General features: G+C 32.0%; 2 protein-coding genes across 3 annotated transcripts; one reads left to right on the forward strand and one right to left on the reverse strand.

Moving 5' to 3' along the window:
• The first annotated feature begins 2595 nt into the window (after nt 1-2595).
• Calpc (calpain C) lies at nt 2596-20599 on the forward strand. The gene is made up of 15 exons (XM_070312064.1): nt 2596-2742; nt 5075-5144; nt 8863-9145; nt 17050-17236; nt 17304-17378; nt 17491-17660; nt 17909-18081; nt 18186-18280; nt 18363-18595; nt 19080-19249; nt 19371-19429; nt 19736-19883; nt 19983-20099; nt 20202-20260; nt 20344-20599. Exons 1-15 carry the CDS (start codon nt 2605-2607, stop codon nt 20368-20370), a joined length of 2004 nt encoding a protein of 667 aa, XP_070168165.1. The 5' UTR covers nt 2596-2604; the 3' UTR covers nt 20371-20599.
• Nucleotides 20600-22005: 1406 nt separating this feature from the next.
• Nucleotides 22006-115780, reverse strand: LOC138942034 (dipeptidase 1). Of its 2 annotated transcripts, none has more exons than XM_070312065.1 (8): nt 115186-115780; nt 27448-27777; nt 26105-26237; nt 25815-26003; nt 25191-25393; nt 24129-24289; nt 23694-23823; nt 22006-23289 (listed from the first exon to the last, which is right to left on the reverse strand). In XM_070312065.1, exons 1-8 carry the CDS (start codon nt 115189-115191, stop codon nt 23158-23160), a joined length of 1284 nt encoding a protein of 427 aa, XP_070168166.1. In that variant the 5' UTR covers nt 115192-115780; the 3' UTR covers nt 22006-23157. The 2 variants fall into 2 exon arrangements, with proteins under 2 accessions (XP_070168166.1, XP_070168167.1); XM_070312066.1 differs by having other exon boundaries at nt 23278-23289; nt 23678-23823.
• Between the last annotated feature and the right edge of the window lie 18707 nt (nt 115781-134487).

Genomic DNA, 134487 nt, shown 5'->3' on the forward strand with positions numbered 1-134487 from the left:
ATAATTTATTAATAAGCAATAATATTTTTAGAATCTCTCAATATACACTTAAAGAGAGAATTAGAAATTCTATTGGTTAAAAAATGATAGAAAGAAATGATTTTACATAATAATATTATTTTATGCGACTTAAAGATAAAAGAATCAATGTATGATATGTACACAATACATTTTTTTATCTCTCTTTCTTAATCCTAGATGTTGATTTATTCGTATGTAAGCAGGAGCTAGCAGCGGGATAAGTATCGAACATGTTAATAATAATTATGAAGACATTAATATTAATGAATCGCCGGGTTGTGATGTGTGTAGTATACGTGTTTTGCAAGTAAATATCCCGCGCAAATATCCGACGTGCCATTACAGATATTTCTTAATTTTGCATCGGCGATAGCGTCGTTCATTAAAGTCCATTAGAGAAGCAAGCATCATCGCCAGTTAAGCTTACAAGGAAATCTACCCAAGTGTTACACACCAATTTTTTTTTCAAATTTAGCACAAATGTAGAATTACTAAAAATATTTGACCCGTATTTTTTTAAACGGTTTTACGGGTAGTTAATACTTCTTCAATATTTAACCCTCTACCATTATAAGTACAACAAAAATGCATAAGAAACAAAATTTAATGCAAGATGTAAAAGTTTTTTAGATCGCTAATTATGAATGTAAAGTAAGATTTGCAAAATTATTTGTTTAAATAATAAAATGTTGAAACAAATCAGGAAAAAAATTGAAAAAATACAGTATAGTGATCATATACAATATTATAAGAGTTATTCGGGTAAGTGATTCGAAATATGGCATTAAATTTGTAAAGTGCATTGTTTTAAATTATTCAAACAATAAGCGGTTTAAACAAATCAGCAACAAGATTGAAAAAAAATTGAAGTGCTTTATTTAATTGAAATTGCTTAAGATATAAAGGATTTTTGAGTTGCTCATTGCATATGTTATTAACACACACAAACACACACCACATAGTATACACACATTTTTCTTTAATATTGCATCAATAATATTGCATTAAATTTTGTTTCTTATGCATTTTTGTTGTATTGTACTTATAATGGTAAATGGTCGAATATTGAGAGATATTAACTATCCCTAAAACCGCTTATGGGCACAAATGAAAAAACACGGGTCAAATATTTTTGGTAGTTTTACATTTGTGCCAAATTTGAAAAAAATCGGAGTGTAACACTTAAGTAGGTTTCCTTGTTAGTGTAAAATGTCGATACGGATTGCCGGTTATACCGGTAGAAAAACTATGCGTACAAAGTGTAACGGATAGGCGAGGCTAATCGTTGTAATTCATTCCAACTGAATGATTTACTCGCTACAAAGTGTCGACGACTTTTATTTCCTGCCAAATCCCGGATAAAAAAAAGATATCGTTAACTACGGCAGCGAAAACTCGACTTGAGGAGAGAGTGTTGATCTGGATACAATGTGTTCGATGAACTTCAAAAACGTATTATCAGTTGGAATATCGAGGTCAAACGCGCCGGTAAACGTGCAAATAGATATCCGTGAAAGTGATTTGTTACTTTTGTTCGATTGACAACGTGTTATTAATGAAATTTTTATGATCAATGACGCGTATGCTTTGCGAGAAGCAAAATTTTGCGAGTCGCTTGCTGAGCGTTATCGAGAGATCTATAAAGGTTAACGAGATACGCTCATGGGAAAGAATACGCAAAAGAATTTTAAATGTTTCTCGAAAAATCTGAAACTAGTATTTCTTTCTTTCGCCGTAGTAAAATATATATTTCTTTCTTGCAAATATTTTGATAATATTACTCAAAACACTAAATTATTGTTCAAAACTTTTTTTAAAGAATACAATGTATATGAAAATGTGAGTAAAAGAGCTTTTAATATTTTAAAAAAAATGTAAGAGTTATATATATAAATATCTTGATTTTCCCCCCAAAAAATTTTAAAGTCAAGATTTACGATATTACAAATTTTTCGTTAATTGGAAACATCTTTGAATTTATATCCCGCTATATTGTCTGGTAATGTTTTAAGATGTATCGTAACATTATTCTGCGTGAGAATGCACGGGAAGTTCTTTGTATTCTCGTGCAATTTAAACGTCGACATTTGCTAATGCGCATTATTAATCGTCACAAGAGAACCGCGCTGCGGTATTTCAGGGAAGTTTTTGAACATTTCTTAAGGTTGCGCTTTAATTACGAGAGAAGAATAAGAATGTGATATATGGGTAGAGGTACTGTTAAATTCTCACCCTCTATTAATAATGGACCATTAATATTAATTAGTTATAGCGTAATCTTTTAATTCAACTTAGCTAGGAAGTTATTTGGTAAGATAATACTAAGTCTTTGTCTTTGTATACACCTAAATAGCTGAAATTATTTCTATAAAATTCTGTACAGTTAGTAATTAGGGAATAACTGTTACGACGCTTTGTTACGCTCGCGAGATTGAGATTATATTTAAAGATAAATTTATGTATATACAATATATTACAATTATATGTAAGATATAAGATAAATCTTTAGTTTATGTTCAAAATTAATAATATTGTCAACTTATGATTTTATTATAATTACTCTTCCTTGTTTTTCAGGACGTAATGAGCGAGTACGAACGAATCAAGCGTTCGTGCTTGAAACGAGATGAGCTCTGGGAGGATCCAGAATTTCCAGCAACGCAAGCATCAGTCTTTTATCATCAGACACCGCCGTTCCAGTTTCAATGGAAAAGGCCGAAAGTAAGACCGCGTTTTTCTTTTATTTTGATTAATATGAATTTATTTTTTACTACTTTCAACCGCTTTCTCCTTGTAATTATAATAGCAAAATATATAGAACAGAATATTATTATGTACATATATACATATACAATACAATATATACATTACATTAATATTTTATTACTTAATTTATAGGGAGGGAATTATAATTTAGTTAGTGAGATACATCTTACGTACAAAATTCACAGATATATTAATTTCCAACCGTTAAAAGTGACACACATATCTTTTATAATCAAGGCACGAACATTAAAAGATGATTTATTCCATTGTTAGCTGATGCAACGAAGCTGTTCCTTCAGGAGCAGTCTAGTACTAAACTAGCTTCCTCGGCTCGCTCCAGTTCCTAAAGAACGGAAAGACGCGACGTAGAACTTAGGAACCGTAACCGGAAACAGTTCGCAACCTTGACACGCAGCTCTATCTTTCATTCTGCCGAAGGCTCTTATCTTACGATTACCTTATTAACATATTCCTACACATATTAAAAAATATTATTATATCATTTATAAATATTTTAGTTTCGATATTTGTTTAGATAATTTAATATAAATATTTTTTTATCATTGCTTTTGTAAAATTGCTTTTTTGTTGTATATTGTCTGTTCTAACTATTTATAAATTATTTAATTTTTTTTTTATATAAACTTGTTTTAATAAGGATACTCTCTTTTAATTATTTAATTAAGTCTTGGGCAGCATCATCAAATTTAAACTCTTTGAATGTTATTCTTCTCAACTAGAATAAGATCCTTTAAGATCCGCAAAATAATCGCGATTCTAGGATATCGGAACAGGGATCAACGATCCTGCGGCGTTGGTTACGCAACCTGCTACGATAGATCGAGAAACGAGCGAGCGGCAGGTGAAATCGACGACGCGTAACCGCTAGTCTTTTCCGTTTAGCGAATGAGACATTGCGTGGCCGTGCACCATCGTCGCGTATATTAATGATCGCAATAGGAGTGACTGACAGCCACGCATTCCTACGACAAGGTTAACAATTGGATGGTAAATCTATACGTGGCGTGTACCGCGCTTTTAACACCGTCACCAAAGATTCCCGTCACGATTGTGCTATCGGCCGGAAACACGCGTCGAAAGAGGAAAGCATTACGCCAGCATCGGAATGCAACAATTGGAGAACAGTTATTTAATATGACCCCGATTATTGTGAAATACGCTGTGCTTCGTGTCGTTAATATCTAACATTTTTTTCACTTAGCACAAGGTAACATAATATTGAGGTGTGCATATTATTTTATTGGATAATTATTTCTCTGAATAACTTTCTGACTTTTCGGTCCAAATGATTGAGATATAAATGTTTTATGGAGATTATTACAAAATTTCCAATATAAAATTATACAAGATAATTATAGAATTAAAAAATATATATATGTGTTAAGAAATAATTAAAAACTATTTTGTGCAAATAAAGTCTAGTTTCGCTTTCTTGTCTTGATGTTATCTTTGTAATTATTTTACATTGTATTTTATGATACGTATGTTTATTTTAAACGCATATCTCAATTGTTACGAGAGTAAACGAGATAATGCGCTGGAATTCTATTTTAACAGAATCAGTAAAGCACGAATGATAAAAGAATGTGAAAGTGACTGCAATCGCTGCGAAACTAGTATGGTATATCAAACGTGAGAGTGATCACGATAATGGAAATGTGAAATGTGTGTGTAGATAGTGATACATTCGATATACTCAAAATCGCTTAATTAAGAGTAATTGATAGAAATGCAATAAACACACACTATATATAAACACGCGCTATCTCACTCATTTTTGAAGAATCTTTCAGCAAATGTTTATTTAAATCTAATAACAGGAAAAACTTGTGATTCATAAACATATCAATAGAAAGATATGCACTGAGAATTCATCATAATTCGCATAATACGTATAGAATCCACATTTCACGCTGCTCCGTTATGACGTGAATAATCAGATAAACATGCAATAAAGTTTTCATACATTAAAAATATTTTTTATTTTATTAAACTTTTAACAACGTAATATATATGATATATAATTAATAATATAATTACAAGACAACATTATATCGGATTCTAAATTATTTCTTAATTATAAAAAGTTTGTATAAATTCAATGAGTTTTTTCTTCTCTCTTTTTCTCTCTCCTACAATTGTTTTTACTATCGTATTCAATACTAATATTCTGTTAGCTGATGTTTCATGTCTTAATTTTTCTTATATAATAATTGTTGAGACCAATTGAAATGAAATGACATAATGGTTATCCTCTTTGTTTCAGGAATTGTGCAATCGACCCATCTTCGTCAGCGATGCGCCAGCTCAATTCGATGTCATTCCCGGGAAGATGGGTAAGTTATGTGTAAAAAATAATTATAGTTAGTATAATTATAGCAAATAGATTTGTGATCTAAAATATTCGAGAACATAGAAGAATGAGATATAAAAATGGAAAATATATTCGAAAAACATTACTAAAGTTTAAATCTGTGCATAAATAAACGATGCAGGAAAGGCACCCACAAACGACAAAACTGGTCGTTCCGCTTTTGCCTTTTCTTTTTATCCCGACAGTACGGAATCTCCTCGATAGACATAATGATACGTTGTGTTCTTACACGTGTTTGAAAACCTTGGCTTCTACCTAACTCCTTTTCTTCTTGCGCGACGAAAGGTTACGTGAGTTCACTACCACGGATCGGTAATCAAATATTAAATCTCCACAGTCAATTGTTACTTGAAACTCGATAGAACATTAGTTTATAATTGTTTATAAGCAACAATTTAATAATATAAAATGTTGAAAAAATATATATTGTATATTTTTCTTACGAAAAAGTATCGATTACATTATCAAGATATTTATTTCGAGAAAGTCAAATTCATGTTTTATTATATTTTTCTTTCTAGTATAATAATAAAGCAAATAATATATTTTTATATTCTAAAAATATATTTTATTACTATGTATTAAATAATATTATAATATCATGTACCTTTTAATAGATTTATATTTATATAATATATGTAAAATATTTTTTTTTACTTTTGTGAGGTCAGTTCTTGTCAAAGTGTTTCGATATTTGCGCTGAATATATAATTGTATATTTTAAGAAAGACTTGAAATGTGTGTGTCACTTGTTAAAGATTTGAAGTCTTCAGAATCAGCAAAAATAACCGATCTTTAATGATGCGATAACTTGATATCGCGACTCAAAGAAAGCTGGAGATTCTCATTTACGGTTGAAAGATCTCATGAATCCAGCAATTACTTCCATCACTTTTGACGAACATAAGAGGTAACAGTAGCCGTTTTTACGAGCGATATAGGTCGAAGTTGTTATACTTCTTTTTTGTGCGATTCTGGTAAATAAAGATATGTAGAATATATATATATATATATATATATATATATATATATATATATATATATATACATATTTTCTGTTGCTTCGAAAATTGCTACGTATAAATGTGTAGAATTTTTTGTGTTAATAATCATATATAAAATAACAATATTAATAACGGTTGAACAAGTTTTTCTATTGTATAATATTACCGAAGTAGAAAAGTCTAAATGTTTTTTTAAGTCATTCGCAGATATTTTAAAAGATTAATGTCTGTAAGCAGAAGAAAACATTGGTATTTCTATATTGCATATTAGCTGTACGTGTGTAATTATTGCACTTGTCGTAGATGCTGCCAATTAAATAATTAAGAAAGCAGTGTGAGTGTGTTATATAGTTAGCGTTATTTCTTAAACTCACGAATGTTACATTATGATTAAATATATATAATTTAATGTGAAATATATATTAAAATAAATAATATCTGCAATTGAAACTAATTAAGATAATATTAACAATATAATTATAATCGAAATTTTTATGGTCTTAGTCAGATTCTCTGATAAATCTAACATGTGATACATTTATTTAGGAGACTCTACGTATGTTAATTAAATTAGAAAGTTGTGCGTTTGTGCTAGATACTTGAACACACAGTTTACTCGAAAATTTATTGTGATATTAATTGCTATATCCTGAAAATAGTAACACTTACTAAATGTTACGTATCGTATCAAACGTTAAAGTGATTTTTTCGCGATTATAAATGCCGGAATAAGATCAAAATGAAGTAGCGAATATGTAACGCTAATTTAGCGTTGACCAAATAAAATATTACGCTTAAACTTATCGATTTCTATCGAGAACACTCGAGGATAGGAAATCAAACCAGTTTTCAGCTCGATATTAGTAGAGATTGATAAAAAATTTGGACACTTTTTTTGTTAGACTATAATTATTTCTTCTCTCTCTCTCTCTCTCTCTCTCTCTCTCTCTCTCTCTCTCAGTACAAAGTTGCACCTTCTTCTAAAGAATTCTTTATTTAATTTTTTTTCAGGCCCAAATTCAGTCTAGCCTTTATTAAATGCAGCATTAATTATATGATTTACCTTTTCTTTTAAACCATAATATTTAATCACAAATAATAATATGTAAAAATATGTAATTTATTTTGTACAAGATTCTTTCAAATTGTGTATATATGTGTGTGTTACTGTTGCGTTATATTTTTTAATTCTATTAAGTAGCAAAATGTGTTTGCTGCTTATTGTAATACAATATATTGCAGTAGTAATCTTGCTTTGGGTTTTATCCTATCTTTGGACGTTTACACACACACACACACACACACACACACACACAACCCGACTAAGGAAATTAAAACGGAATATGACTTTGCTTCGGACAACGAGAGCTAATGCACCGTGGAACATTGCATTAGCAACATTATCTTCTTCATAGCTTCGCAAATGTAATTCACAAGTATTGCATCGCGTCGCCGGAAGTCGGGCGCCCTCGAGTAAGCTATGCGAGCGCATTCCTGAAAATATAACTGCGTTTGCTGGAGCGTGCGTGACTTGTCCCGTTATCGTATACGCAATAAGCACGCATAATCAAGTAAGATGGCGACATGTAATAATTTGTATCAACCTATATTTTACGATATCGTAAAATTTGGTGATTTACGTCGCGGCTTTGCGTGCTGACAAACTTGTTTTCTGATGAATCCCTCCGATCGATGAACCTATATATAATTAAAATTGAGAGACTTTTTTTCAATATATGGAGTAAAGAATAACAAAAGATTAACAAAATTATTATTTTGCGTAATAACAAGAAAACAAGTTCTTAAATTAAATATATTAAATATAAGTTAAATATCAATTTTTTAAAATATGGGAAATTATGTGTATAATCTCTTTTATAACAAACATATATTCTTCTTATTTTATTAAAAATCTAAAATACTTAATAAACACATTAAATAATTATAACTATCTTGAATTAGCTATATATATATATATATAATCTTACCATTATAAATCTTATATATATATATATATATATATATATATATATATATATATATATATATATATATAAGATTTATAATGGTAAGATTCAACTGTTATATAATTCACATTCGCTTTAGTGAATGATTTTTTTCTAGTTGCTAATCAAAACGTATCACAAGAATCATTATTGAAAATGGGCAACATAAATCCGTGTTTGAACAGTTTAGTTTCATTTCCCTTTCTTTTCTCGCATGGAGTGACAAAAAGCTGGTAAAAGCGAGCGCTCGATCAGCTATTAGGCCTTCGAAAATGAAAGTAAAGCGAGTGAATGTAACGAGATAAAGCACAGTGTCGCTCTTAGATCCTACACAATTTTCTCACGACATTACGACATGTTCGACGAACGTTACAAGATCATTTTGTTTTTCATGAAGAACTCATCAATCTTTAAGAAGCAATTGATTTCTATTAATCGCTTCAATCGTAATTATTTTGAGAAATACTTTAAATTATATTATAATTATATATTTATTTTAAAAATTTAATAATGGGTGAATTTCTCTCTTTCCCTCTCTCTCTCTCTCTCTCTCTCTCTCTCTCTCTCTCTCTGTTAAAAAATTTCTTAAGACAAAATTCTTTTTTTGTAGAACATTTATGTAGATTTTACGAATAGAACTTTTACTAAAATATCATCGCTTTGTTAACAGGTGATAAGTGGCTGGTATCGTGTTTGGGCGTGCTGCACCTTAGCAAGGGTCTATTCTACAGGGTAGTACCAGCCGACCAAGGTTTCGGCAGCGGTGGAGAACCGCCAGGTTCGCCGACCGCAGAATACGCCGGGGTGTTTAGGTTTCGATTGTGGTGGTGCGGCGCTTGGGTGGAAGTTCTCGTCGACGATAGATTACCGGCGGTTCATGGAAGACTGGCCTTTGTGCAGAGTCGCCATAGCGATCAATTCTGGCCGGCGCTGTTGGAAAAAGCGTATGCCAAGTGAGTTTTTCTTAATCGTTTTTTTAATGTTTAAACTACATAGACAGATATATAAATCCGCGGATAGATATAAACCAGAAAGATCATGTCTTTAAAAGTAGAGAATTTTATTAATTCAAATAAAATAGATGAGATGAGTCGATGAATTGTGCGATTATGTGTGGCATTAATCTCTCAATTTTTCAAAATGCTTTCCAAATTAATATAAAAATTATATCTTTTATTTGATATTGATATATACACAGAAGATCTCTTCCAACATGCTTCTTAAATAATTTTATGATAAGAAAATACAGATTGCATTGATACAAGTAAAATTTTCCAATTATCCATTTATCCAATTCAGATAACAAGTTATGATGTTCGTTAATACTCTTCGATCTTGCTTCGCGTAAGAACATGGAAAGACGAGATACGTTGCATTATGTTCCTATGCCAGAGATAGTTTTCGAACCATTTTAAAACGAATGACAAATTGCCGTGGGCGGCGTAGGCGTTCACCAGGTGGCTGTTCAAGGTGAATTCGCGTGCGAAGATCGACCTCGGTGCGTTCGATCGATGAACCTCGATCGCCATCGCCGCGAGTGTAGTATATATTGTATATACATGAGATTGCGAGTGCGGATGAACCGACAGACTGGCGCCGGCTAGCTTACTCCGAAAGGCTGTTTTAAACTTGGTTAAACTTTAAGTGCGTTGGATTGATAATATCATATAAGGAGCTGAACTGACAAAACAATCTTCTCGAGATAAAAGATGTATTAATGCATCTATAAATAATAAAATTGACATATTATTACTAATTATACAAAATTAAACAAATGTAAAAAAGGATTTGCGATAGAAATATAACTGACAGTTCGAGAGAATTTTTCGCCCGGATTTGTATAATTATGCTCGAAATGAGGTGACACGAATATTGACAAACAATATTTTGCGCGTATCAAACTCATAATAATGCAGAATGCATCACAAGGACGAACGGTATATGCTTCGCTCGTCGCGCAAGTTGAAAAGCGAAGCGAAGAGTAGCAAGCAGAAATCGAGCGTCTGTCCAAGGGACGGACAGGAACTTCGTCTCGCGACTTCATCTTGCGAGGTCGAGTAATCGAGGCGCGCGATCTCTCGCCACGAGATGGAAGATGGGTTTACGCGGACGGACGAACGACAATGACCGGTTCTGCCGGAGGTCCTTGCTCCTCTTCTTAATCTTCCTCTGATGACCTCCTCTCTTTACCATCTCCTTTCCCTCGTTATCTCCGACTTGCACGCATCCTATGTTTCTCTTTTTCTCTCTCTTTCTCTCTCTATCTTTCTCGATTTCTTGCACCATCACGAGTATGGATCCCACTTGGGCATTGCTCTCAAAACTACTTGTAAAGTGATGGCGTTGAAAAGAAAGATAATTTTATCTCTCGCTGGATAAAAGAAAACCAAGAAAATAAACAACGATTGAAAAACAAAGATCGAGCGATTTTTGCATATGGTTACGTCGAATTTCATAAAAATTTTGTTATGCATTTCTATATTTCTTCAATATATTTATTTTGATTTGATTGTCTATTATCTTTAGATAATAACAGTCACTTATTTCAATAAAATAAAGGATAATTTTTTTCCCACCACACGCGCACACATATAAATATATATTGTATATACCATATAATATTATGTTATCTTCCAAAAATAATACTTCTGTGCATTAGGTATGTACAAATATAATCATAAAATATAGATATATATTATTTTCAACTCTATAATCTATATTTATCCCAAAAAATTCTCCCAAATAAATCTATAGTAATGTAAAATATTTGCTATATATATTGTATTAACCATAAACATATATAAATCATATTTTTGTTGAATCAAACTATATGGATTTCTGTAAGTATCGCATGCGCGAATCGAATATTTAAATAATATTTTTAAAATTCTATTCGTGTTTTTACACGTAATAAATTTACAAACTAAGAATTTACATATGTCGTTGTTAAAAATCAGGCAATTATTAAATAAAAGATGTTAACAAGTCTCTTTAATGAGTATAACTTAATGCAGATTTTACATCCTACCTATTTAAATAATAATGAACTTTATGAATATGTGTTTTGGTTACGCTCGAGGAAGATCATGCATACATAACTATCTGAAATAGAAAAGGACTTTGCTGCTTTCTATAAAAGCACGCTAAGAATATAATATTTATCTAAATAACATTGATACACACGCATAGATCTCTCGGTGTCTAATAAAACACTATATTGATAGACATGATATGTGCTCTTGGTCAATAACCGTGAACGCACTTTGCTATAATTTCATCATCAAACGCGCCACTTTTGCGTCATAATACCGCATACACGTGCGTAACGAAAGATTGACGTGGCTGCGTTTGTTTTCTTGGAGAAAGCAGAACAAGACAATGACGGGTTTCAAGGGGAAAAAATTATTATCTTTTCAAGAGATATGTATGCATTAACTATGTAAACTTTCTTACCCAAAATTATTTTTATAAATATATTGTTATGCATTATTTTATATTAAATTTAAAATAAAAGAATCTAAAAGTTTATTATTTTATTTTTCTTATATAGCGTAAATTGCTTATTAATAACTAGTATATTTCCAATTTTATATTCCGATTATCCTAAATTGTATAAAACATAAATAAAGCGTTTGATATTTACCATATTCCTTTTTTATACGTATTGTTACGCTAACCACGAAGATGCATCGAGGTCGCGGCTCATTAATAATTGATTGCACGCTGCAGATTTCCGACGACTTCCGCTCGTCAGTATTGGAATGTACAGCCGCTAATTAATGATGTAACTCCGATTCAAAGCAACTTGAAAAGTTGGTGAAATAATTTTACACGCGGTAATATGATTTCTCACTGCGAGCGTCGATCGTAATTACGATTACGATGATGATTGCGCAGTGATGGAATATTATGAGTGTTCCTACATGTTGTAATATCTACTCGCAGGAAAGAGTTATGCACGCGTGATAAGTTTAGTGTAATAATATTTATCATGAAGCGTGTGTGACTATCGGGAAATACCGTATCACGCGTGCATGCCTGGTAGTTTTTACGGTGAAAAATTATATGACATAATTCTAGTGATTACAGTATGAAATAATAGTTATATGGGTTTGTGCGGGCGATTACTTGAATAATACAGTCACAGTGTAATATCCTCGCTTAGGGTGTCTCGTAAGTACGCGTTAAATCATCGGAGTTGATGGTACTAATTGCTAAATGAACTCATCGATGACATAAACTTTTATATATTTGTGAGCTGCATTAGATTTTTACGCAACTATTCGCGCAGCGTTGCAAAACAGATCAACATATAGACTATTAAAATATAAAATAAATGTAGTTTTTTTCAGCAAATATTATATTTATATCAGAGACTTGTTTAATATAATATAATAATTGTATTGTTATCATTCTTTCGAATAGATATCATATATATGGTGTATATATATATGTATCGCTCTTGCGGCGATGAATTAATTCCGTAATAGTGTCACATCGTGGTCATGAGACGATAAATATCTCAGTAAGAGACATTTATATATCGATCGAAAGATATAGAAATCATAGAAGAAAAAAAAAGAGAAAGAGAAAGGTTTGTTTCGCTGACCTTTTCTCTGTTGTGATGACCTCGCGTTGTAAAATTCGATTGATTCAAAAAAATTGTCTTTATTAAATCAGTAGTGGCATTGAAAATCGGTTAGAAAGCTTCTTCGCATGCCAATATACACAAGCAAAGTATGCGCAACGTGTCTTCTCGTCGATTTCCATTAGAAAACCGCCTGGCGCTTCTTGGATCTTGTTAGGCTCATGTCTCTCATTTCGTTCGTTCATATATTTTGTTTACTAGAAAGTATTGTCATATTAGAAAATACCATAAATTGCACAAACATATTCATGAAATGGAAAGTTGAAATTATCATTTCATAGATATTTACTTTTTCAATAAGATTTTATTTTTATAAAAATTTATTTATATGAAAAGAATTCAATTTACGCATTAAATTATTAATACGTTTGATATACACGTAGTAGCAAATTTCCGTGCCGGTTCTCGATAGATATTTCAACTTAAGGACACTCGACCCGAAAAGAAATCAGACAGCGTTGAGATATATTGGACCGTACATGCTGGACATGCGTGACTCGCGTACACGCGGTACGTTGTAGGCAAGTACAGGCCTCCGATACTTTCACTCGGCAAGTAGTCGCGGTATCGCCGGTTGCCAGCAATGGATCGGAGGTCAGTGCACCGGTGACCACAGTCCACGCAATCGTATTCGCACGAGCGCGAAACGACCGCGAAAACACAGGCCGATAATCCCGAAGGTGGATGCTCGCTAGACGACGGAGCCGATTCCATTTAGTCCGATTGAAACTCGATATCATTAAAATCTATTCGCTGTTCGCATATTCGTGTGTTAAAATCACGAATCATGCACGCTAGATTAATTGAGAGAGTCGAGTCACTTCTCGATCGGCGCTTTCTATACGCGACGTAGATACGCCGATCACTTATGTAAGGGAAAATAGACCGAGATTGGTCCGGCCGGCCAATAGCGTGCGTAAGCGAAAGGCTGTCGATCGAGAAATAAAACTCGTAATCGCGGGTAAAAAAACGTCGTTTGGTGCCGCAAAACGCGTGATACGACTTGTCCGATTAGCGATATTCATCTCGGTCGAAGATATGATTGATTGTAACCGGTCGACTAATATTTCGCTATTATTTTTTTTACCAAGAGAATACAAGAATATATCGTGCTTCCTGTATTTAATTATTATACAATACTATTTATGCACCTGCGTTAAGCGATCTTTAACATTTCGCCGCGGACTATTTTTCACATACAAGTGCAATTATTATATTGTATATTGGCATTCTCTTTTCTCTTTCAATTATTTTATATAATTTACTTATTTATAAATTATATATTTATAATATAAAATGTATATTAATATATAATTATAAAATATATTTATTTATATAAATATAATAATATAAATTTTAAGATATTTCAAACTTTTCAGGAAGAAAAGAAAGCAAATTAATTATTAAAAATTTAAAATATTGTACATATAAATTGTTATATAAATAATAATAAATAAAACGAATAAAAAGAAAATAGATTATATCTGAGCTTCATTGTAAGCTTTACTTTCGTGCGAGCAAAAGATTATCAATTTTATACATCATTATCTAGTCACGCAACAATCTTAAGGATCTACTGAGAGTAAGATAGTACGTAGTAACAAGGGAAAACGATCGACAATGATGACGTAGCGATTGATAGCGATGGAGCGAAGTAACGTGACAATGACGTTGCATACACGCGTGCGACTGCGTCGCTCCGTTAGATAAACGCGGAACGGAAGTGCATCAACAGGCAAGCGTGCTGCTAAGCGTTGAGTAACAAAGTGACAGCGGTAGAGTTATATTGCGGCCGCGGTGTAGAGCCTTGGAGTCAAAGGTACGATGACCTCTTTGCGGAAATTGTTCATATCTTGTTTATGTTGATTCTTTACATTTGCCAAAGATGAACACTTGTTGAGCAGTAATTAGCGGCGTATGCGATGATACGCATTTCAGATTCGTATCAAACCAAACGCAAAGTTAGATTAGTGATTCTCAATCGATGATTCCGTGAGTTTAGATCATCAATTTAATTTATAGATCAGAATTTAATCGTGATTACATTAATTGCAATTGTATTTCATAAAGATTATGAAAATTCTCCTATATCTTCAGATTTCGTAGAAAATTCAGAGATTTTTTATCTTTGAAGTTTTTGTTTATCTCTTTGATCTCTTAATGTATTTAATTATTAAAAATTTATTGCATAATATTTATAGAAAGTTTATAGAAAGTTTATATAGTAATTATATCATTATATTGTTTCACATTACATATAGCAATTATATTCTATCTTGTATATTTATTACATATGTTTATCTTTTATCATATTTCTGTTCAAGTTTAACGATTAATTACCATGATTGATATAATTCTAATCGATCATTCAGGAATTATTTTCTTTAAATTATTGATATACGATTAATTATTTGAATAACAAATTTTGCAGACCAATTTTAGTTTTACAAGATAAAAAAAAGTGAGTTGTGTGTGTGTGTGTGTAATACTGATTCACTTGTATGATCAAAATCTTTTTTTCCTGAGTGTTACGTATATTTTTCTTGGGAAAATGTCCAGGTAACACGCTGCGATCGCGCGTGTGAATGGTTACGGTTTCCAGATTGATTTGAATTGCGCGTAAACCGCATGCGCGTTAATAAAGAAGAAGCGCTGACGATGTCTGGAAGGAAGCGCGAGCTGCGCGAGCCCCGTTATCTCCGAAATGCTAATTCCTGCAGGAACGGCACATGCAAGGCAGATAATATCGTCTCTAGTCCCTTGATTATATTCCGAGTTTCGACTCCTCTGCTCTCTCTGAAGATATATATGACTTTTTTCCTATTCCTTTTTATCGTCTCATCCTTTTCTTTATTTGCGCGTTTTGTATAGGTCAGGAATGATCTCGCATAAAATATCAATTAACTCGAATTTTATATCAAAGTTTCGTTATCGTTAGGTTATTGCGATTGTAAAAAGTCAATAAAATTATATTTCTTCTACGGATTTTTTCTGCATGGAAGATTGAACCTGCATTTATACTTTAGTACAAATATATTCATTGTATCGAGATATATATACTTTTTTAAAAAAAGCTACATCTATTTCTTTCTACGACGTTTTTCTCGACTTTGTCAGAAGAAAAAAGTACGCTCTTTTTAGTGTCTATTATAAGAATTGTAATAGGAGATTAAATACAACTATATGTGAAATAAAAATAATATTTAACAATGTCTAGAATATCGAGATATATTTTAAGTTTGCCATAAATATGAAAATAAGAACCGAGAGATTTCACCGAATATTGTTTTTAATTGAATGTATATATAATATATATAAGTTACACTTTTATATGAATATCTTCAATTGTGACACTATCATATTTATCATTATTTAATCATCGATTGATTAAATTACATTAGACATTTTCTGGAAAGATTTATAATATTATAATAAAGAAATTATATTAGCAGTTTTCTAGATAAAATTTTCCATCAACAATCATTTTTAGTTTAAAGTCTGTGAATGCGATATTTAGACAGATCGCCATATTTAGACACCGATTTACCAATTTGATGAAAGCGATATTTGTAGAATAGTCTATGTAACTTAGTCTACTCTATAGTAGTGTATGTTGTCATCAGGAGGTTATAGATGAAAATAAATTCTACCTATCCGCTTTCTCTCATCCAGCGATTAAGAAAGTCGACATCGCATCATTTTCTTCATAGTATCTATTGTAGTAGTGTGAGAAGGTACCGATCGATCTTACCGTCACGATACATTCATGTTTGATAAACGATGGCAATTTTATTATGATTAATGCATATCATTTATTACTAGAAATTGACAAATATTTTTCTCTAATTTATTTATGTATCCAATCATTTATAACTCTCACGTCTTAGGTGGTCCAAAAATAAGTAGCACATCTGAAAAGGGATGATTAATTATGAACTATAAGCTGTTTGGCAAATTCTTGATATAATGCTATTTGTTATAAGACACACAATTATAGATATTCTATAAATATATAATCTGAAGATATGTTTAGATTATTATTTGAAAATATTTTTTTTATAGCGAAAATATTTAATATTCTTTAAACTACTGGATAAGTTCTGACGTGAAATTACAGTTACTTACAATGATTACTAGCGTTGCGAATGACACAAATTGTCGCTATATTTCAACATATAAAATAATTTTGATGTCATTAATAATTTTCAGACTTCACGGTTCTTATGAGGCGCTTAAATACGGCACATTATTGGATGGCTTGTCTGATCTCACGGGTGGTATTACCGAAAGTATCGCGATTCGTCAAGATCCCACAGCTTGCGGACGAGCATTATCGAAACTTTTGGACATGACATCTCTCATCACATGTACAGTAAATAATAATCAACAACAACAGGTAAAAGGCGTTTCAAATATGGAGCAGGTTTTTCTCAATATTTTTCTCACGCGTACTTTCATTGTAGATACGTGCTAGCACGGAGAAGCTCGCTAATGGGATACAAATGGGAATCAATTATAGATTATATGCTATTGAGAGAGTTAGTATATTGACAACAATTGTATTCTTCATCAACATAAATTATAGAAGCAATAAGAGCAACAATAAAAGATATTTGAGAAAGAACGTTTTATGATCCTGATGCTGTATAGGTGGAAACATTTGGAGGGGAAGCAGTGCAATTAGTAAAACTGAGAAATCCTCTTGGACCTGGTGGAGAATATGTTGGTGCCTGGGCGAGAGGTGGCCTGGAATGGGACGAAGTACCTGTAATGGAAAGAGAACGATTAGCTGTAAGAAATATGGCTGAAGGAGAATTTTGGTAAATAAACGAAGCATTATAATTCATAAGTTATAACATATATGGTAAATAATATAATATCAGAAGATTGATTAAGGAGAGGGAGAAATATATATATATATATATATATATATATATAAAGCAATTTGCAAGACATAAAGAATTTATATATGTCATCATTTAATTGAGATATATTTGCAAAAAAAATTTTTATGTATAGACTCTGAGTTTTCTATAAAACATCAATTATATATTGTTACGATTTCCAGGATATCATATTCCGATTTCGTTAAGACATTCACTCATTTGGAAGTAGTGCATCTAGATGCTGAAACTTCGAGAGACGAGCCATCATTACATAGCAAGCACACTTGGCAAATGAAATTGTATCAGGGAAGCTGGAGAAGAGGCGTCACTGCAGGAGGATGTCGAAATAATCAAGGTTTGATTGATAATTATTTTTTTTTAATTTTAAATTTAATGCGATTTGTATATACATATAATATTCATAGATAATATATATATATAATAATATTTTGTTTATAGAAACTTTTCATATAAATCCACAATTGCATCTTATTTTAAGTGAGATGGAAGAAGTGATCGTTTCGTTGAATCAGCATTCTATCATGGAGCCAAAAGTAAGAAGTCTTTACTTTACGAGAATCGTGCGGTTAATGTGTCCTTTATCAGACAAATTCATCAAACTTTCGCCGTTTTAAGGTGATCGGCTTCACAGCATACACGCTGCCGAAGAACAACACCGAGTCGATAAACAAACAGTTTTTTAAGAAGAATAAGTCCTTAGTTAATTCCCAGTATACGAATAGTCGACAGGTGAGCCACAGGTGTCAGCTCGAGCAGGGTGGTTACTTGTTGGTACCTACGACCTTCGAGCCAACTCAAGAAACGAGTTTTACGTTACGAGTCTACAGTAGTAAGCCTTTAAAACTCAAGTAGGTACATGTGCATTTACCGATGTCATATATATGCATGCACAAAAGATCGTATGGTCGCGTCTGTGCATTTAATGTACAGCACACATTGCCTTATGCAAGCATATGTTATACGACTCTCGTGCATCTTCAATTATAATTTTAACATCTTCTTTCGACCATATTTCAAAGAACGCATTAAATCGTCTCTCCGAAGCATGTACTCTTTTGTGAAACGTAATAAATCGAAAATTTTATCGGGAAAATAATTTATTATTTTTATCTGAGTATTTTCGATAAGTTTTTCTCTTTTTCTTCTTTAAAATTTTTGTAGTTATATAATATATACATATTTTATCATTAAATATTTTATATTTAAAATTTGAAATGCATAAAATTTCACGTTTTTCAATTATTAAGTTTAAATAAATTTTACGTGTAAAATTAAGAAATTGATAAAATTTCATTTTATATTCATGTACAATATCATTTTTCGATATTTTAGATTATTAGACACGCCACCATCTTTAATGAAATCGGCAATTGTTAAGGCGCCTCCACTCGAAGGCAAAGGTTTCTCTCAATACGAAGCCGTGTTTCTACAGCTTGCCGATGAACACAGAACCGTAAACGCCTTCGAATTGCAGGAGCTTCTAGAAGCCTGTTTACCAAATGGTACGCAATTAATCTCTCTTTCTCCATTCTAAAATATATAGAAAGTCTTTTTAAGCAAAATGCACTAAAATGATGTATTTATAATGTCAATCCGGATAAGTATTTCCTCTTCAATTTTTAGATTACATCAAAAGCTGTGCCTGTATGGAAGTGTGCCGACAAGTAGTACTCACTATGGATGTATCCTTTCGATAAAAATTTAATTTCTTAGAATGCATTTTCAATTGGTTTCGAACATTTCTCTCAACTACTATATCAAATGTAAATGTGTGATTTATCTCTGATTTTACATTTAATCAATACAATATTTGATATTATTAAAATGTAATTGTATGTTTAAATAATTAAATATTAAAATGAGTATACAAATCGAGTATATTTTATCAGAATTTTAGATAAAAAATTTCTTCTATTGATTTACATATTTGAATAGGAAGATACGTAATAATGATATTTTCTCCTTACATTTTTTATGTCGGTAAACAGAGTTCTGGAAGCGGCCGATTAAAATTCAACGACTTTAAGGATCTTATGTGTAGTTTGAAGTATTGGCAAGCTGCTTTTAAGAATCATACGAAGGAAAAGACGGGTATACTCAAGGCGGAGAGATTGCGAGACGCACTGTTGGAAGTTGGTACGTATAAGAAAAATGTAATATATACTTGTGCTGCATATGGAGAAAAACACATTCTATTTTATTCGCCCGTGTACAACGAAGGCTTCTCTATTTTAGGTTTTCAATTAAACACGGACGTATTATCCATCTTGATTCTTCGATACATGAGGAAAGATGGGACTCTTCGATTCGGCGACTTCGTTTCGGCGATATTACATTTGAGCGACGCATTTGGTACGTTGGATTATCAGAGAGAAGCTTTTAGTCGTATATAAATCATTCATATACGCTGTCAGATAATTTGTATTAAAGAAAATTATTTTTACATTAATTTAGGAATTTTCGAGAGCAAGGATCCTTTACAAAATGGAACGATAAAATTAAGTTTGTCAGAGGTACATAGAAATTTTATGAAGAATATAATATCTGTTATTTTTATGCTTATATATATGAACTAAAAATATGTAATTGCTTACAGTGGTTGAGATCGTCTCTGATGTGTTGAAATATCAATCAGCGCAGATCATGTATACTTTGTGAATCGTCTGTAAATAACATCCTCTTCATTTCGACATTAAATATAAGTTTTAGCCATATTAACGGTTAGCGACTGTGCCTATCGAATATTTTTTACTTTGTATATATATATATAAAATAATATCATTGTTTTTTTACATTTCCGCGTTGATCATCATTCCATTATGTAATTATACGTTATTAAGGAGATATGTATGATACGTCGTCTTTTTTTTTTTTTTTTTGTAAGAGAATATCGCAATTGGCCAATAAAATTAAGTTTATTTTACATAGTTTCTGTATATCTTCCATTTGATGCATATATATAATTTATTCAATAAACTATGCTCTTTCTGATATAGAGAGAAATAATGTAAATATACAATAATATATATAAAATCTTTTCTTTAATAATATAAGAATATTAAATGTGTGCACGTTCTCTATATCCAGAATTGAAGATTAAGAATTGAAGTATAATATTATCGATAACAGAAATCTCTCAAATTTAGGTTTATCTTATTAAATATTTTGCCTTATACGTGTATCGGAAAGAAAGAAGTATAACGAATACTTACAATAGAAACATTTATTCATATAGAATTCATTCGAGAGATACAACGGAACTTTTGATATCCTAGAATTTATCGCCTACCTCCAATGGCGGAGTGAGGTATAATCCGCGCAAGTTGATTAATTCCTTGTATCGAGTCTCCGACTCGATTCCTCACACACGATTCCAATCGAGGATTCGTCCTGCGCGAATTATATAATAAGTGCACACGAGACACAGATAGGTGGACGGCGATATGTGAAAATTACCAGGAACAAATTGACGAAGAAACAACTTTGTCCGTGATTCGCCAATCGTTTCAGGCAATCTCAAACGTCCCGTCAAAGACTTTAGATGATGCTTTGATCAAGAAGATTACCGAGCGGCGCTTCAACGGTGGATCACAACATTCGATATAATCCGTCGAAAAACACGTACGTTCGTATCAATTATGTACTCGTCGACACCTGTCACTGCGAGCAATAAATATATATATATATATATATATATATATATATATATATATATATCGGATTCTACGTCTCTCGTATCTCTTGATGATTTAACGAATATCACGTCGAGCGTTATTGTACGAAGCGAAATTTGTGAAAAACTAGAATAACTCTCGCAGTACAAAGTACGAATAGTTGAGACTTTGATATGTGCAAGTTTAAGTTTAATACTAGCAGATACGGAAACAAATAATTCATTCATCAGCGATTTCAATCATCATTTATAAATATTGCGTTCTTAATATCTTTATGATTTTTGGAGAATTATTGAGACGATAATGTTGGTACGCTAATGTCCTAAATTATATTCATAATTTTATAATAAATTATACTTTCAAAATAATAGAAGAATCGCAAGAAAAGGTTGAATATTCAAATGCCAGACAACAATTTTTATATATTAATTCTAAATTGTAGTCATTTAACTGATTCAAAAATAAAACTTATAAAAATATTATCCTGTAAACATAAAAAAATATATACGACAAGATATTTCAGATATTTTAAAGATAATGACATCACAATTGGAGTTTTATATAAAAATAAATTTTCTCAAATAATATATGATTTGTTAAACAAAAATAGGTTTTAAAATTGTGTTATATAGAAAATATTTATATATATTTTGTATAGAAATATAAATATAAATGAAATTTTTAATATAATATAGCGTGATATGTTAGACAGAAACAAATTTTAGAGAATTAAATTAATTAAATACATATGCAAGAGAGATTCGGAGAATTCTGTTAATTTGTATGACCTGCTCGTAGAAACTCGACGTCGACTCCTTCTATAATATATAAACACTCCTTCTATAAGCACCTTATAAAGTATGTGTTTTTGTTGATGCAACGAGGAAAAGGAAGACGTTGAAAGGTATACAGCCAGAGTTCATAGTTTCACACACATATTACGATCGTTTCCAAGAGAGGAAGACATCAAAGTTCAGAAAGTTCAGTTGTGATGACGCTTTCTCTTTACGCAAATATGGGATGGCCTTCCGCATATCCCGTTCATTATCAGATATTTACATGATCGTGAAAATATTCATAGCAGAATAGTGAAGATCTTAAAGTAAAATGATCAGCATATTAACGATTCATACCGGTATTGGTATTGAATCGTAGAAAAGACAGTCTGTGTATTACGGATAGTTTACGGCGACGAGCAGATCATTTCACAATGGGCACATTGCAATTTTTATAGCTGTAGCTGCTAATAAAAAAAGATGATGATTTAAGTTCACAGTATCGCATTGAAAAAGAATTATATTCAGTTAAATAATAATCACTATTTGATTTTCGTAGACACAAAAGGCTACGGAAGTTTATGCCAAGCCCTTGCTAATAATTATAATTATTTACTGATAGTGTAATCTCTCTGACTATATCTTGTTATATCGCCCGCATGAGAGCGCGGTATCTCCTTTAAATAAAACATAATCGATACACGTTGCTCGTCGCCTTCGTAAGACAGGTATCGAGGTAGGTTTATTTTGAGCTTTTGCAAATGTCGACGATGTTTAATTGAGCATCCACGTACGAGAACTTTTGCGAGCATACAGGTCGCAATGTAATCGAGATAATTGAATTTTCGCTTTGAGACGGCGCTGTCATACCCGGTTGTGATTGGATTTGACTATACTAATTTATGCGGAACGACCGTGGACACATAAGATTAATTCGCATGTCGTTGAGTAATCGATCGATCAAACTTCCATGACCCTTTGCACGGAATTAATATCCAGAGCGCAATTACCGATGGCATCCGGCGAATCTGAAAGATATTCCTCGGACGGCGTAATTCCAGCTGTCCTCATGTCATCCCTCACACGTTCTACCTGATGCAACAGTATTAATATTAATTATCGTAGTATAATATTAGAATAATATATTGAGAAAATATAACATTTTAATACATATAATATTTTTTATAAAAGTAATTTAAATCTATTTAAAAAATATATTGTTCCTGTTTTTTTCTTGTTAAACATTATTATAGAGTAGCAAGAGACAAATAATAATGATGAGCACATCGCGCGATGAAAATTTGTTGTCATCAGTCTTGTCAAGTATTTAAGAAGAATAATTTATGAGTATGACTGAGAAAGATTGTGCGAGCGTGTAGTACAGTGAGACGTAGCAGCATGCATTGCTACGACAGAATTATGATGGTATTAAGGCACGTCAGAGCGCGCCGTGGCATGCATATACAAATGTACCCCAGACCTTAATCGACCCTAACCTGTGTGAGAACTCGCAGTAAATTCAAGCCGGCGACTTTCTTTAGGTCGAGCACGTTCCATTTGCCGCTACGGAGAAGTTCGGCGAATAGTTCGGGATACCTCGAGACGTCTTCAAGACCACGAGGAGTTCTATGAAGGGAAAAACGTTTTACACGTATAATCTATCATGTTTTTTTTTTTTTTAATAGTTTATCAATTACAAAAAAAATTACACTGAACAATATTCATTAAAAATTAATCTGTAGATAAAAGATCAATTTTTTCTATACCAAAGAACTTTATAATTGTAATTTGACAATTGAAATCCGATTAAAACTATCGTTGAAGTATTATTATATGAAAATTGTTCGAGGATCAAAGATATAATATTTGACACATATTTCGAAAGCTATCATTAATTAATTTCGCGTCGATTTATCTTGTCTTCGACATACTTGTTGATGCCGTCGAAATCGCCGCCGACTCCGATATGATCCACGCCGATCAGGTTTCTAATGTAGTATATGTGCTCGGCCACGTCCGAGACACTGGCTTGAGGTCCGCATTTCACGAAATAATTGTAAAACGTGACCATCACCAACCCGCCGTTATCAGCCTGGAAACAAGCACGTGATGATATAAAGAAGAACCTGTAATTCTGACGTTTTATGATTTGAACGTGTTTCGTGCCGTCGCATCGGGAATTTCAAGCCATCCGTATGAAAGTCCGTATAACACGTAATTTTTCGTTGGAGAAAATAGGAAAAGTTGTAACCTCGTTGCGCTGCTTTGACCCGGAAACAAAACAAATACAACGACAGAGGGAATCGATAGAATCGACGAGAAGGGAGACTTCGTTATCATGATATCGCATTCCATACCATCGCCATTAATTTTCGATTTTTATGATTCGCTTCTTAATGAATCGAGGCAAGCCAAGCGTTCCTTAACAAGGCACAAAACTCGACAATAGAAAACGAAATTGCAGTTAGTAAATGTTTTATGCTGCTATTAAAATTTTAGCTGTCGTCTTGGGATAATTACCGTTCGCGGGAAAGAAAGTCCGAAAAGAAAAAGGAAAATAAAAACAGCAAAAAGAATTTTATCTTTGTCGTGTCGTTTTTTTTTTTTTGTATGGTTAACAGTTTAGCTTTGCGACTACAAGGTGCGAATTTTGACGCAAGAAAGTCCAATTTCCGCGCGCATGAAAATCATTTTTATATAGATATTGGTGCTATAAATTATTGGACCTATAACAATATTATACAAAAAGTATAAATTATATTGCGATAATTTTTATACAATATAATTTTGATTTTTCAAAGGCTACATTATAATGAGAAGAATTCTTATTTTTTTTTTTTTTAAGTTTTAAACAAAGATAATTAAAAAAAGTAAGTGAGAGTATATATATATATATATATATTTATATATATATTATAAAAATAATTAAGAATTAATTTTATAAGAATTAATGTGTTGTGTGTACATATATATATACATACATATATACTTACCAGCTGTTTAAGAATGTCGTCTGGCACATTTCTAGAGGAATTACAAATGGCGAACGCTGAGGAGTGTGAAAAAATGAGCGGCGCTCTACTGACCCTCAGAGCATCCCTCATGGTCGCTCTCGCAGTATGGCTGAGGTCTATCAGCATTCCAAGCCTATTCATTTCTTGAACTACCGCTTTACCGAATGCCGTTAAACCCCCGCCTGAAAAATATATCAAAGTTATTTTATTCTCTCTTTATGCTTTTTGTGAAAATATATTAAAAAAGTTGTGACATAAATCTTTGAAATCAGTTAAATAATATTAATACATAAGACAGCTAATATATATATATATATATATATATATAAAATATATTATCCATTTTCATTTCAGTATAATTATTTATTCTTTAAATAGCAAATCATTATAATAAATTTGATGTCAAATAAAATTTGATATATATATTTTATAATTTAGAAAAGAAATTAAAGAGAAAATAAAAAAAGCAGAAATATTTTTAATTTTCACAAAACTTTTGTTTGACGTTTTAAATACTTGTGAGTGTTTATAAAATTAAGTTTGCAAGTTTTGGCTCTGCTAATTCTGAAAAGGATGTTAATTTAAAGCTCGTGTCTAATTTACCATATTCGTCGTCGTCTTCTACCGACGAACTTCTCGCCCATGGTGTATTGCATGTATGTGTCAGTGTGAGATACCGTACACCCAACTGGTAGAGCGTTCTTAAAACGGCTAAACTACTTCCTAGACTATGCCCGCCCTCCACTCCAATCAGGGAGGCTATTCTACCTCGCCCGTGAGCCTCCAAAATCTCTAGAAATTAAAAATATGAGTTGAGCAAAGTTGTCGATCGCGCCAAATTACTTTCTATTGAACGGCGTTCTACTTTCGCTATTATGGCGAACAATACTCACCCCTCGATGATGCAGCAAATTGCATCTGCTGGGAATATTTTTCTATGAGTCTTTTAATGAGATCTATTTGCTCTAGAGTCAACTGGACTGCGTTAAGATGCTGAGACTCGCATGGCACGTAGGCGGCCCAAAACTGAAAAAAAAGACAATCTACGTAACGTATATATTTAAATTTTTCTAAGAAAACAAACTAGTATTTACTTTCTTGTATTTTATTTAAAAAAAAAAATACCATAAATTATTGTCGAAAAAAATTATGTTCGCATTTATTTGATATAATTAAAAAGAAGTGATGAAAATATATCGAGGAAGATGTAAGGTAGAATGCATATTTCAAATTTTGAAGTATATTATTTTACTTTTTAAACTTTTAAATTGGCAGATTGTTTATTAAAAACTATATTATATTTTATAATACATTTTATGACATACATTACATAACAGATAAAAATCTGCAAAAAAATATAATTTAATAAATCACACAACAATAACTTTGCTTAATGTCAGAATATGATTGATCTTCATCTTGAAAAACATTTAATCTTATTTCAAAAAAAAAATTAAATTTTTAATAAAAATAACATTTAAGATATAATTGCAATGTATTAGCGAAATTCCAAAAATAGACCAAAAATAGTATCGATAATATCCTGGTACGCCAGGAAACGCATTAAATCACTATATATATTGTATTGTATAATATATATAATGTGCGTATATATATATATATATATACATATATGTGCGAGCCTGACACGCGCTTAATGCTCGCATCATTCAGACCTAACGACCTCTTGAGTGCTTGTATGCGACGATAATCGATGCATTCAATCCGTCACGCTCATAATATTGCCGACATCCTAAACCCGTCTCTAGCAGTCACCCCTAGCATAGCTATCGGGAAATTGCTTATTTACACATCTACATTGCACAACAATATAATTCATTCCTTAAATTATATTGGACGCTAATACTGAATTAATATTAAAAGAGATTATCAAATATGATAATGTGTCCAATTAATTATCTATACTAAAAAATTTTGCGTCAAAAATTAATGTCAATTTTTTATAATAATTATACTTTATTAAAATATTAACTTAAATTTTTGTTATCAATATTGTTTATTGTTGTGGATATTAAAAAGTTTTAAAATTCTAATTTGTTTTTATGAAAAAATCAACCATAAATATTCCTTTCAGAGAATATTTATATCTCATTAATAATCATTAAAAGTCCGATTATTTACAAAAGAATGCTATATTGTTTTGTTTGTGTCATGAATCTGTTTTTGACTACAAGGTTGCTCTACATTGTGTCTAATCATGTTTAATAATAATTACCTGACCGCCCACCATGCCTTGTCGCAGTCTGACCAGATCGGTTTGACTCCAAGCACTTTTGCTCCAAGGCGCGATTTGACGCAAGTCCTTGTCGAAATCGAAGTCTGCCAGTTGATTGTGCAGGAAATTGCGGATGTTCCACGGTAAGTCATTGTGGCCGTCTATCAAAGGCACCTCGGAAAGAACCTGGCGAACGGTCTCCAATCGCTCACGTGGCGATGTCAGGAGTGCGAGCTCCCCATCCGCTGGACGTGGACCGACTCTGCCTACCCAAGTGCCAATCGACAGTATAATCACGCTTACTGTCCACACACCATTCTGACCGCCACTCTGAAATGAGATACAGCAAATAACGCGATAGATTAATCTTATTTATTACTTTTGTTTGCGATAAAAAAAATTAATTATCTCTATTAAAAAAATTTAAAATATAAAAAACTTTTTCATTGATAAAGATATATATAAATTTTGCATTAAATAAAATAATATTAGATATACGATAAGAATAAAAAGATAATTAGAAAACATGACAATATAGCATATGAATTAATTATTTATAATAAATCAGATTATTTATTTACACAAAATATATATGTATAAATGGCAGATTTTTTTCTAAAATATTATGCTGCTGTAGATAAAGTGTAGAAATGATCTTATTCTCGAGTACTAAACTATAAACAACATAATCTATTATTAAAACCTTTATCAAAAAAACTTATCAGAGAATTTGTCAGACAGATTGCCCGGCTGAAATATTGTATAAACGACTTCAATAATGGAACAAAGCGAGTTAATAAAGTACCGTAAAAGTATTTTTTTTTTTTTTTTTTTTTGATATATGTATTTACGGTACGGTATTCGCGCGTGCGAGAGAATAACGTATTGTTCCTGTGGGATTACCTCGCGTAATGAAGATAGACCGAAAGAGGGAAACAAAACACGAAGAGGATGGTCGTATATGCAGAATTTTGCGACCCAGGTCATTTCTCGTACACCTCTTATCCTATGAAAACAAAGATCTCAGAAACGAGTGGTATTTTTACAAAAGGGAGACATACGGCTTTCATAGAGATTATGAATTATTAAGACCTGTTCATTCAAGCAATGGCGGTGGATGTTTGCCTGTCGTCGGGATTTACAATTCACAGAACGAAACAGTAAATTATTTCTCGAGCAAGGTATCAAAGCCCTTGCTGTTCACTTTCCAGAACTTGCCCTTTTGCCAGTTAGCCAGGGCTTGCAAACACGGAGGAAAACTGTACAATGGCAATGGCCGGAGTTTAATCTTCGCCGCGAGTAATCCGCAGGACGAATTGCGGTACGTTACCATGTGTTACAGGATTATATGAAAGAACCATGCAGACAAATCACATTCCTTTGTCCCGTATATTATTCTGTTTACGAAATTATTCATCAAAGGAAAAAAAACTTTGAATTTTTTGGGAAAAGTGACTGATGACTTTTTTTCCTACGCTGATTAATTATAGAGGAAATTTAATCATCACCGCCATTTGCATCGCGGTCTGATCTTCGATCTATTGTATCTTATTGAAAAAATTAGTTTCTGAATAAAGTAATTATTTGTCCAACTGGAAAACTCATCAATCTCTATAAAAGATAACGTTTTTTTTGCCCGTTTTTAGATTTGACGCGGCAGGATTGTATGCCTTAAATCGAAAGCAGATATTGCACATCAATCGTACTGGAAAATATCTGCTGCAAGAGAGCCGAGAGATTCGTGTATAAGAGAGATTAGCCCATCTCGTCGTTTTAGCCGTGTACAAAAGAACGAAAATTACTTGAGCGCTGAGCAATGTCGTTTAACTGTATCCACTGGCCGACCAAACGGCGACCCTCACTACTCGTTGACCGTGAGAATGCGGTCTGTTCATACTCGGCTGCCCATACACGGTATTTTCCGCGCCGCACCGCTCGAGACTTCGAGAGAGTCGTCTCGACATTGTTTAAACTTCCGTCGGTCTTACGGAAATATTTGCGCAACGCTAACTTCCGTTGGCAATAATCATTAAGGAATTTGCAGCTCATCGTACTGTATTTTCATAGTATTTCACAATATTATTTGATATGCAGTTTATATATCGCAATTAAACAGAGATAATATTGTTATTGAAAGTTTCAATTATCGAGAATTTTGCGAAGAAGCAAGTTAAAATGCAATTTATTGTTGTTTTGTACAAATATGATGTAATTCTTAAAAAATTTTAATTAATGAATATTAAAAAACTTTTCTGTTTAATATTTTAATTTTGCGTGTAAGATAAAAATTTCTTTCACTCATCGGTCGATTTTTATATAAAATAATATAATGTATATATATGTGCACACATACCTAAGTATGTACAATATATGTGTACATATGTGTTTAATAAAAAAACACATGTCCGGTCCTACTCACTCATTTAAAGCAGCAAATAAAATATTGAAATAATATACAATATAAATTTACCATGACATAATCATATAACATAATCATAATAAAATAATTTAATACTATGCAAACAAGATTGAAATTATATATGTTCGAACAATTATACTACAATATTATATGACGCTCGTTTGATTCTACCTCTAAGCGGTTGATATCGAATCTATTTAATCGTATTACTAACATTACAGTTTTCGCACATTTCTTTTACGGCAATTTAATTTAATATAAATAATTTTAATCGTTCACTTCCAGAAATTAAATCTCTCACTGTAGCCACATACATACAGAGCTAATGTATTGTATATTTTGAAACATACAGGAAAGAGATAAAAGTTTTATGATATATAAAAATTTTCAGAGAATTAATTAGATTATAGAAGATAGAAAATTTAGGGTTATCTTATTTTTCATTTTTTGTAGCGTATATTTCTATTACGATAATATATAGTGAATATTTAAATAAATGAAAATATATACGATCAATAGTATAAAATATTTCGTTGGTAAAGCATTTTTCGCTTTATTGTTGAGAACAATTCAAGAGCAACAGACTTAAAATGTCGCATTAAACATCATCTGTTACGACTAAGCTTCTCTTGAAAAGGTAGAAAACACATTTTGCATGTGAGCTTGTAGTATGTATATTGTTAATATTCTTGAATATTAATGGAAGTGGAGTGCAGAAAAGAAGTTCGGAAAAGAAGCAAAAAATAGCAGAAAAAATAACGGTTTTAAACTGGCTTGCATCCAAATGCCGATTATAATAATGGACCATATTAAAAGATGTGGTCGAAGCGAACCATCTATTGAATATGCTCAGATAATATGAGCACATCGATGTTTTCGAGAGTTTAATTTATACAATTATTTATTGACTAGTTAATATTTCGTTACGGCCGTGACAAGATTAGTTGCTAAATTACATATATTATATATAAAAAAGATAAACAACTATATGTATTTAGAAAAAGTGTTTTAATAATATTTTAGAGACGTACATATATTGCAAATATATCTCATTTTGTAATTAGAATTAAATAATTGTTATTGTTTATTGCAATTATTATCTATTTCTGTTTAAATAATATTTTAATGAAAATTATTATATATATATATATATATATATATATATATATATATATAGAGAGAGAGAGAGAGAGAGAGAGAGAGAGAGAGAGAGAGAGAGAGAGAGAGAGAGAGAGAGAATTGTTAATACAAACATCGCTTTGTCATATATGTATTTTGCTCTACATTTCGTTCTTCCTATATGAATAGATAATTTGATCCTATCTGCTCCATCGAATGAGAGGGGCCGCAAAGGGTTAAATTGGGTGGTCGATTCAATATTCCGCGCTCGTATGCGGCGCCGCGATATTGCCCGTTTCATAATTAACGCGTCAATTTGGCGATTGGCTCTGTTCGCACATAAAAAGGCGACGTGCCGCAAATGATTTAAGTCACGACTCGAATTTTAATAAGCTTCTTGGACGAGCGAATGTAGAGAAGCTTTTAACTCTCTAACGCATTAACGTTTACGTCAATTTCTCGCAATAACCGTAACATACGAAATGATAACGAGAGCATAGTTTGATTTACGCGAATAGTATTATGGTGCAGAAAATATCGTAGAACGTTGCGCGTTATGGAGCGTTAAGCATTCTTACATTTGTTATTCAAATGCTTGAAATGCGTATAGCGGAGCTTGAAAAGGGATCATACGAGACAAACTAAGTTTTGCATACTTTTAAGTTTCACCCAGAATATCTACTGTGCGCGAAAAGGCGAGATAAGGAGAGAGAGAGAGAGAGCGAGGCAAGGGAAAAATTACTCTGTAGCTTCGCTTTCTCCCTCTCCGGGGACGTCGTAATGTTTGAAATTGCACGGCGACGGCATACGGATTGCCATCGCGGCTCGTGAACTTAAAAAAAAAAGATTCTAAAAAAACAATCGCAGCTTCTCTCTTTCTCGATCTTTTCGCAAGCCCAGCTTTGCCGGAGCCATTTCGCCGAGACTCGCTGCTGAAAAGAAAAATTACTTCGAGATGTTCTTCCAAAGACGTCGTTCCGCTTGAACAGCGGCGTGCATTTTAACGCGTCGAGAATTTATATCGTATGAAAGAAACAGGAATTTGCAAAATTTCTTCCATATGTCATTCTTTGCGAAATTATGTATTATATTTCCACGCAAGATCGAAATCCATTAAACGGAAGTATTTTTACATAAATTGGATTTTATACGACGCTTAAAACATATATTTTAGTAGTGTTCGTGCAGAATCTTTCTCGTTGTAGGATTCTTTGATTTCTTTCAGTTTTTTTCAATCATGATTTTTCGAATAAAAACGGATGCATATAAGTGGAAACTTGGAGGTGAATGCGCGAGTGCGAGGTAAGTGAATCGGAAATTTCAGAGTCGCAATTCATGTTACGTGACTGGCCGTAATATTTCATGGAAATTTCTCCAGAGATAGGAGCAAGGTGAAGATGGCGACGGTCAAAGAAATGATATGTATGCTCTCGGAGCATTGAATCTGGCCAGTGAGTATCAACGATTAGACGTAAAAGCGCTATTAATTACATGTGGGAATATCCTTTAAACGCCGTCATCATCACGCGTAGAGATTACAGAAACAAATTCCATGGATGTGCAATTTTATCTCAAAAATAATATTTATGTTATTTTTATGTATTCGATTTCATCTATATTATTTACCACACATATCGCTACCATGTATAAATTATCGAATTTGCATCAGCTTCCACATTTTCTGCATGTGTCGTTGCTTATATCGTAATTATAAAAATTTCAAATTTTGTTCAAATATTCACATAACTGCTTAAATAAATGAGAGTTATGGGACATCCTATACATATTAAAAGGACATTGCATAATTCTCGTTTATTTAAACTGATATGTGCATATTTGAAGTAAATCTGAAATATATCTACCATAGGTATATACAATATATTTTTTGGCTCTATTTTGCGTTGTCAGAAATGACGTCGGTGCATATTTTAGATATTTTAGAACGTGTCACGTGTTCTCGCGTCATGATTGCAATTTTTCGACGCGTCCGAGCGAAAGGTCAATATCATTTGCGACGGTTACACAATTACACGTGTAAGCAAAGCGCGTCAGTGCAATATTCTCGTCAAGACTATGACATTTGTCACACGCTGATCTATCAGACGCGGATGTTTTATGATTTCAATATGATAGAAGGAAATATCAATTCCATGCGAATAATTACTCGACATTACGTACGCGATAATAGAATGAAGCCAGTAAATAGATTTGCGCGAATAACAACGTGTATTTTTGTTATAGAGGCGACCTTTAGCCTTCTGGGAAAAAGCGGATGTGATTTTCGCGCTATGCACAGGAGGAGAATCGACGACCGACACAAATGGATGGGATCGGGACGAAATCCGGGAAAGCATCGGCCGCGGAAGCTCCCGTGAACCGTGATAGTCCTGCGAGAAAACATGAAGACAAAGAGACGAAGAAATCCGCTCACACGAACACTTCCCTTTTATTCAACACCCTGTTTTTGTATTTTTTTTTTATTTTTCTTGCCGTGTAACTCGTCGTTTTAATTTCCGGATATTCTATCTCCCTAGATTGTAGCGTTCGCGTAATCGATACGGCTGTTTCGACTGATATTTTCGCTCCGATCAATAAATATTTCTCGTACACATTTCTAAGTTGGTGCACAGTGCGCTTGTGTTTAAATTAATTTTGCAGATCACTTACGTGATACGGAGTAAATTATGCATGAGACTTTGACGTCGAAGTTTGCGGAATCTGGAATGCGTGCGAGGAAACTTGGAATATTCTAGATATAACCTAGGAAGATGGAGATGAGGTTATATCTCTGAGATTTTAATCCTTTTATTAAAATTATTATTATATTTATACAACATTTATATTATCAGAAATGTATATATAAATGATGTTGCACTCAGAAAAGATATTACACACGATCGTGTGACAAAAAATATTTTTAGTATATCATGAAATAGCGCGAGATTTTTAAATATAGCTTCTTTGTTATTTTATTTCGTTTACATCTAAAGTAATTTTAAATAATTAAAAAACATTTAGTATCATTTTTTTCGAAATTCTTTGTGATTTACGCATGGATTCTTTCCTTCGTAGATTTACACAATCTCATTTCCGCGCATAAGCAAAGAGCGAGACACGCGATCGAGAAACAAAGAACCGTTGACGCGAATGAGAAAAGAATGATAAAATCACTGCGCAAAGTTTTCAGTCTCGACCTCAAGAACGAACTTTGTTATTTCCCTGGCAGAGGATTCACAAGGAGCGAGCACGGCGGGAGTGCGAAGAGTGCACTTTGTACGTGAGCGAGGGTGTCAGACTCGACGTAAGAAAGGATCAGGCATTGGAGGCGAGAAATGACTCAATGCGAAAAGTTCTGGCATGAAACTTCGAGATTGGAAATATTTCGCATTGCTATTTTTCTACTTCGAGAGCTGGAAGCCGCGCTTTGCGTTCGATAGCTTCGCCGGAATCCGCGTAAATCAACGGATGGAAACTTTTTTCGCTGAATATCACTTCGTTCATTTCGTAATTCTAGCATATTATTCCCGACCCGATGTGTGAGTATATAGCGAAAGTCCGCTGTGTTCTATCTTTGATCATTCTCTCATTTTCATTTAATCAAACTACGATTTTATTTCTGTCGCTTTATTTATTTATGCAGTTACTTTTACAGAAAATTAATATATAAAATGTAAAATAACATATATGTTAAAATAATTAATAGAGAACATAAAAAGAGAGAAAATAATGAGACATATCATATTAAAATAAACATGTTTCTTCATTATTAACAAATATTTTAATTTTTGCAGTTTATATATATATATATATATATATATATATATATATATATATATATATAATGAAAAATAAATAATAATGAAATAATAATAAATAAAAATAAATATATAATGAAATTGCAGTGCTGCTATCAAAAATAGTTATTTAACGCATTGTATATACTTGATATTTTTTATCTATTTATTTAAATTTATATAAATTTAAAGATTTAGAGATTTAGAGATTAAATAAAAAAATATTAAGTATATATAATGCATTAAATAATTATTCTCGATAGCAACGTTACAATTTCATTATGTATTTCACGATATTTATATCCCTGGCGTTCTTCATCACTAATGAAAAGTCGTGAAAGCTTTCCCTACGAGAAATATTAACAACTCTGGCTCGATAAAGTCATGCGATTAAGGTGGATTTGCTACGTTGCAGGTTTTTCTTTTGACTGTATCCTATCGTACATATACTATATAATATAAACTTTGTTTTGAATTAATTTCATTGCGCTTTACCGCGTGCTATCGAGGCGCGATGCACGCTCAAAAGCGCTATTGTAAACAAGCATTTCTAGCTTGCTTTTTCTCTTTTTATCTTTTGCGCTTTCTTTGCGTATTACGCATTCTCTATGTGCATCCGTGTAATTTCTTCTTTTTTCGGGAGATCGAATTCGTTTATCGCTACTGATTAGTCAGCTAACCAGTGTTTGCAGTTGCTTGTACAGGACTATATTACCGCAAGTGAATGTAATGTAAAGCTTGTTTAATGCAATATAATGCCGGACCATCTTTATAAAATCCATAGCGCACCCTTTAATTGCTGTTGGCAAACAATTACAATCGAATTACGAGCGATTTATGGTCGCGGATTTATTCTCTCTTTAAATTTTTGGTTGTTCCTTTTTATGTATTTTATCTCTATTCAAAAGGCATCAATTACTTCGCGATCAACAGCAACGATCGGAAATCAAACTTGTTGGGCACTGTAAATTCTAATTAAAATATGTTTGACCGTCACCCATTGCTATCGGTCGATATGCACAGTAATTTGTTTCGTCTATATTTGATTGACTAGAAATTGACGTTAATTGAAATAAATCCACATTATTCGCGAACACGGCGCATTGATAGTAGATTAGAATGGAGGTTTATATTGACAGGAAGTCGATCTGCTTTCTATAACATCCGATGAGAATACACACATTCACGCATACACTCTATGCGATACTTTTTAGATACAATAAAATAAAATCTTTTTGTGTATTTTTGCATAACATCGAACAAACTCCCGACTACACATATGTTCCTTCAAACGGCTTTTTCGTAAAAAACGTCAAAAATCAAATCCGTTATCCACAACGATCGAATTCAATTTACATAGTACTATAGTCCTAGTGATCAATATGTACAATATGTAGGCGCGATAAAATTTCGTCTGAAATGTCGATACAAATGTTGTTATTTTTTCACTCAAAAGCTGCAAAAAAATGTGATATTGCGGCAAAAATTCGCGCGTATAGCGTTGATCGTGCGTTAACTATGTGATTCGCGTGTTACTTAACACTATTATATCGTAGAAAGAGTAACTGATTGACGGGCATGAAAATCGCTTTGAGATACGGTAGCGGAGTTGTGCGAGTTTCGAATCGATGGTGGTAAACCGCATCTTCGACGCGCGAATCACACGCGATCTAAAGTTCGTTGAATGCCGGAGGGCTGAAAGGAACTTGATTTCCGATAAATTTGTGGTATACAGTGGAAACCGAGCAAAACAAGTGAGATACGATCTTTTTTAGGGGTTGGGGGAGGGTGGGGGGGAAACTATGTCGATCGATCATGTATTTTCTTCGTTTTGTTGCTGGCGATAACACGCGATAACAAATAAATTAGATTTGTGTTTGTTAATTGATATATTTAACATTAGATATAAAAGATAATTTATATATCTCCGTAGTCTATTTAATATATCACAAAATAAAAATTTTTTACGCATACGTTTAACAAAATTAAAGTTTTAATATTTTTTTATAATCCCATTAGACATACGAGATTTAATTTATATTTAATCTCTGTTTGGATCGACATGTATACAGTTATTGTTCGAAGAAAGATAAAGCTATCTGGCGTTGATACAGAAACAGAAATTTTCAAATTTTTTTTTTTAGGAACTTGTGGAAATGTTTAACTCCGCAAATGCCATGTGCATGAAGCACGAGGGACATGTGTCTTCGACGAGAGTAGGATGTAAAAATACAAAAATGTTTTGCTTACGGGAACAATCGATTGCACTCGTGTAACGACTTTCTGCAGTCGGATAGATTGAAATGTGAAAATAGCGCTGAGCTTTGTGTAGGCGAACAGGAAAACAAACCAGCCGGGTATCGGAAAAGCATACGGTGCTTTCAAACGTGAAATATTGTTGCATGGATTTGTTCGGCACGAATTTGCGCATCCAATTTTAGTGCTACTGTGGGTATATAGTTACGGAAAAAATACAGAGTTATTATTTTTATCTGCGTGACTCATTTTGTATTGGGATAGATAAAGTTATTTACGACAACCGTCAAGCGCGCGCGATGGTCATAAGTTTCCTGTTATGTAAAAGCTTGTTAAAAAATTTACAATATATACAATATACAATATATAAAGTAGATATTATTTATTTTTATATATTTTTATCAATCTTTAATAAATATCTTTTTGCAAGAAAACACATATTTGACTATTTTGTGCTAAATGCGAATTCTTTAATTTATTATTAATATTTATAGATAAAATTTATGGATGAAAAATTGATAATTGATTTCTAATTTTGATAGTGATATTATTTATATCGGTAGTAATATTATTTTTTCTATTATTTAATTAGTTGCATCTTTCTTTATCTCTTATACATATATATATATATTTCAATATAATATTATCTAAACTGTTACAATTAAAGATGTTAGGATAATGATTCATTCATGAATATTTAGGAATATAATAGTAATAATAGATTTTTCTCTTTCTCTCTCTTTTTCTTTCCATACAATATCTATACAGAAATAACTGTTATTCTTTTGCATATGTATTCGACGTAATAATTTCCGCTTATTGATATCACAGGAAGCTACAAGCTATTGTCAAGTATAACTCAATATTATCCACACCGCAGGATATACCGCAGTATTCGAGTAGTAGCAGGACGAGTAAGGCCAGACACTCGCGGCGAAGTTATGCGCAGCATTTGCCCGCGAGGACATAACTCTGTACGCAAAGTTGGCAGAGAACATCGTCGGCGTCCCTTTCGTGCTAGAATAACAAACCACCCACGTTACAACTACGAAGCGCTAGGAAGATGGGTGTTAAATTCGATTTAAGCCTGTTAGCGTTCACTTCTGCTAGAATTTTTTATTCATGCTTCGCAGAGAAGGTTGTGGGTGTAGATCGTTAGATACTTTTTAGTAATTATTGCACATTATATCTAAGATACTACACAAGTAGATTCATGTAAATATTATATTTATATGTGTGTTGTGAGAATATTATATATTTTATTACATTATTATTTATATATTGTATATTTGCAATAAATATTATTTTATTTTCCTTGGTTATACAATATTATAGTGTGATAATTCTATTTTCACTTTAATTATATTCCTCCATTAATTACATTTTTATTTTAATATTATTTTAATATTTTTTTGCACTTACTTATTAATAATTATAAAAGTGCAATAAACTAGTATTCAATCTGAAATGTATCAAATTGAAGAAATGATTCAATTGAAAGAAATATTGTAGAAAAAGAAAAATATCGCGCGTGAAGACGTCGATGTTTTTCCCGTCTTTTGGGGGTGGCAATATTTCTCTCGACAGAGATCACCGTAATCCTCCTGCGTTCCGGCCGCCAACGATATCGAGGAGCATATGACACTGAACATACATGCGCACCGTAAAATTGAAGACCTACCCCGCGCAGGGCTCCCTCGAATTCTGTGCACGTGAGATAGATCTGTTGTAGAAAGCGACGTTGTACAGGAGACTTGCCTGAATATTACGTCTATACCTTAGTCCGCACCGCGTGTACGTGTCCCTATACAAGGTGCCGGGCAACCGGATTCTGCTGAAAATCAGGAAGTGCGCGCAATGAAATGTTGCAGTCTACGTAATATCCTTGGCGTCGGCAACGTGTACGCTGAGTTTAAAAAAAAAAAAATGATTTATCTCCAATGTGAATTCTTAATATCATTTTCAATATACTTTATGTAGAAATTGGCAACCAATTCTCAGCAATATGTTGGCAAAAATAATGGAAAGTTTTTGTATACGTAATTAGTATATTTATAATCTACTTAATATACTTTTTACTACGTAATATACTTTTTATTTAGTAATAATAATTACATTTCTGTAAGGAAGCTTATATTTGCAGGCATACATTATGGATAAAACAATGTTATTTTGATAAGTTTAATCATCGATTAGATTTTTCAAAGTTTGTTTGAAGCGATCCTCAATTCACATTTATGCTTTAAAATGATGTTATAATTGCAATTTACGGATTTATACAGTAAACGACAATTTTACATGAAGAATTGATAAATTATTCAGAGTTCGTGATATCGCATTCATAATCCAAATAGTTCATGAAAAATTCATCACGAGCAGATTCAATAATTTAACTTCATAGAAAAGGATGTAATTAAATGCCTTTTAATTCTTCTATTCACAGGAATTGCGCGATATGCAAAATTAGTAGTCAGTTGATCCGATTGCGTGTTCGATCAAACGATCAGATCACACCATTCGTTATCTCTCTTTTAAATCACCGAAAAGCAACGAACGCAACAAGCACAAGTGTTCATTGTAATTTTCACATTCTAAGAGAGAACAATATTACGTAAATGCAACAAACAAACCTGAGCAACTATACAATAGAAGTTTTAACTCAACTACTGATTGCAAATCGATAGTTAAAAAGAATGAAGTTTGTTGAGTTTGAGAAACCAGAAATATGATAAATGTGTAAATCATTTTATCAGAAGTTCTTATATTGTAGAGGTGAAAGTTGTCTTCGGCTACTAATATAATATATACGTCATTTTTTCTTAATTCTGATCAAAAATTTTGATATCTGAAAAACATACTTGAGGAGAATATTTTTCTATCAAAAAACTTGTCAATATTCTGTAAAGTAATAGCCTATATCGTAATGCTCTCTCGGAATATCTCTTCATTATTCGCGAAATCACTCGTCAGCGTTCAACAACTACGGGAGTTCGTTCAATTGTCGCTCATTATCGAAATCATTTTTTTTTTTTTTTTTTTTTTTTTTTTCATCGCTAAAATGCATCGCGACGTTTCACGAGGCTGTCAGCTGTACGACTTTAGTCATTCGGCGCGCGCTATCGTTTCTAATTACACATCGCTCGTGCCGAAGTACTTGTCATTATCGAAGGCAACGTCGTCTCCCTGCGGTTCCGCGTTCCGCAAGCTTCGCATCAAATTAAATGCCAGCACTTAATTATTTAATTGGTGGCAAGGAAAAGGCTCTATCGAGAGAAAGAATCGGGAACGTGACGATTAACAGCCGCCGATTAACAGCCTTGCAAATCATGCGCTTATAATAATGTGATTTCAGATATCAGCGATAATGATGTCTTCAAGCTTCTATCGCTGAAACCGACATTGCAAAAGTGTTTTCTTTTTTTCTCGGACGATAGAAATATTTTATATTAAAGAACGCATATACACACACATACACATACAAAGAATTTAAGCTATACGAATTTCAGATAGTAACAAATAATTTGAAAATTTATGGATGTAAAAAATAAAAAATTGAAAATCTAAGCAAAGCGAAAGAAACTCTTTCGAGTTTGCTTAAAACATTATTTTTATATTTAAATATTTAAAAATATGTTATAAAATGTTTTGAATGTATTCTCATAAAATATAATTTAAATATTCAAATATCTTTTCTCTCTCCAGCACCTTATTGTTCGAATACTTTCGCTTTTAAAATATGTGATCTTCTTTCCTAAGACTTGACTCTAATTTTGATGTTCAATTTTTGAAAATTGATTTTTGCTTAAATATTCATCGCGGTGATGTTAAATCATTGCAAACAGTTTTTTATATATTTACAATCTTGAATTAATGTAAATATATAAAAAAATATATATAAATATATAAATGTTTTTTCATTTTAAATATTAATATTTAAATTCTTTAAAAATGCTTATTCATAAGATTTAAATACTTGCCTAAAGTACGATATTATTCAAATATCGAATTGTTAGTGTATTTCTGTCTCCTTTATGTTCTGGTCATGTTCGTAAGGGACCAATCAAAGAAATATATTATCGAGTTTGGCATATAAATTACCGATTCTGTACAACTATTGAAATTCCACACATACAACACGATCGAAGCTAGACGCGATTACCGTGCAACGGAAGTTCTTTAAAGCGTCTACCCCGATAATAATTCCCCGGAAAAAGCTGAGTGGAAAAAAACGAGGAACATTTCGCCAAAGTTAGACAGTCGTGACAAGGATGCGAAAAAACGGCCAAAAGAAACGAGAAAGGATGGTCGAAGAGAGGAAAAGATAGAGGAAAGGCCACGAAACTTTTAAACGGGTCAGGAGGTCTTGTTCAAAAAGTCGTTCGCGAAAGCTACGCTCGCGATATTGTACAAGAAAAATCGTTTTTTTTCTCGGATCCTCAACAAAGAGAAACGCCTGCGGAAATTTCAATAATCCTCACTGCGTGCGCCTGCGTGTTTCAATATTTAAACAACATTCCCGTCACCCGATATTGTCTCGCATGAATGCACACCTCGCAGAACCGATGTCACCGTAATAGTTTTCTTGTTCCATGAGCGGGTTAGAGAATCAATCCCGATCTCGTCACAATGACGTCGTATTTCTTTCACGCTTGTCTCTTCGCATCTCTCTACCGGCATATTAGATAGTCGCACGACGGGAAGTATCGATCGCTAATTTAATGCCTTTCCCGTCGAGATTGTATCGGAGATACTGCTGAGAATTTCCGGTAAAGTTTGTATATCAGGAATCTTTCATAGGTGCCTTCTCTATTTTTCTTTAACAAATGTTTTCTTCGCGATATAGATGTTTCTCTCTTTCTTTTTTATATATTTTAATTTCATCTATATAATGTAACAACAGTGATATCGAATATAACATTATTATTTTGTTAGGTAACGTTTTCTATTTGCATAATTATGTTTATAATAAATAGATCAGGTATATACGTGTTTGATTTGATTTAATAATACTTGATTTTCTTTGTTATTGTCACGCATAAAATATGTATCATGCATTTTTTGCGAATCATTTAACTTGACGAAGCTACAAGAAAATCTTAAGGAGGAAACTCAAAGATTAGAAATATTTATCGGACTTTTTCTACTCGTTATAAAATTTTTTTAGAATAGAAAATTATAGACAGAGAAAGAAAGAAAGAAAGAAAGAAAGAAAGAGAGTTATAATCAATAAGGAAAGAGTCTTGAATAGCTCCAAATATCTTTATCTCAGATTTACGAGAGAGAATAATTTTGTTCTATGAGTTGTTTTTTTAATAAAAAAAAGGAGTTTTTTTATGTAACTATAATTTTTGTGATTTTAGATTTATGGAATACTATATCAAATCTATAAGTAAAACTTGAGAAATTTGATTCGAAATTAATAAGACGTAGGAAAACTCGCTATTTTTATTTCAATATTAGTTTTATTCTTCAGCTTATAATACAATTTTTTTGTGATATAATTAACCGATTGAAAAAGAGTATTAAATTGCATATTTATAAAGTTTTTTTTTTATTAGTATCGAGCGATGATTTTAATATAAGTGTAATGGAGATGAATTTCGTTCTTCGGAATATCGCGAGGATGGTGTGACGAGAACAGCTACCATGGCGCGAAACTCGCCTTTGTTACTAATAGATAAGTTCGCGCACCACATTTCCAGTGAATTAAATTATAATCTCTCCCCAGGTATGGTATATATCGATAATAATATAGCAGCGTTTGATCGCTTTGTTACAAAGTTTTGTGCAAGTGTCGCACTTTAACCCATCAGAACATTCTTAATACGTAACACACGTTCAAGTTTCTGTTATTTGTCTACGACTTTCCCGAAGTTCTCTCAATCTCGGTTCTGATTTACAATTCTCCGTTTCTGGTCTGGAATGCCAGACAGTGATCATACATATTTAAGCGACATGTGACTCTGTTCGCTGGATAAAATTATCCTTCCTCTTACTGTGCTGCCACAGTTACGTCGGAGGTTACAAAACCTCGACAGACATTCCTTTACTTTACCTCGCGGGAGCAAAGTACGGGCGAGAGAATCGTATGGTATACCTTCAATTCCTAATCAAGTCGAACTTCAGCCTTCGTACTCACAGATGCTTTCTTTGAGATAAAAGACATCATGTCTCTTACGAGACAGAATTCGGGATAGATGTGTCGTCTTTGTGTCGGAGAATACTCTCGCTCTACTACTTCCACGGTTATTGTGGAAAGGGCGCAGTAGTTTAAAGCTTACGTAACACGACATTGCTATTTGATTCGAGTTTCTATCACTAAAATGGAAGGAACAAGAAATCTATGTTAATTGATTAATATATGGTTGACATGATTTATATACGATATTCAAAGAGAGAGAGAGAGAGAGAGAGAGAGAGAGAGATCATAATGCACATTAAAAATTTGAAAATTAAAGATCTAGAAATATCCAAATTGAAAATGATAAGATTTTTATATATATAATTTATAAGTTTGAAGATTAAAAAACTTTCGTTTTCGAGAATTTTTTTGATGATCATGACATACACTAACATTTGAGTGTCAAATACTATGACGTAGTTATGTTAAAATAAGATATATACTATAAAAAATATTTAGTAAAATTATATGATCTAATGCGAATGCGCTTGCTTATTTTTTTATCATATTAATAAAATTATCAATTAGTATTAGCAATTTTGATAGTTAAATTAAATTAAATTATTATTATATAATATCTTTATAATATCTGTTTTCGTTAAATATATGTTTTCTGCAATATATTTTACTTGCGGCCGTCGTTCAATGATCTCCGGTACGTTGCCTACAAAATATATAAGGTGAGGAAAAGTATCGTTTATCAGGTAGAGTACGTCGATTTAAACGCGTAGCTTAACGGCGCAGTTTTGTATCGCGCTCTCCGAAGTAGGAGGACGTGGGTAATCCTTTTTAGGGCGTTTGTGTGTCAGGAGCTTCTCCCAGTGCTCTCCTAGTACCGAGGTCTTTTAAAAGAAGTATCTTTTTCCTCGCTGCCTAACCTGGCGGAAGATAATTCTCTTAAATATCCGTTTCATAAATCTCGATATATATTTGTGCATGCGCTCGAAAACTCGAATCGAGAAAAGTGAGAAAGATCGAGGGATTATGAAGAAAAAGAGGTGTGTGTAGACATGAATAACAGCGGCGAAAATATAGCTTATTAAATGGCGATTTCGCATGGCATTTCAATGAAACTATTTACTACGAGGAAGTCGTTTGTTTCTAGAAGTAATCTCGCTATGTAACATGATGGATTTAGGAAACTAATTATTATCAACTAATTATTATTGTTAATTTGAACTGATGGTCAAAATCAAATTAAATTTATTTAATACCGAATTATGTGGATATAAATGCATTGAATATTTTTTTTATGCTAAGAAATTCTTTACTAAATTAATAACAACAAAACACAACGACGAAAGTTGCAAATAATATAGCAAATAGCCAATAGAAAGCAGATTCTTTATAGTTTGGAAGAAAAAGTGTAAAATTTTCTTTTCCCATCAATTATTACGGACCAGCTTCCTTCGATAGTAAAAGCAATTCGCTATTTATCAAGAGAGATACGTAACCGCGACAATAGCTATACATATATTACAAAGTATAGGATTCGTAGATCATACTTGTCGATACCTAAGTATAGACGCTCCGACTGGTCAGATAAGTTGTTCCAAACCCGGAATACACAATTTAGACGAGAATGGCCAATGCAGAGATCAGCTTTATGCGGTAGTTTACATTCCGGGAGTAGATATATACGGCACGCATACAAAGATAGAGACCTACCATTAGCGGGTTTACGCGAGTCGCCGACACTATACAGTTACGGGGTAATGGAATGTATAGTCGATGTATATCGGCGGTCTCGAGATGGGTAATCGAAAACCAGCCATGCCCTGCTCTCGTAATCGTAATATGAGAGTGGTCGAACACAACTGCCGGAAGATCGTGCCAAAATATCACCATAACAAGACGACTGCGTAATCGAGTGTCGGAGGTCAGTATGCGCTCAGGCTTTCGGATGCATAAAGGTGGATTTGTCTTTAATCTTTCATGCGCTCTAGAATGATGTGCAAGGTACACTAAAAATATGTTTTTATATATTTTTTGCATGTCTTGTATTATTCTGATTTAAGAAAATAATATTTTAATTTAAGAAAAAAATTAGACATAGCGCAAATTTATAAATGTTATTGTAAAAAGAAATTGTTTTCCTCAATCTGTTTTCATTAGGCAAGAATTTTGTTCTATTACCACAACTTTCTCTTTCTTTCTTGATTATCTTTTATAAAGTGCATTATTCTCAAGATTATTACCATCGTGTGACATGCACGCAGTTTACCTTTATAATACATTTCCCTGTATATTGGCCGATGACGTGATATAACATCTGCATAACTGAGGGTATTATGATATTGATATTAAATCTCGGTATGTGCCAGCGATAGCGAAACATTGCTCGCAATTAGATCGAGACGTTATACGACCGCTGGCCCAGTACAATCTGCAGCTTGCAACTTTGGTCAAGTCGTTGCAGGTCCCTGCCTTCCTGTTACGGAAGGTCCGTGTACCGTACGGTAGTCTCGGTTTACGCTACATAAAGGTACGCAAACCATGGGGGACGCCACCGTGTTTGCTTGTAAACCTCGCGTACACGCTCAGAAGCATTGAATAGACAGACAGAGTAAATCCGCTTTAGCGACAAGCTCTCGATTTCTTGTCTGCGATTCCGGTGTTTGTTTCATCTCACTTGGTCCCTTTTTAAAACAGGTGTATTTGCATTTAATGCATTTTTTTCAAAGGAAGAGTTTTACATTAGTAAAATATGACAAATAATATTTATTCGCGAATAAAAAGCATTTCGATATATGTAAATATTAAATATATAAATGTATATAAATGTATTATAATGTGTATATAAATGTATATAAGATCCAATTGTATATAAATGTATTGTATTATAAGATCTCTACTAGAGATATATAATAATTAAACTATTGTATCGATAGATTCAAATCTTACGCAAATATTCGTCACAGGAAAAGAAGTTAAGAGATAAACGATAAAATGTCAACGATGGGACAAAGCTTGGGTATTATTGTTATTCCTTACGATGAGTCTACTTTTTTCTGCGAGAGACAGTCCATGTGCTCAATTTCCCTCGGAAATCATGCTCGACGTTGATAGAAACGATTAATGGAATTAATGCAAATCTCTCAGAGGCAAACGTGTCATTTACATGTCTGATTACCCTCAAGTCTCTCGCCGATTACATCATCATTGCCATATTTGCCCATCGGCGTTGATTGCCGGGTACGATGTCGCGGCCGCATAATTACATTCCTAATCACGTTAGTGAGAATTTAAGGGACCGAATCATAAATTCGCAGCTGGTACAAATTCTATGGTAAATCTAATGTCAAGTAAAATTGGAAACACATTTAGAAGAAAGTGTTATATATGTTATATATGTTCTAAATTGATCTATTAATTCTTACATGATAACCATGAGATTTAAGAAAATCTGTGGAAGATTTTTGCGATATTAATTTAAGAATTAAATAAACTCATCGGAAATTTTCACGCGTATTGCAGCGACACCAACTTCATCTGTACTGATTATTGCTTTTTCATAAGCAACCGAGGCACCGGTAATTCGATTACCTAGTAATTTACCGTCGAGTAATTATATTCTGCCGAGACGACGATGCTGGTGACGGCGACCAGTGTCGCTTACTTAACTAAGGATGCTAGACGACAGAAGCTTGAATTTCGAACAATATACATTCAGTATATCTTGATATATATTTAAATGTTCCTTTTTTGATAAGATCGTTTCGTGAACGAAAAAATGGGCACGGATTAACATACTGAATGCATATATTATACGCACACACGAGATATCCATGCCAACATTGATTTTAAGTACAAACATTAGGGAACGAATATGAAATTACTTTTTTTTTAGTGAATATATTCTAGTGAATGCTAAAAAATGGGAGTCATTACTTGTCGCAATTTCTCATTTTTCAATGTTCAATTTCTTGTTGCGAGTCTAAAATGTAGTTTTTATCGAAGTAAGATCGATATGACATTAATATCAAAGTTATCTTTCTTCAAAAACTTTACGCAATTCAAACTCTTTATAAATATAGATAAACAAGTGCATTCTTTCTAAGTCTTTATAACAATTTTATTTCAATGTGCGGATGTTATTAATATTATCGTAACAATAATACACTTTAAATATGCGCTATGCACGTAACTATCTAATATATCGAATTTAATTAAAAACATTGAGTCACACACATTTGATATTACATTTAATTATATTCAAAATCAAATAGCCGCATTTATAATTACTTTTATAACACTGCGTTATATGAATATAAAATGAAGAGAGGAAGAAGCTATAATTCCGATTCTGCATTATATTTCACGGGCGACAGTAATTTTACCAAAAAATTTAATTTCGTCGAAGTGCTTTTGACAGTAACTTTGGATAGAGCAGGTGGCGCGCCGCGGAACAGGCATTTTTTGATTAGTTTTATGAAGACAGGCAGATTCAAGTTTACGTCATTCGCAGGTTTAACCTTTCGGAGAGACTTTCAACAATCGCTACCGTTGGGTCTAATAAATATTTCCCGGGGGGAATTTAGAGTGCTCTCTCCTCACTCTCTCTCTCTCTCTCTCCCCTTTTCTTTCCTCTCGATGCGCTTCCTCTTCTCAAACGAGATCGATCGCCGCGCGTAGCAGGTGCGCTCGATAATCGGTTTCATCGCACTTCACGATCCTGAAGAGTCTCGGCGTTGGGGAATTTAAGCGCTCCAGTCAATTGCTCCGGATGCAATTTGTCGCTTTCGAGCCCGGCTCGAATGAAGGACTCGCCTCGCCTACGAACGAATCTTCGTCTTACGAGTTTGCGAAGCGTCGCAAATCTCTCATGCGCCGCCACGAAATGCTAAAACTTGGATTAGTTTGCTTTCAGCTCCCGATGTCGGTTCAACTAGCCACCCATGAGGTAGGAGCGGCTCGCGGTATGAAGCCGATGGTGCTCTTGTTTCGCCAACTCCGAGCGACTCGCGTCACCGCAGCATGTCGGCGCGAATCTTAACACCGACGAACAAACGCCGGGAATTCGGAATAAGATTTACGATTAATCTGGTCTTATGCATCCGTGGATCTCAAGGGAAGTGAGTCTTTAGAATTCATAAATAAGTTACGTGAAACAGAACCAATAAATTGGTTACAAAAACCAAAAGATGATTTAAGAAGTCTTTGAAACGGATTGTATACTCATAGAACTCTATATTTTTCATATATCAAATTTTTTGTTTATATAAATTTAAAATCTCTAAAATATTGTATATGTCACATACTTTTTTGCTAAATGCTAAATATGCATGTTTAGCCTTTTATATACATATATAATTAAAAGTTTGTAAATATAAATAGATTTATAAATATATTATTAAAAATATAAAATTAAATAATATATAAAAAATTTAGATTAAAAAATATATTATTTAAAGGTAGGAGAAAGAAGGATAAAACCAGGGACTTTTTTGAATTTGTCTTCCTACAAAAAATTAGAGAGTAAAAAAGATTTTACTGACCGTTAGTAATCTTTAGTCTTCTTAAACTATGAGAAAATGAGGCTAGTCGCAAAAAAAAAAAAAAAAAAAAAAAAAAAACCGGTTTCCAAAGATAATAAGATTTTTTGGAAAAATCAAAATATCCGCTTTTGCCCTACCGGTAGGGTAAAACCGGATACCCATTTGAAAACGTAAAACACCGTCTAATTACAAAACCTAGATTTATTTGAACCAAAATACAATACAAAGATGTATTCTATTAACAAAGATCACAAATAAATATATTCTTTTGTTCTCCACCTCGCTCTCTCTACATTGCAGGATTTTTTAATTTAATTTTTTAACTTTAGGGATTTCAAAAAGCTTTTTTTTTTTTGTTAGTGGTTTCTTTTTCTGAGTGATAGTTTTTGTTTCTAACTGTTTTTTGTAAGAAGATAAAGTCAGGATAACAATTTTTCCTCTTTTCCTCTCACATGAATGTGTATAGGTATCCGGTTATCCCAATACGAAGAAAATAACAAATACGGCGGCTGTATATTCCGGCATACAAAGTGACGGTCGAAACTAATACTATCTAATATATACAGAATACAATGCTGCATTTACCGAAGCAGATGTTCTGTGTAGAAAAAATCCATAACGATTCGATTGTTGTCCCGATATCGATCTTTTCTGGCCTGAAAATTTTGAACTTCTATCAAAAAAGAAATATCGTGTACACGCGAGCACGGTACATCTCAAAATAACGATAGCATCAATTTACAACTAATAACACGAGTTAGCCAAAGATAGTAACATTTATCACGAAGAAATAGACATATTCAGTTTGACTCGTCTACTCGGTTTTACCCTACTTTTCCCTATATCAAATTTTCATGATAAAATATTAAAATCCACATGGTGTGAGATCAATTTTGTAATGCAGATTCAATTGAAGCCTTATTTCAGTTTTTGAACGACATACAAATTTTTTGTGCAAGCTACATGAAAGTTTCCGTTCATATTCACGATTTTTTTTTATGTATATGATTGATTTTTATTGTCGGAAATTTTCGATTTTTTCGCAGCCGGTTTGGCTCTGAGGAGAATTCCTCGTCCATCACAAACGGTCTTGATTCAATTGGTTCTGGGGATGGGCCACTGCGCAACACACTGGTAGATTTGTCCTTAACAAAGGACTCTGATTCGACTATGTTCTATGTTCTATGTTCGACATACCTATATGACATACATTTGTACATTCAATCCGCGTGTCATTGCAAATGCAATGTTGCAAGACTGCTTCAAAGTGTCTAGACAGTTAACTTTTGGATAATCGACTGAAACTGACGTTTAATTGCCATATACCATAATACGATCCATGAATTCATCTATCACATAATCTTTCGCGTATTTTGTAACTTTTGTAATTCTGTTATGCACATGTCAAACTTAATATTGTAATTAATTGTGGATATATTGTTTGTTATTAAAATTAATTATATATATGTGTCAGAATTAATTTTATATACATTAAATGTAATTAATAATAATAAAAACAAAATAGTTACAATGCCCAAAAAAAAAAATGTAGAGTAAATTATTGTATATGTCTTAAATTGTATTTGGTAAATAGTATCATTATATGATGTTAATCTATTGTTAATGGCAAGGAGATAGTCTTGACCTATATACATCTTTTTCCTTACTTTATCAAATATCAATTTACATTTTTGACTACATTTTCAACAATCTTAAACGCGAAATATTCATCACTATTGAATTCAGGGCAGGAATTTCATCTACGCCCTTTGAGTATTTCCATTATCGATCCTTCGCGAGCCTGCAATACCGAGGAAGGGCAGCGAGATAAAATAAAAAGATAAGCAAGAAATTTTTTTTTCAATACAGTTGGCATGTGAAAAATGCTGATACTTATTTCTCATCTTACATTTACAAAAAAATAGATACAAAATTATTATTTGTAAAAAAGGCTATTTAAACTCAATATCTAAAAAAAAAAAAAAAATAGGGAACATAAACACGTTATTATATAATTTTGTAGTAAAGATATATGACGATAAAACGAGAAAAGAGTATGAATAGCATTTTTGTGGTCGATGGAGAAAATCTTTTGACGGAGAATTCGAAACGAGTTTTGAAGCTGAGCTTCGATCAAGTCTCTTATTTTACGTGTGTGCATTTAAGAAAAATATTTCTCGTTGAGATTCTCGTTGATTCGTTACCCACAATTTTCGGAAACCAACTGTAGTTACGTTCGCGAAGATGCTAAAAATAATAGAAAAATTTTTGGAGAGCTCGCATTCTTTCTCTCTCTTCTTCTCTCATTAAGGATTACACAAGTGTGATCTTCTTAAATTCTTTTGTGTAAGTACGAGCCGTGATTAAAAGCTTTAATATTTTTCAATACCAAAGCTCTTTTATGCTTTGTACTGCATTACCAAATTGCACTGTCTTATTTTACACGCGTCATATTATAAAGCCTTTATTATATGTTAAAATATTCTCTGTCTCTTGTAATATATAGTACGATGTCTCCATTATACGTTCAAATATTCTCAAATTTTTATAATAGCCCGCCAGAATTCTTCAACAATTAATAGTAACATTATTGAAAATATTGTGCATACATTATGTAATTTTATGTATATATAATTTCTCTTATATATATAAAATTATGTAATGTCTAACGTATATATGTATAGTACATTTTATTTTAATAATGCAATTTATTGAGCAGTGTTATATTATAGTCAATATTATTTTTAACGTGTAATTTGACACTGCAGTTTGAATATGCTATTTCGCAATTTACGTTGCAACATTATTTTCTTGTGTTATTGCTATATCACGATATTATAAAAAATTGTCTTCTTTACTATAAGTTTTCGTTATATATACCGATGTGTTAATAGATGTGCATCTATATGTTTCTATTTCTTCGACAAAACTATAATATGTTCGTTATATATTGTATATGGTATATGTCTTGTGTATACAGAACGGTATGCACTTTTAAAGGGCCATTTACTGCGGTGCTTGTACGTTGGTTCATGTCGTAAATCCGACTGGTTTTCGCGCGTTTCTAGCATTTGGTGGAAGTGCCAGTAGCAGAAGTAGGCGAGAAAGGATTCATTTTCACACAGACGAAGGGTTGTAAAGGGTTTAATAACGATGAGTCAGTGTAAAGAAGTACGATACGATTGTAATAGATAAAGTACGAAAAATCTGCGCACACAAAGTTGGCACAAGTATTGTATAGACTGTTTTTCTATTAACTATATTTTTTAATAAGACTCCTCTCAATAAGTTTATAATGGCTGTCCATCTTCTCTTGTCGACATGATTATGGAATTTATATGCAAGCTTATAAAATACATTATGTAAAATTTTATCTCTAAAAATCATATTATTTAAAATTATTTATGCTTCTTTATGCGCTTTATAGCTTTATAACGTGGAAACCTATTTAAAATTTTTAATATGAATAATAATATATGCAGTTTTTAATAACATATTTCTTCTCTCGTGACGCGCATAGATTATTTTTATTATATATTTCTACAATCCAATAAATTATAATTAGAACATTCTTTTATTCAAAATTATATTACAAAAATACGGAGAAACATGTCAAAATTAATACAAATCAGTGTTTATGAAATATTTTCAATCTTTCTATTCTTTATAACTTTATATTTAAGAAGAGGCATTGGAAAAGACTAACTAAAATTGCTTACACGTAGATATTTGGTAGTATATTAATTGACATACGTGAAAAATGAAAGTGAGAATTGCGTGAGGCTGATAATAATCGAATTAAATTCCGTGCTGTAGAATAGCATTAATATTCGTGTGACATGTTTCAATTTTGCGCGAAAAGCGGAAGTGAGTAATACACACATACACGCAAACTCTGTTCAGTGTAAGCGGAGCTGCGGCAAATATTTTCCAGCCCGATAAGTCAGACTTTAACGCGATTACGATTCGGTAAACTGATACGTGATGCACTTTGTTGCACGACGTGCGCTTTATCGATTTTCTGTATCCCGGAGTTTTCTTTTACGAATCCCATATTTCCCCCTCAATATTTTCCATTACTATTTCAAATTTTTATCGTCAATTAAGATTAATTAGTTATTCTCAGCAGTAAAATTGCAAATTATGGCAATAACGCATCTATTATGCAAGGAAGAATACGCAAAAAGTATTTGCTTGTAAAAAAACTTGAGAAAAATTGTAAATTACATGAACATTTATTATGTATCATTATCTGGATTTGATTTACTCGTATAATTAATTCCCGTTTTTCATCTTTTATTTCCGAATTTATAGAAATTAATTTTTAAAAGTCTAATAATTCTCAAAGTAAGTTTCAAAAGTTTTATTTGTTTGCGAGAGATGTTTTCGTACAATGGTGACGTTGTATCATTGCATTAAAGGGCACGGCGTTCTCTCACAGGTGCCTTTTCACGCGGTTATTGGAAATGAAATTTTCAACAATAGCGCCGTAAGCCGGTTACACGTAATTACTTCAAACAAGAGCTTATAATTAATACTATTTCGCTCAAGTGTCTTTCCAAGGAATTAACGGACGAGCGAAAAGTAGCGGACATAGTATTTTGCACACCGGTAAAATTAACTTGCTAATAGACATACATATACGCACACGAATAGACAATGTTGCGACAACCTCATGCATCGCTAATTGTAAGATTAGTGCTGATTACGCTTCATGTTCTTATCTATTCGTAACACATGCAATATTCATTCTGTCATTCATATAATTCTATGCCTGTGTTTATAATCCGTTAACACAATGAAATACATGTTTACGCGCTTCTCATATTTTACATTTTTTTTCGTTCCTTTCCAGTAAAATTTCAAATCTGTATTTCATTTTGTTACCAATAATAATAATAATTAATAATAACATTAATTTTATATCGCATCATATTGTTAATACAGATTACATCAATATTGAGATAATAAAGTTAATGAGTTGTTTAATTAATTTGTGATATTATTTTATTGATTTTAATTACATCGATACTGTAATTGCATCTTATACTATAAATTAAATTCGATACTATAGTAACTATATTGTTTTTCTAGATTCATTGTGATGAATAAGCGGATTGGCGTCATAATTCATAATGAACATTCGTATGAATTTAATACAGGTAACAGATCACATTGATAATATTTCGATTTGAATAAAATTACTATCATATTTAAATTTTACAAAAAGATAATTTTATAATAAATAATTAATTAATTATAATAAATTTAGCAAATTTAGCAAATTTTATTATATTATACAATATATTAATCGTATTAATTCAAAGTTTATCTGATAAAGTTGATATATTGTTATAACATATATACAATATTATAAAAACGTATATTGTAATATACATATTACAATGTATGTTGTAATATATATTTTAAAAGTTCTGGAATTTTTACTTTCGAGTTAATAAAAAAAAAAATTGATATCGTAATAAATATTAAGTTTTTTATACTATAACAGGAAATCAGTATCTGTAGGATTTGGACGAAATATAAGAAAAAATCATTTTTGATAGAACATTAACGTATATGTACCATATAGGTATATGCATATGTATAAAAAAATTTCTTCTTCTTTCTCTCTCTTCTCTCTCTTTTTTTTCTCTCTCATCCTCCTTCTTTCTCTTCTCTGTATATAATACTAATATCTAATACTTTTATTACATAATTAAAAAATTTATTATTAATGAAAGTAGCGTTAATTTTCGATTGTTTTTTCGTCGTTTTTGCATCAAGCGTGTTTAACCTAAATATATAAGCAACATTTGTTTAGCGAACTAACAAATTATCAACGTTGCATAATTGTAAATTTTTAAATTTTAAAGAATCAAGTTATCGGAAAAGAACATATTAATTTTACGCCGCAGTTGAGAATAAAAAGTTTTGTTTTATCATTGATTTATATGAGTATAAGAAATAATAAAAACTTGCAAGAATTCTTCCAAATTTGCTTCGTATTGTCCATCATATATGCAAATTGAAGAAATTTTTGCCAGTCAAAAAGAATTTTTCACAAGTGTCGAGCAAAACTGTCGATCGCGACGTGAATCATCTACGACACGCGGAAAAGATTATCTTTCTCAAGAGAGTCGCCAGGGATCCTCTCCGTTTAAATTTTAGAAAGAGCGTCACGGGCTAGAGACAAAGTTTGATGTTGAGTCGATCGAAGGATGTTGCGAGCAAATCCGATGTTTCCCGCAAAGATACGAAAGTAACGAGCGAAGCAATCTGCAGGGCTTTGCAGGGATTGGGTTGCCACGAAACGAGTGAGTTTACCATCGTGAAAAAGGAAACTGAAATGTTTATTGGCAAAAATATTGCAATTTTTAACTACATTGAATTTTACTAATGCACTAATGCACGAGAATAATAATTTACAAAGATATTATTTTAAATCAATTTAAATTTTAATTGGTTATTCTATTTTAATTTAAAAAAATCAACAATTATGATATGAAATTTATTATTGCATAGAAAACCTATTAAAAATTTCTTCAAATAAAAAGCAAAATTAAATTTATTACTTTAATATTCGACATTTCAATACATTATCTTGTATAACAATTATTGATTGTATGATTAAATAATGTTTTACTATATCCACTTTAAAAATAGAGCAATTTATTTCGCTACATTTACTTCGCAAGATAAAATCTACAAAAATAATTATTGTGTGTGTGCGCGCTTGAACAACACTCAAATAAATATATCATTTCGCTATTTATCTAATATAAGTTGCATGTCATCAATCGTCATCCACGTAGACGTAATATCGATGTGATTTTTGAATGCGAATGCGAATGCGAATACCGATGCTAACGCGATCCTGGGAGAATCCGCTACATCGAGAGTTGCAGCTTCTATACGAATGCGTGGGGCGCAGTGATATACATGATGCGCGCATTCATCCGTAAATGGTCTCTCTATCAATCGTTATCGATATGACGTTTCGTTGTAGGTTTTGCGCGATATTTCTCGCCGAGTAACTCTTTTTCCAAGTCCCATGACTGACACGTTAAGCTCAGGTCGTCTAATTCCGTGCATTTCTTCCTCGATTTCATGCCAGTTATATTTAACTTATCTCCATTATTGTGATAAAAATTCAAATTTATTGAAATATTTCTAAAGTATTTACTGAAATAAATATATTTCTAACAAATTTTTGGATTTGATATATAATTTTAAATTTCAAAAATAATAATAGTTTCTAAAACAATAATTATATTTTACATCAAATTTATATTTAATTATTCAAGTTTTATATTTAATTATTCAATTCTCGTAAAAATATTATGTTAAAATAATTATCGAGTAAAAAAGTTAAGAAGAAATATGACACGTCATGTGCTTACAACGTTCTTTTCTAAAGTCTTTTCAATTGTATATTATTCATAAGTTGGTCAAATAAAATTCATCCAAGATCAAAGATGACTTTGTAGTGCACCGTTCAAAGTATGTACGCGCGGGGATTTCATTTCCGGTTGCTGAGTGCTTCGGAGTTGAGCGAGCAGCACGGCTATCTCGAGTCTCGCGATTCGGATCATCATTCGGAGTGGAGCGAGGATTTTCAAAAGGACGAAACGGATTATCGAGAGTGGCACAATGCGGAAAAGGGTAAAGCGCTATCGTATTGTGAAAGTCTGTTGTCGAGCGAGATCAACCATCAAGATCAAGATCAAGATCCTAACACTACGGATCCATTCTTAGCTCATGAATTGCAAGTAACAGAGTTTCATTTAATCTGTTTACGATTATTATTTTCTATTTGTAATAATAATAGATAAATAATAGAAAAGAAACACTTCAACCTGTCGTGATCCTTTCCTACAATACTAAGTAGAATAAAGTATATAAAAGAGAAAGAGCGAATTTTTATCATCGTTTAAATGCGAGCAGTAACTGTTGAGATCAGTTATTACAACATAAAAATAATATAGAATTACTTTTCAGGATTTATGATTTATTGAATGATAATAGCTATATGTTGTGATGTTTAATCATATAATGATGTGTATGTGATTTTGGATTTCATGTTTCACAACAGAGATAATAGAACTTTTACTCTCTCTCTTTTATAATAAAGTATAATTTATAAAATCCAAACATTACAATGTTAATAAATATCGCTTCTAATTTTTTAATATATTTACACGTTAACGTATATTTTATATTATTTTATACAAATATTTTTTTATATTTATTTATATTTATATTATATTTATATTTATTTATATTATATATATATATATATATATATATAAAATTCTCTATATGCGTGGATAAATAAAAAACTTATAATTTTTTATAAATATAATAACAAGTAATTGTGAAAAATAACACTTTAAAGTAATTCTTTGAGATAGAGAATTATTGTATATATTATATTTATTACAGATATCAGAAAAAAAAAGTTTGATTAAAAAGGCTTTTTTAGCGTTTAAGATGTGTCGCTTTCATAATGGCAAATCGACATTGCACAAAGCACACAAACGAGCAGGTGTTATCAAGATATGCGACCGTGAATTCTCGTTGTTGTGAGCTCGAAGTTGTTGGCGTCTAGTAGAGCCGAAATAATATTCTATCGATCGTATATATAATTCACAGCCACTTAACACAATTTGTAGGCTATTGCGCAGGAGCTTTATCCTATTATTATCTTATCCTATCGCGGTATTTCCGATAAGAGCAGAATCTCAGAATTTATTTGCTGCGAGCATTTGATAACACCGATGTGTTAATATCATGTGTTAATATTAATTATCTTTTTAGGAATAAAAATGATTTATTTATTTATGTATGTATGTTTAATTTAGTAAATAAAAATGCGATCTCATAGACATAAAATAATTGTGATTAGTAACAACGAAACATATAGCTCGTATTTAATAATAATTTTATTATATAACTATTTTTATGCGTGATTGTATATCTATCTATGATATTGTATATTTTCAATGAAAACAATGTAAACTTAAAATCAGCCTTGTTAGCTTAGCGGGAAATCTCGCGGTTACTTTTCCGGCAAGTTCCGTTCAATGGCTACCTCACCTGAATCGTCAAGAAACTGCGGGAATAAGTAAACCCGCAATGCTGCCGCCGTAATTGAGCGAAGTGATTGCGGTAACATTTCCCACAATTTCCGTCTAATCACCAGCTCGCCAAAAAGATATCAATCATGAAAAGGGGTCGCGTAAACTGCGGCGAATAACTGGGGCAAACATATCGAATCAATTGAGACTTTCTTGATAATTTCGTTGTCGTATTTGTCGCGAATTTAATTTTTTATGATAAGGCGACAAAATATATGTTTCACTTTTAACTTGTGAATTCGAACACTATCAAGTACACGTGAGGTTTGCAGAAATATATGTTTAATATTACATATGATTAAAAGGATATACATGTACGTTTAGCTGCACTAATATTGACCGCTAGAAGCGGTCATTAATTATAGATAGCTGGTTTTTATATAAAACTGCACTCGCGATCTCTTTTCTTGGACGTGGCTATTTGATCGTCAGCCATCCGTTTATCGTTCCTGCCTTAGTTCTCGTGCTTTTGTTTCTCCGGAAAAAAAGCTCGAGCTTACAACTCGAGAAGATACGACTCTTCTCTAATGATTTTTATTTCTTTTCTCCGTGATTTCCGCCGATTCATCTCCGGACAAGCTTAAAAGAAATCGCGGAGATCCGATCGCGTGTTTTCCCTACCTTACAATCATTTTATTTAAATTCTTTAGATTTGTGCCATATAATCGTATGCCGAGGCCGAGACTTCTTCGCGCTAGCAAGAATTCCAAGTACATTGTTACTGCATTATCCAGGAGATCTCGATCGCCTGTCAGGTTTGTCATTATTCCTTAAAATGTATATTTGAATGCATTCATCATTATTTCGACCAAAAATTCGGTTAAATCTTATTTGATTTTATTCGACATTTATATTTTATATTTTTATTTACACATAAATATGGTGTGTATATATATATATATATATATATATATATATATATATATATATATATAAATATGGTATTGGTATATAATAATTATACTTTAATTAAAAATAATAATTATATATATAATAATTTTAGTTATTTTATGTCTTATCAGAATTTAAAAAAAAGAAATCAGTTTTAAAGTGATTTTAACTATTTTCTACAATAAAAGTATTTAATATTAAAATTCCAAGTTTAATATTTTCAGAGGCTAATACATCGATTTTAAAAATATTGAAATTTTTTGGCAGACACGTTTTGTCCGGGAGGTTTGATCTGCGTACGAGAACTGAAGAGTTATTAAAGCGACAAAGCATCATCAAAGCTCGGAGGTATTTGCGGGAATCCAAAGATCGGATTTTGCAGAACGTAAAACAAATTTTGGATACTGATGTCGATTTCGATTTGATCATTTGCACGCTAGTGCTTCGAGCGTTGTGTGAACAAGTGATTCTGACAATGGCGGGAATAAATACAGGAATGGATATTCGCATTTTTGTCAATATGGCTATTATCTCGGTGCTAGCTGACCTAGAAATTTTAGATCCGGGTACACTGGATGAACAAGAGCGAACTGTGTTTATTAAATTATTTGACGGTACGTAGTATTAAATTTAAATTTAAAAATTTTAACAAAACTCGTAATTCTTTTTAAAGTCAATGTATTGGCCTTCGAAAATATTAAATCTAGAATTTTAATATTAAATACTTTTATTTTGTGTGTGTGTGTGTGTAGAAAATAATTAAAATCACTTTAAAACTGTTTTTTTTTTTTTTTTTTATGATTAAATAAATCTTTTTACTTTTGTGAGATGATAGTTTATCTCTTAACACTTGAAAATTTAACATAAACAATTTCAATTTTCTATATTATACGTTTAATAAATCATCAAAGATATATACATACATTTTTCACGATTTGTGTTGAACGTTTATATACTGTATTGTATATAATGTATTGTATATATGCAAATTAAATTCAAATATTTGTAGAGAGTGATTGTTCAATATTATTATGTCATTTTATAATGCGATTGTAATGTCGGGCGGTTAATTACAAATATGAAAATCGCGTTACATAAATTTACAGCGCATTTCCAAAAAGTATAACTGCCGACTTAAAATAATAAATCATTCAGTGCAAAACTTTCTATGACCAATACATGCCATGATATACATTATTTATAAGTTTGAATATTCATATATACATCGTAAATTCGTTAGCGCGTCCGAGAAGCCGCGAAGTGGTCGCTTGCTCGAAACTTCGACGAGATCTCTTCGAGGTGCATAGCCCGAAATTCGATCTGTACATATTGACGCATTTGCACTATTGTTTGCCATGGGCGCTAGTCGGCCCGGCGCACCAAAGAGGCATTATTAAATCTTACCCTAACGTGAGAGAACGAATTGACGAGAAGCTGTCAGATCTGGCTCAATATGTGAAATCGGCTTATGTACCGGATCTGACTTGCTTTCATTTCAGAGAGGTACCGGATGAGACTTATGTGGTTTACGAAAAAAAGTTCAAGGCAAAGAAGGATAAATTGTGAGGATAAATCGACGAACTGTTCGTGCAACTTGGTAGCCTCGTGTAAAAAGAGAAAAATAAAGAAAAAAAATATATTTTAATAAATGTTCGAGATTATTGTTACTTGACTATTGTCATTTTAAATACAAAGAAAGCATAGAAAATTTAAAAATAAATTTTTAAGTGAATAAAAAATATTGAAAGCATGTTGTGTACAGTAAAGGGATTATATTGTATAATCTAAATAAATTTAATATATTTAAGGATTAAATTAGAGAAGACAATAAAAAATAAAATTGTATTATGTCTCTTTACTTTTTTAAATGTTTTTTCGTAAAATAAATTACGTAACATAAATTGATTTTAAATTCGCTTTTTCATTATTTCAAATAATATAAGTTTTTTTATTTTAATTATAGCGATTTAACGATGAGAATTTATAGAAATTGCGGTTTAATACGTACAAACGGACACTCAGTTATACACTGAAAAGTATTGTTTTGATTAATTGCGCGATTCAGGTTTAAAAACCCATAAATTTTTCGCAACTGGGGGAATTTCACTGTGTGAATTCTGCAATAATTTACGACCATTGGCCATCTTTCATGCGTCGATGAAATTTTGATGATCCGCAATTTCAATTTGCGAAACTCACTGTTACTCAGACGACCGCATATCGAAAACGGCAGTTAATTAATTCGATGAAATTGACTCTGTTGTATTAATTATAAATATTACTAATTAATTCGATATGGCTGATTTTGCCGGAAGTGTTCATAATATTTTTCCGATAATGAACAGAAATTACCAGTGCATAAAACTGTCGGTCAATTTTACTGAAATATATACTTTGTTAATGTGAATGAAATTGCACAGTTCTTTGCGCGGATGCGATGATTATTTCGATAATTTTTAAAGATATCTCAACATTCTAATAAATATATTTTTCTACTAATTGTTTCATAAATGAAACCAAAGAAGAAACAAATAGAAATGATAATACTAATAAAATACAATGCCACACACACATAAATAAATAAAATTACTTAAATTAAATAAATAAAACTTTATAAATAAATTATTGCACATCTAGTTCTTTCGTATCCGTCAAAAGTAATATTCTTAGTTGAATTTTTGATATTCTTTATAATTCATGTAACTTTTAGTTTATTTATATTATCATAATAAAAACGTTCTATAATATTAGTACTTTTGCGTGCAGTTTCAAGTTTCATAATGTTAAATTATAAAAGTCGAGATCTCACATGCAAAAGTCTCTAAATTATCTTATTATGGTTTTGTTACGTGAAAAAGTATCGATCATGCTCTAAATCGTACCCTAAACTACGATTGTACGATGATCTTCTTATGCGTTTAGAATCTTTCCACAAAAGACTTAAATGTCTTCGCGAACGATCGATCTACAAAATCGATCACTACAAAATCAGAAGCTGGGACCACATCTTAGGGATGTTCCGGAAAGGAACCAACCGCGGCAGCGGCAGCGGATATCGCGGACGTAACGCGAGAAATAAAGAAAGAAGAGAAGAGAGGGACATCGCCGGACGTTTAATGGACTTTTCGCCTCGCGGCAATTCATCGTTCGCGACGACTGCTGATTCAGCCTGGAAATTACGTCAGCTTTCTCGAGAGTATGGAGCACACACGGAAGTGCCACGCCTTTCTTTTCTTCTTCGTTCACCAGTTTGTCTGCAGCGGCGACGACGGCCGGTTTTTTTTTTTTTTTTGCATGTTCGAAACGGAGTCGTTGATCTCATTACAAAAGAGAGTTAGAAATATAATTCGTCTAAAATATTCATAACAAATAGTTGAATATATTTTTGTTAATTTTGATTGTCAATATTATCGACGCTTAAATAAAAAAATCATCGTTTATAGTGTTTCCATTATAACTTTATAATAGAAGTCGGTTATTAATGGCATAAAATCGTAAATAATTTAACATATAAATAATGAATATCGTTATTTAGTCAGAATAAGATTAGCACAACTCTTAACAGTAAAAATAAAGTACTGAGAGCGATAGGTATAAAAGTATAGACACTCAGAAGTTAATGCAACTTTTATGATCTATTTTGTTCGCAGCCGCCTGAAGCGAAACCGCGAAGGCTTTTTTTAGCAAGCGCGATGACTGGAACCTTCAATTTTCCATGTCGCGGAAATCGCATTTGCGTCGCTAGCACTTTCGATATCCCTCCTTTAACGCGGCACCCATTAATTGCTTAAAAGCCTCGGGTTATAGTACCCCGTTAAGAACTAAAATATGATTATCGAGTGGTAATTAACGATCTAGGGAGGGTATATGTTATCATGAATTATTCATATATTGTGTGACTAGCAAATAAGTTTAAATTCGATTAAAGTTGTTGGTAGCGAGATGTGTTGAATGCAACGAAAAAAACGCCTATTTAATATATATCAATATCTTTCTCAATAAATATTTTAGTAATACAATTTTTGGTTTAAAATATTTACACACAAGAGGCAAATTACATGGATTATACTTTCCTCTAACAATAATTAATAATAATATATTTATAAATTTAATTTTTAAAAAGTTTTTAAACATGCTTTTCCAATTTTTTAATGAAATATTTATGCATTATTAACGCATATACCAAAGCAAAATAATTACAAATAATAGAAATGGATATAGATTAAGATATATAGACATAATCAACAAATATTTATAGAAAAAAAGTATATCCTACAGATGATTGCAATTCATCGACAAGGAGGGAAAATATCCGCGGGAGCTGCCCACCCGGAGGGGGTTTAAATATTCTGGCAATGGTTATGATAAATACACACGCGTATCCGCGTATCCGCGTATCCTCTATTCATTATTCCGTTGCCTCCCCCAAACAATACATAAGCTCGACATTGTCACGCTGATTACTCTGAAGCCGGTAATAACACCATATACAATACCGAATTCGCAGACCTGGTCGAATCAATGCCTGGGCACTCTTGCGAGGCTACCACCACCACCGGGTGGCTGTCCTCGCAACTGATAAATATTCATAGCTCACTGTGGTTGGAATTTCCTCGTCGTAAAACGGCCGGATGACGCGGACGAATCCATGCGACAGTTCCATCGTTTCGCGTCGCGATAATCACATTCAGGTAATGCCATGTCCGTTTAAATCGTTGAACGCGTTGTAATTGAACGTTCCGCACGGATTTTTCAGCACATTTAATGATATTAAATAGCGTTCGAACTTTCGTATTGCTAATATTTTTAATTTTCCATTTCTTAGAAAAATATTATTAATGAGGAATGAGGCATTTAAATTAACCTTGCGAAAATAAAGAATTGATAGAAATTCACTCTTTATAGTTATCAATTTTTCATCTTTAAAATTATAGAGAGTAGTTTTAAGATTTTTGAAATATTTTTCTATTCTTTTTTATTTTTTTAATTTACACAGTAATCAGATAAGAAGTAGTGATAAGAAGTAATCAGTTAAGAAAGATGTTTTTGTTTTAATGGAGTATAAAATAGAATGACATGAATATTTATTTCTATTCTGCATTATGGATATTATATTATAGCACATTGTTAAAAGCGTAAAATCACCAAGCACTTTTCAAATATTCAAATTTTGCTATTTTGAAATACAAATCCAATACACTATGCTTGATTCCTTTCCGAACGAGAATGCCAATTGGTATGTTATCATTAAATAATGAATTATTGTATAATAGGATCTAATGACCATACATGTAAACGTGCGCGCACGAATGCGAAAGACAGTTTGTACAAACTCACATGTATGTTACATTTTAATCTGATATTAGAACGCATACTGTACATTATAATCTGGGACTAACTGGCCAAAGCTAAATACGGCTTGCGTGTACTGGCTTCATGATTTGGCAGATTCTCGGCGCCATCCGCAAGCCACTATATTCGATATTAATGGGCTTCCTCTCACTAACAGAGTTAATATCGAAGAGCGGATTATGAGAATGGCAAAATTAAAAATGGTGCTGCTCTGAATCTGTTGGAGCCATAAAGTTGAGATAACAATACGTAAAAAGCATATACACGTTAACACATGATATTTTATAAAATATAATTATACTTAGTATGATATAAAAATGTATATGTGGTATACGATATATCATGTTTTCATTATTAATAATTATTATATAAAAACAGATATTTATAATTGTTTACTCATTCTCTGATAGTAGATATTTTAAAATATATTTTTATTTTAATATTAATTTTAATTTATATATTTTTTTGGTTATAAAACAAAAACATTTTTAAATATATTTGAAGATATATGATGTAAAAAACTGACATTTTTATGTAGCCGAAGAAATTGAATTATTAAACAATGTTTCTTCTATATTTTTTTGAATATTTGCTGCTGCATTTATTCTAAAATTTTTGTGATAACAATACAAATAATACTCTCTTTAACTTTTAAAAATAATCTGAAGGTGATAAATAAAGATGCAAATTAATATTAGTAAATCAATAATAAATAGATGTATGTATTTTAGAATGAAAATTACTATCAATAAATAGAAATAGATTCTAAATGAAAGAGTATCACGTTTAATGAACAAAAGTTTACTTCAACGAGACGACGCGACGCAGCCATATGTAACATAACAAATCGCCAGTAATGAGGCTAAATATGGACAAACATTTATCATCTTTCTGACCGGTGTTACTGGCATTGTGAATCTCTCCTGATAATAATAGTTCACTCGATTGTGGCGATAATAGCTTTCTGCAACCGTAAATATTGCTCATGACATGTCTCATGATTGAGGAAAATAGGTTTGTCCATACATATATACATATATATGTTTCTCAGCGTTTTGACATTTGTCGTGACAACAGTTTAAATATATCAATATAAATTAAATTTTATCCACATTTCTGTCATTCAAATATGAAAAAATAAACACAGAGCTTCTTATTATACAAATATTTTACGATTAAAGATTAATGAATAAAAATATTTTTGGAATTTGCGGTGTGTGTGTAATACACCGCATAACTCATCTATCAGTAACTATTATGTAAAATAAAATAATGCGTTTGCTATTTATAATTAATTTATGTAATAACAAACTAAATATAATGAATAAAAATTTAAAATATTTCATAAATATGACTTGAATAAATAATTCGGAAATTTTAACCGTTCATCTCGAGTTCGCTATTATATAGATCGGCAGTGCAATGCTTCCGGCGAAAAGAGGTGTAAAAAAAAAAGTCGAAATGAATACGGCCCATGGAATAGAATAATGATGAATGCGTATATACCAATGGAGATGCGCAATCGCTGCTGCATTTATCACTATTCTTATATGCTGACATTCATGCCTCTGACGTCAATGCACACGCTGTTTCTATCGTATTGGATTCACCCAAAGTCACCCAAAGTATCTTCTAAGACTATTAGAAATTTCTCTTATCACTTTTTATATTATATAATATATTTTTGTTTAAAAAAAAAAAAAAAAAACATTTTTACTATAATAATAAATCTATTAATATAATTTAAAGGTATTTATTTTTTTCTCGTTTATATTTCTATTATTTATTTTATTTTTTTATTTATATTTGTCATATTGCGCTAACATCAGATTATTTTGAAACATTTTAGAAAAAGATCTATTTTTATTTTATTCTATTCTATTCTCAATTTATCAAGAAAATTCAGAATTTAATATTTTCTGGTATTGACGGCATTCGTCGCCAGCTAGGCAAGACAATGATGTCTAATGGAAAGAAAAGGATCACCGGTAAAAACTCAACAGCAATATGAGATGGCAATCCTCGTTTCAGCGGATTCAGCCAAACTGGTAAAAGGATTAGTTTGCGGTGTCTTGAGCCGGAAGAAGCAGTACAAAATACTAAAGCGGACCAAAGTATACTTACCATTTCTGTTGCAATAGCAGGTTACAAACTGCATTCCCATAAATATATCTCTTACGCGATAGTGTCGAGGTCGTTAAACGCATTTGCCAGCGATCACGTGCAGCAAATTGTGAGCCAGCTTTTGGCGAAATTTGCGCTTGACACTTAATTACAGAGATGGTTGAAAAGAAATCTTATATTATTTTCGCGCTAAAATTGCACCGGTGATCTTGCGCTAGTCAGATTAAGAAATGGAGAGCGAGAATATTCTTTTGCGTATGCAACGCGAATGTCTCTCAACAATGTGACGTTTCATACGCTTAAAATGCACAAGTATACACAGACTGATGCATTTGACTTCACTATCTAGAAGATATTTCTTTCTTAGAGACGAAATGGAATGTTGTGCATGCTTTATATAGTTTCCAGAGTCATATAAGACAAACAAAGTTTGCAGAGATTCTTCGACTTTCTTATTATCGAGTTTTCTGTCATTTCTTCGCGAGTTAAATTTTGAATTATCTTTCGTATGTTAAATTAGGAACTTTGTAATATTCTCTAATGAACAAATATTCTCGCTTCATGCTAAGCCGTATTATCTTTGAGACTTTACTTTCTGAAGTTTGTTTAAACGAGTTTTAATTATGCAAATTTGATTAATGCAACATTCTCTGAGAAGTGAAATCTGCACGCAAATGGAAAATCACTTGTGTCAAACTTTCTTCAATGTCAATATTGAAACCCATAATTTCTATATATATATTTATATTAATTTTGTTCAGGCAAATATTCTTTAAATATTTATACTTCATATTGAGCATATATAAATTATACAATTAATAATTATATTATTTAATTTCTTATGCTTTTAAAAATAACACTTTTAGTGCAAAAAATTTTTATAATCAGAGCAAAAGTAAAAACTTCACTTAGACAATATTGTAATATATTTTTTCTCAACATGCAATTTAAAATAACAACAATATTAAAAAAAAAATTTACGAAGAATTGTATAATATCGGGATTTTTTAAAACCGATCATATACAGATCCAAAGTTTTTTTCTTTTAAAAGCGTTATTTTGTGCTTAATCTACTTATATCTGTGAATACAATATTACTTTTGTTATCATTTCTAACGTGACTTTGCGCGTTAATTGGAAGAATCGCTACTCGTTTGCAAGCTCGCCCGACGCTACAACTCGTCATCTGGCATCGCAAACAACCCGCGGCCCTTTACGCATCCGAAATGCACCGCGTCGTTCTCGAGAAAGAACGAGAAAAACACGGCAAACGTATCGTGCTCGTACCTCCAAATTTGCACGGATGCGTGTTTTCGCGTTGCTAATTCAAAAGGATTCATTGCTTCTTTTTAATACTCATGGCGAAGCAGGTCATCCATTCTTTTTTTTTTTTTACACGCTTTGATATTGTCAAAGCTTAAAGAAATCATAGGATTAAGATCGCGAAAGTTGCGATATAGAAATAAAAGCGATGAGAAAAACGATTAAATTGCGAAAACTATGTATATATACAATATATGTGATCTGTCCTATACATTTGTGATCAATTTTTTCTCATGCATCCTTTTATTCGAATGCGGTGCGTCCACAGTGCTATTGGGAGCTTTGTTTTATCAAGCTACATTTCCTTGTTTCTTTATCTGATCCCTTGCAGTGCGAAAATATTTTGAAACGGGCAGTTAGAAATAAATGACGAAAAAATAGAACAATATTATTTGGAAAAATTTCTAGAAAACGCCCAGAGCCAAGTTTGTTAAGTATACGTATAACGTATGTAATTATTTTGTAAAAAAATAACAAATTAAAATATCAGTTATGTTATGAAATAGAATCTTTTTATATATCGCTCTTAATTGATAAAGGATATGGCGAATTGATAAAGAACAGTAAGTAAATAATTTATAGTCGCGGTTTTTCGTGATCGAAATTCTTGATGATTTTATTCTTGAGGAATTATTTATGAGCTGAGTTAAAAGAAGATTTCGAAATTTAAGATATTATACATAATTACAATTTCTAATAATAATAATAGTAATAATAGTAATAATAGTAATAATAATAATAATAATAATATAGAAAATTTTTCAACGAAAACATTTTCTCATAGCTATCTTTTTTTTTTTTATTTTTATCTTTGACTTGTATTTCGTTTTTAGCGGATCTCGCAACAACTCTTGACGTAGCGCTGCATCCGGCATGTTTCCCTCATTACATCTGACTATCCATCATGCGTCTCAAATATGCAACAGCGTTGCACTCTTTATGCACGATAGGTCACTCCAGCGACCGAGAACATAAACTGAAAACGTAGTGATCCAACATCGCATAATGATGAAGTATCAATCTCGTATTTCGTGTTGGGAAAAATATCCAAATTCTCGTAAATCATGCTTACAGTGCGCAAAATGCAAATGCGTAAACATCGAAACATACTCGTCACAGCTCGATAACCGATATAAATTTTGTGAGAATCGATAAGATGTTTAAAATATATCGATGATATATAGAGTTTGATATTTGGCAGATTTGTGCTTACGATTCATGACTACAGAGGATATACATAGATCATGTTTCTTTCGAGCGTAATGCGTGATTGTATTATTATTACACATATATCATTTTTATTACTTATAACAATTATACGTAAATGTTGTAACAAAAATAAAATTACAATAATTATTATTTCAATTATTATTATAAAACAAAATTATAATAAAAATAACAAAGTATAGTTGAAACATTAAATAAATATATTTAACAAAGGAAACTTCCAATCATATTATATTGTATAATCATAATAAATATCGCATATGTGATAAAATGTGTGTGGTTGTCTTATATATATGAGAAAACAATGCTATTTTTTACTGCGACAATAAATATATTTCCTTTTAGAGTAGCATGCATTCGGAATATTCGACATGGCGCATCGCAAGAAAGGAATAACTGCAACAAAAAGGATCGCGGATGAAAGATGTGTCTTGAACCTATTTCTCATTTTATGGAATAAAACACGAAATTCATGATACTCTTTGAGCAGCGTTTATGATTCGCGTCGAATGGGTGATAATATTTTCCAGAGTTGCTTCGTGCTTTACGATCGCCAGGGCGCGGCGACGAAGAGCGCTAAGAAATACGCTGCAGGATAATCGACAGGCAAGAAACACGTCCCCTCGCGCGTAAATACGTTTACATACGATGTCAATGGCAATATGATGAAAGGATAGAATGATAAGAACGAGCTCGCGGATAATACTGTTTTATCGGAGCCTATACGTGCGATTCTGTTTTTTACGATCAACGAAGTTATCATTGTAAGAGAGCCGGCTTTCTTCGCGAAATGCAAAAGGCGTCGACGAACTGAATACCAATTGCGTCGGCGCATGAGAAAGAAGATGGACTTGATCTCATCTTTCTTACACAGTACTTCAGAATTGTAAAATTTATTCTAATAACGTAGTACGGTGCGCTTTGCGCGGGATGCTGGACGAGCGCATAAAAATGGAGGGTAACTCTCTTCCGTAGAGTTGCTGTTAAAGGGCACGATGACGGAGAAATTCAGGGGATAAGGTTTATATTAAAGCGTATGATGTATGCGCTTCTCTGTCGGATTCTTCTTCCCCCTCTCTCATTCTTTTTCTTTCTAGCTGGCGGATTCGCACATTCTTTCGCATTCTCGCGGAAATGTTTCGAGACAAGGCGCTCTTGACACTTTTATCCCGTACATCTCCCTTACGAGGACGTTTCACGAAGGAATATCTTGCCCATGAGGAACTTGTCCTTCCGTCGTCGGAGGAGCAACGATGCTCCATGCTCCTGAATTATGTGACGCTTTCAATTTCATTTATATCGCCGTAAAATATTCGTTTTATGAGACGGCAGTATACCATTTCTGCTGTATGTGCAATATCCCCAATTCACGCGAGTTGAAATTCCTTATAACCTAGATATGTTTCTATCATTCTTAAAGAGAATACGATTTAATAAAAAATTTAAATAATATTTTTATTTCGCAATGAAAAGGTTTAATTTAATTCTAACATATTATCATGCATTATATTTCTTGGAAATTGAAATATGCAAAAAAAAAAAAAAGAAAGAAAAAAAAGTACATTTTAATTAATAAAATAATAATATTTAACTCAATAATTTTGTAACATGTATTTGTGTGTGTTAATCTTATATTTCTATATCTTATTAAAGATACCGTTTTTTAACGCAAATATTCAAAAAATTGATATAACGTTTTATATTTATATATTAAATTATTTCATAATATAATAAGGAGTCGTTCTTAATATAATAAAAAAAGAAAAAAGAAAAAGAAAAGAAAAACATATATATACATATATAAAAAAACAAATAACTGTATTATATGTATATAATATATATATATATATATATATATATATATATATATATATATATTATATACATATAATAAATTATATATTTTTAAAATAAACTTTTTTTAAAGATCTCCTTGAAATACTTGATCTAAAATTTGTATAAGAGTTACATCAGCGCGAGTTTTCGCATAAACAAAGTTATAGATGCGCGACTTTTATGCTAAAAATTAGAGCAGACTTTGTAGAAACTTTCGCGTTGTTTCTCTTGAATCCGATAAAAGCGACGTTGACACAGACGACTTTAGAGTCAACCTACCGCGCGAAAGCTTCACGATCGCGAGAACCGTCTTGCGAGTTCGCTGAAAGGATTCTACTTCATTCAGTGGGTGAATATTACAGCAGCCATTAACTCAACGCCGTCACTGCCTCGGGTTTGTTAATTTTTTAGAGGCCTCCGACGACCCCTTGTGCATCTATTACGAGACTCGTGTACGCTCGAACAAGCACCAGTCAGCATTTCGCATTCGTGTACCCATTGTATACCGGATTCTGTATTCCGAAAAGAGTTGCGCGGCATTCTTTCTTCCCTGCGTGTTCGTAAAAAAATTTGTCTTTGTCTTGATGAAATCGTCGCGTCGCGCGTCGCCTCGTAAAGTATGCGCGTTTATTTGTGAAACACAACTTAGTCCTTAGTAATAGATTGTACGTAAAAATGTATTTCTATCGCAAAATTCTTTTTAGCGCAATATTTTAAACAAATATTTTACTACGATAAGATGTATCATGCATATTTGTAATAAATTTAAGTTTATATTAAAACCGAATAATAATGGTAATAATGTATTAGCTTTCATTACATATTTATATATAATATCATTTAAGTAACTCATAAATTTTCTATTAAAAATTATCATAATTTTCGATGCGATAATTCTATTATTTTATATTTATCGATCATTAAATTTTCAACCGTAAACAGATGTTTTGTATTTATAATTATTGTTCACGAGAAAGATAATTCGCTAGAGAAATAATTTTTATCGTTTCGCTACGATTCTATAACAAGATACGGCAAATATAGCGATTACGAAAGATACGACTTGGCGGCGTATGCGGCAGAAATCACGAGCAGAGCCGAGAAAATAAATTGCACACGGTAACGGGCAACGAACGAACGAAACGACGATCCGGAGGTTTCCCATGGGAGCTGCGTCTCCTATGCTGACGGAGATCCTCGGAGCGAGAAACAGCGCGCGCGAGAAACAAGATATTAAACTACAAATTCTATCAAAAATACGTTTTACGTACGAGACGAGAGATAAGTAATAGCATCGCTATAACACCATCTCGCATTTTGTATTCCAACGGATCTGCAGTTATGAATGTCAAAAAGATATTCATATTTTGCGTTCTCGAAATACATCTACAAAATTATAGCTCAAATGTATGCAAAATTTGTTTACTTATTATGTTGTTTTAATTACATTGATAATCCGTAAAATAATGCGTATCTTTTTATTTTTTTTAATGTAAGTTAAAACTAATTACTCGAAAAATATGTCATCTATTTGAATATAATTAAAAACTAAATTGTAAGTTGCTTTATATATTTATAGGAAATTATATACTGATCTCTCTCTTTTTCTCTCTCCCTCTCCCTCCCTCTCTCTCTCTCTCTCTCTCTTTCTCTGTTATAGAGTTTTTGTCGAATCAATATTTGCGTAGCTGTCCGTAAAAAGAAAAAAAAAAAATGATATATCGATTATATTCTCTTCTACAAACTCTTCCATCCCATCCATCCGCTTCTACCGTGATTATCGTCACTGTGCACGCACCCCTGTACATCAGGTAGAACATTTACGCACGGAGAAACATTGCTAGAGGTAAATTGTACCTGCGAGGGTTAAATCACGGGTGCGTGAGAGAGGAAAGCGAGCGAAACGGGTAACTTGATAAGCGATGCGTAAAAAGGAAGAGTAGACGATATCTCACGCGGATACACAGAGAGCGTGTTGTTTATTCAAGTTCAAGCATACATGACAAGGGGGAAATTACGCATATATCGTTAAATTTCCGAGCACAAGACACCGCGGGCTGTTTTAGACGACGCGGGTTTCGCGCTGATGATGTCTATGTACGACAAGAGTACGTAAGAGTGCACTTTTTCTCATATACTCATATATATGTAATATCTTTTTTAGGTTGAGCTAGTTTTCGTTGCATTTTCTAGCGGCAAAGTTCATGTTCTCTTTTTTTGTTTAGAAGAAAACACATGTTTCTTTACATTAACAGTTTATTTCATTCGAGATAAATACTTGTCAGATGTTCATTTTATGATTTTAACAACCAAAAAAGATATAATGTGGTAAGTAATAAAAAAATATCTAAGATAATTGATTTTATGCTTTTCTCTCTGTTATCGTTTCCTTGATCATAATTTCTTCCTGTTTTATATAAAGTTTTTGAGAAACAAACTGACGCTTTTAAAACGTTTCTGTAAGCGTTTAAATAATTCCTGCCTTTGTTTAAAGAGAAACGACAACGATCAAAGATTCAGAAAAAAATGTTACAACGTTCCTCTTAGTGGCACTAAATTTTTCTAGGAACTTCAAAGTTTTCTGTCGAGATCAAATTAATATTGTTCCGCGCGCACGAGAAAATTGGAACGTAAGCCACCATGTAGAATAACATCACTATCGAGTATCTCGGGTAACATCACCGATAACAACCCATATAAAAGTGAAACGTTAAAATTCAAAGAACCTCGAAGACGTTGGACGCTTGATCCCGTTGGTACTTTGGCGTTCATGCAGATTATGTGATTCCATCTCGCTCTCGAACGCATCTTATCTATTGCGATTTTCCTCCTTTTACTTCTCAATACCTCGATCAGGATCGAGCAAGCTAGTCACCTCTCGAGCGCGTCCTTTATGTGTCGCAAAAACTTTCCTGCAAGCGACATTCGAAGCTAAAGATATAAAGAGACGGGAAAACGACGGAGACAAGGCTCTTAATATCAAACGGATAAGCTGAAGAAAAGAGACGAAGAGAACGAGAAGCTTATTATAGGTGTGCATGTTTTTCTTGAAACTTCTTAAGTGGCTGATCATGTGCATGGTTTTACTACTTGTATTGCGAGTTATACATTACGCGCGTGTACTGTTATAACTAAATGTTATTTAAACAATTTAATTGTGTTATTTACAATGTGAATATTTGTGTATACACACAGAGAAACAAATTTGAACAGTCAAATAATAAGAATGTTTTGTATAAAAAAAAAAATACAAGTTTTTAATTAATAGCATTTTGTAGGATTTCGTAAATCAATTATAGAATGGTTATAAATTTTTTTCTACATCCAATATTTCCTTCTAGACGCATTACAGTAGAAAGAATAGTACTTTGATATCATAAAATATAAAAGTTATCACTTTGATATTATAACTTATCAAAGTATTTATACACTATGCTATGATGTTCGAAGAATTAATAAATCTTAATAAGACACAACATCACGTTTCAATTTCCAAATTATTATGCAAATATAACTTTTGGCGCAAATAACTTATATTAAAGGATACATTTAACATCTATCAGGTGTGCTAAATGTATGGTATAAAATATGAGCATATCTTTACGCTCACTGTAATATTGCTAAATACGAAACTCAAGCTCGCTTTTCTTTTACAAGTTTACTATCGTTACAATAACTGAACTAATTTTACTTTCATTACTTCCAATATTGTATCATTTTGTTTGTATTGATTATGCTATGCCGTGTCTGATTATGTTATGTTTTCTTATTGGCATTATTATAGCTATATCTTTTCTACTGGTTACGGCTGATCTAATTACACTTTCTCTACTGAACGTTAGCGGAAGAAGATATCTTTCGTGTAGAAAAAAAAATTATAAAATTGCTGTAATTAATTTATCAAATTTTTAATAAGAAAAAGTAACTTTTAAGAAATAAATAAATTCTTGTAATTTTTCTCTTCCTCTCTCTCTCTTTCTCTTTGTAGTGAGCTCTGCTTTCGCGGATCCTTATTACAATATTAATGATTCGTAAATTGTAACAAGTTGCTATCTATAACCAGCTGTTACACATACACCGAGCCATGGTCTCGAAATTAATTTCGTACTGTTCAATATCAATCGGCATACAAACTATGTTTTTTTTTTTTTTTTTTAAGTAGTAATCATATCTAACGAATTTTTCTGTTGAAAATGCGAAAAATATACCATAAATAATGCAGTACTATTTTTCACGCTGCGAAAAATTAAAATAATTTTTAAATAGGAAGTATAAATTTATGTAAAATGTTATATCCAGTTAGAAGTGTGTTACAAAGAGAGATTTTATTTTTTACATTGTAACATTTGTTATGTATTATCGCACTTTAAATTCTTTAAATTCTTGTTTTGTAGATACTAAAGCTCTTAAATTTTCGAAATCCCCAGATTCTCAACTTCTTATACACTCACAAATCCCTGTATTCGCAAAGTACTTAAGGTCTGTTCTTTAAATCTTCAAATCCCAAAAGACTTGGCTTCTTTAGATCCTCGGATTCTCACATTAAATGGGATTCTCATATTAAATGGTCCGATAATAGAGACCGCATTTTATTGCTTTTGCGTCGGCGTGATATTAACACATTCCGACGTTAATCGTACTTACGTGCAATATTATTTCGTACTATATATCATCGTTTTCGCGATAACTATTGATGTCGCGTATGCAAAACCTATATCGTTTACGATTCGCATTTAATGTACCTCGAGAGCGCAACGCAGTGCGTGCGCGCGAAACTTGATGTAACATCGTTACATGCCGACGTCGACTCATCCACGCGACGCAGCGTGTAATTTAATGTCGGCGCCACCGAAGCAACAAAGCCGCAAGAACGCTTTTGAACGCATCCGCGAAAATATCCACGCGGGCGAACTCATGTGATATTGCCATGACGTGCGCATTGTCGCGCGTATGCGAGTGAAGAGGGAAACGCAACGTGTTTTTTTTTTTTTTTTTTTTTAATTTGCTATGGATCCGTTCTTCCGGTTAGGGTGATGAACAACGGGCGCTTTTTTCAAATTTTTGCGAATTGCACGGTTGCGTTGGCTGATACGCTTGGCAGAGATATAAGCGCGGCAACTTTGGTGTAAATGAAAAGCAAAAACAAAAAGCACAGAGTTGAATTGCAAAGTCGGTGAACATGATCGACCTAACATAACAATACATCGTGGATCATTGAGATGTTATCGACAGCACACATATAAGCATATACAGAAATACATACATAGACATATACACACAACACGCAACAACACGCGCATACATATACCATAAATATATACATTATAAATTTTGAAAAATTAGTGCTTGTCGTATAAATCTTGTTATGAAATGGCTTTTATCAAAACATTGAATAAAAGCCGCTACACGCTTAAAAATCGGTAATATTCGCTTTTAATATTCATTAAAAAGTTGACAATCAATTTATAATAGCAGACTAATCACACTCAATCTAACGAAAAATGTATTGTGAGAGTTTACTTATAAGCAATATAAGAATGGATAATACACACATATACATTAAGTTGTGAATAGCAATAACTATATTATTTATCATACATTACATATAAATCTTCTATGTTTTTACTTTTACTTTCATCTTAAATACTGCGATTTATAACGAAAAGAAAAACTTTTGCAATAAACATCTATTTTATTAATTAAATAGATCTAAAGTAAATATTTTGTACGATGTATTTTTTTTTTTTTTTTTTTACGATGTATTGTATTGTAATTTGAATAAAAAATAATCGATTATTATACATATATGCTACTCAATCTATTCAATCTTTTGACATTAAATATATTAAAGTTAAAAAAAATTTGTGGCGTATAAAATTATCTCATTATATACACTTTATTCGATCGTTACATTACCTCAAGTACATTTCATCAAGTAGTAAAGCAGAAATCGTTACATTTAACTTTAAAATACCCTTTAATTAATATGTAAATTGGCGAAACTTTCGTAATACCCTTATGACAGTTTCAGTATGAAATTTAGATAAATCTCAGAGAATATTACGCAATCTTTTTCAAGCGAAAAATAGAGGAAGATTGACATTTTCCTGTGTATAATTTTCCTCTTTCTCTGCAATTCCGCATAATTATACGAGAAATTTCTTTAGAGTATTCCATAATACATCGAAATGTGCAATTTTTTTTCTGAATGTGTCAAAATTAAGTTAAAAGAACACGCTTTTGTAAAATTTGTGCAGTGTTTTTAATTCTTGACACGTTTCATTACATAATTTATCAATAAAAAGATAATAATAAATAATTTTCTTTAAAGATTTTCAGAGATATGTCTGATGAAATTCTCCATAATTTTTTGTATAATTATATATGGCAGTGGAAATTGTAGAAAATGAAATCAGATAAGAACAAAACAGTCCAACTTCCTTCTGTTCGAGTGAAATAAAAAATCCGCGGGAAGTACGACGAGAAGAAGCTGCTTTCATACGCCATTGAAAATTCTTATCCCAACTCTTGGAGTCACGTCATTTGTCGTTATTACACCATTACACCGCTAATTGAAGTACAGTAGATATCCGATGGGCAGATGTAAGAACGAATCGAGAAAATTCTTATGATTTTCTTCAGTCATGCTAATCTTAACGCGTATTCAAAAAACATTCGGATAAAAAATCATCCAAATGATTTTCGTATTCAACATTTTATAATAATGATAAAATAGAATACATTAATAAAAAAAACGGAGCAATTTGTATATAATAAAAAAAAAATATATAACGACATAATAATATAGAATTCTTTACAATAATAAAGTCTTCTTATTTCAAATTTTAATAGTGCGATTGATATTGTAAAATATTTTTCTACATATAAATCTCAAGAGTTTAATTAAGATAAAGAAATTCTATAGGTCCCTAATTCTTTATAATCTTGATAAAGTTTTCTTTTTACAAGCTTTTTAACTTTTATTTATGAAATAATTCTCCGCGTGTGTATTGCTAGTGGTTGCATTGCTCAAAGAAAAGCATCTTCGCTCCTCATTATTTTTATTGCTGTTAATTATCGCCGGTTTGTTTTTACCTTTTCAAATTACTGCGCTTGTATAATTATATATGCCCTCTCTTGAAACGAGATAGTCGAAGAAACGAGAACGAAAAATTTTTCTCCCGTTAGGAAAAAACTAAAAGATCAACACGAGAACCGAGAGACTATTTCCACGGGTCATTGAAAGCCGGTATACTCCCTTGTTTAAGTTTTGCACTCGTCTGGTCGTTACCACGCAATTACAGCTGCAACAGCCGCGACGAGTGTTGTTTCGGTGTCGATATCAAAAGAAACGGTTTTTACTTGTGTGCGCGTCTTTGCGCGCTTGCTCCTTTTAAATCGCTCTCGGATAAAAAGTCTGAAAGAAAACGACATCCTGCAACTTGCACGAGCGAGAAAATTTCAAACTATAGCCAGCTCTCCCGTGCTCTGATTCACAGCAAACTATCTTTTCTCCATTGTCAGAGATATTAAAAAAATATCACAGTACTTGTATCTTTTGATGTAAAAATAAAATATATAATTATATATGTTACATTTTATCGGATATAATTTATTACGGATATATATATATATATTATTTAATATTCAAATCCAAAACATACTTTGTACTTGAAAATCAATCATCCTCTTTTATCACAAATTTAAATTATACAATAAATTAATATTTTTATTTCTTTATATATATACATTTTAGCATCAATACAGCTTTAGGGTTAATACTAGATTATTTGTGAACATTAAATGACGATTGTTTACAAACTTGTTTCTAAAAAGTAGATCAGAGAATATAGATAATTATTACATTGTTCACAGCTATGCTATCAAAATGATTTTTAATGTATTTCACAAATTGTCAAACTTTCAAAATTCGCATGATTTGATAGTTGCAAGTAACACGAATGAAGCAAGTCGCAACAAGCGAGACATCCAATAAGCATCGCGGAAAAGAGGCTTCAACGCTTCGATATATTCGAGTTCGAGGTTTCATACTTTTTTTAGAAAGAGATTATTATTATTATAGATTATTATAAATATTTAAAATATTTAAAACAAAAGTCAGAACTTTTTTTGCACATGTGTATTATATAAATGTATGTAAGGTACATATATTACGATAATGTAAAATGAATTATTATCATGAAAATAAACGAGCAATTAATTTTGTGAGTAACATATAATAATCTAATTGAGAGAGAGAGAGAGAGAGAGTGTGTGTTATAAATGTCTCACCGCAAAATTGCTCCGCCGTTGCCCGACATTTGCCCAAGCCTTGTCTTTTCTTCTTCATCCTTTGCTGGATTTTCATGATACTCACGAACTTGTACGATATTCACTTGCGAAATGTCTCTCTCACATTTGAAAAATAAAACTTAGCTGGTGCAATTAATTCGTCCGCAATTGACAATTTATAAGCGTATCAAGCCTAATCATTAAAATATATGTTTCGCGATTTATATTTCAAGTAGAAATTGAAACGGCGTATTTTAAATAATTCGTAGTGACAAGAAGAATTAATTGTCGTATGGATTTTGGCCTTTGCTTCTCAGGGTGCGGACCGCCTGTATGGATTCGCACCCTCACAGTATATAGCAAACTATTGTTTATGATTGCCTTTGTTGTCATTCGCATGGCGAGACTCGACTGAAGACAATAACGTGAGCCACTCTCGTCGTTGAAAGACAATCATTTTCTACGAATATTACAAATAGCGATTATCGCATCTACCTACGCGGTTAATTATTGTAATTCCCGATGTCTCCGACGCGACTGAAGTCTATCGTGCGAATAGTAAAAGGGAAACGACATTTCCCAAATATTAATTCTACAAATGTTTATCATTAATTCACGTTTAATACACATTTATATTTGTTCATCATTAATTAAAAAAATATGTATAAGGAAAATTAATTTTACGAGAGAGGTGAGCGGAATTATTATCGAAGGTAGAATTTTATCGATGAATAATAACATGATACGAACTTCCTTAACGTACGAATATTGGCAGAATAATGAAAATTTTTTCGTCTTTCTTCATGTATCGACTCCTGCCTTCCCCTTCCTCGATACCTTGATATATGACGTAGACGTAAACATTGTGAAGATTGTAAATAAAGACGCGTGTTGGGAGTATAAACGTATAATATACATATATACCGCGCATTTCTACATCTTTTGTAGTCAGAACGTGTGAAAAAATAGAAAGAGATAGCTGCTGTATGATCATCAATCTGTCTTTTTCTAATGACGCGTGGTAGAGTAAAAAAGTCTTCGTTGATTAGAAAACAGAAAAGTAGAGCGGATGAAAAGACGAAGATAGAGTGGTGATACAAAATACAATACAAAGCATGCTGTCTCTGTCTAATATTTGACGATCCCCACTCCTTAACACTCGCTGGTATATCTATGATCATAGTACGTAAAATATTTCAGCAACGAAATATCAACAACCATATTGGCCTTGGCGACGCGGCGTAAACATCGGCTCGCTATTATTTATCTCGATTCTGTTATTCGCGCGACGATACTCGAGCAAGAAGGTAGTTTTGCCAGACGCTCCGTTAAATCCCTTTTCTAAACGCGATCGCGATCACTATCGGGAAATTATTTCTTATTATAATATAATTAATAATTAATAAACATTTATAAATAATATGTAACATGTATCATCTATATATCATATATGGCGACGATGGATTTCGAATCGCGTATTTCGTAATTTATTTATTTAATTAAATAAAAATTAATAGAAAAATTATAAATTAAAATTATCATTAAGTTATAAATTTTTATATATATACTATACATCTATAACTTGGAAACAGTATTTAGATATATTTCAGATATATTCGTTATTAGCGATAGAGACTGTACAGTAGTGGTGCGGCGAGTATCGCGTGCGTATCTACGCAATTTTCAAGTGCCGGGAGGATCATAACTCGTAATTCATCGTAACTTGGTGCGACCGTCTTCGTTACCGTTGTTTCTCAAAAATTTAATTGCGTGGAATAATTATTTTTTAAATAAATAATTATTGTGAACATCGTTTTTTATAATTTGAATATATTTATATTTTACAAATTACCATTTTCTAATTCTTCGAATAATTTGAGAGAATGATATGATGACTTCATTTACGCGTAATCACTCATTTATCAGTCGTCTAACAAGTTCGGCGAGCGTGCAGCGAAAATATTTGTCTCTAGGCGCGGCGGAAACTTGATTGAATTTGACGATGCAGTTCGACATGCAGTTCGGCATTTAGACGTGTGTGCTGGCAGCTGAAATCACATTATTCGTGCATGTACATACAAGCGTTTGGCGAGCGTGTACGCATAAATCGTGCGCTCGTTGACGCGTCGCGATGCGTGACGCGCGCGGGCACGTGGTGTGTTTTACGAAGTTTCATTGTTGGCATGCCCGAAACATCATCGGTCCTACGGTATAACAGTTCGTATCCTACAGACCTGCGTGGCAGATTTACGACCACGGCGTGTTCACGGATATGTGTTTTTTATGTCGAATTAATATTATGGTATGAATTTTTTTTCCAAAATGAAATATTAGAACGCCAACGAGGTGCACCCGCGGATCCATCGTGTTGTGTTCCCACAACATGATTTCGGCGCAGTAACACGACCGACATCGTGCAATAATCCAGTTTGATTAGCTTAGGTTTGAATAACTTAAACGAGCCCAAGTATAATTTGAATGTAATCACGTTTCTAATTTACATTGCAATATAATTATTTATTATTAACTGTGCATACGTATACTATTTTTTGATAATATCGCGTAACATATGTGGAATTTATTTGAATAATTTAACATATGCATAGTTAATTGTTCAAATATTATTCGGATTCGCATATTCTCCTACATTATGGTAGATAAGTTAGAAAGGATTACCTAGCATTTACTGCGTGCATATATATATGCGTATATGCAAATACTACAACTAAAATCTAAACAAGCTTTGACAAAACTATCTTTATATAAAGTAAACTACGAAATAAGAGAAAAGAATCGATTAAAAAAAAAAAAAAAAAAACGTCTAGTGATAAGATAAGGCTGTAGATTAAAAAATAATTAATATTAATAGCATATATGTTGCACTGAAAAAAATATATGAATAATTAAGTGTCCGTAAATACAATCTCAGGTATCGGCCATTTGAAAATTGTTTACATGCAACTTTAATCTTAGAGATATGCGGAAAATGAAAACTCCTCGATCCGCTACTTATTGTTAGCTTAAATCTTCGGATCATGGTTGCTGGTTTACCATGCATCAGAGATGGATTTACGCGGATCAAATATAAATTAGGTCCGAGTTACGATGCGGTCGCGGAACTAAGTCCGTACGCGATGTAAATTCGCGCGCATCGCAATTTCGGACCTGATCTACGCGCCAGAGTCGAAATGCAGGTGATGCATGCGACCTGGTTGGCCTCGGCTAACGGTTGGATTAAGTGCGATGCAGGTGCCGGCCCGATCCGAATTAGGATTGCATTCGCTCGGATTAAACGTAAATCAAGCGCAGTTCACACACACATGCAGTTTATATATCTACTGAATAGACATCAGAGTTATGAACGAATATGAATTGTTAATACGTATTCTTACGCAATATTTATTTATCAATATTTATATATTTTTATTCAATTTGAACGTCAAATAATTTCATCACAAAAGATTTTAATTTTTTGATATTAATTATTCCATGGCTCTCTCGATACTTTCTGTCCAAGGTAACAGTTATTAATTTAATCGAAATTTCATTTATTATTAGGCAAAATTTCCTTTTAATGTTAAATCATTCTATTATAAGAGAGAGATATTAAAATAAAATATGAGTTAATGTGTTATATATAATTATTAATAATTGAGAGGAAAATGGCATGTTATTAACACATTTTAAAGCTACTCTACTCTTTTATGGAAATGGCGCGCGGAGGAGTTCGATAATCGTATGATATTAATTAAAGCGCAGTGACAAAGCGACGTGTTTTTCTCCGGCCAAGTGCAACGCAAGAGAGAGAGAGAGAGAGAGAGAGAGAGAGAGAGAGAGAGAGAGAGAGAGAGAGAGAGAAGAGGGGCTTGGGGGCGAACGGTGGTTCCGTTGGCGTTGCACTTTGGGCATCCCCGGTTATTCATCCTGCGGGGAGTTATTAATGGCCGCTACCCCACCGGTGTGGGAGTCGGTAACGGCGGCATTTATTCACTTGCAATAATGGCATCCGCAAATGAAACATCCGTTTAGTATGGTGGTGGGTGGGGAGACGAGAGAACGCATCGTTGTTGCGGCATTACCGCGGTCGCGACAAAGATGAGTGCAATTGTTGCGGTAAGGGGCGGGAGAGCATGTGTTTTCAATGCTCAAATACAATATAGTTTCCAGAGTTTACATAGGTTTCTAAATTCGATCTTGTGTGCTTTGTGAGTATAACGAATAATAATTATAACTAGAGAGAATGATAGATTGCAAAGATTGTCTTATGTCAAAACAACCAATTTTACAATCGCAAACAGCAACGTTATTTATTTTAAAGCAAAAAAATTTATATAATTTATATTAATTACATATATATATATATATATATATATATATATATATTTATGTAAATATTTTATAAAGTTGGTAGATATAAAAATGTTTAATATCCTTAGTATACTCATATTGTGATATAATCTTTGCACAATTTGATTAATAAGGAATTCTTGTTAAAAAAATAAGAATAATCTTAGGACGTGAATAAGCTTTTAATGCTTGATTAGTTTATGACAATATAATATTATAATGAGAAAGATTTGTCAACAACAACAACGCTTTAATATTTTCCAAGCAAAAATGTACCGTCAAATTTAAAAGTTTTGCTTCGGTCAGAGAGAGAGAGAAAGAGAGAGAGAGAGAGAGAGAGAGAGAGTGACTATACAATATCTTCTGAATCTGTTCTGTCCGTGCAACATAAATATTATAAATAAAAGCAGAGGAGTGGAGATAAGGCGAGAGTCTTGTTTTATTGAGGAATATCTTCCGCGTTCGAAATTAAAGAACGCCGAGCACGGGGCTGCGAGAAGATCATTGTTGCGACTGCGGATTTCCTTTATGAAGATTCTGTGAGCATCCCTCGGGAGATATTAAAGGATTCGGCGCAATGGCGGGGACCGTCTCCGTTGAGGTCACTGTCCACGTAAATATGAATTAACGACGTTCCTCCCGCCGAAGGCTTTTCTAACAATAAGAGACACTACTTTTTGCCGTCTACGAGAAAAAGAGAAGCGCGTTCTTTCTATTCGACACGATATAAATCGATCGAAAATGGTAGGGATTACAGAATGTTTATTTTAAATGTAATTTTACATTGATTCCGACAGTTAATTTGTGTTATCAAAAAAAACTTTGGCAAAGAGATAATGTTCAATAACTTAATATGGCGTTATTTGATTTACGATATACGATTTTCTATGTGAAAATATTCGCGAAGTTATATGGGACGGACGACATTGTTAATGGCAGCAACGATTCAATTAGTTGTATCTCAAATAATTGAAGCTGGTTATGTGTCGGATTATCGAGATAGCGTTAAAAGATAATACAATGTTATCAGTACGCGTGTAATGGCAAATGCAAATATCGATGATTTGTCAATGACGCATAAATTAAAGTTGTATTACATTACCATTAATCATACTATTGAATAGTAAAACACACGGAATAGTGCATCGGATATCAATTATTGCTATTTTATTCCCTGCAATTATCTTGCTTTATAATTTATATCCTGATAAAACTTTATCGCGAACACAATATAATTAATTATTTATAATCATCTATATTATCGATTGATCTCTTGAAGCATATTACGCATTATGTAAGGAATTAATCGGTACAGTATATTTATTTATTAAGAGAAAAATAAACATTAATTATTGTAACTATTAACCAGACAAAGAGAGATGAAAAAGTAACTTTTTAAAAAATACTGCTGAAGAGAAATTGCTCGGAAATTTCTAATTAAAGTCGAATGTGTTTGCTTAATGTTAAGCTCGAACCTCATGAGTTTTGTTAACTGTTTTTAACATAATTTTCTCAAGGATGTGACCATAATCTCGCGTACTTAGAACCGCGTGATCCCCGAGGAGCAAGGTGCTTTATTGATCTTAGGCGAATGGTACTATGGGGTTTGGCTGTATTAGTGTATTCATCGCGGTGATGCTGCCAGCTAATACTATTGGGTCACGGACTTTTGCAAAAACATCTACCTTTATCCCTAATTTCTTCCCGATACTCCTCCTTCGAAACCTCCTTTCTTCGTGACGTATTGTCAAAAGATAAGGTTGCCGGATAAAAGGACTTAATTTTAAGATACAAGGTATAAGAATAACGATCGTGAAATCGCGAGATGATCTCTTTCAAGATAATCTTAAATATTACGTATTTTCTTTTTAAATTGTTGCTGTTCTAGACTTTTTTATATATTTAATGTAAAGAATAATATTTTTCATTGATTTTATTTTCATTGAAATATTTTATAGATATCGATTATAAATTTTTAGTTTGCGCGCGTGACTATTTTATATTATCCTGGCTATACAATTAACTAATAAATAATAGATAAATAATCTAGAAATCTGTTTGCAATATTCAATAACTTATTCATTTTTAATCTGTTCCTTCGACATCACTTACAATAAAATGCATATAGCAATGAATTGTCACTCGACTTTCGATCGCAAGCGTCACGTACCCTACGCGATGGAAATTAGGTTGGAACGTGCGGGGGTTTAATCCCGGGACGAAATTAATCTCGAAATGTGCCATTTCGTGCGACATAAGAGTGGAATTTATCGACTTCTGCTTTAAATTGCGAGTGTGTACGCGATCAGGATTTGCGCCACTTTCGACACCTGCTACTCCTTCCTCTTCCCCCGCGGTCTGCCTATGACCCCGCCAACGAACGTTAAGAACATGCACCTGGGGGAAGGCCAGGAACTTGAAGCGTTAAATTTTACGGCATATCCCGCGTATTTACGAGCCGACGTTTTTCTTCATCGTCGTCGCAGTAATCTTACTACAGTAATTTGTCAACAGTGTTAATTTCAAAATATTCGTTATGACAGTGCAAATTAAGATTAGTAACTGCATCAGTATCACTGATTACTTGTCAAACGAAGGCATTATTATGTAGCTAAATGAAATTATCTTGGATACGCTCCCGTTTTATTATTTCTTTAAATTTATATTACATATCTGTCCCAAATTAAATTTTGAGCATCAATTATCGTAAACTTATTATTTTTATTGTATTTTTACAATATTTACGATAGAGCGTATATAAATTTTTGCAACTATTGCTTTACTCTGCGTTCAAATTTTTTGCATTACTAAGTTCGAATTTTTTTGTTTGCACTAAATACATTTTTCATGGGTTTCAGCATACTCGTATTTGCGTATTGAATTTGTAGTAATTATCAGAAATTGTGCAAAATTGGGCCTCGTTTTCCGTGGAAGAATCGGCATGTTATACATGAACATTGACATAAACGACGGGTGAAAAAACATACGCGATAAATTGTTACACTGGCACCGCGTTGAATAGTGATCGATTATTCGCGTTGATTAATAGTTGCAAATATCGATCAGTAAAGACAACCTACCGCGTATATTGCAGAAAGCTAGTATCGGCGAGAGGTAATTTACAGATATTGGCATTTCACTAAATATACGATTTCTTATGGACTAATTTAATGTTTCCGAATGATATATCTGATCAATGTTTCTTAGATATTCATGTAATTGTTGCAATTGATTAATTTTGCAATTATATATATGTGTGTGTGTGTGTGTATGTGTGTGTGTGTCAACTTTTTACATACATTTACACAACGGTTAGCTTATTTTGTTATATTTAATTTAATCCTCCATACTTAATTTATTATGTCTATATTGTTCGCTTAATAATATATAATTTAATTAATCTCTCAAAGATACATTTTATATAATGATATAAATATATTATAACTAACTATATGTTATAACTGATATAATATTTATATAATTAAAAATTTAATGCAATGTAACTTTTACATTATTGCCGTATTAAAGCGGCGAGTGATACTGTGGAGCTGTTTGCTAATATAATTTTTTTTTAATGATATATATCGATACCAACTTACAAAATTTCATTATTGAAAGGAAATAATTACTGTTTTACGTAATAAATCTATCTTACATTTATAGCAAAAATAACAAAAATCACATTTACGCGAATCAAACAAAGTATATGTTTATCGATTTTTATATCTTTAACACATAAATAAACACATACATACAGATACGTTCATAGATGCTCGCAAAACCTTTTTTTTTTTTTTTCAAATTTTCTAAAAATATTAACATAATATTTGCCAAAGAAATAATGCACGGAGAATTATAATTAACATGCAATATTTAATAATCATGAGTAACTTTGTTATTTCCTGTTTATAACACGCGCGTTGTACGCATCGTAAAAATATTTTCGTATTATCACAACAGCGGCATAATACTCGCGTTTGCGTAACTTCATGTACCAGTTAAGCTACTATGATGGTTTATTACAGTGTAACCATAACGGAATTTCCGGCATACCAGTCAATCGGAAGGTTATATACTTGGAAATCCATTTTGCATTCGCTGCACTCGTATATAAGCGAATACACGACAACGACTGTTTTTACGAGAAAAAACGGTGATTACGTGTAACATTCTTTCTTTATAGTGTATCGAGAATTTTAATTCTGAATTTTTATGTCCATATATTTTAATATAATCGTATTAATAATAAAGTAGTTACGAAATAGGTTTCTATTAACAAATACATTAGAAATAGCTTCTTTGCAAAATTTTACAAATATTTTTTTTTTTTATAAAAATTTCGAATTTAATTTTTCTTAAATTATAGTAAAATGCAGCAAATATTATACATTTTTTTTTCGTAACAAAGTATGAAAATAACAATTACTTTTTCATGCGTTTGCCAACATTTAATATTAATATTGTAGTATAAACCTTGCGCGAAAAATAAATGCTAGAGTCAATAAATATTATCTTCTATTAGTTGAAAGCTAGTGAATAAGCCGATTACAGTACATGGTGTTTGCTTCTAATTCTATGAATTGCAATCTTGATCCTCGGATAAAGGTGTAAAAGATCAACAAAATAATAGGATCACAAGACCGTTCTTTCACCGCTACCGATTATGTTGTGTCGTTTCAAGTATAGGTATAAAGGATCAACGTATTGCAATATCACGGACTTGTGCTAACTATTTGAGAAACTCATGGAGGAAACAATAACCATATCTTGAGTCTTTTTCCTGTTTTTCTCGACAAAATGATAGAAGTTTTGCGACCAAAACTTTGTACTTTTGGCGACGTTGCGGTTGTAAATATTTGTCAAGTAAAAAAATATCGGTGATAAAAATATTCAGAAAATTATATTATAGTGCGTCGTTGTAAAAATATTGTACAAGCGTATAATATTTTACATTTTTATATATTCTAAAATTGATTAAGCATTCTGTCATTTTTTTGCGGGATTAATATATTGTATAATAAATAAGTTTTATTATTATATATTAATATATGTATAATAAAATAATATTATATAATATATTTTATAATTATTATTGAGAAAAAATTATTATTATTAAGATTATTATGAAACACGCACTTTAAATTTATGTACGTAAAAAGATAAAAAAAAAAATGTGTCGTATTTTATCCGAGATAATTTTTTATTTTGCTAGACTTAATGCTTTATTTTAGTGGAAATTTTCAGCGAAAATTACTTAACAAATTTTATTTGGCCTTTTTGTTCTTTTATAATCTTTGACGCATGTGTGTGTGTAACATAGTAAATAATTTAATGATAATAAATTACTTTGCCTGCAATGCAGAATCGTAGGAACTTTCTCTCCACGTGTAATATCCTGGACAAGGGTGCAGGGGGCCTCATGGGAGGCTACGCTGAGACTCATATGTACATATGTAACACAGGAAATGTCACGCGTGGGAATTCACGCGTTTCTGCGACTTGTTTCCTATCGAGTTTCTGTAAAGAATTCTTACCGTATTCCCGAGAGACGTTAGCCGTCCACTATGGTCGCTACCAGAAACCTATATTTTTAACGTGTCTGGAGAAGAGCACTTATCTTGCTTGCTTTTTCTCTCTCTCTCTCTCTCTCTCTCTCTCTCTCTCTCTCTCTCTTTCCCTCTCTCTTGATTTACTTTCTGTCGCGTTGACATCGCGAGAATGTGAAAAATTTCATCAACAACTCGGTATGGGATAAAGCAGGGATTGAAATCCGTATAATATCAACGAGCTCGGATTTCGCAATAGGTGCTGGAAATATACCATAGCGAATTTATTTGTGACAATGGAAATTTCAATGGAAACTTTGATAGAAATATTTGTCGCTAAATATATTTTTCTGCATGCCTTTCTTTATATTAAAAATTGAACAGGCTGAAAATGTATCAATTTCAATCTCTAAAGTAAGATTAATCCCTGATGTTAACGGTTTTAATATTCTTGAAATAAAATATTGTATATAAATGCATATTTTAATATTATTTAAAAATTTATTACATATATCTTTTATGTTACGTTTCTCTATTTATTAAAAAATGTAGAATAATTTATAATAAAGTTATAATTTGTTTTGTCTATTAATATCTTATTTAAATATGTTACATAACATCTGTAGAAAATTTATATTATAATTTCTCAATAAGATATGCTTTTTATCTTTATTCAGTCATTCTTTCTGACATGAGAGAATTACAAGTAGATTGATGAAACAAGAAAATTGAAACTTTGAGAACTACAAAGCCAAAGGATTTTCTGCGATATAATTCTTGGAGAATACAAATATTTTATTTTTCCCCAACCAGTAAATTATATTTCAAGCTTACGCCAAAATAACAATATCCATTGTTGTTTCTCGAGTCGTTACGTAATATTTTTTATCAGGTATGGAAGAAAGAAAACAATGAGATTATTATGCAGAAATGTTGATCGATAATGTGATAGAAAAAAAAAGAAGATTTGACCCGTTTTTTCACTCGAGATAATTATCGACATTATGGATTATCAATATAAGCGTGCATATTTTGTTAGTCAAATTTTACTGGATATTATTCAGTCGCATACCATCGAATTATTATTCGTTGATGCATATTTTCATATTTTGATCCTGGTTCGTCTGGAAATACTATCGAATATTTGATCGCGTGACAGCAACGTTTTATACATGTATGGTATACACACTCGTGTATATGTTGTATCCTACAGCATGGATAAAATGCGTCATACATATGTAATACGAGCAAACGTGCAACACATACGAGGGGACCATTCTGTATATCACAGAATCCTTGCTAGTAGAAATCGCTACTCCTTCCGATTCCGGATGCTTCGATTTTCAGAGTCTCCCTCAGCAGAAGCGGCTGTGCAAGCTTCGATTTTCAAACGTAGGGGGTAAAAGTGAGATAAATAATATTATGTAGATGTAAGAGAGGTTGTGTGTTGGCTTTATGCTGTAAGCATAAGTTAATTTAAAATGTAATATAAAAAATGTAACGCAATATTAGACTTCTAATTTCTATTCCCAACTTTAATTTTTATTTACACACAAGCGGTATTATACTCATATTTTGAAAACGATAGCGACGGCATTAACGAAAGAGATGCACCGCGACTTAAGCTTTAGCGCGAAGTTCAATTCCCCAACTTCCGCTCCCATCGAGTTCGTTGAAGTAGAAATTTCTGAAACTTTGCTTGTGTACCCAAAAATATACTCTATTCTCCTTCGCTATTGCGAAAGTTAAAAATGAGCTTCTCGCGAGTTCGATACACGAGCCCGGGCAACTCTCCGTGTCGAATGAAAAATGAAACAAAAAGTCGCGGTTTCGCAAAATTCGATAACTTTGCAATTTATATTTTCGGCGACGGAAGCTCGCGCATGCTGTAGATCGTTAAACCAAAAAGAAATAAAGTTAATCGGAGACTGCAAGCGCGAGTAATAATTCAAGAATATAAAATCTTATATTGAATTTTCTCTCTTAAAAAAAAATATACACCGCAATAGTGATGTCTATCTTGTATAAAGAGAGCAAAATACTTTACAGAATACCATATAGAGTATAATAATGTGAATATAATCTACGATATGTTATTAGGTAATTACATCACAAGATTTTATTATGCTGTAATTTATCTTATCAAGAAGAGAACATGACACGCCATATATCAGAGAGAAAACTTTCGATAAACATAAATAATAATCTAAATAAAAATTGAATAAAAATTATAATATTATAAATAAAGAATAAACAACATGTATGGAATAAAGTAAATTGTGCATGCAAAATAAATTATATTAAATTTATATCGGAAAGGGGTAATTGCTTTTAACGTTAACATATGTATAAACGACTATATATGATATTCTAGCATTCATAATCGACATATTTGATGTAAATACTATTCTAGATAGATGGTAAACGTATAGAGCTACAAGAATTTGCTGCTCATTCGAAATAGTTGTTTGCCTCAAATTGATGTGTGATTCCGATTACAAAATTTTTGATAAAAAATTAATTTGGGGAAAATTTCTTTCATAACAGCGAAAGTGTTTGAATTTTAATTTGCTATTATTATAATGTATTATTTTACACAATTCTCCTATATACAATATATGATAAACGATTGCGAAATTGAGAAAACTAGAACAAATTAATTATATTATATAATATTTTGTTTATCTTTTTATTTATATATTATATATTATTTTTTTATTTCTCTATTATATTTTTAATATTTCAAATATTATATACAATATATTCTTTCATCATTGAAATATTGACAGAAAACGTAGTTGTTATATATTCTGCAATATATTGCCAAACATAACTTATTAATTTACCCAAAAAGCATTTCGAGCAACATAATAAATATGACGGAAGTTTTGATACAATCTCGCTCGAATGTATTTAGCTTGAATGTTTATTTTATATCGCTGCATGTTACATCGTCAATATTTAGTCACGGGGAAAATGCACGCGCAATGCTCGATGATCGTCGACGCGTAAATTAAGAATTATTTATGAAATTATTCCCATTTCAAAATATTATAAAAGCGACCCGAAATTACATGCAATTCGCATTTATCCAATCGTTGACGCATCGCCCATTTCGTTCTCCTGGAAAATTATACTGTCGCGGTTCCGAAATAGTCGGCGCCTCGGCGGAAGCGCGAAGCAATGTTTATGGTTTCCTATCTAGCGACATAAACTATCGGCATAGGCCAGTCCATGCACAATTTTGTCGACTACGAGTTTTCACACTTACGACGTAATGCAAACATGTTCTATACAATTGTGCAACTTGTATGATTGTAGTCAGTTATAATATTGGTAAAGACGAATATTTCTTTAAAAAGATTGTAATATTATATGAAAATCTCTTACTAATGTGAAATAAATTAATAATTCAGTAAAATTTAAATTCAATAAAAATTAAAAGATATTATTTTCTTGTCCGTTATTATTTATAAAGAAACACTTTTATAGCTAATATATAAATATCTCTAAATTTGTACATAAATATCCTTGATGTTACGTACAAAACTTCTATTAATTACTATCGCCGAGCAACATTAATTGTAGCACAAGGCTAACCGTCAGATCGAAGAAAAGGGTGCACACTATTGGGTATACACGATCCATCAGGTCTCGGATATAGGTTTTCGCGGGTACCTAGTTACGGAATAAATTAATGACCGCCGAATTTGCTGTTCTACGGTACATAGAGTTTGTACATAATCGCGCTTTCTCTCTTCCCTCTCTTCCCCCTCTTCCCTCCCCTTCTCCCCCCCTAACTGTACAATATTTAATCGATATTCAAACTCCGATTGCGAGAACATGTTATCGTAACTTAAAATTAATTAACACATGATATAGATATAACTATATGATGGATTTAATCATAATGTTATACATATATGTATAGTGTTGTTCTTGTACATTTATTTACTTATTATAATAGATGTGAGCATTGCTCATTTAATTCTACATCTTACATATTGCATATTATTTTTTGATTAAGAATTACATAATGTACAGATTCCATACTACAATGATATACATTTATCGTTCACTATATAATCACTTTAGTATTTATGCGGCCAAAATATTTTACATAGTTGCAAGGCATTCCGGCACCTTATTTCGCGGCCATTATTATTTTGTTTGATTAGCTTAATTTGTGGCTGAGAATCCGCCACGGCCCAAACGCGATAACGCTGCGGCTCTGTGGGGCTATATCCTGGCTTTTGCAGTGATGGAAATGCGCAATGGACCGCACGTGACTCATGCATTACGTGGCTGCAATTGTATTTGTGCGCAAACAATACTAAAACAAAGAAAGCCGCATTGAAAATTACTAATATCCCGTGTGAATTGTCATACATTATGTAATATATCATCGACTGATAAGAAACAAATTAAACATCCATATATGTATCATATTTGATATTTATTTGCCGTGTTTTTTTTTATTCAATATTTTTAAAATAGACTTTTTTCAATATTTGTCAATTATATTTTAATTACTTAAGCTTTCTGTGTTAAAAGTTGTTGTTTTATAAAATCTTATCAGAAAAATGATTTACACATTTGCATAATTCTGAAATACGTTAAGTATTGACAATTTGTAAAATTTCGTATCCTTACATTTTTATATGATAAGAAAAACTTATTCGATAAAAATAATTTTATATTATGTGAGGAAGACGGGCTAATTAAGAGCCTCGCGCGGTAAACAATAAGCAAATTTCATGATAATTAATTCTTTAAAGATACATACACATGTAATTCTATGCTCCAAGCTGAAGATGATCCGAAATATAGAACCGAAACGTTCATTTTAATAATAAAAACATTTTTCTTTTTTTTAGCTCTCTTTTTCTTTGTATAATAATGAAATTTAGAAACTTCGTAATTATGAGATTCAATCAAGACTCGGATATTCGCTTTTTAAGATTCACCGGGTACTTTCGCGACTGTCGCGAAGTTCTCACTAATTAAATTTTTCGAAGCCCATAAAATAATTTCCATTTATTCGCTCATTGCTATTCAACGCTATGTCTATGTATAATGTCTCTTCCCTCACACACATAATAAATGTTTTTTTTGTGTCTCTAACTTCAAAAAGTTTAAATCTATATACCATACACAATCTCTCGTGTTTACTTGAATATATCATCAGTTTTATGTTATCATTTATCAGAGCCACATTTTTATCAAAATAGAATTCGCGCTAGTTAAATTTTTTTTTCTTTTATATCATAAAATATCGATAATGATGTATACGATAAATAATAATTGCATTGATATAAAATTAAAAAGTTTTAAAAATAAATAATACAATGAAAAAGTTCTGTTATATATTAGATACGTACAATATATAAAACTAAATCTTTAAAGTTATATGACTTGTCATATAAAGATCAATATTATCAACTATAAAAAAATTATAAACTTTTATACAAAAACAAATAAAAAAGTTAGAATTCTCGCATGAATATCATGCATGAAATTTTTAAGCGCTTCATCTTTTCGCGTGTTTGAGCATCTCGATATAGTGTACTTAATTACCACACAAAGAGAAAAAAAACTTTAGTCAGTTGCGGAAACACAGTCCGCAGAAATATTAAAATAATCATCAAACATGCTCCTCTCGACAGTCCAAGGCAATACGACAGCCGTTTCATCGACATAGCAAAAAGCGAAACGTTTTCGCTTCCGGTTTACGCCCAGAGCTCGTTTCCCTCTCTCGCACTTGTCAGGAAAAGAGGCCGGAAAAAAATTTCCCCCTTTTTGCATCCTTTTGCGAACTCCGTATCGCTCTTCGTCTTTCTCTTTCGCATGTGTACACAGTTGTTATTTTTCATTATGTCAAGGAGTTTTCACTCGCTCTGGCGTAACGCGTCTTATTTGAAAAAATACATCTTTTTTTTTCCAGCGAAATTGATCGTGTACACCGGCACGTTCTATAAAATCCCACTAGAAACTGTCGCATACGAAATACCTTTCATACCTTACATACCTTTCTCGAACGCGCGATAAGTCATGGTGTAAAATGTCAATTTAACACTATATGTAAGAAAGAAAACAATGTATTTTGCATGATACATTTCACAATAATTTCCTTCTAGTTTAACGCTTCTCGTTTTTTTCGTTCGCCTTCCGATTGGCCGCGTAGCATTAAAATTTATAGACGTTGTTCGGCGATAGAGTTAGAGAAATTTCTCAGGGTAAACGCCCTCATTCTCTTCTCTCTCGTCGTCTTGTAACAGGTACAAAGGGCGAACTGACGGGAAAGGAACAAAAGTTACATTCTATCTTAATTCTTGCAATATCATTGAGCTTGTAACATTGAAATATTCTATTTAATTATAATTCGTTGTAAGTAGGAGGACTCACTGGATAAAATCAGTATATAACTAACACAACGCTCATACACGTTATGAATACTAATAAAGATAAATTATAAAGAATTCGTTTATTACACGCGCGCGTGTTGTTCAAATTAGTACAATGAATTAAATTAAATTAGCTCGCAAAAGTAGTTGAGCGCGGGTGACCCTTGTGTACGATAAATAAATAAAGCCGCGGCTCTTTCTATTGTGTGTGTACTTAAATCATGCTTTTACATATCTTACTTATATATATATATATATATATATACTCTCTTGTATAAAGAAGAGATTTTACAATTTTAAATTTTAATGCAATGTATTATAATAATTTATCAATTATTATTAATCTTTTTAATCTCATAAATTAAATATGTCAAAATTATCAAAATTAATCACCATTAACTAAGAACTTACTCATCAAGAACTTATATACAATTAAGCAAAAATGATTAACGCGTATATTGTATTTTTTTTTTTTTAATAAGCAAAATTAGAATAGCTTGAGAGTAACTTGATGCATTACACATACGATGTATATATATAAAAATATTCTCTGTAGAGCTTAAGTCACAACTTCCCTAATGGTACATTGCATTGGCCATATTATATGCACGGCATTTAAGCTGTTCTATTGTAGTAAGAGTTAAATTTAATTAAAAAGTGTTAATTCTAAATTATATGCAAACTTAAATTAATTAACAATTATATTATATTATATTTGAAAACGTATATACTATCTTTAAGCCACTAATTTGACGATTCTAAAAGTTTTTGAGATGCGATATACATTTTAGTTTAGTGATTTTAAACTTTCTGGGATACAATATACGTTTTGAGATGATTTTAAAAACATCACAATTGATAATAGATTTAGGTATATCGTCTCGAAGCGAAAAGAGAAGATATTTCCGCGCTAGTTAATGGCTAGAGAAGCATGAACAGCGGACGAGTGAATGCACTCGAATATTTAAGAGCCGTTCAAAATGCGACCTCCCGTCGCTCTTGTCGGCTTGCTCCTCAATTTTCTTCCTTCATTTATTCTATACGCAGATTAGCATTAATTGCGGCGAACTACTACGAATGGAAGAAAAATGCGAAGTAACATGCTTGTTTCAGTCTGCATCTTTTGAAATTGTCGTGTCTTTTCGTTAAAATACATTTTATATCCGAGTTTGCATCACTTTTTTATCTGGAATTTTATTAACTTTAAAAGTTAGCGAGTATGTACAGAAGAAATTACATCTAACTTTTATCATTTAATCTTATTATCATTATTAAATACGTTCTGTTTGGAGAGCTTATAGACCATTACCTTGTGCGTTTTTATTTAAAGCTAAAGCTTTTATTCTGTATAATTTCTTCTTTCTGCTTCTTATCGTTGTCAATTCTAAGAATTGCGAAACATTTTTTATTATATCTATTATTATTTGCAAAAATGGCAAAATGTAATACGTACTATTTTGTGGCTATTATTTATGATAAACTTGTGTTTTCTATTATAATAGTTTTGGTTGATGGTCAATAACATTTAAGAAATAGCAGCAAAAAATAAAAGCAAACGTTGTTTCGATAAAAAACAATAAATATAATTTAAATTGATTAAACGAGAAATATGTGTGAGTTGTAGGTATAGATAATTTTTTGTTAGACGTTTATGTGTTGTTTATGCGCGACGAAGTTTCTTGCAATTATAGAGAATAATCAGTACTACCATCTCAAACTACTTAAATATATGAAAATTATCCACCTGACGCGATATAACTATAGATGTAATATGTTTCTCCAGCATGGAAATAGCATGATTTGCATGCTATTAAATATATACTACTTATTAAAGAATCCTATCTTGCTACACAGAATAAAATTTATCAAAAAAATATATTCTACAATAATAACGTTTAATTTTATGTTATGAGAAAAACTCTTTACAAAAAATACTTTTTCCATTAAATTTACCAAAAAAGAATACGAGAGATATAGCATATTTTATATTTTAATTTGAATCAAATATATATAATATGTGTTTTGTTTAATTAAACATTTATTTAATTAAATTTAATTATTAAACTTTTAACTTTATAAAAAAAAATTAAGAAAACTAAACTTTTTAAAAGTAGTATATTAAAAAGTCTGTATCTGCAACATTCCAGAGACATCTTTATTCTAGAAATGACATTGAGACACGTTTAAAAATACGTTCACACAACATTTTATGTTGCTCACGGTAGTTTTGTGACGCCATTCCAATGGCTTGTAAGCTGAATAATATAAGAATATTAAATAAAAACTGTTCAGTTTATACTTGAGCAACTGTTGTATTTGTACGTCATTGAAATTCCCCGCAATTATATGGGATTATTGCCGCCCATGCAAACTTCTTCGGTATACGAGCATACTCGGGCCGGTTTAATATCGGCGTCTTGTGAAATTTCTTTCTATCGTTACAACACGGAGTTTACATAAGTCGCAACTTCGAGCTTCTTAGGAAATATTAATAGAGCTTTTGCACTTTTTAACACTTTGATTGCTTTTTAACCTATTGCTTAATTTTTTAAGTTCGATTTAATATAATATTAAGAAAACATAATACGCACAATAAATACAAATCCTGTCAAATCAATGTTGAAGAAAATTTATTATGTATACAGTAAAGTGAAAATTATTATTTTCAGATAATCAAAAGCAGATTGCAATAAAAAAACAATTAAGGTAAGAGTTAAATAATATAATAATAATTCTTTGTTTATTAATATTTTACAATATAAATTATCAGAAATAAATAAAATAATAAGAAGAAATTTTGCGCACAAAATTATGTGTTTATTTGACGATACTGTCAGGATCGATATATATATTTTTACTCTTTCGGTAAGTTTTTACGGGATTAAGAATTCCGATTATCATTTACTGTGAGAACAGTAACACGAGAGAGTGAAAACTTTTCTGAACGTTGCCCAACACTTGACGGGCAACAAAGAGTTAAGAATATTGATAAATGAAACGCGTCTCTGTCGTTCTGCACAAAAGCGAAACTGAAACAGCGCAATATCGTATTTCGCACGACAAAGGAACCGGAGGAGGTCAAAGTTTTATACAGCGATATGAAAATACGAGCGACATTGGAGAGAAAGAACATGTTCCTTTTTCTTGCAAAATTTCGCGCTGCAAAAGTTTAAAAGCACGCGGTGCTTATTCTATAAGAACGTAGCGTTTATCCGGCAATCTAATTAATTCGCTTTCCATTTTTTTTAACTAAGCGACGAGATAATTAGCGCGAGTGCGATTAAGTACTGAGAAGAGAAATTGAATTTACAACGGTCGGATAACGCGAATCTGTTTTCATATCATTGAAATACTCCCTCCGATTAAGTAAAATGTAGCCGGTTGCTTGTGTGTGTGATATTTTATACTTCTTTGACTAATTATTATATTCCGTAAAAGATATTCGAATCTCTTTTCCCCCATCAATGGAAAATATTTTAGCGAACTATTAATCAAACTTATATTTGAGGGCGCGTATATTTTTCTTCAATAAGAGGAAATAACCGAAGAATTTTCTGAAATTACAAAGTAAAGTTCCACTATTCGGCGCTTTTGTTAAAAAAAAAAAGAGCGATCGAGATGCCGAAAAATGCATTCACGACGATCGGTGAAATCGAGCTGACTTACATGGAAGAACGTTCGCCTCGTACATCATTGAAATTCTCCGCAATTACGCGAAACATACGGCCGGGAGAGCATTACCAATGATGCAACGAACGACTTCTTCGGTATTCGAGTGCGTGGAAGCTGATGTAATATAGGTCGTTCTTGCCATCTGGGAATCTCTTGTTGGAATCCCAGGGTGCTGATTTCTTTCATTGGTTACCGCTTTGAATTTAGAGTACCTGCTCATCGAACGCCGTTTTAAGCAAATTTGTCCGAATTTCGTCATCTTCCAGTTTGCAATTGTAAATTAGCTCAATGACATTTTTTTGCATCTCGAAGATATCGTTCGGAAATTTATATCTTTTCTGAACTGCTGTTCGCTGTTCTCTTTGACTTCAAGGTATTTATTTTTGTGATTGAGAGGAAAGCTTCGTTAGAAGTATCTTTCTTTTCTATTTTTAAAATATTATTTTCTTTCTTTAGTTTTTTTTTTTTTTTGTTTTCAATAAATTGTTCTCAGTAATAAATGATTATTAGTTCTAGCAAAGAATCGTTCTAATTTTATAATAAAATCATAGCGTTATTTATATGTTCTATTTTTCAAGAAATATAATTAAAAAATACAATATTATATATTTTAATATATGTATAGAGTAGTAATATAACGCATGTCACATAGAGATAGAAATAGAAATGTCTCGCTGTGGATTATTCATAAATATAATCTATAATTAAATCGTAAAAATGTAACGTATATTCAGGGAGGAAGCGGGGTGGGGAGAGGGGGGGGGAGGGATTGGAGATCTTTGCAAATGTAATATACTCGGCGAGCGTAAAACATTGACGATAAAATGTCAGAACCGTTACTCGTTGCGCAACATTATCGGCCGCGAAACGAGAAGCAGCCACGTGCAGTACGGTAATAAAGTTGCAAAATAATAACCATAACGTTATCAGCAAAATTTGTGTATATTAAAGATAAATTGCGTCGATATTATCGTTCGAAATACCGCGTGTAACTCCAACATATTACAGATCCCACCAACCATGTAATCGTTCTCGGCGTACCTATTCTATAAATATATGACGCTACATGTCCTATAACGATACGAAATCGAAAATCCGCTTTAAGCCGAGTAGACGAGAATCTATTAATCGACAAAAGCATATTTAATGCTCGTTTGCGTATTAATATCTCAATAATTGCAAAACTGATTTTCGAACATTATTAGTATAATAAAATAGTATAATAATAATAACATAATAAAACTATATCTTATAACCAATGTTACAATTATGTTACACATATTTTCATGATAAATGTAATAATGATTTGAATTCCTAACAATGATTATTTATATATAGTTTCTTTATTTTTTAGAAATATATAGAAGAAATACTCTAATAAAATATATACAATATAATTCATGTATATATATATGGTACACATAATTCCTCTCTCTTACAATAAGTTGCTTAATTGATATGAAAATTAAGTATGTCAACTATATGATACGTAGAGTAAAATAGATCTATATTTAATTTAAAAAATTAATCAAGTGTAGGCATGATTTTAACAACGATGAAAATGCAGTACGCATTTAGGTGCATAAGTACGGTATATATATATTATTCGGTATTCTTGCGAAATACCGTTTCCAGTAGAGCAGTTTTTACAGCTCTTGTGTCAACATTTGAAAAAGTCAACTTGCCTGGTTTTCAGGCAGTTCGCTGGGTCTTCGGTTTTTGTGTATTATTGCATCTCCGATGAATCGTCGAGGTACGTGACAAAATCTGGCGTAAAATCGATACGGGGCCAGCTCGTTAACTGTTTCGCATGTAGTGAGAGAAAGAGCGATAACAATGAGCTACGAAGAAATTGTGTCACACGACAGGTGGTACTTCCCGCGAGCCTCGTAATTGCGGAGAATTTCAAAGCCTGAACAAAAGGTGGTGTAAACTCGAATACTCAGCAAGGTGAAATTGTGATAGCGGACAGAGAAAAGTTACCATAGAGTACAAAAAGACGGAAGGAAATAGCGAAAGAAAAGAGTGTAAAACGTATGAAAGAGAAAAAGTGAGAACAGAAACAGGAGGAGAAAAGCGGAAAATAGAGCGCGGGAAGAAAAAGAATTAAAGATAGAAACGAAGAAAGTAGTAAGGAACGGAGAGAATTACATAGCTAGAAACGAACGAAAAGTACAGAAGGAAGAAAATAATAACGCAAAATGTGGAAGAAGAAAAAAATCTTAAAAAAGAGATGAAAACCAAAAAAAAATAATACCCGAGAAAACAAATAAATAAAAAAAAGAAATTGTATAGCAAATGCAAAAACGAATTGAAAAGTATCGAAAGAAAACAATAAGATGTAACAGAAAAGGGAGAGTAAGAATAACAGAATAAAAAGAAACGGAATGAAGAAGAAAAGAGATAATATATGAAACAATAGCATTAGAAGAAAAAAAAAACAGATTTAGTTAGATACAATTAGCAATAGTACAAGGAAAAAAAGCAAAATACATGTATATGTGGGAAGAAAGTTTGGATAAACAGGATAAAAAAAAAAACGAAAAATGATAAGTATAATAAAAGAAAAGAATTAAGAAAATTGCATGTTTTTTTGACGACATTGCTTGTTAATTTTATATTATGAAGAAATGAAAGAGAGAAGGAAAGAAAAAGAGAAGAAACTAAAAGAAGGAGGACAAGAAAGGAGAAGCGAAAGACGAGTACAGGGGAGAACAAAAAGAGAGGAAAATCATATGCTCAACGAATATGCTTGCCGGTTTTATGCTCGGTTTGAAATCCGGTTGTGAGTTCAGACGAATATTCACGATAGATCAACGAATAAAACGAGAAATTTTTTTATACCCGTGCGAATATTTCGCGATATGAAAATATAGGAGTTAAAACGATGAGCATAGGAATAGGAATGCCCAGTCAGCTGAGGAAGTACGTATCGGATTTATTGCATGCTCTGTATATACTTCTTTTCCGATTACTTAATTTTTGGCAAAACTTTCTGCTAATTTGCTTGCTGCAAGAGTTTTTGCTAATTTTTGCTTGCTTCACGTTATATTACTTATATTACGAAAATATTTTTTAATTTTAACTGGAACTTTTACTTTAATTCTACTTCATTATATATTAATTTAAATCAAATATTTGATTGTTAAGATATATATTAGCAACAACATTAATCGCCTGCCAGTATTTTGTTAACTGAAACTCGATTATTACTTTGGCAGAGAATGGTAAAGAAATATTTTATATCTATTATTTAATTTTTATATTTGTCTTGTGATCAAATACTTTCTAATCTAATTCTTTCTCGGCGATATATAATCTGTCAATGCATCATAATCTTATGTTACGTATGTGTGTAGAGTCCAATCTGGAAATATATTACAATATCCAATCTGAAAATATATAACATGTAATTATATATTGTGCGATTTGCATTTCGTATGCATGCACGCGATGCGTACAGCTGCACGTTAATGTATATTTAAATGAGCTTGTATATGTGGTGATTACGTAATAAACAGACACACAATGTACTCTGACCTAACTAGCATAATAGTGTCCGAGAAGCGTCGCGCGGACATTCTAGAGATATTTGGACAGACAATGGCACATCTCGGGGACATTCTGTAAACGTTTGGAACACTTAGATATACAATGACATGCCTAAGGCGTTTCCTGAAGAGCCGGACAGCTGGCTCAGTTAAGATGCATGTCGGAGAATTGCAAATCTATATTAATGCCATGTAATTATGCGATATTCATGATATCTAAATTCATAATATCTAAATTCATTATAAAATATGTATCAAAAAATTTTCGATACGATATTTATTGCACTAATCTTCATTTTAAAAAAATTGATGTAAATATTTAATATTTTTATTAGTTAGTTATGGCACATTAAACATTCAGATAAGCATAGATGTAATAGAGTAAAATAAAAAAGATAAATGGAAATATCGGAGTATAAAAAATTAATTACAAAATGAATATATAAAAGTCGTTATATACCATACATATATAAAACCTAGAACAATGACTCATTAAAAAATAAAATTTAACGAGAGAAAGATAAGAAAAAAGAGAAATTATAAAATAAATATTTAACATAAAGAGTTAGAAGAAATATTTATATAAAAAGTATTCTTACATTTTTTTCATATCATAAATTATACATATTTTATCAATTTCTGAAGATAAATTCTAAAATATAATGTAAAATAAAATGTGTAAGAGAGAAATAGTTTATATTAATTAATAAAAATATAATATTAATTTTTATAATTATTTTTATAATAGTTATCAAATTTGTAACATTTTTTGTTTGAGGGAAAATATAATTATATATATATATATATATATATATACAGTATTTTCAAGAGCTTTTTATCTTACGTATTAAGTAATTTAAATTGACATAAAATTAACAAATATTATATTAAATATTATGATAAATCAATGAGCTATTTATTGTCAATCATTAACATCGATGATTTATGAAGTGTATCTTCTTCGCATTGGGACAACAAATCAGATATACTTTGCTTGCTTGTTGAAGTAAGAAGTAAGAGATTTAAGTAAACTCGCGCGTTTTTCGGGATACATTTAGGGAATGGAAAGACTCGTAGAAATATTTGTATGAATTATAAAAGAGCTTCGAAATGATCGAGTGCATCAGAAATTTTTAAAATGAGGAAATAAATCTCCGTGAGTGTGGTGACTCCTTCTCTCCAGAGGCAACGGACGAATTGTCTTATCTCGTTGGGAATTTATTACTCTTTCACTATTGTAATGGAGTATCGCTATCACGGCTATTCGATAAATATTTTCGAGCGTAGAATCTCATTGCATTAGCGTATCTAAATAGGGCGCGATACGTAATCAAGATCGATTTATGATACTCTGTTTAGACGACGTTGACGAAATGTTTGTTTTATTGCAGTAACGCGTACCAGCTTTCGATACACCGTAAATCAGAGAACATTGAACCATGCGAGTTTTCTGACACAAATCGCGAAAAATGATATAGTTATCGATTAATGGCCACATTCGCGAATTCATGAATTATTCTTTGAGAAATAAAAATATCGATCTGTTTTTCTGGATTTCGTGCAATATAAGAGAGAAGAGAAGAGAGAAACGGAAGAGAAAGAAAAGAGAAAAAAGGTGCTTCTTCAATCAGAAAATTATTAGCAGAATGTAATATAAATAACAAAAATTATCGCTACATTTGATTAGTATTCACTTGTATAATAAATAATTGTATTCTTCATTTCTCTTTTCTTAAATTTTTTTCTGAATTCCTTATTGCTAACAGACATATTTTAATACACGAATAATTATAAATTTAAGTGTATTGCCTCAATATTAGATTAGGTTGTAATAAACATTGGACAGATTTTATCAAGCCGCTATTAAGACGCGTCTGCTCACTGTCGATTGTGAGTTTAGATAATGGATCATAATAGATGATTTTATAATATTATTAGAAACATCATATATATGCGCATTTGGAGAAGTACGTTAATTCGCGGGTTGATAAACGATAGGAATCGATCGCGGGTGTTGCGACTTGATATTGGCGAGAGTGATATTAAATTTTGCATTTTCTCTCTCTGGCAAATGCTATTAGAGGAACAACGAGTTCGTTATTGCGGTTAGGCGATTACATTGTACGAAGAATTTCGATAAGAACATTATAGTTTAATTAAATTAGCTGAAACTTTTACAGCACGGAAACATTTCCACCAACAACAATCGATAGTCGTAAATAACTGGATTTTGTTCATCCTATGTGTCAGTTAGAGACCTCGGGGAATTCGTTGTAGTAATGGAGCATGTAATACTTTACTCGAGTTTAATTTGAATCTTTATTTAATGAAATAAGACGAGAGAGAGAGAGAGAGAGAGAGAGAGAGAGAGAGAGATTTATATTATTATTTTTATTTTTAAACTTTTACAATCCACTAGATTAACATTTTGATTAATATTTAAGTATTAATGGTTTTTTTTTATACAAGAGACCAAATAAAAAAATATAAAAAACAATATGTATTATTATAATTACAAAAATTATTTTGTATAAGACTTTTATATTTTTAAAGCAATTATATTGATTTTCTAGAAATTTTTTTTGATATGTTAGCGTTTAAGCGACTCGATTTAAGGATGATACAATTTCAAAAATCGATCGATCGCTCAATAATGTACCAGAAGTCAGTTCAGAAGCTTGCACGCTCGCAGGGATTATAGATCGAGACTCGATAATGATCCGTAATAGATAGTTTCCCCCGCTTTGAAACGGCCGAGCCTGCAAAAGTCGCTTGAGAGACGTGGCATAACGATTATTCATGCTTGCCATCTTTCTGGACGTTTCGCGAATTAAGTCCTTCAACGTGCCGTGAATCTCGAGGTCGCCTGGAATCGCATCGTACTATTCGATCGCGGGGAACAGTAGAAGAAAGGTTTTAACGCGGAAATTCGATTTCAAAGTTCGATTTTTATTTTTCGATTATTTCGAATGAAGCTGCGATATCAATTCCCGTTAGGTTTAAATGCAATTTGTAACATTAAATTAAAAAAAGGTAGAAATATAAGGTAGAGAACTGACATCAAGATAAAATAGCAAAAGAAAATATACACAATATATATGATATATGTATATGTGTGTCTCATATATGTATGTTTATTTTCTGTCCCTCGAATGTCAATGAGACATCGATAAACCGTTGTATGTGCTTTATCGATTTTGCTAAGAAGAATTAAACTTGCTTTGCTATAAAAAAAAATGCATACTTATACATAGTCCTTACATAAATGCATATCTCTATACGTGCCCTTCACATTTTTTGCATGCTGATGTTTCGGTGCACTTTGTTAGCACGAGAACGGTACTAGGAGAGCAAAGATACAGATAACATACATATAGATTTTAATTTATTGTTAGTACAAAAAATATTTAATACTATTAAGTCGATTATATTGTATCTGCACTGCGGCAGGTGCAATATCGTTTCGTCCAATTACAATCGCGTTTAAAAGTTTCTCATCGATCGAGTATCTCGAGCATGAAATCCGCTGTGCACTCGAGGATCGATCGATCGATCTATTAATCCTGCCAGTTTCTAGTCCGCGATAACATGGGATTTCTGCGATAGCTGATAGAAAGTTTCGCCGTCGATATGTTTTGTACAGCGCGTCTGCCTCTGATGCTGTGGGTCGGGTCGCGTAATTCATGAATAAATAAGAAACAACTTTTAAAACAAGCTGACTGAAAGAGACGAACGGTGATAAGGAGGACTCGACGTAGGAAGGATAGAAGAATCCTGAAAATCCAACGACTCCAGTTTCCGTCTTGCTTCCTATGTGACCCGCAATTCTTTCTTATTTTCCGACCTCCTTTCGCCGGAGTGCATCCACTCTCTGACCTTTCCGCCTGACTTCCCATCGTTCTGTATCCCTTCGCCTCTTGGCTGGTCTCTCCCGTTCATGATGCCCGGAGAGGATGGCTTCAAAATTTTCATATATTATACAAACATCGTTCTCTTTGACCCGATGCCCTTTTATTTTTATTTACTTATCCGTTTATTTCCGCTGTTTCATTTCGCATTACAACATTTAGTGCTTTTCAATTCTGCGTTCAAATTGTATTTTGCTGTAATACTCTGCCATTGATTGCCTGAATTTTTGTATTTATTTTAGAATATATACTGTGAAGCTAATGTATATATATATATATATATTTTTTTTTTTTTAATAGAAAATTTTCTTTCATAATTTCTTTTATAATTTAGTTAAAGTGCAATATGATAAATTTGCTGAATGCATTAAATTATTCCTTGATGCGAATTATTTTCAATAATCACACTGATAATATTTATGCAATTAATTAGTATAACTTGAACCAATATTTTTTTTCATCTTCAAAAATCTTTAAAACCGCTCGTCCAGCACGGAATCTCATTAATTTAATAAAGTCACATTGCTTGAGTTGTGCTCATTCTTTTCCGAGAAAATCAATTTCCGAGTAGAATGAGAGCTAGAGCTATATTTAAATCTTTATTCGCATTTGTTAGCAAACTCAACCGTAACTTTTCCCGATATTTCTCAACCTCGAGCGCCGCGATTCAAATGCAATTCACTTTGGAACGGTCCCCGCGTATTTATTATCTCATTTTTTTGTAATTAATGCGTTATTTTTTGTCTAAGTTGCTCGCCGGCTTTTATATCAATCGAGCTTTTGCAGCGTAAAATTAAAAAAAAAGAGATAATATTATATTTGCCGCGCGGATATTATATTTTTCCATTTAGTGTCACTTCCGTTTCTGTCTTTTACATTTCCTTTCTTAGTCGCAAAGAAACATTTTTCGTCCGCTGCGCGTGCCCGCTAAATCATTTAAACATTTTAATGAAAAAAAGTACCGGTTAGCCACTTTTTTCAATATATCCATAATTCATTCAATCGATCTGAAATTTATATTTCCTTAGGGAACGAAAGTCGCTCTTCTCTCATACTGCTTTCGCAACCACAAAGCAGAAACACCTTGTAATTGAATCATTTTTTTCGAAAGCAGATAATGAAAATAGGTGATGATTCTCTATTTAATCAAATCGATTTTTTACTTACTTTAAACTAATTCTAAAATAACGAATAATATATTTGCAAAATGTAACATAAATAATCAATTTTTAAGAGAAAAGAAGATAAATAATAAATCATTCTTATTTCTTGTTACTAGTTAGACTTTTCTCAAGCTATTGTAGGACATGGTATGTTAGAATATAAGAAATTACAATAACATATAGAATTTTACGATAATTCATTTTTTTTTTATAAAAAATGCAGTTCAGTAAACAATTCTATTTCACAAAATTCTAGACATTTATAGAATTTTTTTATTACACAGTATAAAAAGTATAGTTTTTATGGCTATACTTTTTTCCGTTTTATGTATTGTAAATGAAATAAAAATATGCTTTAAAGAGAAAAAAGTTTGATTATTGTAGAAACAGCACAATATATAGCATGTCTGCACTAATGTGTTTTGTAGAGAATTAACTTTTATATTTACAACTATCTTACTGAATCTTAGCGTATCTTCTTTATTCTTCAATGTCATTAGAGATATAAAATATATTGAAACACAATTATTGTATCACAATCAGCTTTAGTTGAGAACATACGAAAGTATAAATTTAACGTAATAGGATATATAAAGTGGAAAAAATTGAGAGTTATAACGCTACTCACTATCTAAATTTAAAGACAGTACAAGCATAGTAAATTGCGATGTTTCTCCTTTATATATAGTATATACACTTTATACTTTCATTATTATTGCAAATGCTGAAAAATTTGGCTGACCTCAACTTGCGAATTGCACATAATATATGATACATATATAATATTTATCTTTAGAGTTTTATTAAAATTTATATATAACGCGTATTTTTTAACAGTTTGCGATAGAGAAAACTACTCATATACCATTTATTTTATAACTAAATATTGTAAAATATCAATATATAAGTATTTAGTACTGAATCGAAAAATGTTTGATCGTTTTACGCGAGAGATGAAAGTGATCATGAAACACATTATATCACATTACAAGTTCTCTTATTTTCCCAATGTTCCGAGGATACAGCACAGCGCTTTACGATAAATCTTCGATCAGCTCTCTGATTGCCATGAATGGTAATGGGGTTCAAGCTTATAAGGCGCTGCGAAAACTTTTGCTGCGCCTGAGTTCGTTACAGAATGCTTATGAATACTTTGCAAGAAGTGGCGGGAATCTCTTAATCCTTTCCCACCTGATACTCTTCACGCGCCGCGTTCGTACGAATCTTTTTAGTCGATTAGCGTGATTACATTATACATGCAAATCCGCCAATTTGAGATCGAGACTTTGACGACAGCTTGTCAGATTGACAATCAATTTCCTATATCCTTATCTCGGATTTGTTTTTAAGATTTTTTATAGATGTCAAATAATAAGAAGGAGAATAAAAAGAAGGAAGGAGAAAAGATGCCAGAGTGAGTACTTTGGTTCGAAATATTTTCATATATATATCGCGAAAATAAAATAGATAATAATTTTATATTATATATATATATATATATATATATACAATAAATATAAAAAAATAACAATAAATATACATAAAAATTTTTAAATCTAAAGAAACGTTTAATTCTAACATAAATATCTTGTTACTTATTTTAAGATAATTAAAAAAAAATTAATTAGAAAGAATAATGAAAAACATTCATTGGAAATTGGAAACGAGATCAGAGACGTAATCGAAAAGATACAGTCTTCTCTTTGCAATCGTTTCTTCATTTTAGTGTTTTATTTTTTTGTAACGCATCTTTGTAAATTTCTTCTTTTCATGATTTGTTTTTTTTTTTTTTTTGTCTTAAATCTTAAATGATAACTAAAGGATGACTAACGTTATACATAACGTTACACATAATTTTCACATTCGCGAGCAAAATTTTGAATAAAAATCTCGTATATTGGTAGGTTTCATTCGTGCTGCATATTTAATGTATGTATGTGAGATGTAACAGCGGAGAATAGCCGGTCGCGAATATAACAGAGTATAATTTCGGGCGACCCAATTCGCCGAAAATGTAAGAGGATTATGAAAACGCGTCGTGCTCGCGAGAGTCTGAATGATTATTTGCTCTCGTGCTGGCGAACCCAAATAAATTACTTGTGGTCCCAATTGGAGCGCCGTGCCGTGTCGCGTCGAACGATCGAATGCTGGGTTGGATTGTGTCGTAAGTAGGATTTGTGAGTTATTACAGTATTACAAATCCACGTCATGGATTCGCCACAGTAGCTTGGGGTCTGAAGATATCATTTCGCTTAGACACTAGCAATGTAATCAGAAATGTAAATTATATGAGATTGCAGATATTAAGCGCATAATATATTTTGTTATACTTTTATAATGGAGGATAAAAAGATTCCAGCAGCTACGCGTCAAATGCAGATTATTGAGAATAATCGTTAAATAGTTTTTAAGTAAAATATTATTAAAAAATTTATTTTCTATATATGAAAATGGTGGAGAGAAGGTACAAATACATAAAAAATATTTAAATGCAAAAATTGAAATTATTACATAATAATTAAAATAATAATTTTAAACAAATTTGATCGCGGAGAAATTTTCATTTAAAATAATATTAAAAATTTCTTAATGTTTTTGCATTGATTATTTGAAATATTATTTCTAAACTGTTCATCTCGAAATGTAGTTTGCAAAGTGCTCTGCAATATATTGTTTCGTGGAACGGCTTACTACTCCGTGACGTTTCCAATCGCTTGAAAGAACACTTTGACGCCAGCACCCTATGTGCAAGGCAACATATCTGGTGAGACTAGGAATTTCCAAGTTTCTCAATTTACGGCTTGCCCCTATAACAACCGCTCTAGATATGTTAGAACTCTTACATCTCTTGATTCTCTTCGCTTATACGGGAGACCCAAAGATCGACTTATTGTTAGTCAAACAGCGAGAAACTTTTATTATTTGTGAATAAATGCGGTTTGATTTTCTCACTTGTCTCTTTTTAATTGAGTAAATTTTTGGTACGTGTGTATTTGTCTTTTAATAATACAATAACGAATATTAGAAAATGGAACTGATATTTCTTTTGACATTTTTCCCCTTGTATCAAATGCGTTTCTTGTTATAATATGCTGCAATTGTGTCAATCTGAACAAACTAAAACGATACGCGGATTCTTACGTAGCGATTTTTCAGTTAGGTGTACTTTGCGTGTCGTTCCTCTTTATGAGAATGTATTTATTGCGCGTGTAATATCTCTCTCTATTACGTATCGGATATAAAACTGTCTGGGTGGAATCCGCGGCGGCGGTAATACCTGCTCGTAACACGGGCAAAACGCAATACGTATGCTAACGATATCGTCGTACAATTTATTGACAAGCGATACAAGATGTTCCGCTTGAACCGGCGGCTGCCATCCAAGTGTGTCTCGATGGACGGCAAGTGTGGTCGTTCGGATGGAAAACGGGAATTTCGACGAACGAGGGAATATATAATTAGACGGAATTATACAAATCGCGCGACGTACTGACTTGTCGATGAGATCCTCTCGTCGACTTAGCCGTCAAACACTTCTCTGTTTGGTTTTATTTATTTTATCGATATATATCTCACTTTTATCTGAAATTTTTTATTATTTTTAATAATGAAATTGTGCATTCTGTTGTTGAAACTTTTATTTTGCTATCAATTTTACGGATTATTTTCTTTGCTTGTTTTTGAAATTTTTAAGTGTCGCTGATTTGAAAATCATTCAAAATCAAAGATGTTACATAGATGTTGTAAAAAGAGATCAGACTTTTTATATTATAAAATCTTCAAAAAAAGGACGGACAAAATGTATTTATATAAAAGAATATAAACATCTATACCTTCGATTATACACATAAATTATTGATTGTATTTATTATAATTTTTTTATTAAATTTAATTAATTTAATTAATTAAATTTATTTTTAATGATATAATATATAATATGTGTATATTATAAAATTTATATTTAATGATTATAATTGAAATTTTAACATAAAATTTATATTTACTGATTATAATTGAAATTTTAAAATAAATAATTAAATGAAGAATATAAATCAGTAAATAAGATTGTTGAAAACATGATTCGCTGATATCATGAAATGGCCCAATCATTCGTTGATACATTCGTCGCATGAATACATTATTCAACTTGGCTTTTGAATATACATAACACCAGAGCATTTTTTGAAATTCAAATATTAAGCAAAAAAAAAACGTTTCTCACATTGTTGGGATTGTTCTGTTACGCAATTCATATCGTAAGATTTTTAATTTTGTTCTTATTCTTAGTAGAATGCTCTTTTACGCCAGGTTTAAATATTGCCTTTAATAGAAGTATTATAGGCAAATGCAAGTAATATAATAAACTGGTTTACGTATAGAGCTATTTTCTATCTGCTCTTCGCTCGATTACCGCATTAACATTTATACGTATGCGATAATATGGAAATACATGTACTTACATATTGCATTTGATATCATGCCTCGTATTACATTTTTTGTTCAATTGATTAATTACGAGTTCTGCAATATAATTAACCGAGATGCTATTTAAAAAATGCTCTAATTTAATTTATGAAACGTTCATATTTAACAATATCAAAAATCATATCACTTGTATCTTTCTTTTGAAACTGTTATTGACATATGTGTATGTGTTGCATAAACAATCTATGGTATGTCAGTATTATATTGATAAATATTTTATTATATTAATCAAATAATTATTATATTATATTAATCAAATAAAATAATGTAATATTTACAATTATAAATAAATTATTTACATCATATTACTAGAGATCATACAACTTGATTTAAACAATTTTGATTTTACTGTAATAATAGTTGAACTTAAACATTACATCGATATACAATTTTACTTTTAATAAGTTTTAGACAATTAGATTCACACGCATTTTTAAACCATTGGAACAAATTACGTAAATTGCTTTAAATCGAGATTTACATATATTTATAAAGCATATTGTTTTGAATTAAAATTGTAAAGTAAGTCGTATTATATAGTTTGATCGTAATATCGCAGGGGCGTTAAGCGAGTTTTTTTTTTAGACGAAAAATCTATTTTTTATAACTTATTTATAATCTGTAAAAAATAATCCAAAAATTTTGTCTGAAATGATTTGTAGACTGCTAAATTTGAATCGTTTCCAGGATGAATAATATAATAAAATATGAATAGCGTAACATCATCGTGAATTTTTCTGATCATTTTAGAAAGTTAAACAAATTGTATATAACCAAATATTATTGCATTAACTCCAACGATACGTGTATACATGTATTACACTGAAAGCGCATATTGCATTGTGCGCTTTTCTCTCTCTCTCTCTCACATACACACAAAATTGAAATAATTTTGTTTGAAATATTTTTTTCAAACATACATTTTACGTTAATAAATAGTTTATTTTAGATAAAGAAAAAAAAACGAATAATTGAAATTGTATTTTGTTTGAGGCGTCAAAGGAAAAATAATTTTTGCTAAACACGTGTTTAAAGAGGTCGAATTTTTTTTTTATACATAAATTATTTTGATTAAAATTTAATTTTATTGAATTTAAAATAAGAGAGAATTACATACGTAACCATATTTATGCGAGTCTACTTATTTTACTTACAGAATGTTATGTAATCGTGGTTGTAGCAATGCTATCCGCATACAACTCCAATTTGCATTGCTAATATAAATATCAAGCTCGAAGCACAAGATAACCTCGCAGATTACAGCATTCGCCAAAGTCTGAGAGCAGTTGCTGATTACTGATTCTTAATTGGTGGTTTCTTACCTGTGTGTTTCCCATTTTCACGTTGTTTCACACATTCACGGATCACCGGAAATGCGAGACTATCCTCATTTTAATTTTAAGCATTTGCAAACTCTTAATAATTAAAATACAGTAGAATTGCGATTATACGAGAAGAGTTACATTTTATAGACGACGTTTACAACGTAGAATTAGAGATACTTGAAGCTTAATTTACCGCTTAAAGTTTTAAAATGTTTTTGCCAGACGCGAGATATGCAATTTATCTTGGTGGATGTTTGGTTTTTTTTCTCGTCGACACCTGTCCGGAACTTTCCAAAATTTCTCGTGCCAACTGAAGTTTAAAGTAAAGTATGCCGTGAGTGTCTCTCAAACATTTATCTTTTTTTCTTCTTAACCTATGCCTGAAACTATCAAGTGGAAAATCTTTGGCAAGTACCGACGTGTTAGCCGTGCAAATAAAATTTACCACCCAAGTTTGCGGCCAAATTTACCTAGTACGCGTTGAGTTTTCAAGTTTATCATAGTCGATTGCATCTTTTAATAGGCTCAAATAGTCTAACGTTATAGTTTCAGCATTACGGAGAAGATGCATTTAATAACCTCTTTCAATTAGTTTAATTACATACTCGGAAAGCACATAAAGCTTTAAATTTTTATACAGCACATAAATTAAGCAGAATATAATAAAATCCTATACTTAAACGTAATTATATTTTATCGTTTATTTTTAACACAAGGAACGTAATGTAAAAAGATTATTAAAACACTTCGTATAAAATATAAAGAGCGAAATAAAAAAAATTACAAAAATTGTATTACGCGTACAAGTCAAATTATAAAATATTATGCTCGAAAATTATGTTAAAGCTCGTATTTAAATTATTAAGATAATACAAAATTTACGTATCATCGATTAAGTCATTCCCAAATACCGCAGTCAGGGACACTTCCCAATCGGAGTCGGCTAAGTTAGTGGAAGTTATGCCACGCTGCGCTCCAACTAGCATGGATGAAAATTCGCCTGGGGGTATTGTGGCGTTGGTGTCACGGGGTCGACGGACACCAGATAGCTAACCTACTGTAATTCCCCAGATGATTTTAATTCGTTGTCACTTAAATCATTCCTTATTAGAAGTTTTGTCGCATTCGAACATTTAACTCGTTCCATAGAGGCAGCTAAAGATTGACATTACTCTTAATTAGACTTCTGGAATATATTTTCTAAGTGTTACTCGTTACGAAAATCTTTTGAAAATACCTGGACTCTGTTAACAAAAAAATAAGAAATTTAACTATATACATATTTTATTATAGTAAAGTTTGAAAGTTTAAAACTTATCTCTACAATATATCTATTTTTCTTTTTGGTTTACAACATGTGAAACGAAAATATATATATATAGTAGGCATCAAAGCGCAACCCCGTACGCTCATGTAAATTTTGCAATTGAAATAATTTTGCTGAATCGCTTCTAGTTAATAATAAATTGTTGATTAGTTAGGATAAAATAATTAAAACTATTTCAAGATATTATATTATGCCATGTGCTCGCTCAATGGAAATTAATTGTTATTATTTTACATGTACAATCGCCGTACTATAATTAAAAATATAGTATATTATAATATAAACAAAGAATTGTTTTAATTTATCTGAGAATATTTCAGATGAATTGAAATTTTTTTAATCGCTTTATTGTATACAATATATATTTTTATCCACAATACTGATTAATTCATAAATTTTAACATTCGATTTGCACATTTTTGCAAATATTCCTTGATTCGTATTTGTTCTGTAGAGTGTGGCGAAAAATATTATGAGACGAAAGAGGAGCTTCTCGAAAATTCTAAAGATTAAAACGATTATCAGGTGTAAAAGAAATTTTTACGTAATTACACTCACCCTCATGGTTGAAGTCTCACATGGTCCCACCGACGCTGTAAAACACCTTCAGCCTGTAGTGAATTCGCGTCTGTCACCCATCCGCCATACTCGGCTGTTACTCGGAAAAACAACCGATGGGCGTCACTTGTTTTTGCACGAGACAATTCTCACACCCGACCCCGACCTTCAATCTTTGATACCGCAATCCTTAATACTTCTTATACGTCCGAATTTCACGTATAGAGTTTGCATCTAATCTCCGTGACCGTCCATTCAATTTTTATTTGATATCTCGAAAATTGTACGGAATAATTGTTAAAGTTAAGTTGACAGATAAGTCAAGTATGAGTTGGTCAAACAAATTCACGAAGGATATAATGTAAGACAACCATGGAAAAACTTGCGCATCGTTAAGAATTTTTATACACATCTAACGAAACTTCTAGCCCCTCTTTGCGATGTGCTCGTGGCGCAAGGAGGAGATAGCGAATAGAGAATATAGTCTATCGAAAGCTCGAACGCAAACTCGAAGATCTGCGAAAACGTGGTCCACGGAACCTCTCTCTCGCGCAGCATCCAACCGAGTGAACGAACAGCCGGGATGATGCGAGGTCGTGGCCCGGCAGCCGGCGACTGGCTGCTGCTAGAAAGCTCGCAAGCTCGAGCCAGTCGGTCTGGCTAGGCGCAAGCTCCCTACTACTACGCGGCCTCGAAACACCCAAGCGAGCGCAACGCCGCGCATCTATCGCCCATCCTCCGCGAAAGAGTTTCTTCTGGCGAGTCGCGTCACCGAGGAAAACTCTGCCAGATATTTGGCAGCTTGCGGCGCCTTAAAGCTTGCGCAGGGTGCATTCGATTCCTGTCTCTTTTTATGAGATTAATGCGCGACAAAAGTAGAAATTTTTTGAAATTTTATATTATTTCGATGGAAATGCAAATTTTAATGTTATAAACGTATTATAAAAATGTTTATTTACTTTTATTTGTCACAATTAATGTAAAATATGTTTCGTTTTGTCTATCTGTGTGATATGTGAGGTTAAATTTATTAGAATTTAATTATGGTTTTATTATTAATTATCAGCTTTAATTACGATACATTATAAAGAGCAATTTGAAGTTTTAACTTTTATCAAAGTGTATTGGCACATTATTTTTTTCTCATTAATAAAGAAAGAGCAACGAATTTTTTCCGCTTTATGCTTGCGGAGTGAATTACTTTCTCATTAAGTGCCGATTCCGCACGATTGAACCGAATTTAATCCATCGCGAATCGGCGTTAATCGCGAAAGCTGATATCGATATTAATGGCAGTGCGGATATAATGCTACATTCGTCGGTGTTCCAATGATTGATCGATAATGAATTACTCCGCCATTTCCGGCTACAAGCGCATATTAGCCGATTTTATGCACCATTTCTTTCAATTTTACGTAAAATGAAAATAAATTATTTTGATCAAATATTTTCTTGCATAAACTTCAATAATAATTTTATACATATTATACAAATAAACTCACTTAAAAAAAAAATGGAATTAAAATGGCCGTTGCTAAACGTAAAAAAAGCTTTTTCAATATATTGTACTGCAAAATTATTGATAGCATAGTATAATATTTCAGTTAAGAGAAGCCGCTTTTAAATATACAAAAAGAAAATCAATCGTAAAAATAAAAGAATCAACGACCGCTACAACTTAGTAGTAGATCTATACTTCTATTCATACGTTATTAAATTCTTTTACGATGCGCACTGATATATTGTATATCGCAGTGGCATTTGTGGCGCAAGGTTTACGGCAAGTATAAAAAGTATTATCGTCGATCGCGAGGAACATGTGTCTTCAACTCGTGAAAAAGGTGAGTGTGAAAAAGAAGGAGGGGAAAATGTCGACAAATTTTCATTAATTATTCCTGACGAACCGACGAAAATGCCACTACGTCGGAGCACAGTTTGCGAGAAGCTCGCGCTTGTGGTCAACCTGAGCACAATTGTGGCACTGCGGGCGGCCGCAAAGTGCTTTGACAGAGTGAACGCGAAGCTGGTGTGCAAGCTGATTCATATGGATGTGGAAGGGACTCGGACATTACTTTTACTTTGTGCGTTTTAATTAATTCCATGCGCAAAAACGAGTTCTAGGAGTACGCCAATAAAAGACGATCATCCACAAGAACGCTTTGTCCGTGTATTTTTCGAAGCTCCCTGTTTTGATCGAGAAATTATTTCGCGAATGACAATTGTCTATGATCGTTGAAACAATGATTGTCGAAGCAATGATTTATTTTTTATTTCATATGCTGCGAGAAATTTTAGATATATTACGTGTCTTATTATAAGTAGAAGAAATATTGACAGAGTACTTTGTTTAATATAGATTCTACTTATACAGTAAACGAAAGTGTTAGAGAGAGATATGTTTATATATTGGGTCGAACAGAAAATTTGTGCCGTTTTTTCGGTCTCCATTTGTAAGCCAAAAACGACACAAACTTTCCGTTCGACCCAATATTATCTGCAAAGTAAATATTTCCTTTATTATAATGTCTTAATTCTTCATGGCTAACGATACTAAAAAATTTTCTTTAAAAGAGAATTTATTAAATTAAATTTAATACTTTATATTGTAATTTTCTTTTTATATTAAATATTTAATATTAAAAATATGAGTATTAATTATACTATATTTATTAAAAACTATATTAGTTTTTTTATAGATTCTACGCATTCTCTTAACATGCGTAATGCAAGATACTTTTAATTGGCGAGTATCTAAAGATACACGTATTTAAAAAATTTTTAATAATATACGAGGCACGCACACACACACACACACACACACAGACACACACACACACACGCATACACGAGAATACTATGGATATTTCAATAAGCAAATAAAAGGCTGCGCGCGATTGTTGAATCGTCAAACAGAGTAATGCAAAATAACGATTAATCGAACGTCAGTACAGTCTTCGTGTAAAGCCGTATAACGTTTATTTTGCTCACGCGTGCGCACACAATTCGACAAAAGCACGATACACTTTTAATTAAAGCGCAAATGCGGAGCAACTTCTTTCGCGCGTATTTTATTATGAGAGATCGCCGAATGCGCGTTGTAATTTTGCTTGCGTCGCGTTTGCCGCTTTAGTGATAACCCTTTGCCGCGTTTGCCTCTCCTATGTGTGTACCTCGAACATATATTATCCCGCCAGTTTACGCGACCTGAGGCAAGTGTCGTTACACGTGGATTCGTGTCTCCTTCTCTTTCTCTCTCTCTCTTTCTCTTTCTACACGCCAATCGGTATCACACGTCAGTTAGCAGCTAAAACAACGCCTGTCCCGATTATTGCTACTATCGCGGTATATTATTGCTAAATCGCACATACTGTTTTCTTTTTATATAAATCTTTGCTATTCTCGCAAAAATACTATACGTTAACTTATAGAATTTTTAAGAACTGATACTTGTATATTTCGATCTTTGACAAACGTCAGTTTAAGCGTAAAAACAAATTTTCAAAATTAACTAAAAAGTTTATTATTATTCTATTTCTCAATTTTTTATAATATCTTGAGACCACTTTGTCTAAAAATTATTGATCTTTTAAGGTGCAGCAGTTTTAAACTGTTTTAAGCATATGTATGTATATATATAAATTAAACTTCACAAAGTGATACTACTTATTTTGTTAGCGTGTCTTTATAGCATTATTTTATGTTTCACATTACGAGATCAAGTGTTCTAACATTTTGACAGTTAATAAAGCTTCTAATAATAATGAAAATATGTCAATTTATTGACATTAACTCTTAAATGTATTTTATAGGCCTCTAAGTAGAGTGTGTGATTTTTAATAACGAAAAAAAATGATACTGTTTAATGATTAAACATCAATTTGTATATTGAAATGACAAGTAAATTAATAATTATGAAATGATCATTTATCACCCATTGTCAGATCCCGAAATTTTTTAGTATGATTAGTATCCGGAATTCTAGAGAATTATTATCCGGTACCCGGAATTTTTTTTAGACTAATTAGGGTACTGCGATTAATCATCCGAGCAAACTTCAAGAAACCAAGGGATAGGTCGTCGATGTTTCTCCTCAGGACTTTCAGCCTTTCAATGTCTATTAATCTATTGTATCTTGCCTTGGATAAATTCCAAAATTTGTGACACAACTCTTAACGATGTCTTCGATCGTGTAGTCCTTCAGATTGACAAGTGGGGCTTTAGTCGTAAAGTTCGTAAGATAAAATCTCATTCTTCCCTTACGTTTTATTCAACTCTCACAATTGCCAGAATTCGACGTTCGAGAGAACGAACGACCAATGCGTAATATCCGCTCTGCGTATTAGTTTATGAATTCATTTAACGTAAAACATAAATGACGAAACGAAATGATCAGAAACGAAACTATCAGAAACGCGAAAAAATAATCCACCCCGACGACAATGCGACTTAAATATTCAAATTACGACATTCGAATGTAGATGAGACCACAAAAGAAGAACTCGCGGGATAGGATGTAGTTCTCGTATTTTGTGCGTATACGCATAGCTCTACATGCAGATCTCTGTGGGGGCATGACATCCAACTGAATTTTTATTCAAATGGTTATTTCAGCAAAACTTTTTCTCCTTGCGTCCCTCTTCGCTATTTTATAAATATATGATGTAATATCTCACTAATAATCACATGTTACAAAAATATGTCGCAATTCAATTTAACGTTTACATAGCACGCGTGCTATACTTTTAAACATGTGTGCACGTGATTTTTTCAAACGTTAATCGAGTCTTTGTAATAATACATATTGTTTGTTAATAAATTGTTTTTGTGTTACGCAATACATAAAAAAACGCGAAATTTCGCTGAAATTATTGTTGAAAATAAATCGATTAACAACTTGATAATCGAAAGGGGAATTGTGTGTCGCAGGTTTATTTTAAACAAAAATAAGTAGTACACATTTTTTGAAAAGGTAAACCTAGTGCAACAACGTCAACGTAACAACAGGCGTTTTCCTTGCTTGACGTAAAACGAGTTCTATACCGTTATTAAAATTCTCAGACGCTAAATGGGTGTCGTCCCTTCATAGCAGCTTGCTGTTACATACAATCTCATTGCTCGCAATTCGTAACGCGTTTCGCGAGCCCTATTCTCTTTGCTACACCTTACTTCATTACAAGTCGGTCACGCGATTTACTGTTAGAACGTTGCTTTTACGACAGATATAATCAAAAAGATTCCCGAACATCCGTTTCGCGGCTATTTGTTTGTTTCTTTTTAGGATATATGAGTCTGGAAAGACTCCGGAAATATGAAATTCGTAAAACAGTCACGTGTCGCATGGCAATAAATTTGCAGCTTTCTTTCGCTGCGATAATCAACGAACAGCCGTATTAAGGACAATGCGGTGTTGTCTCGCATAAAGTTTCATAAAACATTTCGCAGAACAGTGAAATAGTTTGTTATCAAAGTAGCATAGTCGCGTGATTATTGCGTTAGGAGACATCCTGTGTGGCAAAAGCCGCAATGAATGTTGATGCGAACTGATTCATCTTTGCGCTGACAGCGAAAGTACTTTATCAACTTTTAAGCTACCTCTAATCTCGAGATAAAATGGAAAGAACATAGTTTTTTTTTTATTTGTTTGAAAAAGATTTGTATGGCGGAAGCTATATGGATTTAGAGATATTTTGGGAAGAGAGAGAAAATACGAAATACGGTGAATAAAATTGAGATTTAGGTCACGTAGCATTGGTAGAACTACCGAATTAGAATCCTGGGGGATGTTTTTGGCGCTGTGAATTCTGCCAAGGAGTACTTATTTTTTATCGCTCTTCGTTATGTATATCTTTAACGTGTACACGAAGAACTTTGTTCGTAGCGAATGCTCCGAGTTTCTGCAATCTCATCCTACGAAGAAGCTCGATCTTTCTGACTCGATCATCCACTGTGGGGAGGCACGAAACTCCATTAGCATGTTTTAGATCCCGGCGGGTCAAGCGTAAGATCCTGCGAGAGAAATACAATAGAAAGAAAAAGAAATAGAGAAGGCAAAGATATATAGAACAATCGATAAATTCAAAACTCTCAGCGGAACATCTAGGCGACGTGCGAAGAGGAAAATACGTTTAAAATCCTTGGAAAAGGAAGAAAAGAAGAATTTTTTTCTTTCAATGAGACTACTAGACATGCTTTTTGTCTATCTTCTCATTTTTGTAGAGTTACGTAGCTGTAACTTAAATATGATAATGCATCTATGATGCATTAATGAATAATGAATATAAAATCTTATTTTATCATTCGTAATTTAATTTTTCGATACTCACATCGATATGTCAAATGCTTAACATTCAAACTTTATAAATATTGACTTATTAAGAAATTTATTTTAATATGCAATGTCTTCATATATTCGCAAATTGTATATACATGACAAGAACCTGTACAATTTTATTTTTTATGATATCTCGCTATTTTTTTATTGGCGTACAATTTCTTATGATTCTATTGTATATCTTGATGTTTCTCTGAACTGTCTTATAGATTGAAGATTCCTGGATATCGAGATGTCACAAACGCATCATCTGTCAGTTACGATTAAAGGGATTATCCCTAGAGGAAAAAATTTTTTCCCCCTTTTTTTTTCTTGTAGAGAGGGCACGTTCCGTGAATGCTAGCGCACGCCTGTGGGGCCGGAAGGACGCTTTAAAACTGACACGGCCTATTTGTCTGCGGTGACCCCAGTCGCTCTGACAACACGCCGCAGCATTTTCCTAGCTGCCGTCCTTTTTTTCGACATTTTTCAGGATCTCTTCTTCGTCCTCCGTTTTCCGTTTGCCTTCCGTCTTCTACTTTTTTGTCTTTGGCGAGAAGTAAAAGCCAGTCGCGGAAGTCCTTTCTGGCTTTTTCCCACAGACGCGATTAATGACGCTCGTTTTCTTCTTGGGTAGGCGAACAGTAGGAAAAGGAGAGGGTTGGATCTCGAGCTTATTTCTAAACGGAGTTTTTTTATTGATGAACTGACAGTATACGAAGTGTGCAGCGATTGGTCGAACATAAATCCAGTGTGAGCGAAGAAAATTTTGGAATTTGTTGTCAGTTTACTTGCCATCGTGAAATTTTACGAAGTAATAAAATATTGATTACACGTTAATTTAACTTTCTGTAATTTTGTATATTTTCTAAATAACATATTTTCTATATTCTACATTTGCTTTCTTTTATATTGTTTTTGAAAAGTGTTTTCTCAAATATTTGAAAAAGGAGATATTTAAACAAATTAAAAATATAACATAAAAATTCTTTTATTTCTACTGCGCTTGTTTAGTTTAGATAAATAAAACGATCCATTTTTCAAAGGATATTAATTCCTATATTTCTACAACAAAGGAATAAGAGATCGCAGTTAAATTCTCTGCATAACGTAGTTTGTAATAATCGCGCGAGATCGTTGTTCGAATGTGTAATGTTGTCTCGATGACTGAATAGGTTTATGCGTTTACTAATGGACGGCGACACGGAATTACATTCTAGGAGTGTAATGCTAATAAACGGCCGATCAAATGAATTAGTGCAGCAATAACGGCACCAACGCAACAAAGCGCGCTTGCATAACGAAACGTCATTCCCGTGAATAGAGAAGTCATTAATTAATCAGGTAACTCGAGCTAGCTATGGTTTGTCCAAAATAACGTTGGAGGCATTATCTAATACAGATAATGTCGTTAATAGATTTATCAGCAGCTTATATCAATTTTATAAGATTTTTTTCTTTTATCATAAATTATTGTAGATATAATATTTTGTCATTATTATATAAATTTCTTTTCTTTTTATGTGAATTATTATTCTTTTATTTATTGACATATGTACACAATTTGTGAAAAACACGATTTATTATATTAATTTATTATTATAAAATCAAGATAAAAATTTTTGATTTTTTTAACGTCAAAATCATAAAATTACGTCTTTCAGAAATTGAAAATTTTGTAAAACGTAAAGTGATACTATTAAATTAATTTGCATATATAGAGTTTTTTGAATAAAATTAAATAAATTTTCTTCTTTGAGTAAATGTTAGATATTATTTATAATAATTGCTTATTTATCAACATTAATTTGAAATATAAGGTACAAAATATTCAACGTATTTCTATTATACATATAAAATATAATTTATGAAATATTAAATATATATATATTTCAACAAGAATAGAATAATTGGTGATTAAAATTATAAATTAATTATCAATTAACCCTCCCAACGGGTACACCTTGACGTTGGTGGGAGGGCTCAGTACCTGGAAGGTTTATCCTGAAGGGGAAGCCAAGTACCCAAAACACACCGCATACAATATTTTCAGTATGCTGCGGATTGTTCATCGCGGTTTTACTTCGGATTTAATCTTTGCTCGAAGGCATCTCGTTGACTCGAAGTATGATTCTCGCACGATGGCATATTGCTTCGTGATTGCGGAATTTAAGAGTACAAAATGTCACACGATTAAGTATGAAAACGTTATTCGAAGTCTTTCGTGTACAAGCGCGCGATCTTTTCTCTGACGATTCTGACAATCTGAGAGAAAAAAGAGGCATCGGGGACGCCGGTAGAACAACTTTGGAATGAATATCAATTATTTGCATATTAGTTTCATAAATTGCATACGCGCATTAATTTGATTTATTTATTTGAATGATTCAAACAAGAAATAATTAAAAAGAAGACTTTTATAAATCATATAAAACTTTCTATATAAAAGAAATAATCTGTTTATATAAAATTTATAAAATTATTCCACATTTATCCGCTTTTATTCACTCATACGTATACAGATTATACTTATTCTCAAATATTCGAGTTTTCCAGCTTTTCAAAACTGTATCCATTGAGAGAATAGAAATACGTTATTCTATGCAACAATTATATATGATAAATAAATAAATAATGTAAAAAGAGAGTTTTTTTATTTATTGTAAATACGCAATTTATACTTGTAAAAATAACAGTCGGACCAAGTATGTAATTATACGCAACGTATACCGCTATTTATTAGATTTTATTAACTGGAAATTGTCATTACTTATCCGCAAAATAACTCGCGCGAGAAATGATATCATATCTTGCGTGATGCATCCACTCATATATTAAGAAAATGACATTTAAGCAGCACTTGGTGTAAACGCATATTTTTTTTATGTTGAGAAAGAAAGTTTTAAGGCTTTCGGACGTGTTTTATAATTAATTTTTGTCCGCGGAGTTTGAAGATTAAAGAAACTATTCGCCTGCCAACTTGTACGGCTGCCAAGGATTGTCTTTTGTTTCGAAGAGAGAACCATAATTTCGCGTAAATATCGGAATGACAAGGCAAACGGAAATTTAAACAATTGTCTGGAGAAAATAATCTTGGAAATAGGGACAGAAAGCGCGAGGAGCGTCATTGATTGATTGTTGGGTGCAAGGAGGTTTTATCATCCGGACAAATAAAATTTTGTATCGTTACGGAAACTTATACAGAAATAGAGAGAAAGAGAGAAAAATTGCGCGGTAGTTGAATTGGCCGAAAAAATATTTGCTATTTTTTATACGCAGAAATCACTATTCTCTCAGTTGGAATTATTTTATTTCTGGCAATACTTTTTCATTTTCGTTGCACACTCATGTGTCGTGTTGTGCTTCACTCTTTCTCCATATCTATTTATTTTTTATTCTTGTGGGAAAGTGCTCGTAAATCGACATTGTGAAAATTAGTAAATATTAATTATAGACGAGATATTTTTTGAAGATAAAAACGCGCGTCGATTCGTAAAACGTAGCTACACAAGCGCACCTTTGTATTTGTATTTGTGTTATCCGGATGCTTCGACAGATTTATTCGCGCGCGCACGCGCCACTATTTAATTTATCTTATTCCTATCAAAAACCCCAGAACTACAACCGTATGCAGGCATCAGATTTAGATAAAAATTTATCAATACAATCTCGCGAAACTTCTCTTCGGGCGTGGAAAAGCTTTATAGGATAAATCCTATTTTGTACACACGTAAATTTGTTAACGATTTTACTCCATAGTCAACGATTTTACTCCATGGTGACCAATTCAAAGAACGCGTTTCGTGTACACAATAAACCTCACATCTGCTCTCTGTCAATATCAATCGTCGAATTTTCGACATTTTCAATTTTTTTTTAAGAAACATAAAAAAGAGATAATGATCAAATAATAAAATCAAATTAATTAATCAAATTAAAGCAAATTAATTAATAAAAAAATACATACACACAATATTTGACCAAAAATTATTTAATTAAACAAGCTAACGATTAATCTGTGGTATGATTCAATCTTTGTAACATTAATTCTATTGTATATATATATATATATATATATATATATATATATATATATATATATATATATATATATATATCGATATATAATAAGCCCGGCAGATTTGTTCATCATGTCTATATTGTTTATATCATAAATTAAGTTATCTTATAACTTTTATTGTTAATTATTAAAATATTATGTTTTATAAAATATAAGTAATTCTATTTTTTTGAAATAATATAAATTAAAATACTATTGATTTAAAAAATTTAATATTATAGTTTATAAAAAGTTATAATTTCTCTCTATATAGAACAATATTTAAAATATATATTTTTATCAATAAGAGCAGAGTATAAATTCTAGTAATATTAGGAGAAGGGAAGAGAAGCTAAAGAAGCAGCTCAAGAAAGCATTATTACTAGCAAATGGAGCGCATTTTATTGTGCATTTTATTGTTATTATCACAGTGCACCCTGTTACATTTCCTTTTTTCGAGAAATAACATCGTCAGAGAATCACGCGCAGATGTTTGCACGAGAATCATTCAGCCGGTATCTTTAGAGCACGAAACCGGATCGAAAAGCTGTAGCATCACCATTCGGCCCATTATAAAGGGTGTACATGTACTATATATACGCGTGCGTTCGTGTATATTAGGTATTGTGATAGTTGATGGATGGGAATATTTGTAGGAATATGCTTCATATAAAATAAGAGGTATCGAGAGATAGAAATTGACGATCAAAGGAAAGGATTGAGAATTGTTGGGTCCATCGTCTTCTTTCTTACATTACTTTTTCACCACATCCTCCCGAAAAATTGCATGTATAGAAGGATGTAATATAGAAAGATGCATGACTAGCATGATTTGTACTATTATTATCGTCTGATTACTCCCTTTTTTTAAATGCTGTTTGAAGTAAATCTATGGAAAAAAGTCGCTTAACTTAGATTTATTATAGTATAACGTCCGATAATTATAAATTATCCGTAAAATATTTTTTTGTAAATATTTTTTACGTTTCCAAAAAATTAAAAATTTTACAGAATCTATACAAATATTAGCAATAGTTTTTATATTAGAAACTTGAAAACTTTAGTATTCTCTCATGCATATTTATAATAATAAATTACACACACACACACACACACACACATACACACATATATCTATATATGTACATAATTTTGCTTATGTTTGTAAAATTGCAAGTTTAATTGAAAACGGAATTGTATAGTATAATTTTCAATTTTTTTGAATCTCATTTTGTTCAACCAAGTGTTTTTGTGAGAAATCCGATTCGATAGCCGCATAATCGCTGATCGAGATTGGCTTAAATCTCCTAATTGTGTCATTATATACCGCTCCAAGCCACAAACGACAGAGAGATTCGTCTAATCGTTAATTCAGTCTGAACAAGACAATTAGTCGGATCGGAGTCTCGTAAACACAAATTACGACAGAATGCTTCGCAAATTGATTGATAAGTTAGACATTAGATCAAACTAAGATCGAAGCGAATTCCATCGATTACAAAGACGAGTTCGAGAGTTTTGTGCGGTCCAATATGAGCGAGAATTCGGGATTCGACGGGATTCGGTTTGCGCGGTTTCCTGAATGGCCGGTGAAGAACCCGAAGAGGCCGCATCGGCCGCGACAAGGCAATTTGCACGGATGAATGGAGAGACCGGATGCAATGATAGTGGTTCCCGTCCACTCTCGCGGTCACCAAGAGACGTACAGCAATAGGGGTCAACCGGTTAGACAAGCTGCTTGGCTCCTGTGCACATGACAATGCCCGAGCTTGTCTCCGCTAAGGACTATGACACTATGCGACATCGCTTGCAACCAAACGGAGTAAGGCTGATGGAGATGCGTGTTAGATGAGCGCGACAAGCCGGCGAATGTTAGTCGGTATTAACGTGCGGAGCACGTAATTAGCGAGAACGGCGATTATCGCTAATGGAAGTGTGTTGTATGGAAAGGATGGGGCAGTGCAGGAACGTGAAATTCGTATTTGCACGTTCCCGTCGCACAAATCGGATCTTTGTTAGCTGATTGCCCGCACATCATCCTCACTTGTACTACATTTCTGTAAGAGAAAAATAATAGATTGTTTCATTCGGCTTTTCTAAATAAAGTCTGTCGAATAATTTTTTTCTATATAAAGTCTCTATAGATACATTTAATAAATTAAAATATTTTCATTAAAATTAAATCTTTTTTTGAGTGCAAAAATTAATACATATCAATATTAATTATTATCATACATAAAGAAATATTCTTTGGAAGAAAATGAAACCGTTCTCTTTCTAATAAAAAGGTAAAACTGCATAAAAAGTAACACGTCTCCGATTTTATTGCCACTTAAATATGTTGTGGGGAAGATTTTCTGAGTAATTCCCCGCAAGAAATAAATAGAGGACGGGGCATTAATTTAGAAGATATAATAAATTGAAGATTAACAATATTCTAATCCTTTTTCTCAAATATTATAACTTAAATATTATATCAAATATTATAATATTAGGTAAAGTGAAATTTGTATACATTGTATTTGTTGACGTGGAAAGGAGCAGATATGGAACAAGTGTTTGTTTACATTTACGGAATAGATACACGGTCATGGATATTTTGTCAATAATATATTTCACCTGTTTTTTTACAGTTCGTTAACAGCTTTCAACATGCAACCACGCGAATTTATGAGTGTTATCTTGAAAAATATTATTTATTGAATGTGTGGGAACGAAAGGGGCTCCGCTCCTCCTTCTTTTTTTCGATAAAAAAATAAATTATGCAACATATTTATACTTTAATATCAAACTTCAATTTGTTATATCTTTTAAAACCAATACTGTTTCCTACTCATTTCTTGCAGGGAATTACTCGGATGAATCTTCCCTACAACATATTTCAGTAGCGATAAAATCGGAGACGTGTTACTTTTTCTGCAGTTTTATCAAGAAAAATATCAAAACTATATAAACATAACTATACAAAAATATATAAATTTTTCAGAAATAGATTATCAAAAATTGTAATTCCAGTAATGCATTGTATGTATATTCGAATAATATATGTATATTTAAACTCTTACGCAATATATTTATAAATTTAATGTTAAGAAAAAAATTATGTCAAACAATTAAATTTTTATTGTAGTATTTGATATATCGATGAAGATAGTGTTGCAAGAATTTTAGTTTTTTTAAATATCTATATGTCAAGAGAACGGGATATTGACCTATTTTGCTGTTGTTCCATTAAAAAAAAAAAAAAAAAAAAATAGCCTCTAAAAAGTGTTTTCCTGTGACAATATTATCTTGAAGCTAATAGAAAAGATTTATTCTCTGCACTTACTGCGATAGCCGTTTACTGTCTCGCAAAAACACGAAAGCGGTTGGGGCGCTAGATACAGAAACGTTGCAGCCATTCTCGAAAACGAGAATGTTGCGCATAAAAGGGAGAAATAGATGACATCTCGAGGGAGGATAAGAACGTTTGTAGAGCTGGAAATGGAAAGAGAGCGAGCGCAATGTCGAAAAATAGAATTCAATGTCTGCTTTAGTGATTTGCAAAAACTCTTTTCCAATATTCACTATGCGAAACACGCTCGAGATAATTTCTCTCCATCTCGACGTCTGTTATTTATGATTTCTATACGAGATAATGTAAGATAATATTATGATAAAAAAATATATGGATAAAAGCGCTCTTTCTTGTTTTGTTACACATCGTGCAATTACGACTACGCAGGAACTTACTCATTGACATTGTCGAATCGTCTCTAATCGCGAAAAAATCGGAATAAATTATCTTTTCTCTTTACAATCCTTTCATTCGCATTTTGACATCTTACCACATTTTACATTTTGGAAAGGTTCGCAAATTATTCTATGTCGATAAGGAATGGGTTCATTTGGAAATGGGGTCGTCCGGAAAGCATTACAAGAAATTTCTATGTAATCTTTGAAAAGAATCATTTTAATAAGGAATGGCAGAGAATACGTTAAATGTTAAGCGTGTATCTATGTTATAATTTTATTCTCAATGGAATTTATAAGATTATTTGGCCCAATATATCTCCACGTGATAATTACATAACGTTTTGTAATAATCTGCGTAACACTCTAATCATATATGTTAGTTTACACATAAGTATATTAATATAATTTTATTTCTTCTTCGTGTATGTCATTATTGATTATTTGTGCCGAAAATACGAAAAAAATAAATTAAATTTTTAACAGTCTCCTGAGATATTCTATAATATGAAATTCTATATAAGAGAAAAACGTAAAATAAGCAATCGCGAAAAAAGTGATTGTGCGACAAGAAGGGTGAAGATTCGAGAAAGATAAGCGGCGAAATGAAATAACTTGCCGGGAAATTAAAATGCCAGATTGCCGTGAGAGAAGGAGAAAGAGAGAGAGAGAGAGAGAGAGAGAGAGAGAGAGAAATAAAATAAAAGACACTGAATTTCGCTTACTTATTTATTCCATTACACGACAGGAGAAAGCCAACCGATATTCTAACGCGCAGGTGAGAGGCGCATCAATGCTTTTGCACGCTATTGCACTTGCATTGCGAAAATTTGTAAAGAACTCGACACGCGTGTCTCCGGTTTTGCGAGAACAAATGAAAACTATTGGATTTTTCGGTAAAAAGAAAAAAATGCTAAGAAAAAATTACATATATATTCTTTTAAATATATATATTTAAAAATACGATAGAATTCTCTTGTATTAGAAATGTTGATTTAACAAGTATAACAATTTGTATCAAACATATTAAAAGAAAATTGTTTAAACTAAACGAGATGAAAATCCAAATCATAATTTTATATTTAATAGAATCATTCAAATTTAATTGATATGTAATAGGACGCGCGGACAGTCGAGAGAAATTTTTAGCTGATTATTGAAATTACCGCCTATAATAAATTTAACCTCCCTATTATTTGATTATACGCTATCAGTCATCTCGCATATGCTAGAAATTTTGATCCTAATTTGCAATACGTCCCGTACATGCTATTATTTAATTTGCGCAAAATTCATTTGTATTGACACGTATCATATAAATTGGTGACGTTTATTCTGAAATATATATGTTTTATTGCATAAAACTAATCGTTTAAGCAAAGTCATTATATCTCGAAATAATAATTGTACAAGAAGGCAATTTCAATAAGAGCAGAGACTTTTTCAAAAGAAATTTTGGAAAATGATTTTATAGCAATTAAGTAAAAAATAAAGAAATTATTTATATTATATTATACTACGATATAGAGCGCATATGATGACCATTAATAGAATTGCAAAAAAATTAACAATTGCATATATATTATATTTGCCAGTTGTCGGTATAAAAGCTTAAAGAAGGGCGTATATGATAATTAAAGATTTTATGTATGGGGGAGAATCGTAATATAAAATATTTTTATAAAAATATAGATTCTATCTTTCAGAGAAATACTTTTTTAAAAATATTATCGCGACTGGTTGCAATTATTTTAATGCATTGAGTCATAAAATATGCATTTGTCAGATTTATTAATAACAGCAATAGGCTCAGAGTACTAACAATAAGTTGGAAAACTGGTAAATAAGAGCCAAGGCGCGGGTACTGACTCTTATCAATAGTCAGTTTCCCCATTTAATTGTCAGATTAATTTTGATTAAATAATGTGTATTACCTTGAATATATTTTTGCTAAAAATAGTAATTAGGGATTTAAATTATTCTTTAGATAAAAATATGATGTTCAAAATAAGATAATCTATATTTACTCAATATAACAGCAAGAAAGTTTACAACTATAATTCCAATAATTAACCGTTAACTACAAATATTATATTGTATAAACATTATAACGTTTTCTGCGATTTCCTATCCTCACAAAACGCGCACGATAGTCATCTCTGTCAATTATCGAAGACTCTCTCGTCGCTAAAAGCAAACGATTATATTGCGGTCGCGAAATTATTGCCTTCGTTATTCACATCGTCTGCAATTTTCAAATTGCGAAGCATTCTTGTCCAAGTCGGGTTTTCAATTTGTTTAATTTATTTGGCGCAACATCTCTCGAGACAATCAGAAAGTTTTTCCGTCGGTTCTCTCCTCATTGATTTCCAAAGCTGTAGGAGGGCATTCTTATTATTCGGATGCACTGATGCTAAAGTTGCAAAGTAGATGTTAATAGATGGAATCCCCTTTCCGTTTTCGATTTCTTTCGTAAAATTAAATCCGCGTTCACGCGTCATTCAATGAAACTTAGGCGGATTATAAAATGATAAGTCTAGTAGATTTTTCTTAATTTAATGAGAGAGATTTAAATAGTGATTTGCAATAAATTTGTATCGTCGTTATTTTATAAATCTTTTTTTAATATATGTACACGAAAAGCTCTCTTATTTTTTAATATCATAATTATTTTTATAGAAGTAAACTAAAATAGTTAATATTAGTTAATTCAACAAACTTCTAAGAAATAACGTATGGTTAAGAAAATATCCGTACATATAAATTCTTAAAAATAAAGAAACTTTCGTAAAATGTAATTATAATAAAAATTTGAAAACTATAAATTAGTATATAACCTGTACGTATAAAGATTTAATGTTCATTTAAATTATAAATTCAAATATTTGTCGATACGTAAATCCCAAATTTAAATACAAATTTTAACAAAAGAAAAGAGAAATCTGAAAAAATTTCATATATGTGTCTTACATTGTAGAAAAACTAACATCAATAGTTGTTGAGCAATTAAATAATTCTTGTCAAAGAGTATCATCTTGGCATCTATCTCGACGTATCCAAAGCAATAACGCTGCAATTTGTCACATGCCGGCTACTGCATGACGTATCGCTGACCGCAACCGGAACTACAAATTACAAAGCTACCGCAACAATTAACCCAACGAGGCGTTAACGGCTAGAGTAGTTTCACTCTGTAGGGCCTATTAGCAAGATACTTTGTCGACATTCCGATTGTTCGAATTAATTCACATCGATATAATATCTAAAATTTTGATATTTCAGAGTAAACTGTATGATTTCATGACGATTACAGTATCAATATCCTATTATATTGATTTTAATATAGGGAGAAAAGAAACCAATATTCGACAAGAACAAAGGAACATCTCGTTATCTCGTAACGAGTTTTCTAACATATATGCAACTTGTAATTTGATGTAAAAAAAAGAAAGATACCTAATTGGGTAGAAAGTAATTGGGCATGTGTGTACACACTCTTTGCTTGTCGATAATTTGGTGGTAGATTTTTAATTCGCAGTTTGGCATGATTCTCACGATACATCACGTGTAGAGCGAGACTGATGGATGATTTATAATTATCAGTCGGCCTACATACGGCAATTCTAGAAAAAAAATATAAATAAAGGAAAAATTATAATCAGGTTGATCCGAAAAATTATCATACAAAGCTATTTTACACATTTCTATCTCAAATTTTAATGTTACTTGACGAGACTACATATAATGATAAGATTTATAAACAAATAAAATATTGTTCAAATCGACAAGTACAATAGTTTATACATCATATTATAATCTAGGTATGACAATATTTTATGATAGCTGAAGATAATATTCGTTTTTTTTTTTTTTTACTAAAGTTTAGTGAAAATACGAAATTTTTAATCGCGATGAATCAGGAATGGAGGCGGTGCCTCGAAAAATTTCATTTCTCCTTACATCGCGGTATCGCATAAGTGAAAACACCGGTATAGATCATTCGTGATTATACATTTTGTACTAGTATCGATTAGATGATGAAATGACTTATCGGAAATATCGCGCAAGATGAGATCATGGAAGACAAGTGTACGTATCGATTCATATTTTCGATGATCACGTAACATTATTGTGAATAAAAATTTAAGCTCATAATAATCCTGATATTTTCTTCATTGCAAATACATTATTTAAAAATAACTTAATCTGCAGATATTATTGATATATTACATTTTTAATGGAAATAAGTTCAAATAATTATACTTTAGAAAAAAGAATAATATTCGACAATTAAGCAAATTATTTTTTAATTGAAATTTGTTAACACTTATAATTACTTTTAGGAATATGATGTTATCTTGATGTATAATATGGTGGCTTCAAGTTGATATCAAAGCGTCTGCGTGTTTTAAAAGCAGAATTTTTTGAAAATACCATTCGAGCCATTCGTTTTATACATCTTGTTTCAAGAGAAACGTGAACCAATTATTCAGTTCGTTCGCTCCGGAACTGACCATCAATTTCATCCAACCAACCATCGTCAGCAACGCAACACTTTTCTTTTCACGGGAAGAGACAACTTATTCGATCGCTACCGTGACATATATGTAGCCATTCGGGCCAAGCCCTCGCGAAATCATTCACAGGGACCTCTCACTCTCCCCACGTGTCTGCGAGAGTACGAGTCTCCGCGGCGGGGGAATAGGAGAAAATCATGAAAAGTACGAATGCGCGAACGAGAACGAACACATTCGCTGTTCACGCGAGCAAGAGAGAGAAGAGAGATCATTTCTCTTCTCTTTCTTCCTCTTTTTCTCTCTCTGGTCTCAACTTGGCGAGTGTCCTGGTAGCGAGAGAAGTCGCCAGTGTCTCGGTAGACCTCCATCTGGTACAGCGGGCTGAGAGCCTCTTCGGGGATCGTCTATCCGGGGAACGTTCGCGTGCCGCCTGGCAGATCGCCGTATGCCAGGTTCTCCTTGTTTTTGTATTTTCTTTTCTCTTTTCTTTTTTTCTTTTTCGTTGCTTTTCGTTACCCAAAGCGGATGTAACACGGTCGATATTCGTGAGAACGGGAGCGTGTGAATTGGAATTGTAAATAGTATCGAGTTCGTAGAGGTTGTATTGGTGCACGTCCGAAATCGAGTTTGGCGCTTGTCGCGATCAATTTAAGCAGGAGATGGCGAGCGGAAGTTTTCTGCAT

Source organism: Polyergus mexicanus, unplaced genomic scaffold, assembly GCF_030449975.1.
Source record: "Polyergus mexicanus isolate NDT 795.1 unplaced genomic scaffold, iyPolMexi1.0 SCAF_21, whole genome shotgun sequence".
NCBI classification, from domain to species: Eukaryota; Metazoa; Arthropoda; class Insecta; order Hymenoptera; family Formicidae; genus Polyergus; species Polyergus mexicanus.

What these genes read in the sequence shown, in the direction of transcription:
- Calpc (XM_070312064.1), top strand. Translation starts at nt 2,605, where the DNA reads ATGAGCGAGTACGAACGAATCAAGCGTTCGTGCTTGAAACGAGATGAG. An exon ending in TGTCATTCCCGGGAAGATGG is followed by an intron (nt 5,145 to 8,862) that starts GTAAGTTATGTG and finishes CTTTGTTAACAG; the next exon opens with GTGATAAGTGGCTGGTATCG. An exon ending in ATTCTATCATGGAGCCAAAA is followed by an intron (nt 18,281 to 18,362) that starts GTAAGAAGTCTT and finishes CGCCGTTTTAAG; the next exon opens with GTGATCGGCTTCACAGCATA.
- LOC138942034 (XM_070312065.1), bottom strand. An exon ending in AGAAGACGACGACGAATATG is followed by an intron (nt 25,394 to 25,814) that starts GTAAATTAGACA and finishes TATATTTTTCAG; the next exon opens with GCGGGGGTTTAACGGCATTC. An exon ending in TACTGCGAGTTCTCACACAG is followed by an intron (nt 23,290 to 23,693) that starts GTTAGGGTCGAT and finishes CTGTTGCATCAG; the next exon opens with GTAGAACGTGTGAGGGATGA.